At 55.1% G+C, this 118,046-nt stretch overlaps 9 protein-coding genes, 1 long non-coding RNA gene and 1 other non-coding gene across 20 annotated transcripts; 7 read left to right on the top strand and 4 right to left on the bottom strand.

The window, feature by feature from the left end:
• Positions 1–1,269: 1,269 nt before the first annotated feature.
• Positions 1,270–4,676, bottom strand: LOC100515899 (sialic acid-binding Ig-like lectin 14). Its single transcript, XR_014806589.1, has 6 exons — positions 4,585–4,676; positions 4,142–4,519; positions 3,650–3,933; positions 3,190–3,237; positions 1,947–2,204; positions 1,270–1,549 (listed from the first exon to the last, which is right to left on the bottom strand). It is a non-coding gene; the product is annotated as a sialic acid-binding Ig-like lectin 14 (transcript).
• A 7,324-nt stretch (positions 4,677–12,000) lies between these two features.
• SIGLEC10 (sialic acid binding Ig like lectin 10) lies at positions 12,001–19,868 on the top strand. Of its 4 annotated transcripts, XM_021094936.2 has the most exons (12): positions 12,001–12,197; positions 12,269–12,652; positions 12,803–13,087; positions 13,411–13,458; positions 13,554–13,817; positions 15,650–15,697; positions 15,829–16,086; positions 16,179–16,463; positions 16,757–16,850; positions 16,946–17,111; positions 19,083–19,376; positions 19,479–19,868. In XM_021094936.2, the coding sequence occupies exons 1-11, from the start codon at positions 12,161–12,163 to the stop codon at positions 19,347–19,349; spliced, it is 2,136 nt and encodes a 711-aa protein (XP_020950595.2). In that variant the 5' UTR covers positions 12,001–12,160; the 3' UTR covers positions 19,350–19,376; positions 19,479–19,868. The 4 variants fall into 4 exon arrangements, with proteins under 4 accessions (XP_020950595.2, XP_020950597.2, XP_084817603.1 ...); XM_021094938.2 differs by lacking the exon at positions 16,179–16,463; XM_084961477.1 differs by having other exon boundaries at positions 19,083–19,868.
• Positions 19,869–22,128: 2,260 nt separating this feature from the next.
• On the top strand, positions 22,129–25,900 carry C6H19orf84 (chromosome 6 C19orf84 homolog). Its single transcript, XM_013995077.3, has 3 exons — positions 22,129–22,275; positions 24,105–24,214; positions 25,243–25,900. Exons 2-3 carry the CDS (start codon positions 24,180–24,182, stop codon positions 25,760–25,762), a joined length of 555 nt encoding a protein of 184 aa, XP_013850531.3. The 5' UTR covers positions 22,129–22,275; positions 24,105–24,179; the 3' UTR covers positions 25,763–25,900.
• A 777-nt stretch (positions 25,901–26,677) lies between these two features.
• LIM2 (lens intrinsic membrane protein 2) lies at positions 26,678–34,183 on the top strand. Its single transcript, XM_084961885.1, has 5 exons — positions 26,678–26,820; positions 27,646–27,826; positions 31,637–31,786; positions 33,495–33,629; positions 33,834–34,183. The coding sequence occupies exons 2-5, from the start codon at positions 27,652–27,654 to the stop codon at positions 33,893–33,895; spliced, it is 522 nt and encodes a 173-aa protein (XP_084818011.1). The 5' UTR covers positions 26,678–26,820; positions 27,646–27,651; the 3' UTR covers positions 33,896–34,183.
• Positions 34,184–40,997: 6,814 nt separating this feature from the next.
• On the top strand, positions 40,998–42,736 carry NKG7 (natural killer cell granule protein 7). Its single transcript, NM_001244529.1, has 4 exons — positions 40,998–41,363; positions 41,444–41,590; positions 41,958–42,092; positions 42,199–42,736. Exons 1-4 carry the CDS (start codon positions 41,207–41,209, stop codon positions 42,255–42,257), a joined length of 498 nt encoding a protein of 165 aa, NP_001231458.1. The 5' UTR covers positions 40,998–41,206; the 3' UTR covers positions 42,258–42,736.
• Positions 42,734–46,879, bottom strand: LOC146402425 (uncharacterized). Its single transcript, XR_014806617.1, has 4 exons — positions 46,736–46,879; positions 45,938–46,008; positions 45,490–45,734; positions 42,734–45,369 (listed from the first exon to the last, which is right to left on the bottom strand). It is a non-coding gene; the product is annotated as an uncharacterized LOC146402425 (long non-coding RNA).
• Positions 44,241–46,095, top strand: CLDND2 (claudin domain containing 2). Its single transcript, XM_013995062.3, has 5 exons — positions 44,241–44,285; positions 44,605–44,783; positions 45,174–45,311; positions 45,610–45,729; positions 45,980–46,095. Exons 2-5 carry the CDS (start codon positions 44,615–44,617, stop codon positions 46,051–46,053), a joined length of 501 nt encoding a protein of 166 aa, XP_013850516.2. The 5' UTR covers positions 44,241–44,285; positions 44,605–44,614; the 3' UTR covers positions 46,054–46,095.
• ETFB (electron transfer flavoprotein subunit beta) lies at positions 46,821–62,492 on the top strand. Of its 2 annotated transcripts, XM_005653290.4 has the most exons (7): positions 46,821–46,911; positions 47,813–48,033; positions 54,297–54,455; positions 54,569–54,727; positions 57,373–57,435; positions 60,877–61,035; positions 62,279–62,492. In XM_005653290.4, exons 3-7 carry the CDS (start codon positions 54,330–54,332, stop codon positions 62,447–62,449), a joined length of 678 nt encoding a protein of 225 aa, XP_005653347.1. In that variant the 5' UTR covers positions 46,821–46,911; positions 47,813–48,033; positions 54,297–54,329; the 3' UTR covers positions 62,450–62,492.
• A 2,825-nt stretch (positions 62,493–65,317) lies between these two features.
• On the top strand, positions 65,318–78,216 carry VSIG10L (V-set and immunoglobulin domain containing 10 like). 3 transcript variants are annotated; one of them, XM_084961382.1, is made up of 11 exons: positions 65,318–65,405; positions 65,844–65,977; positions 66,068–66,907; positions 67,499–67,792; positions 67,968–68,252; positions 69,014–69,268; positions 69,911–70,189; positions 70,559–70,855; positions 75,458–75,571; positions 76,067–76,221; positions 76,702–78,216. In XM_084961382.1, the coding sequence occupies exons 1-11, from the start codon at positions 65,371–65,373 to the stop codon at positions 76,771–76,773; spliced, it is 2,760 nt and encodes a 919-aa protein (XP_084817508.1). In that variant the 5' UTR covers positions 65,318–65,370; the 3' UTR covers positions 76,774–78,216. The 3 variants fall into 3 exon arrangements, with proteins under 3 accessions (XP_084817508.1, XP_084817509.1, XP_084817507.1); XM_084961381.1 differs by lacking the exon at positions 65,318–65,405 and having other exon boundaries at positions 65,771–66,907; XM_084961383.1 differs by lacking the exons at positions 65,318–65,405; positions 69,911–70,189; positions 70,559–70,855 and having other exon boundaries at positions 65,769–65,977; positions 76,702–76,906.
• A 615-nt stretch (positions 78,217–78,831) lies between these two features.
• On the bottom strand, positions 78,832–101,988 carry IGLON5 (IgLON family member 5). Of its 4 annotated transcripts, XM_084961826.1 has the most exons (9): positions 101,854–101,988; positions 96,168–96,220; positions 86,756–86,834; positions 86,125–86,357; positions 83,980–84,099; positions 82,540–82,674; positions 82,210–82,330; positions 81,490–81,644; positions 80,082–80,461 (listed from the first exon to the last, which is right to left on the bottom strand). In XM_084961826.1, exons 2-9 carry the CDS (start codon positions 96,175–96,177, stop codon positions 80,373–80,375), a joined length of 942 nt encoding a protein of 313 aa, XP_084817952.1. In that variant the 5' UTR covers positions 96,178–96,220; positions 101,854–101,988; the 3' UTR covers positions 80,082–80,372. The 4 variants fall into 4 exon arrangements, with proteins under 4 accessions (XP_003127424.4, XP_084817952.1, XP_084817951.1 ...); XM_003127376.6 differs by lacking the exons at positions 96,168–96,220; positions 101,854–101,988 and adding an exon at positions 95,159–95,441 and having other exon boundaries at positions 78,832–80,461; XM_084961825.1 differs by lacking the exons at positions 81,490–81,644; positions 96,168–96,220; positions 101,854–101,988 and adding an exon at positions 95,159–95,441 and having other exon boundaries at positions 80,193–80,461.
• Positions 101,989–101,994: 6 nt separating this feature from the next.
• LOC110261036 (SIGLEC family-like protein 1) lies at positions 101,995–112,642 on the bottom strand. The gene is made up of 4 exons (XM_084961887.1): positions 112,323–112,642; positions 112,133–112,233; positions 103,070–103,370; positions 101,995–102,131 (listed from the first exon to the last, which is right to left on the bottom strand). Exons 1-3 carry the CDS (start codon positions 112,518–112,520, stop codon positions 103,286–103,288), a joined length of 384 nt encoding a protein of 127 aa, XP_084818013.1. The 5' UTR covers positions 112,521–112,642; the 3' UTR covers positions 101,995–102,131; positions 103,070–103,285.
• Between the last annotated feature and the right edge of the window lie 5,404 nt (positions 112,643–118,046).

The following is a 118,046-nucleotide window of genomic DNA, read 5'->3' as shown; positions in this document are numbered from 1 at the left end:
GAAAATGTTAACCTAGAACAGCTGGTGCCCAAAACCCATCTTTCCGAAGCTCTCATAAGCAAACATGTCTCCAGACAAACACCGGCTGCAGTAGTTCATCACCTGCACCCCGACACCAGAAAAACAGATGACAGGGTCTTCCGGCCAAAGGAAAATGATACTCCAGAGAGCCCGCACTGCCGTCTCAGATTTGAAATAAACCCGAGGAAAAAAGGCAGGGTGATCTTAAAGCAAAAGGTCATTGGTGTTGTTCTCAGGGTTTGCACACGGAGGATCAGCAGCCTTCGGCTGGAACCAGAAGTGCATTCCTGGGAGGCAGCAGCGAGGGAATTGTTTTTGGCTGTGCTCAGGCAAATGGAAGTTCCTGGATCAGGGATCGAACCTGTGCCACAGTAGTGACCTGAGAAGCTTCCGTGACGGCACTGGTTCCTTAAACCGCTACACCCACAAGAAACTCCCCAGGTGTCTCGAGACAGGTTTCCGCAATCTTTTCTTAGCCTCTTTGCTTCTGGTTTCTATGCTGAAAACTCCATCTTGTCCTGCTTTCCTTCACCCCATCTTCCTGCTTGGAAAACAGTCGCAGTGCCAGTAAATGACTTAAGCTTAAGCACAAAGACCTAAAGGCATAAGCCATGCATGGGGTCAGCTGAATGAGGACAGAATGCCTTGGTCCAGGCCCGCCATGTGTACAGCATGCTATGTCCTCTAAAGAATAAGAGGAAGATGAGCCTCATGGCCCCAAGGGGTTTATGAGGGGTCGTTAGCAGGCGATGCATGAGCAAGGAGAACCGAGGTGCAAACCTAGGCACCGCCCAGGTTGCTGCAGATAGGCACGCTGTTTGCAGAAGCACAAGGGTGATTCTCTAGATGCTATGCATAGAGAGCTGACGCCAAGCTTCCTCAAATGCTGATGATTGTTAAATGCCTCAAGGTCAAAATAAAAGCTTAATCAGCAACTGGCTCTGTGACTTAAAAAAATAACTTAAAAAACCCCCTATATCCTGCACCTGCAACGCCCTCCTCACTTGACGTCCTCCTCAAGAGCACAACCAAAGCAGTGTGGTTTCTTGAGGCGGCGCTCTGGGTCCCTGAGACCTTGAGTACCCCGGTTCCCACCTTTACTTAAGATAAATGTCTCTGTGTCTTGTTTGATGTTAACTTTATTCCTTACGTTTCACAGCACCCGTTCTTCAGCCCCAACCTGCTGAGCTGGTCTCGGAACCCAGGAGTTCCTGTTGTGGTGCAGCAGAAATGAATCCGACTAGGAACCATGAGGACGCAGGTTCTATCCCTGGCCTTGCTCAGTGGGTTAGGGATCCAGTGTTGCCATGAGCTGTGGTGTAGTTTGCAGATGCAGCTTGGAACGTGGGGGCCCGTCATCAGACTTCCCATGAGAGGCGCAGGTCCGCTCACCTGGTGTAGTAGATCCAGGTGAGGCCATAGGTGAGAAGGAAACCTGCCCCCATCAGGGCCCCTCTGATCAGGGTGAGGATCAAGGGCCAGGTGCCCTGCTGCTCCCCAGGGATGAAGGGACAGGAAGAGGAGACGCCTTGAGGAGGGAGAGAGGGAGGAAGGGGGCAGGGTGAGCTTCCTCGGGTCCACACCTTAGTCAGCTCCCGGCCCCAGCTCAGAACGCCGGCATCCTTGCTTATTTTTTTCTTACTGTCAGTCTTTTATTTATTTATTCATTCAATTTTTAAAAAATTTTTTAGGGTCACAGGTGTGGCAAATGGAAGTTCCCAGGCTGGGGGTTGACTCGAAGCTGCAGCTGCCAGCCCCAGCCCCAGCCCCAGCCCCAGCCATACCAGATGAACTCTGTCTGCAACCTACACCACAGCTCACTGAATGGGGCCAGGGATTGAGCCCACATCCTCATGGATACTAGTCAGGTTCTTAACCGGCTGAGCCACCGCGGGAACTCCCCGGGCATCCCTGCTTATACTCACCCTGCATGACTAGGTTCAAGGAGACATGGTACGAGACGCTCCGGTGCTGAGCTCAGCAGGTGAACTCCCCTCCGTCCCCCAAGACCATGCGGGGCAGCTCCAGGACCCCGGGATCCAGGGGCTGGGAGGGGCTCAGGGTCAGGCTCCCCTGGGTCCAGCTCAGCCTGGTGGGGGAGCTGCCATGAGCATCACAGACCAGGCGCAGGGACTGACCCTCCGGGACATGCAGGGAGGTGCCGTTGCCCAGGATCTCCGGGACTAGGGGGATGGAGAGAGCGAGACGAACGGGGTTGAGAGACCCTTCTCGCCCTCTGTCCCCCCAGACACGGGGACAGTGTCCTCTCTGAGACAAACATCTCGGGCAAGGGCGGGTAGGGGTGGGCGTCCAGGAGGTAGGGTGAGGGGAAGGACAGGATGGTCCCAGGACAGGGGGTGGACATTTGAGGAAGAGTCCCCGGAGAGAACATCTGGGCGCGGCGGGGGGCAGATGAGTGACACTGGGCAGAGGCGCTCACACATGCGGGTCTGGCCACTTGGAGGTGACCTGAGCCACGGGGAGTCATGGAGGGTTCTGAGCAGGGAAGGGGCAGCTGGGTGAGAGCTGGGGCCCCCATTGTGGCCGGCTGGACGGGACAGGATTGGAGGCTGGGAGGCTAGAGGGGAGGCTTGTCCAAGTCCAGGTGAGGGAGAGAGGATGGAGGCCCCCGAGTCGCGTCTTGGGACTGGAAGAAGGCCGTGTTGCGAGGTGTTTTCAGGAGGTCCCCATGGCAAAACTCCTTGAGTCCTGGGGGGTGTTGGCTGAGACACAGGGTCTCAAGGGACTTCCAGGTGGAGACCAGGGTTACTCAGGTGGGGGGGGGGGTCTTTCCAAGGGGGAGTGGAGGGCGCTCAGGGCAGAGACCTGTGAGCGTCTCCAGGGCACAGGTAGGATGGGAAGCCCCAGCGTGGAGGAGCTCGCCCCTGGAATCCAGCAGAAACCAGCCAGAAGTGTGGTGCCCAGCGTGGGAAGTCGGAGACGGGCAAGAAGAGTGGGGAGAAGAGGTCAGAAGAGAGGGAGCAAGCAGGGGGGACAGTGCGTGGCCGCCCAGGAATTCCCAGCGGCCCTAGAGAGAGTCCTGCCGGGGGTGGCGGGGGGCAGAGAGAGGAGGGAGGAGCTGAGGAGGGATGGGCTTGGTCCTGTCCAGCCTTCCCCGCGTCCCCCAGCCCCGCGTCTGACCTCAGCTCCACCCGGGGACTCGCCCACCTGTGCTCTTTCCCCGGAAGACGTGGACGGTCAGATTCTCTGGAGCATCTGGAACAGAAAGAAAGAATCGGCCTCCTACAGGACGCTGGAGTGGTCACAGGCAAGATGATGCGGTCTGTGTGGTCTCTTTTTCTTCTTTTTTTGCTGCCCCGAGGCTGTGGAGTTCCCGGACCAGAGATCAGATCCAAGCTGCAGCTTCGACCTTTGGCACAGCTGCGCCAGTGCAGGATCCCTTCACCCACGTGCCAGGCCGGGGATGGAACCTGTGTCCTAGTATTGCAGAGACACCACAGATCCCATTGCGCCACCGTGGGAACTCCAGCCTCTTCTTCTTGACCCCAGCATGCCCTCCACAGACAGTCCCTGAGTGTCCCACCTCGGGCCTCCCCCCCTTACCCCCAACCCCTCCCCCCGACGGCCCCACCACCCTCAGGGCCCCCCATCGTGGCCCAGCACTCACATGACACGTTCAGCCTGATGGTGCTCTGGAAGCTCACGCCGGCTCCAGCTCCGGGGAAGGCCACTCGACATGTGAGGTCTGTGCCGTGGTCCCTGGGCCCCGGGGTGAAGGTCAGCACTGAGGAGGTGGGGGGCCTGGACCGCAGGGAGCGGAGGGCGGCCCCCATCCAGGAGAGGTGGGGGGTGTGCACCACTCAGAGGCCGTGGGCAGGGCACAGGTGATGATCCCGGGGCGGCCAGATTCCAGGGTCCCCTGGACCCCGATATCAGGTGTCTGGGTCACAGCTGGAGAGGAGAGAGACACGGACCCTGGCCCTGGAGGTGGGGACCCCGAGGGTGCCCCCAAGAGCAGATGCTGCCTCAGGCCAGCCCCTGTGTCCTGTCCCCTGGATCCCCTGGTCCCTCCCAGGATGAGAAGACAGAGGGTCCCCTCCTGGGCCTCCCCTGGGGACCCCAGGGCCCCATGTGGGTCCTCTCCTTGACCCGACCTTACCCGTCACCGGCACAGAGAGCTTGTTCTCTAAGTAGCTATGTCCCACGTTAGGACTGCCCTCCACCCTGAAGAAGTATGTCCCGGTGTCCCTCGTCTGTGCGTCTCTGATGTCCAGGGAGCAGCTCTTGTTCCGCGGGTCCCAGAGGAGGTGGAATCGGCCCCGGGTCTCCTCCCGCACTTTAGGAGCTGGGTTGTTTGTGGCCACGAGGGTGTCCCAGGAGGGATGTGGCCCTTGGCGGAACCAGTAGCCGTGAACAGGCGCAGACCAGGAGATCCAAGAATGGAAGAAGGAGCAGGGCACGCGGACACACAGGCCCTCCTGCACCGTCACGGTCTCCTGCACGTCCAGCAGGTAGCTCAGGTGCCGAGCCAGGGACCCTGCGGGGGGACGAGGATCAGCCGCAGCCCCGCCCCGCGCGGCCCTCTCCCCGCCGCCCACTCACCTGCCCACAGCAGCGGCAGCAGCAACAGGGGCCGCATCTCTCAGACCCGGGGTGTCTGGGCGTCCTGGGTCTGAAGAGGGAACGGGAAGCCCAGTGGGAGGTGGGGCTGCGGGGAGACCCGCGGAAGCTGGGGAGGAGCCCAAGACTCACTGTCTCAGAAGAGGAACCTCACAGAGAGAGCTCGTTCCCACTCTGCCCAGAGCCCGTGGTCGCCCCTCGGCCCAGAGACCCGGGGACCTGCCCAGAGAGGAGCCGACCAGGGGGAGACCCCCTTCCCGCCCCCCATCTCGGGCGCCGCCCTCCGGCCCCAGAGCCTGGACCAGGACCTCCGGGGACACCGAGGCGGGGGCCCCCGTGAGTCCCCAAGCTTCCCCCAGCCCAGCACCGCTGTCGACACCAGGGCGCTGCTCAACTCCTGCCTTGACCGGGAGGGTCGCAGCCTCACCTGGACCCTGGGGTGGTCGGTCCTGCAAGACGTAGGGTCCCGGGGTCGGGGGGGGGGGGGCGTCTGGAGCCGCAGGAAAGGAGGGGCTCCTGGGGGAGGTGAGGGCAGCTGCCAATCACTCATTCGCTCCTTCCGCCAGCAGCCAGCATCTCGGTGCCGCTGACCTGCAGACCAGAAGGCCTGGACTCAGCTGGTCCCAGCCTGCGACCTGCTCCCCACCCAGCGTAGCACTTCCTCCCTGAACACGTAGCACTGTCAGCCTTTAGAGCTGGGTCACTGGTGAGACTGTCCTGGCAGTATACTGGAATTTATTCTAATGAATATAAATTTTTTTGAATCCAGTAAAAAAAAATTTTTTTCAAGTTGAAAAACTTGAAACACTATACCCACCAATCAACAAATCCTCACTCTGCTTTCCTCCCATCTCCCAGCAACCACACTTCTCTTTCTCTCCTTCTTTTCTTTTTTTTTGAACCCCACGGCATATACAGGTTCCCAGGCTAACTCGGAACTGTAGCTGCTGGTCTACACGGCAGCCACAGGGATGCAGGATCCGAGCCATGTCTGCAACCTACACCACAGCTCTAGCCATTGCCGGATCCTTCACCCACTGAGCGAGGGCAGGGATCACCCTTCAAAACCCTCCTCTCTGAGGTCCTCCCAGTAACACACACAACTCCATCTGGCCACTGGCTCGGGACAAACACATCCGCCTCATCTTGGCTCCTCTTTTCCCACACGTACCACACCCGCTGGAAATCTCAGTGGCCTTGACCTTCGCTGTAGATCCCAAAGAGATGCTCCCCGGCTCCACGACCTCCCTGGCCCGCGGCACCAGCCCCTCCCGCCTGGGGAGCCCAGCAGGGCCTGGTCACAGCTCTGTTGTTGCTGCTGGATCCCCGCTGGCTGATTCTGAGCAGAACCCCAGCCACTGGGATCCTGCTAAGGCTTCCAGAAGTTTGCACTGGCTGCCAGTGGTCTTCCACGGGGGCAGCAACGTCCTCCCAGCTTCTCCCCAGTCCCTCGGCCTCTGCACCCCGACATGTCACAGGCTCCTTTCCTCCTGTGACTTTCCCTCCAACGTGGGTCAACAGCTGACGTGCCCTCATTGTATTTATAATTTATCCAAACCGTCTTGTGCCCGTAAGGACAGCACCTCAAGGACCAGAAGCCCTTCTCGTTCCCTGAATTGGAGAACCACAGCCATAAGACACAACGTGACTCGTCCCGCTTTCCACGCGCCACTTCCATGGTGCTAAGTGCATTCACCACGTGAAGCCACCGTCACCACCGCCTGTGTCCAGAACGTGTGCAGCATCCCAGCAGGAAGTCTCCACTGTGAGACAGAGACTGCTTGGCACCCCCACCCCCCAGCTGCAAGCACGCCGTCTACTTTCTCCTCCCATGGGTTTGCCCTGTGGGTAGCTCCTAGGAGCCGAATCCTACAATCCTTGTCCCGTGGGGTCTGGCTTCCTTCATGGAGCGGATTGTTGTCTCGGGTCCTTCAGGCTGGAGCCCGTGTCAGAACTGCATGTGTTCCTTTGTACGGCTGAGGGTATTGGCTTGTGTGTGTCTCCCGGGCTTGGCTCCCCCACTCTTCTGCTGATGGGCACTAGGGTTGGTTCTGCCGCTGCAGTGAAGTTGGCTGCTATGAACACGTGGGGTGCAAATATCGGTTTGAGCCCATGCGGTCAATCCCTAGGAGAGGGGCGCAGGGTCTTGTGGTAATTCTGTTGAATTTGGGAGGCTCTTGAAAGCATTTTGCATGAGGCTGCACCATCTTCTCTTCCCACAGGCAATGCACAAGGGTTCTCATTTGCCCACATCTTCGCCATCACTTGTTAGTTTCCATTTTTGATTTTTATTGTTGTTGTTGTTGTTGCTAACCTAACAGCTGTCCTAATGGTCGCAGACACGGCTTGGATCTGGTGTTGCTATGGCTGTAATGTAGGCCAGCAGCTGCAGCTCTGATTCAGCCCCTGGTCTGGAAACTTCCTTATGCCCAGAGTGTGGCTCTAAAATGAAAAAAAAAAAAAAAAACTGCCTGGGAATTCTCTTGTTTCGCAGCAGAGTAGGAATCCAGCACTGTCACCGCAGCAGCTTGGGTCACTGCTGCAGCATAAGGTCAACCCCTGGCCCAGGAACGTATACATGCCACAGGCATGGCTGAAAAACAAAACAAAAAAAGATACTGCCTGTATTTTTTTCTAAGAGTTTTATGGTTTCAGCTCTTATCTTTGGTGTGTCTATTATAGCAGCTGGAACAGCCTAAGACACCACAGGACCGTTTTCTCATGTGCACATCACATTCGGTGTGCCTGGGTGGAAGTCTTTTGAGAAGGATGCTGTGGGAATGGGAAGATACTGAGGTGTTTTCAGTTTCAGGAATGGGTGGCTTTGTGGAGAGGGAAGTGGAGTGGTTGTGGTGACTTAGAGTTCTCTTTGCTGTGCTGTCCCCCCAGCAGACTCAGTTGTACAGAGGCGCAGTGAAAAGAGCAGAATCATCATTTGTAGCTTCCATGAGAAGGAACGCAGCCTTTTTGGAGGAGTAATATTTGCAAACGTGCGCAGAACTTGAGAAGTATTCCCTGCAGAGCTGCGGTTCTTCAGGACTCTGGACAGCACAGATCCTGGTGACTGGGGCGCCCCAAGGCTCAGTCGGTGCTGGGGAGAGGGCGCGCCCTCTGGCGGCCGCGTCCTGAACTGCAGCACACGGGCTATGGGGGTTGGGGGGGGGCACTGGAGCAGGTGCGCCCAACCAGCGCAAAGATGCTACTCAGGGTGTCTAGGATATTTCCTGCCCCCAAAAGAGGCTCCTCGGCACCCTCCCGCCCTCAACGACAGCCAGACTTGTGCTCCCTCCGTCCGCTGCATTCATCCCTCCTCATGAGAATGAGTCCCATCCTACGACCCACACCCAAGCAACCTTCCCAGGGCAGAAACCTGAACTAACTCCCTACCTACCTCACTCCCCCTTCCCCAACCCCTCCACCCCCTTCTCACTTCCTCTCAATATCTATCTTTGCCCTTGTTATGACCTCAGAGACAGAGTCTGCGCTCAACATCTGTTGAATTGGAGACAGAGACCCAAGGATCGTAGAGTTTATTTGTTCTTTTCCTCGAGGAATAAGCTGAACATCCTCAGGCAGAGAAGACAGCCGTGAGGATGCCAGAATACGATCGTCCTGGACCCAGGTAGCCGCTAGCCTGTGGCCTGGCCAAGGGTGGGGAAAGAGCGGCTGGCACGAGGAGGCAATTGCAAAGTAGAGGGGAAGTGCTCTGGTCGCATGGAGGCAAGACGGAAGGTCAGAGGAGGCCAAAGAAATCGCCCCAAATTTGGAAAAGTGGACGGGCAGGCAAGTGTTGGGGTGAGTTGGTTGTAAGGACAGGAGAGGCCCGTCAGAAGAGATGGCCTCTGAGGAAGTTCCCATTGTGGCCTAGCAGTAATGAGCCCGACTAGCATCCACTGTGTCCACGGGGACACAGGTTCAATCCCTGGCCTTGCTCCGTGGGCTAAGGATCCAGTGTTGCCAGGAGCTATGGTGTAGGTCACAGATGCGGCTCGGATCTGGCGTTGCCGTGGCTGTGGTGTAGGCCAGCGGCTACAGCTCCGATTCCACCCATAGCCTGGGAACCTCCATATGCCGCAGGTGTGGCTCTTAAAAAAAAAAAAAAAAAAAAAAAACAGGGCAAGAAGAGATGGCCTTTGAGCTGAGAACAGTGGGATGTGAGATGGGGCCGCCCCGGGAATAGCATTCCTGGAAAAGAGGGAACAGCAAGTGTCACGTTCCTGAGGTGGAAACAAACTGGGCACATGTGAGAACAGAGTGGAGGATTGCTGGTGGGAAAACAGAAGTTAAGTGGGTTCAAAGCGAGTTCAGAGGGTCACTGAGCTACATCAGGTCAGGCTCTATAGGTTATAGTGAGAGGTTTGGATTTTCTCCTAAATAAAATGAGATAGCATTGAAACCTTTGAGCCAGAGGGTGACTTGGTCCGATCTGTATTTCAAAGTAACTCTAGAGGAGTTCCCGTCATGGCTCAGCGGTTAACGAATCCAACTAGGAACCATGAGGTTGCGGGTTCAATCCCGGGTCTCGCTCAGTGGGTTAAGGATCCGGTGTTGCCGTGAGCTGTGGTGTAGGTCGTAGATTCGGCTTGGTTCTTACATTGCTGTGGCTCTGGCGTAGGCCAGCGGCAACAGCTCAGATTTGACCCCTAGCCTGGGAACCTCCATATGCTGCAGTCATGGCCCTGAAAAAGACAGAAAAAAAAAACCAACCTCTGGGAGCTTCCTTGTGGTTCAGTGAGTTAAGGATCCATCATGGTCACTGCAGCAACTCTGGCTACTGCTGTGATACAGGTTCAGTCCCTGGCTGGGGAACTTCTACATACTGGAGGTGCAGCCAAAAAAAAAAAAAAAAAAAAATTGAACTGAATAGTTCCCTGGGGGTTCAGTGGATTAAGGATCCTGCATTGTCACTGCTATGTGCTGTGGGGCAGGCTTCATCCCTGGCCCAGGAACTTCAGCATGGGACAAGCGTGGCCAAACAAAGAAAAGCAAAAAGAAAGAACAGCAAGAAACTGACATTGGTAGTACAATTCTGATCAATAATTCCAGTGGGGGCGTCGTTTCCCCAGCACCGGCCATTCCCCAGCCTGAGCTGCAGCTTGATCCTGATACCATCGACCTGGAGACAGTGTCGGACCGCACAGGGTGAGGGCTCCGTCCCGTGAGACGCCCCCTCCTCTCTTCAGACGCCAATCACAGGTGCTGGTTGTCTCTGAGCTTCTGACGAACAGGCTATAGATCCATCGGAAGTTCTCATGACCCGTTCCTTGGGTTCAATGAATTGGCTGGAGTGGCCCACAGAGCGCAGAGGAACGGTGTACTTACTAGAAGACGGGCTTATTATAAAAGGAAATAACTCAGGGACAGCCGGATGGAAGGGATGCAGGAGACAAGGTGTGGGGTAAGGACTCCGGCGTCCATGCCCTCTCTCGGGGTACCACTCTCCCCCAATGGTCACATGTTCTCCACTCTGGAAGCTCTTGGATCCCCCTACCTTTTTTTTTTTTTTTTTTGCTGTCTTTTTTTTTTTTTTCAGTACCACACCTGCAGCATAGGGAAGTTCCCAGAGCTGCAACTGCCAGTCTACACCACAGCCACAGCAACGCGGGATCTGAGCTGAGTCTGCAACCTACGCCACAGCTCACCGCAACGCCGGATCCATAACCCACTGATCGAGGCCAGGGATGGAACCCACGTCCTCATGGATACTAGTCGCGTTCATTACCACTGAGCCACAATTGGAACTCCCCGAGCTAGGGTCTTTAAAGAGATAATTCAGTCGAAATGAAACGAGGTCACAGGGCAGAGCCCAAGCCCAATGTGACTGGTGTCCTTAAATATGACACAGACACACCCCCTGGGGAGAGCAGGGGGAGACCCAGGGAGAAGAGGGCCCTCTCCACGCCAAGGAAAGAGACCTTGGAAGAAACCACCACGGCTGACACCTTGATCTTTGCTCTCTTTTTTTTTTTTTGGTGGGGGGTGTGGGGTCCCACCCATGGCAAGCAGAAGTCCCCAGGCCAGGAATCCACACCACAGCAGGGACAATGCCAGATCCTTAACCCATGGAGCCACCAGGGAACTCCCTGACACCTGGATCTGGAACTTGCAGCCTTCACAACTGTGAGGAAGCACACCTCTGTCGTTTAAGCCGCTCATGCCTGAACAGCCTGATGCAGTGCATTTGAGGGCAGGGAGAGCTGCATGTCACTTCCTCCAGGAGGCCCCTCCTGACTTCCCCAGAAAGACGTGACTCCCCTGTCCCCCAGGGCCCTCTCGAACACCTGTCCCAGCCTGTGCTGGGCGGGGCATTTTCAAGCATGTCACTGCTTTCTGTTCCTAGGAATCCTCATTTACCTAGCCGGGTCTGCTTGAGGAGACAGACCGTCTGATCTACCTCCGGGCCCCCCCCCGTAAACAGCATGACACCTGCCGCATACACACAAGGTCCCAGGTCATGGAAGCTCAGTGGGCAAGCCGTGTCCCGGGGTGACCCAAACAGAGAGTTATTTCAAGATGAAAAGAGCCAACATCTGGGGAAGGAGAACCCACACATTCCACAACATCCCTGCCCCCGATGTCCCTAAAACTGTCACCACGAGCATCACCCTGGGTGTTTGTGTTCTTATCACAACAGGTGTTACAAGTGTGTATTATCCAGCTGTTGGGCAGCTTACTAAGGTCTCAGGGGACCACGCATTGGAGAGGCCACCAGGGAGGGTGACGGGGTGGGACTGAGACCAGCCTAGGGTTGCCAGATGGAGAGAATAAAAATGCCGGGTGCCCGGTTGCATTTGAATTTCAGCTCTAAGCAACTCATGATCTTAGTAGAAGTATATCCATGCAACCTCTGAACCTCTGGGACATACTGATACTAAAAAAAAAAAAAAAAAAAAAAAAAAATTCATTATCTGAAAGTCAATTTTTTTGGGGGGGTTTTGTATGTTTGTTTTTGGCTGCACTAGCAGCATATGGAAGTTCCTGGGTCAGGGATTGAATCTGAGCCTTAGCTGCAACCTACGCTACAGCTGCGGCAATGCCAGATCCTTAACCCACTGGCCACAAAGAGAACTCCATGAAAGCCAACTTCACTGGGCATCCTGTCTTTTACCCAGCAAGACCAGCCCTGCACTACCCCCCAGCCTCCAGGCCAGAAATCCACCCTGCCCTCATCCACCACCATCATCGAGGCCCCTGTAAAAAGGGCTTACTGGTGACTTTCACTTCTGCTTTGCCAATGACCCAGAGCCCAAAGGGAGAGCCCCCACCTTCATCCCCCCCAAAGCCAGGCCCGGCGGCCAGACACACATCCTCCCTCCCCCAGGGGTGAGCTCAGCCAACCCAGACACTCAGCAAGCCCCTCCAGGAAAGAGTGACTTCAAGTGGGCGAGGCCAGGGTAGGGAGAGCAGCAAAAAGGAGGAGTTGAGTGGGTCTCAGCCTTGAAGCTCATTTCACGCATCAGTCCCCAGGGCTCGGCTTCCGCCTCCTGCCCTCGCATGATGCCAGTCACAGCACAGTCCGGGGTGCAAGCCTGTCCCAGGGCAGGTCCCAGTGCCTGAGATGCTCCTGCCGCTGCTCTTAGCCGTGCTGTGGGGCGGTGAGTGGCCGGGAGCCCAAGGGCTGGGGGCGGGGGCTGGGGTGGCAGCTTGAGCCTCTGTCTCCCCTTAGGGTCAGGGGCTCAGGATCCCCGGTTCCAGCTGAAGGTGCAGGAGTGGGTGAGCGTGCAGGAAGGCCTGTGCGTGGTGGTGTCCTGCTCCATCGAGTCGTACCCCCGGAGGCAATGGACTGACTCCACCCCAGCCTATGGCTCCTGGTACAAAGACCAGGCGGACACAGGCGTGGATCTGCCAGTGGCCACAAATAAGCCAGATCAAGAAGTGCAGACAGGCGCCAAGGGCCGATTCCAGCTCCTGGGCAATCTCAGCCGGAGCTGCTCGCTGCTGATCAGGGACATTCGCTTGGAGGACCATGCCGCCTACTTCTTTCGGTTGGAGAGAGGCCCTTACGTGCGATATAATTTCAAGGAATACAAGTTCTTTCTGGAGGTGACGGGTATGGAAGTGGCTTGAGCTGAACTCGGGCAGGACACCCCCTCCCCTGCTCCTCATTCTGGGCAAGGGCTCTGGCGGAAGGACCATGGGTGACCCCTCTGGAGCGCCCCCATCCGGGACTGGCATCCCACCGTCTCTCCCTCTGTCGCAGCCCTGACTCAGAAGCCAGAGATCTACATCCCAGAGACGCTGGAGCCTGGGCGCCAGGTGACACTCCTCTGTGTGTTTCCCGGGACCTCGGAGGAATGTCCAAGCCCGACTCTCTCCTGGAGGGGGGCTGCCTTCCCCTCCGACGGGGCGGGGCCGAGAACCTCCCACTTCTCCGCGCTCAGCCTCACGCCCAGACCCCAGGACCACGACACGGAGCTCACGTGCGGAGCGGACCTCTCCCGGAAGGGCGTGAGCACAGAGACCACCGTCCGACTTAACGTGGCGCGTGAGTTTGGTGGCAGGAGAGACCCCGGGATGTGCAATCAGGCACGGGGGTGGCGGGCGGTAGGGAGATGCGGCCCAGCGCGGAGGGTCGGCGCTCAGCGGGGCGCGGAGGGGAGGGCGTGAAGTCTCGCGATGCTGCCGCAGTGCTACGATGGGAACGCGGACGCCGCCTGGTCCTCTGCCCTCCAGCGCATCCTTGGCACTCTTTTGCCTTCCTGGAGGGCGGTCACACTTTCATTTCCCTGAGGGGGGGGGGTCTTTCTCTGGCGGTGGGGATTCGAACATTCCTCCCTCAAGGCAGCTCCCAATCAAATCTGGTTTCAGATGCCCCCAGAAACCTGGTTATCAGCGTTTCGTGGTCCAACGTGTCAGGTACTGAGGGCCTACTGGGGGCGCCAGGAGGGCGGGGGAAGCGTCCCCCCAACCACCTCCGTGCAGCCCTGCTCCTGCTGTCTCTCTGTCTGCAGCCCCGGAGCCCCAGGGCAACAGCTCACATCTGGAAGCCCAGAAAGGCCAGTTCCTGCGGCTGCTCTGTACCGCTGAGAGCGTGCCTCTTGCCACCCTGAGCTGGGCCCTGGGGGACAGAATCCTCTCCTGGGCCCACCCCTCAGGCTCCAGAACCTTGGAGCTGGTGCTGCCCCGGGTGAAGGCTGAGGATGCGGGCCGCTACACCTGCAGAGCAGAGAACAGGTTAGGCTCTGAGAGCGGCAGCCTGGACCTTTCTGTGCAGTGTAAGTGTGACCAGCAGGGGCCTGGTTTCTGGGAGGGGGGAGGTGACGAGGCAGGGGGCTGAGGCCTGGGTCCAAGAGCTCTCAAGGGAACTGGACCCCGGGCCCAGGAGACTAAGGATTCTGGTTCCAGCTAAAACGGGGTGGGCTAGGGTGTATTTTCCCACGCCACCAACATCAGCGGGACGTCCTATAATTCTGCTCAATCCTGACACAATCTACCTGCAGGTACAGTCAGATCCCACAGTCAAAGGGCTCTGTCCCCGGAGTCTGGCCCTGCTCCCACCTCAGAGGCCAAGGGCGAGCCCAGCTTGTCCACCTGCGCTTCTGATGGGCCGGCAATAGATTGGCGGTTCCCTCCACCTCCTCCTCGTGTTCCATTAATTTGCTAGAGCAGCTTACAGAACTCAGAGAACTATTTTACTCCCTAGATTACCAGTTTATTATAAAAAGTTATAATGGGCATTCCCGTCGTGGTGCAGCGGAAACAAATCCGACTAGGAACCATGAGGGTGCAAGTTCAATCCCTGGCCTCTCTGTGGGTTAAGGATCCGGCACTGCGGTGTAGGTGGCAGACGCGGCTGGGATCCTGCGTTGCTGCGGCTGTGGTGTAGGTAGGCAGCTATAGCTCTGATTCCACCTCTGGTCTGGGAACCTCCATATGCCACGGGCGCAGCCATAAAAAAGCAAAAATAAATAAGTAGTTATAACGCAGCATCAGCCAGATGGAAGAGAGGCATAAAGCAAGCTATGGGGGTGGTGCCTAACCTCCATGCCCTCCCCAGGCGCTCCACTCTCCCCAGATCACCTGTTCACCAACCTGGAAGCTCTCCAAACCCCATTTGGGGAAGTTCTTATGGAGGCTTCGTTACAGAGGCACAGCTGATTAATTCTTTGGCCACTGGTGATGGAACTCAACCTCCAGCCCTGCTCTCCTGCTCTGAGGTCAAGAGGGTGGGACTGAAATTTCCCACCCGCTAATCCTCGGCTGGCTCCCCGTCCCCCCCAACAAGCCCTCACCCTGAGGCACTTCTGAAAGTCACCTCATTAACCTAAACTCAGGGGTGATCAGAAGCGGTTTGCCTTGAATCCCAAGGCACTTTTGTCACTCTTCCGTACCCCTCAGGAAATGGGGAGTGTTAGAAGCTCTGTTGCCAGGAAGAGGGACAAATCTCAAATAACTATTTTCTTTTTCCAGTTTTTTTTTTTTTTTTTTCTTTCTTGGAAGCATGGGAAAGTTCCCGGCCAGGGATAGAACCCCAACCACAGCAGCGTCTGGAGCCACAGCAGTGACAACGCTCCCAGATCTTTAACCCACTGAGGGCGCAAGGAAACTCCTCAAATAGCTATTTCTATTCTAAGTCACTCTCATAGGGACCCGCCCTTCTAACCAGTCCGGTCCCTGGGGATACTGAGCCGTTGAATCACTCAGGGGGTGATTCAGTCGCCACCTCCCCCTGCCCCCTTCATCCCTAGGGACATTCACTTTGCCCAGAGGGAAACCCATGGCCACTTTTTTTTTTTTTTTTTTTTTTTTGTCTTTTTGTTGTTGTTGCTATTTCTTGGGCCGCTCCCGCGGCATATGGAGGTTCCCAGGCCAGGGGTTGAATCGGAGCTGTAGCCACCGGCCTACACCAGAGCCACAGCAACGCGGGATCCGAGCCGCGTCTGCAACCTACACCACAGCTCACAGCAACGCTGGATCCTTAACCCACTGAGCAAGGGCAGGGACCGAACCCGCAACCTCATGGTTCCTAGTCGGATTCGTTAACCACTGCGCCACGATGGGAACTCCCCATGGCCACTTTAGAGCCAGTACCCTGTCTCTGTTTCAGATGCCCCAGAGAACCTGAGAGTGATGGCCTCCCAAGCAAATAGGACAGGTAGGGAAGCGGAACAGAGGAACCAGGGCCTCTAGGGGCCAAATTGGGGGCCCAGGCGTCTGGAATGCTGGCCAGCAAGAGGGTCCCTGTGGCCTCAGCTCTTCATCCGCCCTCCCTCTCCCCTTCCTTAGTCCTGGAAAGCTTCGGGAATTGCACATCCATCCCGGTCCTGGAGGGCCAAAGCCTGCGTCTACTCTGTGTCACTCACAGCAACCCCCCAGCCCAGCTGAGCTGGACCCGAGCGGGACAGACTCTGGCCCCCTCCCAGCTCTCAGATCCTGGGCTCCTGGAACTGCCTCAGATACAAACAGAACAGGAAGGAGAATTCACCTGCTGGGCTCAGAACCCGCTGGGCTCCCAGAATCTCTCTCTGAGCCTCTTGGTGGTCTGTGAGTGTGGGGACCCCGGGGACAGAACACCTGCATCGGGGGTGGGGGTGGGGCGGGGAGGCACCGCTGACCCATCTCCTCCCTCCCCGCAGACCCCCCGCAGCTGCTGGGTCCCTCCTGCTCCTGGGAGGACGGGGGTCTCCACTGCAGCTGCTCCTCCCGAGCCCAGCCCGCCCCCTCCCTGCGCTGGCGGCTGGGGGAGGAGCTGCTGGACGGGAACCTCAGCAACGCCTCGGTCAAGGTCACCTCCAGCTCCACCGGGCCCTGGGTCAACAGCTCCCTGAGCCTGGGCGAGGGGCTCAGCTCCAGCCTCAGACTCAGCTGCGAGGCCCAGAACGTCCACGGGGCCCAGAGCGCCACTGTCCTGCTGCAGCCAGGTCAGAGGCCAACTGGATGCCCCGTGGAGGCGGGCGCTGGGGGCGACAGGGGCAGGGTCCTGCGGTCGGAGCTGGAGCTGGGGAGCGGGGACACGGGTGTCTGTGACCGGGGGCGCTAAATCGGAAAGCCTGCCACCGGGCCTGGGGAGGAGCGGAGTTTGCAAGAAGTCGGGGGGAAGGGGGTGCCGGGAGAACCTCGGGAGCGGCAGCCGGAAGCCCGAACGCCTAGAGGCAGGGGGACAGCCCACGTGGAGGGGAAGCGTTCGGAGACGGCTGGCCTTTTCCTCTTGCAGATGAGAAGGGCCTCGCCTCCACAGCCTTCACCAGCGGAGTATTTCTAGGCCTTGGCCTCGCGGCGCTGCTTCTTCTCTGCCTGCTCCCGGTCCTGTGAGTTAGTGGCGGGAGGGGTGGGCGGAGCGTGGGGGCCGGGCCGCGGGAAGGGGCGGGGCCAGGGCGCACACCCAATCGGGGCGTTCCTGCAGCCTGAAGGCCCTGAGGAAGAGAGGGACCCAGGCCGGCGTTCCGGCCCCAGACCCGGCCCCGGCCCCGGCCCCGGCCCCGGCCCCGGGAGAGACTCCGCGGTCCAGGATCTCCCGGAGGAGCACGATCCTGGATTACATCAACGTGATCCCGCGCGCTGGCCCCCTGGTGAGTGGTCCCGACGAGCTGCAGCTTCCAGTTCCTCTTCTGACCCCCGTAGACGCTCCTCCCTCGCCCTTTGCCCCCCGCAATGGAAAAGGCCGGGGTGCTGGATTCAAGCACTTTCCCTTGTGACACCTTGACGGAATCCCTCCGTCCCTCTGAGCCTCCATCTCTCCTTCCTTGAAAGTTGGTTTTGCTTAATATGGAGCAGCTATTCCGTTATTACCGCCACGGATGACATTACTAATGATAACTGATGATGTCACAGTGACTGACTTCAAGAAGAGGCTATATGGCCTAGTGATGATTAAAGGCAGGGCTCTATGAGTTCCCTGGTGGCCTAGTGGTGAAGGATCTCGTTGTCACTGCTGTGTCACGTGTTGGATCCCTGGCCTGGGAACTTCCACATGCCTGGATGTATCCAAAAAAAAAAAAAAAAAAGCAGGAGTCTAAAATCCTGGGTTCCTTCCTGCTTTTGTCACTGTGTGTTCTGGGACGAGTTACTTAACTTCTCTGTGCCTCTGTAAAGTGGGGATAATAGTAGTATTGACCACATAGTCACCTTCTGGGTATTCAGTATGGCCATATTCTACCTCTAAAACGGTTAGAATAGTCCCTGGCCCCTAGTAAGTGTTGGGTAAATGATGGATATTTTCAGGAGAGAACATCTATCCACTGATGGCTCCAGAACGGTCTCAGACTCACCCCTGAATTCTAGACTCATATCCAGCTGTCTAAGCAGCATCTCCATTTGGCTGTCTAATAGGCATCTCAGACTTAGCCTGTCTGAAACCAAATTCATGTCCAGGCACCACTTCACCTTTTGTCTCCATCCTCCACGTCTCAGCAGATAGTGCACTTGCCCAGCTGCTCAAGACAAAAGCCTTAGAGTCATCTCTTCCTCATCTCTCTTCCGTCCACCCCTACTTCCCCCACAATCAGCCCATCAGCAAATCCATCCAGACCACTTCTGCCCCCTTGGTTGGCTAGAGCTTAAGGACTGGAAAAAAAAAAAAAAAAGAAAGAAAGGCAGAAAGGCAGAAAGGAAAACAAAAAAAGGAGTTCCTCTTGTGGCTCAGGGGGTTAAGACCCTAACACAGGGTCCAGGAGGATGCAGGTTCAATCCCTGGCCTCACTCAGTGGGTTAAGGATTTGGCATTGCCTGTGGCGTAGGAGACAGATGTGATTCAGGTCTCGTATTGCTGTGGCTGTGGTGTAGACTGCAGCTGTAGCTCTGATTTGACTCCTAGCCCAGGAACTTCCATATCCTGCAGGTATGAACCTAAAAAGAAAAGAAGAAAGTGAAAAAAAAGGGTGGGTGAAAAAAGCCAATCTCAAACGGTCACCTCCACAGGATTCCACATATATAACATTCAAGTAATAAGATTTTGGAGATGGGAGGTCACGTCGTGGCTCAGTGTTAACGAACCCGACTAGGATCCGGGCCAGGATACGGGTTCGATCCCTGGCCTCGCTGGGTGGGTTAAGGATCTGGCATTGCCATGAGCTGGGGTGTAGGTCGCAGATGCAGCTCGGATCTGACGTTGCTGTGGGTGTGGTGTAGGCCGGCTGCTTCAGCTCCAATTCGACCCCTAGCCTGGGAACCTTCACATGCCACGGGTGCAGCCCTTAAAAAAAAAAAAAAAGATTATGGAGATGGAGGACAGGTTAGTAACTGCTAGGGATTTGGGAGGGAGGTGCTGGCGTAGTTCTGTGTCTTGGGTAGTGGTTACACCAGTCCACCTGCATTAGTTTGCTGGAGCAGCCCAAGCAAAGACTCCGAGGCTGGGAGGCTCACCCAACAGACTTGTGCTTATTGTTCATCCCGCCCCAAGAGAAAGAGGCCCAGCAAGGGCATTGACGTTGTTATATTGCCCAGTGTACCTCCCGTTCCTCAATCAGTGCCTGGCACGGGGTAGGCATGCCAGTGTTTGTGGAATGAAGGAAGGAATAAACGGATGGTTGTCTTTCCCTTAGGCTCCGAAACGGAAAGGCAAACCAAGGGGTCCATCTCAGGCCCCTCCTCCAGATGCGCACACCCTGGAGCCCAGAATGAACCAGAAGGAGCTGCATTTTGTCTCTCACAACTGTCCAGGACCCAAATCAGCCATGCAAGTCCCAGACTCAGAGAACCACCCGGAGGAGCTCCATTACGCTGTCCTCAACTTCCCAGACCCCAGACCACGGGAGAGCCAGGGGCCCAAGGATTTCCACTCAGAATATGCTGCGGTCCAGTTCCACTGACTGGAGTATGCCGTGGTCCAGTCCCAGGTCTGCTGGGCTGCAGGACTGGGATCCAGGGAGGAAGGCAGGGCAGTTGGGAAGAGAGCAGAACGTATAGTCTGTCTGTCCGCCTGTCTTTAATCCTCCAAGGATGGGTCATCCCATCGCAGACACAGCCTGACAAGTGTCTCCAGAGTGGCCTTCTCTTGAATACGCTATTCTGAGAAGCCAGCAGAAGCTTTTCTTCCGTCAAACCCACGGACCACCTTGGCTGATTACTCACCGTCTCGGTTTCTCAAAGGCGGAAGGGCCTTTCGAGATGAAATCATCATCTTTGCGAGGTCGCCAAGCCAACCTCCCAGGTCAGGTCTGGCCCCCTGCCTATTTTCATGGCACCTGTGAGCCAAGCCTGTTCTTTACATGTTCAATGAGTAAGGGGGTGGGGACAGTCAAAAGCAGAGTGTCTTGTGATGCATGGAAATGACTTGCAATTCAAATCTCCGTGTCCGTAAATAAACATAAATCTTTATTGGAGCACAACCACACCCACTCTTTTCTGGATCACCCTTGAGCGGCCAAAAATTAAAAAAAAAAAGCTTTGAACTTGGCCCCCAGAAGCCAGTATATGCAGAGTAACTGAATTACAGGCTCATGGAAAAGGATCGCCCAATGCAACTGCCTCATTTTTTAAAAAAACACTTTTAAAAGTTGAAGTAGAGTCGATGTACGATATTATGTAAAATTCAAGTGTACAATATACTGATTTACTTTTTTTTTTTTTTTTTTTCCTTTGGTCTTTTCTAGGGCTATACCCGCACAATCTGGAAGTTCCCAGGCTAGGGGTCCAATTGGAGCTGTAGCTGCGGGCCTACGCCACACCTCACAGCCACGCTGGATCCTCAACCCACTGAGCAAGGCCAGGGATCGAACCCACAACCTCATGGTTACTAGTCAGATTCGTTAGCCACTGAGTCACGACGGGAACTCCTGATTTACGATTTTTGGAAGTTATACTCCATTTATAGTTACTCTAAAATATTGGTCATATCTCCTGTATTGGAGAGTATCTCATTGAGGCATATTTATTTTATACAAGGTAGTTTGTACAACGGCCTCATTTTATAGATGGGACTTAGAGAAGAACAGCGTCACACAACAAAATAGCAGAAGTGAAATTCCAAAGAAAAAAAAGTAAAGGAATTCCCTGGTGAGCTAGCAGGTCAAGGATCCTGCGTTGTCATTCCTGTGGCTCAGGTCTCTGCTGTGCCTCGAGTTCCATCCCTGTCTGGGAACTTCCATATGAAGGAAGTTGGGGGGGGGGGTTAAAATAACTTTAAGGGGGGGTAGTTCCCATTGTGGTGCAGTGGAAACAAATCCAACTAGTAGTCATGAGAATGCAGGTTTGATCCTTGGCCTCACTCAGCGGGTTGGGGATCTGGTGTTGCCAGGAGCTTCGATGTAGATATGGCTTGGATCCCACATTGCTGTGGCTGTGGTGTAGGCCAGCAGCTGTAGCTCTGATTTGACCCCTAGCCTGGGAACCTCCATATGCCTCGGCTGCCGCCCTAAAAAGCAAAACAACAACAAGCAAAGTGAAACTCAAACTCAGGTCCTAAAAGGGATGAGCACTTTAGTTCCTGAATTCCTTTTAATTGACTTAGAGGAAAGAGGATGCTGGAGGGGCCTGTTTCTCTCCCACTAACCCTCAATCCTGCCAGGGGAACAACACTTTGAAATTTCCTTGACTTGGGAAATTGCAAGACTGTGTTGTTAGGGCAACAGGTTTGACCAGGGGCCAATAACTGAAATTCGTGTTAAAGTCCTGACTTCTGCAGTAATGACTTGAGACTTGGAAGGAGGGAGGGTTCTCGTGGGCCAGTCCTCTTGGGGAAAGGCACCGGTGGATGCACACAGCAACAACTACTGGCTAGGGGTCAGCAGACCCGGCTTGAACTTTCTGCATTGCCAGCCACTCTATAGCCAGTTAATCGGAGACTATGAACACCAAGAGGTATAACTACAAAACATGTCTATCTTTTTTTTTTTTTTTTGGGGGGCCACGTCCGAAGCATGTGTAAGATCCCAGGCCAGGGATCGAACCCGCGCCACAGCAGCGACCCAAGCCGCTGCAGGGACAACGCCGGGTCCTTTAACCCGCTGTGTCACAAGGGAACTCTGAATCTCAGGACTTTGGCGGTCCGAGATCGTTAGGGGGCAGAGAAAGCAAAAGACTGGTCTTAAACCTAGGATGGAGCAATGGGGCTCCCTAGTAGGTGAAGGACACCCGCGTGGGACTTTCCCCCCATCCTGGGGCCCCTTTCTTCCTCCAAGCTTTACACAGCAGCTCCATGCCTGGACTAATACTCCCCCGACGTGAACTCGGCAGCAATGATCGAGCCCGAACCCGAGACACCATTAAAAGCCCGGGCAAAATCGTCGGTTACAGCCCCAAGGCGGGGCAGAGAGGGAACAGCCAGTCAGAGGGCAGGAGAAAGGCTGGCGCTCAGAAACATAGCCAATCAAAGAGCGAAGGTGCTAGCTCCCGGATTTGACGGCAGGAGGGAGGAGACGCGGAAGCAACGCGAGCTCGCCCGCCAATCAGAGCTGAGGGTGACTTCTCGCGCTGTTTCTACGTAACAAGACGGGAGGGAGCTCAGACCTATTGCTGCCAGCGTTCCTCAGCGAATCGGAACCTTCGTTCCCTGCCAACGCGGGAATTGATTGGTCACTTTTCAGAACTTGCCTGTCAATTTTAGACGCTCCTGCTCTCCTTGCTCGGATAGGAGGGCCTTAAAGGGCCAGATACATGGTAAATGACGAGGGAAGACGCAGATCGCAGAAACTGGGGGACCAGTAACAAGACAAAACCAGAATCAATGTCATTACGCTGGAATTGAGTTTTACGTTGCGAAGAAACGGAGATTCAGCTTGCCTGGGTCACGAACTAGTAAGCAGAGCGAGGATGCCCATCCTCATTTCGGAGTGCTGTTGGATGTAAACTTCCTCCTTGGGATAGCCTGTAACCGCTAATCGTAGTCGCCAGGAAAGGACAGCCAGACTTCTTGATAAAAATCTTTCGATTCCAGCCACCTGGCCTTTGCTCGCTCGCACCGTTTCTTTTACATCTTTTGCATCATCTTAGATCTAGCCCAAAGGTCACCTCCTCTGAACGAAAACCTCCCCAACCTTCTCCTCCACCCCTTGCAAGCAAGCAGCAGAGTTTTCCAGGCCCCTTGGACCTCAGCCTCCACCTCTCTGCCTAGAAGACGGCAGTATCCTCTCCAGGCTTCCTGCGTTCACTCTTGCATTCCACCACCACCCATTGCCCAAACTGCAAGCACAGTGCTCTTCTTAAAATATTTATTGTGTCACACCTCTGCTTACAAATATTCAAAGTCATCCCAAAATTTTAGAATAAAAAAAAAAAAAATTTCCAGGAGTTCCCGTAGTGGCGCAGCAGAAATGAATCCAACTAGGAACCATGAGGTTGCAGTTCCAATCCCTGGCCTCGCTCCGTGGGTTAAGGATATGGGTTAAGGATCCGGCGCTACCCTGAGCTGTGGTGTAGGTCGCAGACGTGGCTTGGATCGGGCAGCCACAGCTCTTGATTAAACCCCTAGCCGGGGAACCTCCACATGCCCCGGGTGCGGCCTTAAGAAGACAAAAAGACAAAAATCAATCAATCAATCAAATTCCAAAGTCTGCAACTGCAGCCTGCAAGATACTGCGCAGGCTGTAGGGTTCATAACTGTGCATCTATTTTGTCTGGGGCTAGATCCCTAGCACCCATTCTGAGGCCTAGCACAAAGCAGGCACTGAATAATATTTTCTTTATTTATTTTGGCTACTCCCACAGCATATGGAAGTTTCCCAGGACGGGGATCGAAACCATGCCACAGCAGTGACCCAAGCCGCTGCAGTGACAACAACCCAATCCTTTAACCCACTGTGCCACACGAGAAGGCCTAAATGATAATTCTTTATATATATATATATATATAATGATTTTTATTTTTCCCATTATGCACTGGTTTATAGCGTTCTGTCAGTTTTCTACTGTACAGCAAGGTGACCCAGTTACACATACATGTATGAATCCTTTTTTCTCACATTATCACGCTCCATCGTAAGTGACTAGACATAGTTCCCAGTGCCTACATGATATTTTTTAAATGACTAGATATTAGAATGACTATTGCTTCTCAGTAAAAGACTACCACGACCACCTCCAATAAGGATGAGTAAGGCTCATTTGTTGAGACTAAATGTAGTCCAGATCCTGTGTCGACTACTTTACACACGTGCTATATCCTGTCAACCTCAGGAGACCCTGAAAGGGAATATTAGCCCCATTTCTCAGGCCAGACAGAGACTAGAAAGGCTTAAGCTCACAAAGTGGGAGACAGAGCTGCGAATGAAACCCAGCCCCTAAGACATCTAGCCCGTCAACTAACTCCTCTGCCCCCGGGAGTGCCCACCGTCCAGCTTTCCCCAATGTCCCTTTCATCCTAAAGAGCACCATCAGCCCCCGGCCCCAAGGCCATGACCCGGGAACCTAGAGAGAGAGGAGGAGGGGGGCAGGGACTCCTGGATCTGAGGGAGGAGGGGGCTCCGGGGCTGGGCTCGCGGATGTCAAGGAGGCGGGGGCTGCACCGTGAGCTCTGCGGGGTTGACGCACTGGAAGCCCAGGGGCCCAGGCCTGCACGCTTTCCCGCGGCTCTACGCCCCCCCAGAGCCACGCCCCTTTCCGACAAAGTCCCGCCCACCTCCTTCCAGACCCCTCCCCGCTCTGTTTGCCCTGGAGAAGTCGAGGCGAAGGTGCTGGAAAAGACGCGAAAGACCCCCGTGACCATGGATCAGCAAAAGGAAGGGGCTGGGCCCAAGGGGTGAGAGACACAACGCTCCCCGCAGAGAAAATAAAGACCCAGAAAGAGGAGAGACAGAAAAATCAGAGAGAGAGGGTCGAACAATCCCACAGAGCACCGGGGAAAAAAGTCTTGGGCGTGTTACAAAGAAACTATCTTAGAGGATCTTGGGAACAGAGAGAATCAGGGGAGATGTTTTGAGAACTAGAAACAGACATTTGTGGGAGTTCCTACTGTGGCGCATCAGGATCAGCGCCACCTGCCCAGCACAGTGGGTTAAGGATCCAGTGTTGCCACAGCTGCTGTGTAGGTGGCACCTGCAGCTCTGCTCTGTCCTGGCCAGGGAACTCCATATGTGCCCCCCCCCCCAAAAAAAAAAAAAGGAAAAATAAACATATTTGTGGAACAGAAAAATTTGGAGAAGGAGCCAGAAGTGAAGATGCCAGGGATAGCCGTAGGGCTGGAGAAATAGTAATAATTATTGCCCACGTTGATGGACCGCTTCCCAGACCCAGCCCTTCTGCTATGGTCAGAAGCTATTTCTTGGTGTGAAAATTTAGGATTTGAAAAGGGGAACATGAGGAGTTCGCTTTGGGGCTCAGTGGAAAGGAACCTGACGAGTATCCACGAGGGTTCAGGTTCCACCCCTGGCCTTGCTCAGTGCATGAAGGATCCGGTGTTGCCAGGAGCTGTGGTGCGGGGTGCAGACACGGCTCAGATCCCATCTTGCTGCTGTTCGACCCCCTAGCCTGGGAACATCCATATGCTGTGGATGCGGCCCTAAAAAAGCAAAAAAAAAAAAAAAAAGAGAGAGAGAGAAAGGAACCCTGTTCTGGTGGATACTGAAGCTCTGCCAAAGCTGTCTTTCTGGAAAGAGAGAGACAGGAAGAAGTGGGATGGGGTGAGAAAAGGAAAGAAAGTCAGAAGCAAATTCAATACCGGGTTTGGGGAGAAACGGAATCCTGGGGGGAGCTCAGAAGCCGCCGGGCTGTAGGAAGGAAAGGCATGGGCAGAAGATGAGACCCGCTGACCTGTCTTTATCATTCTAGGAACAACCCGTCCCTGTCTTCTCCGGGGACTGAGTCCGGGCTTCCTGCACCTTACCCAGCCCTGTTCCCTTCTCTCCTGGGCAGCCCAGATCCAGCTCACCTGGGGCTCCCCGAGAGCCTGGCCTCTGTCACCGTCCCCATCCGCCTGGACGCCCTCTCCTACCTCCTGCATAGCGCCTTGATGGGGGCCTACAGCTTTCAGCAGTCCTTGCCCTCCTGCCCCTGCACCCCGCAGGCCTCCTGCTCCCAGCCGGGCACTGTCAAGAGGCCATCAAGGGGACGCGGGGGCTGGGACATCCGACGCAGGCCAGGCCGGGACCAGGGCCAGCAGCGGTGGGGACTTGGGAGGTCAGAGCAGGCAGAGAGGGCCTGGGCCAGGGGCTCTGGGGCTGGCCCCAGGACCCCGCCTGTGACGCCCCCATCACCAATGCCAGATGCCCAGGATGGGAAGAAGGAAGCCAGAAGTCCCCAGCCGCCCCCAGAGATGCCACCTGCTGAGGACTGGGAGGCAGAGTACTAAGTCCCTGTGGGACTCTGGGGTTTTCCTGGAGGAGACGTGACCTCAGCCCTGCCAGAGACACGCAAGAAACATCCATTCCCCCGTCCGTCTCCCTCCAGAAACCACAGCATCAGGAGTGGGTTCAGCAGTGCAGGTCACCTGATGAAACCCAGACCTAACCTAGGATCCCAAGCCAGGGAAAAACCCCCGAATAGCATCCCTGTGACCAAACCCAAGCCTCTTCCCATTCCTGACACCACCCGCAACCACAGTGACACCCCTCACCGAAGCACTCTCAAGGCCCAGGGCTCCTGCAGCCCATCCGCAGCCCCATGCCTAACCCCAAAGCCATTGTCACCTGCCTCTGCCAGCCCTAGCCCCCAGCCGCACTGAACACCTGAATCCCATGGGTATGGCCCTCTCCCTCCCCACCCGCCCTCCCTCCCAACTCCTTCATCCTCATTTTCCACCTGCCTCTAGAAAGTCCCCTACATGTCCCCAGTCCTCATCTTTCATGTCCCTAAACTCCAGCCCCAGACCCAGCCCCATCTTCAGCCCCGGCCAGCCCCACCTGGTCCTACCTCCTTCCTGTCCCAACTGTGACAGGCCCTGTGACCCCCACCTGTAAAGAATCCCATTGGCCCAACCTATCCAGACACCTGTGGGTTCCCACCCCATTTCCGGTCCTTGGGGTGGGGGCGGGGTTGAACAATAAATGTCCCAGTGTCCCTATGTCATGTGTCTGTGTGCTTCCACAGCTCGGGCTGATCCCATGGGTGCCGAGAGCGAGGGCTGCGAAAAGGTGGGAGGGTGGCTGGGAGGGTCACGGAGAGAGGCCAGTGGGGCCGGGGCTGCAGGGTGGGAGCGCCTGGATTCCTGCTTCAGCGAATTCCATTTGGGGCCTCTGCCACCGCTGCACTTCTGCCTGCTAGAAGCTGCTGGGCCGTGGGGCCATTGTGTGGGGAGGCTTAAGGGATTTGGGGGACCCGGGGAGCAGAGAGGCCAGAGACCTGGCTGCACTCAGTCTGCACCGAGGGGCCGACACAGACGGAGGGTCCAGGGCCAGCTCTGCCACTCAGGTAGGGACCAGGCGTGGGACCCAGGGCCCCCTCCTCCCCCAAAGTCCGGGTGTCCAACCCTCCAGCTCCTTTCTGTCCAAAGGGACTTGGTGGGCTCCTGGCCCTAGCCCCCTCCTCACCTAGGACCTGGGAGTCTGGGCCCCCAACCTTCTCCTCCCCACAAAGATCCAGTGACCCGGCACCCAGCCCCTTCCTGGCTTAGGACCTGGAAGTCTAGGCAGCCAGCCTGTTTCTCTCCAGGACCCAAGGATCTAGGTCCTCAGCGTCTAGCCCCCTCCTCACCTAGGATCTGAACGTCAAAGTCCCCAGCCCCTCCCCCCTCCCCCCTCAGACCCAGGATCCAGCTCCCAGCCCCTCCTCCCTCAAAACTGAGACCCCCCAGCCCCTCCCTCCTCAGACCCAGGATCCAGCCCCCAGCCCCTCCTCCCTCAGGCCCAGAATCCAGCCCCCAGCCCCTCCCCCGTCAGACCCAGGATCCAGCCCCCAGCCTCTCCTCCCCCAAGACCCAGGATCCAGCTCCCAGCCCCTCCTCCCTCAAAACTGAGACCCCCCAGCCCCTCCTCCCTCAAAACTGAGACCCCCCCCAGCCCCTCCCTCCTCAGACCCAGGATCCAGCCCCCAGCCGCTCCTCCCTCAGACCCAGAATCCAGCCCCCAGCCCCTCCTCCCCCAGACCCAGGATCCAGCCCCCAGCCCCTCCTCCCTCCCCCCTCAGACCCAGGATCCAGCTCCCAGCCCCTCCTCCCTCAAAACTGAGACCCTCCAGCCCCTCCTCCCCCAGGACCCAGAGTCCAACTCCCGACCCCATCTCTCCCCTTCCCCACAGATCACCATGTACAGTTTCATGGGTGGTGGCCTCTTCTGTGCCTGGGTGGGGACGATTCTCCTGGTGGTAGCCACGGCGACAGACCACTGGATGCAGTACCGGCTGTCGGGGGCCTTCGCCCACCAGGGCCTGTGGCGATACTGCCTGGGCAGCAAGTGCTACCTGCAGACGGAAAGCATCGGTAAGGCTCCAGGGCCTGGGCCAGGCTGTGCCTGGGATCAGAGTCTCTTGCAGGGTAGACGCTGACAGCAGAAGGGCCACCTGTTTTGCAGATGGCGAACCCTGAGGCTCAGAGAGGGAAAGGGTCCAGCCGAAGGTCACTCAGCATGAAGGGGCAGAATTGGGATTTCAGTACTTTTTTCTAGTCCAGTTACAGGATGTGCTAAGTGAAAGGCCAAATACAGAAGTGACATTTCCTGGCATGAAATAGAGGCCAGGTACATAGAGCAGTTGCAGCTGGGCTTCTCAGAATAGCATTTCCTAGGAGTTCCTGTTGTGGCTCAGTGGTTACTGAACCCGACTAGCATCCATGAGGACGTGGGTTCGATCCCTGGCTTGGCTCAGTGGGTTAAGGATCCAGCGTTGCATGAGCTGTGGTGTAGGTCACAGATGTGGCTCAGATCCTGCATTGCTGTGGCTGTGGTGTAGGCCGGCAGCTACAGCTCCCATTCAACCCCTAGCCTGGGAACCTCCAAATGCCTCGGGCACGACCCTAAAACACACACACAAAAAACAAAAAAACAAAAACAAATAGCCTTTTCTAAATATCTACTATGTCTCAAGAACTATGCTACGTACCAGAAGGATACAGAAACCATAGAAATCCTAAATTTACTAAATCCTGGATGAGGTATTTTTTAATACCTGCAGCGTGCCAAGCCATGTAATATATATACGTGTGTGTGTGTGTGTGTGGAGTTCCCGTCGTGGCACAGCGGAAATGAATCCAACTAGGAACCATGAGGTTGTAGGTTTGATCCCTGGCCTTGCTCAGGGGGTTAAGGATCCGGCATTGCCGTGAGCTGTGGTGGAGGTCACAGCCACGGCTTGGATCCCTTGTTGCTGTGGCTGTGGTGTAGATGGCAGACGTGGTTTGGATCCTGAGTTGTTGTGGCTGTGGCATAGGCCTGCAGCTACAGCTCCGATTCAACCCCTAGCCTGGGAACCTCCATATGCGGCGGGAGCAGCCCTAGAAAAGGCAAAAAGACAAAAAAAAAAAAAAAAAAAAAGGAGTCAACTGTATATACATATACAAGAAAGAGAAATACCTGGAGATGTATTATATAGTATATTACAGTATAGATATATTACATATGGTATAGACATACACTATATAGTATAGTATATATTATGCAGTATAGTACAATCCTACCTTTATTATATAGTATACATATAATGTACAATCTATGTTATACAACATACATTATATATGATATTAACAAATTAATAATATATAGCTTATCATATATTTTATATCATATATTATCCAGGAATAGCGGTGGTAGAAAATGATAATAATAACTGACATGTGTTGTCACCACATCTGATGTGCTATTCTTTTTTTTGGTCTTTTTTTTTTAAGGCCACAGCTGAGGCATATGGAGGTTCCCAGGCTAGGAGTCAAGTTGGAGCTGTAGCCGCCAGCCTACACCACAGCCACAGCAACACCAGATCCAAGCCGCATCTGTGACCTACAGCACAGCTCACGGCAACGTCCTGGATCCTTAACCCACTGAGCGAGGCCAGGGATCAAACCTCTGTCCTCATGGTTACTAGTCAGATTCGTTTCCACTGAGCCACGACGGGAACTCCCCTAAATGCTTTGCCCGGGTTAACTCCCTTTCATGTCCCCATAAAACTAAGAGGGCGGTTCCACTGTGTCTGGGACTAAGACATGACATTTGACCTCTAAAAACCAGCTCTCGATAAGCCCTGTGATGCCACAGGCTGATGGCAGGTTTCACCTACCCCATCTCACCCCACCTGCCCACTTGCCAGCGGGGTAAACTGAGGCTGTGGGAGGAAAAAAGACTTTCCCTGGGGCTACCAGCTGCAGAGCCCCATCTGCCTGACTTCGTGCCCCCTTTTCGGTTCGGGCTGTCTCCTTTGTCACCCTTCTGCCAGCCCTCCTGCTTCCGATTGAGACCACCCCCAATGGACACTCTGAGTCCCCTCTGTCTCTTACCCCTGCTGGGGACGGGAGAGAGAGGAAGGGCAGGCGGAGGCCTTCAGGTTCATTTGACATCTTCAGGAGCACAAGACTGAGAACCTCACTTTAATTACACCTGCAAAGACCCTACTTCCTGTTTCCTATAGGGGTCTCTGCTGAGGCACTGGGCTGGAGGGGCAGGGCGGCTAGACCCGTCAGTGTGTGAATTTGGAGGCGGAGGCACAAGGCAGCAGTGCCAGCCAGGACGACATCCACGGAGAAGTATCCAGGAGTTATTCCCCCCTAGGCTTGCACAAGACAAGAGACTGCATTTTCCAAACATCTGAGGCTTTTTCAGGGCGGGATCCAAGCGTTTCCCAGACTGACAATTGTACTAGGTGCCCCCAAGAGACAGAAAAACCACTTAAGACAGAAGGCTTATGGAGCTGGGCTTTCAACTCCAGTCCTGCTGCTAATTAGGGAAGCTTGGGCAAATGGTTTCACCTCTCTGAGCCTCTGTTTATTCACCTGAAGAATGGGGATGAAAAGAACACAGCACAGGAACAAATAGGATCATGTGTGGGCAGAGGGCCTGGCACATACTTGGCAGTTGCCGAACGGAAGAGGGGATCAGGTAGTTCCCAGAGCATCTCCCTTTATTCAACGTGTTTATTGAGGAGTTCCCATCATGGCTCAACGCTTAACAAATCCGACTAGAATCCGTGAGGATGAGGTTTCGATCCTTGGCCTCGCTCAGTGGGTTAAGGATCTGGCATTACCATGAGCTGTGGTGTAGGTTGCAGATGTGGCTCAGATCTTGTGTGGCTGTGGCTGTGGTATAGGCTGGCAGCTGTAGCTCGATTCAACCCCTAGCCTGGGAACATCCATATGCTTCGGGTGCAGCCCTAAAAAACAGGAAAAAAAAAAAAACCCATGTTTATTGAACCCCTATTACATACCAGGCACTAGGTACCAAGGATGCAGCAGCGAAAGGGAAAGCCAAGGCTTTGTCCTCATAAAGCTGAGAACTCAGTGGAGGGAGACATCATAGCCAAGTTAAAAATAAATATATGAGGAGGTCCCATCTTGGCTCAGTGGTTAATGAATCCGACTAGGAACCACGAGGTTGCAGGTTCGATCCCTGGCCGCGCTCAGTGGGTTAAGGATCCAACGTTGCCGTGAGCTGTGGTGTAAGTTGCAGAGGTGGCTGGGATCCTGTGTTGCTGTGGCTGTGCTGTAGGCTGGCAGCTGTAGCTCCAGTTGGACCCCTAGCCTGGGAACCTCCATGTACCACGGGTGTGGCTCTAGAAAAGACAAAAGACAATAAAATAAAAAATAAATAAAAATAAATGAGACATTTTTAGATATAGGCAAGTGATATAAAGGAAGTGAAAGGGAGCATGGAGAGAGGAGCGTGAGTAGCAGGAGGATATTGGAAGTCAGAATGCATTCACTCGGTCTTTCATTCAACCAACAAACACTTCTCCAGGCCCATGTGCAAACCAGACCTCTGCTGGGCGTGTTCAGGATGTAGCATCAACCTGGTCCCTGTCCTCTGGGAGCAGCCAAGCTGCAGGGGGAGACAAAGAAAGGTTCAACCGAAAGCGGGGAGTGAGGATGATACCTGAGGGCTGAAGGAATGCTTCCTAGAGAAGGGGAGCTGGGAGCTGGGCTTTGGAGGATGAAGAGTTCACCAGGTGAAGAGGAGAGCATTGGCAGAGAGGTGATGGAGGAGCCCGATCAGGGATGCAGAGACGACGAGGCATCCCTGCCTCCAGAGGTAGCAGCCTTCACCACTGAGGGCAGGGGAGGCCCTGGAGTGACTGCAGGGTGCTCCCACAGCTTACTGGAATGCCACCCGGGCCTTCATGATCCTGTCCTCCCTGTGTGCCACCTCGGGCATCATCATGGGCATCATGGCCTTCGCTCAGCAGTCCACGTTCACCCGCCTCTCCCGGCCCTTCTCTGCCGGCATCATGTTTTTCGCCTCCAGTGAGTGAACGCCCCCTCCCTCCATGTCTACCCCTCCCCCCAACTCCCAGCCCAGCTCCAACCCCCACCCATCCTCTGCCCCCACACCACTTTTGCTCCCCACCCCTCCTCATGCTCAACTCCACCGGTACCTGAATCCCACCTCCACCCCCAACAACAACTTCGTGACTATTTCTCTCTCTTTTTTTTTTAAATTTTTTTAAAAATAATTTATTTATTTATTATTTATTTATTTTTTTGCCATTTCTTGGGCCACTCCTGTGGTAGATGGAGGTTCCCAGGCTAGGGGTCTGATCGGAGCTGTAGCCACCGGACTACAACAGAGCCACAGCAACTCGGGATCCGAGCCGCATCTGCAACCTACACCACAGCTCACGGCAACGCCGGATCCTTAACCCACTGAGCAAGGGCAGGGATCGAACCCGCAACCTCATGCTCCCTAGTCGGATTCGTTCACCACTGTGCCACGACGGGAACTCCCCATGACTATTTCCAATGCCAAGCAATTCTAACACCAGCTAGGTGTACTGCCATTCCATTCTGGTGGTAACCACCCAGAGTGGGCATCAGACCCCCATGGTTAGTTTAAAGGCATGGTTCCCAACAAGACTGCCCCTCCTTCAGCTGAAAGTAGGATCCCCAGTTCACTTGAACTTTTGATCAACTGGCTACAGACTCAGGAGTTCCCAGGACTCTCTTAGGTTCAAAATTTGACTAGAACAACTCACAGACCTCAGGAAAGCAAAATACTTACAATTACAGTTTAATGATCAAAAATACAACTCAAGACCAGCCAATGAGAGAGATGCATAGGGTGAAGACCGAGAAGGTCCCGGATGCAGTTTCCATGCTCTCTTACTCGGCATCTGGGCACATGACACCCCCACACCCCTGCCCAGCACATCCATGCACTCACCAACCAGGAAGCTCAGAATCTAGAGTTTCTATTGGCATTTCATTCCAAGGGCACAATTGATTGAAACAGTGGCTGCTGATTGAACTCAATCTCCAGCTCCCCTCTCCTTCCCCCAAGGTTGGACTGATCCCAAGTAACTCCAAACCCCAACCCTCTATATCCACGATCTGTCCTTCTGGTGACCGGTTCCTAGCCTGAGTCATCTCAGCTCATCAACAAAAACTCAGGTGTGATCCATGAGGCTCAACAACAACAAAGACACTCCTATGACTTAGAAAAGTCCAAGGATTTAGACTTTCCCTCCCAGGCACCTGAGACGAAGACCAGGCAGATGCTTCCTGACACAGCACAACCGCACCCCCATCCCCACCCTAACTCGACTCCCCATTAATTTTTTTTTTTTTTGTCTTTTTACCATTTCTTGGGCCGCTCTCACGGCATATGGAGGTTCCCAGGCTAGGGGTCGAATCGGAGCTGTAGCCACCGGCCTACGACAGAGCCACAGCAACGCTGGATCCGAGCCGCGTCTGCGACCTACACCACAGCTCACAGCAACGCCAGATCGTCAATCCACTGAGCAAGGGCAGGGATCGAACCCACAACCTCATGGTTCCTAGTCGGATTCATTAACCACTGCGCCACGACGGGAACTCCTCCATTCATTTTTACTCCCGCTTTTTCCTCAGCCCTTGTCCTCTCCCTGATCCCCGTCTGCGCCCATACCCATGTCTCAATCGCAGTCCCGCCCCCATCTCTAACCCCATCCCCACCCACCCCATCCTCTTTCTCCAGCCTTTTTCGTCCTGCTGGCCTTGGCCATCTACACTGGCGTCACCGTCAGCTTCCTCGGTCGCCGCTTTGGGGACTGGCGCTTCTCCTGGTCCTACATCCTGGGCTGGGTGGCCCTGCTCATGACTTTCTTTGCAGGTACCGGGTTTGGGCGTGGGAAAGTCAGGGTCTCTGGCACCTCAGGAGGGTGAGGGTGGGGTGTCCCACCTGTGCTCCCCGACACTGAGCCAGAGGCAGACTCCCGAGCCCTGCGGACCTCAGGGAGAAAGGGAAGCCTGGATTGGGGTCTTGAGGGTGGGAACAGGAGCTGCGGGGGGTCAACTGGGATCTTCTCTCCTGCAGGAATTTTCTACATGTGCGCCTATCGGATGCATGAATGTCGGCGCCTGTCCACACCCCGCTGAGCCCAAATGTCTGCCCCGGCTTCACCCAGAAGTGACAGTGAGGTCACTGAAGAGGAGGGAGAGGGTCTAGGGGCCTGAAATCCTGGTTGCTAGGGGCATGAGGGGGTCCGGTCCCGGACTCTGGGTTGGGGGGGCCCCTGACTCCTGTTTCCCAAGGGGGAAGGAGCAAGAATGGGGGCTGGTGGAAGCTGTTGAGGAGACCCAAGGCCCCACCCACCAGGGAGGTTGTTAGCGAAATGGAATCTCCACTAGAGCGACTTTTTGGAGTCTAATAAAACTGATTGAAACTACTGAAGTGTGGTCCCTTTGGGGCTGGGGTGGAGGAACCAGGGTGGGTGGGATGGGAGTGGTTGCCTTATCGTGGCCCAGTCTGCTCAGGTCCCGTCAGGATGGACACACAGGTCCCCAGCCCACCAAGTTCAGCTTCTAGGAAACTGATGTGTAGGTCAAAGTCTTTCTTTTCTTTTTTCTTTTCTGGCCATCCTGTGGCCTATGGAGTGCCCAGGCCAGGGATCAGATCCAGGCACAGTTGCAACCTAGACCACAGCTGCTGCAACGCTAGATCCTTAACCCACTGGGCCTGGCCAGGGATCAAATCTGTGTCCTGACACCACCCATCCCATTGCAGATTCAGCTATGCCCCCTATAGGTCCAATTATTTTTGTTGTTGTTGTTTTGTGTTTTTTTTTTTTTTTGCTTTTTGGGGCTGCACACGCAGCATAAGGTGGTTCCCTGGCTAGGGGTTGAATCGGAGCTACAGCTGCCAGCCTCCCCCACAGCCCCAGCAACACAGGATTGGAGCTGCATTTGCGGCCTACACCAGATCCTTAACCCACTGAGTGAGGCCAGGAATCGAACCTGCATCCTCACAGGTGGTAGTTGGATTCAACGGGAACTCCCATTATAGGTCCAATGCTGATGTGCCTCCTCCTCCCATACCACCAAGCAGGTAACTCAGTTCTGAAGCTATCTACCTGGAGAAATCGGCACATGACACAGGTTCAAGACTCAGCCCTAGAGTTCCCACTGTGGCTCAGCAAGTTATGAACCCAACAATGAGCTGTGGCATAGGTCGCAGATGCAGCTCAATCTGGCATTGCTGTGGCTGTGGTGTAAGCCTGAAGCTGCAGCTCTGATTCGACCCCTAGCCTGGGAACCTCCATATGCCGCGGGTGCGGCCCTAAAAAGCAAAAATAAATAAATCAATAAAAAAGAACATCCCGGAGTTCCTGTTGTGGCGCAATGGTTAACGAATCCGACTAGGAACCATGAGGTCGCGGGTTCAGTCCCTGCCATTGCTCAGTGGGTTAACGATCTGGCGTTGCCGTGAGCTGTGGTGTAGGTTGCAGACGCGGTTCGGAACCCGCGTTGCTGTGGCTCTGTCGTAGGCCGGTGGCTGCAGCTCCGATTAGACCCCTAGCCTGGGAACCTCCATATGCCGCGGGAGCGGCCCAAGAAATAGCAACAACAACAACAACAACGACAAAAAAAAAAAAAAAAGAAAACAAACATCCCCGGGGAACAGCCAAGTGGAAGAGACGCCCAGGACAGGGTAGGGGGAAGGGGTGTGGGGCTCCCAAGCTCTCTCCAAGTGGGCCACTGCCCCCCAAAGGCACATGCTCAACAACCCGGAAGCTCTTTGAACCCTCTTCTTTTGGGTTTTTATGGAGGCTTCATTATGTAGGCAAGATTGATTAAAGCGTTGATCATGGGTCATTGACCTTAATTTCTAACCTCTTTTCCCTCCAGAGATCAAGGGGGTGAGAATGCAAATTCTGACCCACTAGTGGTTCTCTTGGCAACCGCCCCCCCCTCCTTTGGGTATATAGGGACTTTCCACAGGTCACCTCATTTACACAACGAAGGACAATTGATTGCTCTCAATGCAGAGGAAATTCCAAAAGTTTTCGAGCCTTGAGGCCAGAAAGGGGGACTAAGATCATACCTATGTGATAACACAGTATATAGAGAGAGTATACATGAAATATACTGTAGGAGTCCCTGTCGTGGCTCAACAGAAATGGATCAGGATCCATGAGGACGCAGGTTCTGTCCCGGGGCCTCCCTCAGTGGGTGATGGATCCAGCGTTGCTGTGAGCTGTGGTGTAGGCTACAGCTCCGATTCGACCCCTAGCCTGGGAACCTCCATATGCCGCGGGTGTGGCCCTAAAAAACACAAAATAACATAAAATAAAATAAACTATACATAATAGACTCTACATAATAGAGTATATATGATAGACTATATATATATATATATATATATATATATCACAGTAGGATAATAGGATAAATAAAACCATTCATGAACAACCAACCTCCTTTTGATCAACTAAAATTAAAAAATAAAGGGGAGTTCCCATGGTGGCTTAGTGGTTAACGAATCCGACTAGGAACCATGAGGTTGCGGGTTTGTTCCCTGGCCTTACTCAATGGATTAAGGATCCGGTGTTGCCGTGAGCTGTGGTGTGGGTCACAGACACGGCTCAGATCTGGCGTTGCTGGGGCTGTGGTGTAGGCCAACTGGACCCCTAGCCTGGGAACCTCCATGTGCCACAGGCGCGGCCCTAAGGAGACAAAATAATAATAATAATAATAATATAATAAATAATTAAAAAAATAAAATTTAAAAAAAAGTTAAACAAGCAAACAAAAAAACCCTTGGCCACTTCTGCCATCTCCAGTTGGCTCCCCTGATGTTTTGTCCCCTCCCTGGATGGGGCCCTCCAAGTACAAACACCCACACTCTGATCTGCACCTACCGCTTCACCCACCACTCATGACCTTGACCGTCCCTCCATTCATTCATTCATCCATTCATCCACTCAACCAGCGGACGCCCATGGCCCTGTGAGTTACTAACGCTCATCCTAAAATAATAAGGCTGTTTAGTAAGATTAATTCCAATCATAAGAATATTTCTTATAGTCTACGCTAGTAACTGTTTTATTTTATTTATTTATTTATTTATTTTTGTTGTTGTTGTTGTTGCTATTTCTTGGGCCGCTCCCGCGGCATATGGAGGTTCCCAGGCTAGGGGTCGAATCGGAGCTGTAGCCACCGGCCTATGCCAGAGCCACAGCAACTCGGGTTCCGAGCCGCGTCTGCAACCTACACCACAGCTCACGGCAACGCCGGATCGTTAACCCACTGAGCAATGGCAGGGACCGAACCCGCGACCTCATGGTTCCTAGTCGGATTCGTTAACCACTGTGCCACGACGGGAACTCCTATTTTATTTATTTTTTATTTTTTGTCTTTTTTGCCTTTTCTAGGGCCGCTCCTGTGGCATATGGAGCTTCCCAAGCTAGGGGTCTAATCAGAGCTGTAGCCACTGGCCTACACCACAGCCACAGCAATGTGGGATCCGAGCTGCATCTGCGACCTACACTACAGCTCACGGCAACACTGGATCCTTAACCCACTGAGCGAGGCCAGGGATCGAACCCGCAAACTCATGGTTCCTAGTCGGATTTGTTTCCACTGCGCCACAATGGGAACTCCCACTAGTAACTGTTTTATTAATAGAGGTTTACTTCCTAGACATATTTATCGGGGCCTCTTCAAATAACGGTAGCACAGTATTTATAGAGGCTTCCTCTAGTAATATAGCAATTGAGGCCTTCTTCTCTAATTATAATTAATTGAAGCCTATTTAAGTAGAAATATTTACTGAGACTTTTTCCAGGAATTGTATTTATAGGGGCTTACTCTAGCAACAATACGGATGTTATAACTCCAGACTCATATCTCTGAATACTTTCTCAACATTTCCACTTGAAAAGAAGAGGCATCTCAGAGTTCCCGTTGTGGCTCAGTGGTAATGAACCCAACGAGGATGAGGATGTGGGTTCAATCCCTGGCCTCGCTCAATGGGTTTGGGATCCGGCATTGCCGTGAACTGTGGTGTAGCTTGCAGAGGCGGCTCAGGCCCTGAGTGGCTCTGGCTGTAGTGTAGGCTGGCAGATGTGGTGCGGATTTGACCCCTAGCCCAGGACTTCCATATGCCGTGGGTGTGGCCCTAAAAATACAAAGAAGAAGAAGGAGGAGAAGACAAAGAGGCATCTTAAATTTCGCCTTTTTTCTTACTTTTTTTTTGTTTGTTTTAGGGCTGCACCTGCGGCATATGGAAGTTCTCAGGCCAGGGGTGGAAATGGAACCATAGCTGCCGGCCTCCACCCCAACCACAGCAACGTGGATCTGCACATGCAGGCAAGCCACATCTGCGACCTATCCTTAATCCACTGAGTGAGTCCATGGATCGAACCTACATCCTCATGGATACTAGTCGGGTTTGTTTCCAATGAGACACACCAGGAACTCCAAATGTCAGGTGTTTTTAAATTAGGCCCCTGATCTCTCTCATATCCCACAACTACCTCTTCTAAGCTCCATCATCTTACTAAAGGTAAAAAGGAGAAAAGAAGTTCCCGTCGTGGCGCAGTGGAAACAAATCAGACTAGGAACCACGAGGTTGTGGGTTCGATTCCTGGCCTCGGTCAGTGGGTTAAGGATCCATGAGCTGTGGTGTAGGTGGCAGACACGGCTGGGATCCTGTGTTGCTGTGGCTGTGGTGTAGGCTGGCAGCTGTAGCTCCGATTAGACCCCTAGCCTGGGAACCTCCATATGCCATGGATGAAGCCCTAAAAACCAAAAAATAAAATAAAATAAAATAAAATGGAGAGGGTGAAGGCATTCCCTCGTGGCTCAGTGGGTTAAGTATCTGACTTTGTCACTGCTGTACCTCTGGTTACAGCTGTGCCATGGGTTTGATCCTTGGCCCTAGAACTTCCACATGCCCAGGGGCTTGGACAACAAAAAAAGTGGAAGGAGTGGGGATTGAGGCAGGAATTACAGGGTTTGAAGAGAGGTTTGAAGAAAGGATGTGGGTGTGATACTGGGCAGGCTGGAGTTGGGACTGGAGCTGCCATCTGGTGCGGAGACAGGAAGATAGGGTTAAGTGTCTGGATGAGGATGGGTTTGGGTTTGGGAATAAGAATGGGGTGAGGAGTTCCCGTTGTGGCTCAGAGGCAATGAATCTAACTAGTATCCATGAGGACAAAGGTTCAATCCCTGGCCTTGCTCAGTGGGTGAAGGAAGGATCCGGCGTTGCTGTGAGCTGTGTTCGAGCTGCGTCCGTCTCCTGCATGGATGCATCTCAAGTCTGGTATGGCTGTGGCTGTGGTGTAGGCCAGCAGCTGTACCTATGATTTGACCCCTAGCCTGGGAACCTCCATACACTGCGGGCATGGCCCTAAAAAGACCAAAAAAAAAAAAAAAATGAGGTGAGGTTGGAGGATAGGGATGGGGTTAAATTTAGGGGGTGGAGTTGGGGGTTAAGGATTGGATTGTATCTGAGGTTGGGGAAGGGATTGAGTTTAGAGTTGGGATGGGGAATGCCAATGGGGTTAGGTTTGGGGATTGAGATGGGAGATGGGGTTGAGTGTGGGCTTGGAGCTGGGGTTAAGGGTGGGATCCAGCTCAGAGTTGGGTTTGGGAATGAGAATGGGGTTGGGTGGAAGGTAGGGCTGGGGCTAAGGAAGGGGTTGGAGCCGAAGGTAGGATGGGGTTGTGTTTGGGGTCAAGATCACAGATGGGCTCTGTGCTGTGCCCCCGTCACCACACCCGGTAGCCCAGACTTTCTGGAGCCTGCCCAGCTGCTCCTCACGGCAGCCACGTCCACCGCCATTTTTTTTTTTTTTTCTGTCTTTTGTCTTTTTTTGTTGTTGTTGTTGTTGTTGTTGTTGTTGTTGCTATTTCTTGGGCCGCTCCCGCGGCATATGGAGGTTCCCAGGCTAGGGGTCGAATCGGAGCTGTAGCCACCGGCCTACGCCAGAGCCACAGCAACGTGGGATCCGAGCCGCGTCTGCAACCTACACCACAGCTCACAGCAACGCCGGATCGTTAACCCACTGAGCAAGGGCAGGGATCGAACCCGCAACCTCATGGTTCCTAGTCGGATTCGTTAACCACTGCGCCACGACGGGAACTCCAACCACCGCCATTTTTGCAATGGTGTCCCAGCAGCTCAGGACCTGGATCCCCTTCCGGGAGCCTGTCCTCAGGAGTGGTGAGTTAGCCCCCTGGGGAGGATCTGGGTGAGGGATGGGGGCCTACAAACCACAGCCTCTAAAGGACGACGACCCAGCCTCCTGGCTCCCTCTGGTTCTCCCCTTCTCCAGCTGTCCTGGGACGGGTGGCTCTGTTTGTCTTCATGAGAGAAGTCCTCTTCCGGGTCATTCCTGCTCCACAGAGGTCACGGTCGCCTGGGCCTTCTACCTGGGCTGTGGAACCTTCACCCTCCATCTGCTCACAGGTGGGGTGTGGCCCAGGACCCCATGCTGTGTGTGTGTGTGTGTCTGTGTGTGGTGGGGCTTGAAAGTCTTGCACCGACATTCTTTATACCCCACCCCACTCCCTGACCACAGAAACCCAGATCCTGGACATAAAGCCCACCCTGCTGAAGGCTCCACCCGAAGAAAAACCATCTGTAAACTCATCTATCTGAGAAGGATGTGGGCAGGTCTCCTGCACAAACTTTCAAAATGTGATGGCTGGCTACCTGCCCTGGGCATAAACTCCAAGCCAGGAGCCCCAGGCCTGAGGGCCCCTGCCCTCAGGACCCAGAGTCTAGGCTTCTAGCACCTTCCTCCTTCAGTCCTGTCCCCTGGCCTCCCGTCCCCTCCTTCTATGGAGACCCTAGCGTTGGGGCCGGCAGCTCCCAGAACGGAAGATTGCAGAACCCACAGGAAAGCATGATGCATCCCTCAACTGTCCCCTCTGGCCATGCCCCCCTCCCACGCAACTCACACCCCGGCCTCACTCACCACATCCCACCTCTGGGCCCCCCAAGCCAGTTCTCACCTCTTCCAGGAAGGTCCCCTGGGTGTGGAGGGCGTCGAGGAGGAGGTATAGAACCTTCTGTAGAGACAGAGAAGCAAGTGACAAATCAACCATTCAAACCACAGACAATGTGACATCTTCAGGGCCCTCTGCCAGCACCACAGGCTCTGAGGGGAACCTCAGGGAGGGGGGGACGGTGTCAGCGCAAGCCAGGAAGGGAGGGTGTGTGTGACAAGAGTCAGCTGCCAGGAACTGGGTGAAGCCAGACCAATCTGATCTGAAGGAGTGCGGTCCGACCTCCTCCTCCACCCCCAGCCACCCCTACTGCCGCCTGGTTTCTCTTTCTTGAGCTCAGTGGACCCAGGTGTCTAGGGGGGCCCAGCCTCCTCCCCTCTCTGAGACCCGGAAGCCTGGATCGCCAGCCTCTTCATCACCCAGGACCCAGAAACCCAGCCTCCACCACCAGCCATGGAGCCCTGTCGGTCCCTGGCCCTGCTCACGAGCTCCCTGGGCCTGATGTCTGTCTTGGTTGCCCTGAGCACAAATTTCTGGTTCGAGGCCCAGGGGCCCCACTTCTCATCTCACTCAGGCCTCTGGCCAAGTGGGGATGAGGGCTCCATAGAAGGTAAGGGGTGGGGGCCGTCTCTCCCGGGGTGGGAAACTGCCGGAGGGGACAGACACTCAGAGGTCCCGTCTCCCGAGCAGGCTACATCCATGTGACCCAGAGCTTTGGCATCCTGGCCGCCCTGTGGGGCCTGGTCTCTGTGAGCTTCCTGGTCATGTCCTGCATACCCTCGCTGTCCGCGCCTGGCCGTGGCCCCCTGGTCTCAACTTTCACAGCCTTTGGTGCAGGTAAGGCCCCTGGGCTACACTGCCCCACTCCCTGCACTTGGACTTGATGGTTCCAGCTGAGGGGCTGAGCTCTCTCTCTCTTTCCTTCCTCTCTTCCTTCCCTTTTTAGGGCTGCACTCGTGGCATATGGAAGTTTGCAGGCTAGGGGTCAAAGCAGAGCTGCAGCTGCCCACATACACCACAGCCACGGCAACAGCAGATCTGAGCTGCATCTGCGACCTACACCACAGTTCATGGCAATACTGGATCCTTAACCCACAGAGCGAGGCCAGCAATCGAACTCACATCCTCATGGATACTAGTCGGTTTCGTTATTACTGAGCCATGACAGGGACTCAGGAGCCGTCTCTCTTGCCTCCATCTGCAGCTCTCTCTCTGATGGTGGCTATGACCGTCTACACTGTTGAGCGCTGGAACCAGCCCAGACACTCCCAGATCCAGAGGAGCTTCTCCTGGTCCTTCTACCTGGGCTGGGTTTCAACAGTCCTCTTTCTCTGTACAGGTAACTGATGCTCCGGCAGTTCCGGGGGTGGGTGGGGACCGGTTGGGGATTCTGAGGGGGCAGCACAGGGGCCAGGGCTCTAACCTCCCTCCCTCTGTCACCCTAGGTGGCCTGAGTCTGGGCGCTCACTTTGGTGCCCCTCGGGCCGGCTATGACAGCGTGTGACCTGCGCGCTGGCTTTGGGGCTCCCTTCTCGGAAGGCATCATCAGGGACCTCGGGAACAGCCAGCTCCCTTTCCAGCCCAGACTCCCAGCCTCCACAGCCTCCTCCCTTGGTGTCTTTATTCTTTCAACAAACATTTGCTGGAATCTGGTTATTCCCCCCCCCATTTATGCAGCCGCCACATAAGTCAACAACTGGCTAGCTCCACGGTAGGTGACACGGTGCCCAGAGAGGAGTCAGACCTGTCACCTGCCCTGCCCCCAAGGTGCTTCCCACCCCGTGTGGGCTCGGGCACGACCCCAGGGCTTTCTCTCCCCTCCGTCTGGCCCTTGGCTCTCTTCTTCGTCCTTTTACCTCTATTTTTCAGTGTCTTTCTCCTTGTAGCCCTTTTCTTCTTGCTCCTTCTCTGACTTTGTCACCTTCACCTCAGTCCTCCTTGCTCATTTCATTAATAAATGCACTCCTTCAAGGCTTCAAAGTCTTTTCCCAAGTGCATCTTTTTTTTTTTTTTTTAATTTTTTTTTTAGGGCTGCACTTGTGACATGCGCAAGTTCCCAGGCTAGGGGTCGAATTGGAGTTGTAACTGCCGGCCTATGCCACAGCCACGTGACAGCAACACTGGATCTGAGCTGCATCTGTGACCTACGCCACAGTTCACGGCAATGCCCCATCCTTAAGCCACTGAGCAAGGCCAGGGATGGAACCTGCGTCCTCATGGATACGAGTCGGATTATTAACCCGCTGTGTCACAACGGGAACTCCCCAAGCGCATCCTTTGTGCTGGGCCTCCTGCTGGGGATGCTGAGGTGAGTCAGACAGAACCCTGCCTGCTGAGGCTCCAAGGCCGGTGAGGACAGGCAGAGCCCAGGGCGAGCACTGGAAGGGGGCTGGACGTGCCTGGGGAAGGGGTGGGGTGTGGAGGTGCACTTTCTGGGGAGACAGTTTAAGAACTTCTCTAAGGGGATCAAGGAAAGATAGTGCAGGCAGAGGGACCCCAAGGTGGAGGCACAGAGAGGCTGGACATTCTCAGAGGATGGAAATAGCACTTGGCAGGTGACACTAGAATGTGGGGGTGGCGGGAAATGAAGATGGAGAGGTGGGTGGGAGCCAGCACTGCCAACCCAACAGTTGGCTCTCTCTTGAGGGTGATGAGGAGCTAAGAGTGTGGGCAGGGGAGGGACAGTGTCTGCTCTGGGTGCCAGAAAGCCCCCTCGGGGGCATGAGTGGGAGGCCACAAGGTGAGAGAAGAGTTTGGCAATGCCACAGGTGGGACTGGGGGCCAGGGCATGAGATGAAAAGGAGGGAAGGAACCAGAAAGATTCAGCGAGCAGGAGGAACTGGACTCAGGGATGCAGGGGCTTTGTGGGGTAAGAAGCAGAAAGGGGGCAAGGAGAGTGCCCAGGGCTCGCGTCCAACTCACTGGGTGGGATGGATGGGGCTCACCCCTGGTTTGATGGAAGATGCCGAGCCCCATCAGGATGTGGTTGAGTGTCAGGATCTGGAGGATGGTCAGAAGCAGGTGAGGATCTGAGGCTGAGGCTCAGGAGAGAGACCTGGGCTGGAGAAGGAGTTCGAGAGGCTCTCAGAGCATCAGTGGTCCCTGGAGTTCAGCTGGTAGGAAGGTGCAGAATGGAGCCTCCAGGAGAATAGGCACTGACTGAGCAGTAGAGGAGAGAGGAAGAGCAGGAGGCTGCCTGGGTACCCAGAAGAGCACAAAGAGCCAGAGACCAGGAGAGCCTCTGGGGTCAAGGGAAGAGAAGTTTCTAGAAGGGCATGGGCTTCTATGTCATGGCCCTTGGGCTTCCCCAGCCTTGCCATCTGACTCTGAGCTGTCATTTTGCTAGAAGAGCTGCCTCCGTGCGTGTGTGTGTGTGTGTGTGTGTGTGTGTGTGTGTGTGTGTGTGTTATCTCTTTAAATGGCCCTAGGACAAGGTGTTCTAGAACTCCCGCTGCCTCACAGAGACCAGCCTTCCTCTCCCGCCCCTCTGGGCTCTGTCTGAGAAGCCCCGGGAGCCGGGGGGGAGCTGGGGGTGAGTCATTTCAATGTGTGCAGGGGGTGGGGGCGGGGAGGGCACTGGACAGGCCAAAGGCACAGCCCCTGGGGGATGGGGGTCCCTGGACCACAGGGAGGCTCCTAAATGGTGATACCTAAGGTGGTCTTGGGTCTGGGAGGGGCCTGAAGGGGTCCCCCGAAGCAGGGACCCCAGGCCAGGGTGCTGGAGCAGCCATCTGGGATATGGAGGGACATGCAGGAGAGGGTCTCTGGGACTTGAACGAACCCTGGACGGGACCTGGGGGAGGGAAGGGTGGTCTCTGTGGCCAATCCTGCCTCTGTGGTCCTCGGCACAGCCTCCCCGGCATGGGGGTGAAGCGGAGCCTTCAGACGGGGGGCACCTTGCTGGGTTTCTTGGCCAACATCCTAACCGTTCTGTCCACTGCTTCCAACTACTGGATCCGCTACTCTGGGGGCCACAGTGGCCTGTGGCAGGAGTGTAAAGAGGGCATCTGCTCCAACATCCCCTGCCAGAGTGAGGCTCGTCGCTCAGCTGTCAGATCCTCCCCACTGGACAGACACCCCCCCCACACCCCCAGCACCGCCCGCAGCTGGCCCCCTCCCCTAACACAACTGCGGGGCACATCCTGCGGCGCCCCCGACCCCACCCCAGCCTAAGATCCGGCCACCTCTCCACAACAGAAGCCACCACGAACCCCCACGTGGGGACCTGCTTTCCCTGCTGCAACAGAAGCCACCACGAACCCCCACGTGGGGACCTGCTTTCCCTGCTGCAACGGCCCCTCATGGTGTAACTTCCAAGTCCGCATCCAAACCCCTGACCCTGCTCCCAGCCTCAACCCGGTGGGTAGGGGTGGTGGCCACAAGCGGTGCCAGAGGGGTTGATGAGGCCTGCCCTCCCCAGCCATGCTGACGGTGACAGGGGCATGCATGGTGCTGGCGGTGGGCTGCAGCATCGTGGGTTTGATGATGGGGCTGCGCATTCGGTGTCACGAGGGCGACTTGCGGGGCAAGAACACGAGCGCCATCTTCTTCCTCGGCGGTGAGACGGCATAGGGTGGGCCTGGGGGTTGGAGGAGGCAGGAGCCCAGGGGTCGCGACTAGAAGGACGAGGAAAGGGGCGGGAGGGAATGAGCTGGAGAACGAGAGGAGGTGGCGGGTCCCGGGGGGACAAAGCTCCACGCAGGAGGCGCTAGAGGGGCGGGGTCAGGGGCGGGGACCTGGGAGACGGGGAACAGCAGGAGGCCCAGAAGGGCGTGGCCTGAGGCCATGGGCGTGGCCAGGCTGGGTCGGGGTGCAGCCCCCTGGCCAAACTCATCCGGTTGGTGGGCGGGGCCCAGGCCTCTTGCTGCTGATCGCCTTGACAGGTTACACGGCGAAAAATGCATGGAAAGACGACGTCTTCTTCTCCTGGTCCTATTTTTCGGGGTGGCTGGCTTTACCCTTCTCTATTCTCGCGGGTAACCTGGACAGTGGAGGAGGGTGGAGGAGACTGCCCCGAGGGCCGCTCCCCTCCCTGCAGAGACCCCCCCCCCAGCCTCCTCAAGACACCACAGAGACTCCCCAGTACACTCCACTCTCGGCTTTCCCGCGGACCTGGCAGAAATGCCCCTAGAGCCCCAAACCCCAGTCCCCGGGGCCCTCCTGGCCATTCGCCCCAGAACCCACCTTTCCTCCACCCTCCCTCCGTTCCCGTTCCCCTCCCGTTAGGCTTCTGCTTTCTGCTGGCGGACATGATCCTGCAGAGCACAGATGCCATCAGTGGATTCCCCGTGTGCTTGTGACCGCAGCTGCCTGGGACAGAATAAAGGAAGGGCTTCCACCGCCGCGGTTTCACGTGCCTTTCTGGGGGACGCGAGGACGGGGACGCGGGGGTACCTGGAGGCTCAGGGAAAACGTAAGGGCTTGAATCTACAGGGAACATGTAGACATGGGGTCACGGGCATAGTGGAGACTCGGACCTGGACAGGTCAAGGGAGGTGTATTTGGAGGGGAACGGGGACACAGGGATAATGGAGTCAGGAGGGGACGTGGGCGCATAGAGAAGATGTAGGGACCCAGACATGGAGGAAAAGTGGAGACAAGGACGGGGAGATCGGATATGGGGAACTAGAAACACAATCATGGGATGAGGAACACGGGCATGGAAGGAACGGGGGGACGCAGAGGAGTCAGAGGTGTGGGGACACGGGCACTGCGACTCAGGCGAGTAAGAGGTGAGAACTAGGGAAGGGGGAAGATCTGAGGGCACTGGGAAAAGTGGAGAACTCTCCGGGAATGTGTCCCTCCGCTGCACGACCTTTTCCCTAGTTCTCGGCCACGCTCCCTCCGCAAGGATGTTCGCCTTTCCCACCGGGTTCCGCCTCCCTCCCCAAGATCCGCTCTCTATTGGTCCGCATCTGCTTGCCCCACCTCCCTCCCCTCTGGCCTTCCGATTGGTCCTCTGTCGGACGGGGAGGCGAGCACCGTAGCGGTTGACTGGCTGGCGGCGCGGGGCGCAGGCGCAGAGAAGGACAGGGGGGCGGGGCGTCCGGACTGTGAAGCCGAGAGCGAAGACTGACCCGGCTGGTCGCCGCTGCAGGAAGATGGCGGAGCTGCGCGCGCTTGTAGCTGTCAAGAGAGTCATCGACTTCGCCGTGAAGGTGACCGGGCCCCCCCCCCTCCCTGAACCCCGCGGCCGTGTGCTTCCGGGGTCACGAGCGCACACTGTTTGAGGTTCTTCTGGTACCTCTTATCTCTGCCGCTCTGACCGCAAAAGTCAAAGTCACACCTGAGGGCAAAGATCAAGAACTGAGAGGTTCTGACGCCCGAGCCCTCTTCATTCAAAACTAGCCCCTCTGGGGTCAGGACCTCGTTCCCCAGTTCTGGACTCACCCTCTTGAGAATTGTCTGCAGGGCGACTTACCTTCTCTATTTCTCAGCTGCTGGAGGAGTCTGTAACACACGGAGAAACTGAGGCACAGAGAGGTCACTCAGCTGGGAGGGGGCAGAGCCGGGATTTCCTATCCAGGTCCCTCCGACTCCGCATCCCAACGAGTGCTTTGCACTCAAGCCAGGCTTTCACCCACTAGGCTGCACTGCACACTCACGTGACTACCGCACACAGTGTGCTTTAATGGAGGTCCAACGGGGGCGCTGTGGGAACCCAGAAACTGTCACAGCCCCAGGGTGACTGAGGAGGCTCTAGCTAGGAAGGGAGGAGTGTGCTTTCGAGAGATGAAAAGCCACCCTGACAAGCTGTTGGAATAGCTCCCATCCTCCTTGAGAGAGGCAGGGGCCAGGGTTGTAACCTTGGCAAGGTCTCCGAGGGCCTGGCTTGTCCCCCAGAGAGACGCTGTCTCCATACTTGGCCTAAATCAGCCTGAAGGTAGGGACTGTCCATCCACGTCTGTACCCTCCCCACCCCCTGCATCAGACTGGGACCCCACGGCTGTGTCCCCAGCATTGGCTGTATAGTTTTTACTAATGCATTAGGCAGCATCCTTCTGAGTCCTTGATAGAGATGAACCTAGTCAGTCCTTTTTTATTTCTTTTGCTTTTTAGGGCCGCACCCCCAGCCTGTGGAAGTTCCCAGGGGTGGAATCGCAGCTGCAGCTGCCAGCCTACACCATAGTCACAGCAACACAGGATCCTTAACCCACTGAGCAAGGCCAGGGATTGAACCCGCCGTCTCATGAAGGCTAGTCGGATTTGTTTCTACCGTGCCACAACAGAAGCTTCCCTATTCGGTCCTGTTAATACTGATCATTAATCTCATCAGGCAGGTGAGGACACTGCAGGTTCCATTGCTTGCGACATCATCAGCTAGGCAGCCGCAGTCATGTTTGAAAAGTGCAGGCAAATCCGGCTCCCCTCTCTGTTTCTCCCATCCTCACTCAACAGCCCCTCGGCCTAATGACAGCCCTGGCAGCAAGTGGCAGGGGGGTTGCCTTCAGCCTTTTTGGGGACAAGCCTGATCCTCCAGGTTCCCGCCCCCTTCTCACTGTTCCTTTGGGCTCCCAAAGCCTCTCTCTCCCCTAGCCCTGGTCCCTGACCTGAGATGTCTGGGGTCAAACCTGTCCGTTCCCGCCCCCACCCCAGACAGGCTCCCATTTGACTGAGCTCTGGGTTGGAGCTTCGCCCAGCACAGGACCTGGCCCATGGGTGAACCCGTCCTTATTTGAGCTCCTTTCATCATCCCTCCCCCGCAATGTCCTCAGCTGCCTGCCCCTCCCACAACACCCCAGGGCTCCCTCCATCGCATCCTGTCTTCCTGGATGTGTCCCTTGAGGTCCCTTTCTGAACAAATAAGCGATTCAGACACGGCCAACTACCTAATTACCGGGCCAGACCCTGGACACCATCCCAGCCCTCTGCCCCTCCCCTCCTCCCCTCCCCTCCCCACAGCCTGTGGTTTCTCAGCCCATCCCTCCAGCCCTCTCCATCCCTGTCCTGCTCCCCCTCCTCCAGCAGTTCATGTCCCACCTGAACCCTCTCCTCCCCAGGTCCCCAGTCTCTCCTCTCCAGTCCATCCCCTCCCAGCCTTGGAGGGGCCTCCCCCCCACCCCACCCCCGCACCACCAGTAGCTCATCATCAGGGCTGACTCCCTACCCCCACCCCTGCTGTGGCTCATCTTCCCACCGCTCCCCCAGCAGCCCCAGGACAGGGTCCCAGCCCCTCAGCCTGGTGCTCCAGACCCTTCGGGGTCCAGCCCTGGCCTCCTGGCCTTCCTCACCCTTTGTGCCTCCACAGCTCCCGCCTGCTCATGTTTTCCTGACTGCCCAGGCTGCTTCTTGGCATTTCCTTTGCTCCCGCTGTGCCTTCTGCCTGAATGCCCTTCCAGATCCACCCTCCCAGCTCTGCTTCTTAGCCCTCTCGTGGCCTGCCTAACCTTGACCCCAAGCAATGCAGCAAAGGTTAGTGATTCAGTGGCATTGCCACCTCCAGGAAGGCCCCCACCCCATCCCCTGAGGCTACCTGGATGTGGCCTTGAGCGCTCCTGCAACCCCCAGTCTTGTCCCTCAGCCCTTCCCATACTGGAGTGAGATCCCCTGTTTGCCCAGATGTCACCCTGTGCCCCTAAACTGGCACCTCCTTTCCGGTGGGGTGTGTGTGTGTGTGTGTGTGTGTGTGTGTGTGTGTGTTTGTCTGACCTGTCTTTGTGTTCCCCACTCCTTCTAGACTTTGCTCAAAGGTCACCTTCTCCGGGAGGCCTTCCCTGGTCACCTGCTTGGCCTCTTTCTGCCTCAGTTGCTCCATCTTTTTTTGTTGTTGTTCCAGAGCCACAGCAGTGACAATGCTAGATCCTTAACCCATGGAGCCACCAGCAAATTCCTGCTCCACCTTTAAAATGAGGATGAGGGTGTTCCCTTCGTGGCTCAGCAGGTTGAAAACCCAACGTAGTGTCCGTGAGGATGCGGGTTCCATCCCTGGCCTTGCCCAATGGGTTAAGTTTCTGGGCTTGCTGTGAGCTGTGGCGTAGGTCACAGATGTGGCTCAGATCTGGCGTTGCTGTGGCTGTGGTGTAGGCCGGCAACTGCAGCTCTGGTTTGACCCCTAGCCTGGGAACCTCCATATGGTGCAGGTGTGGCCCTAAAAAGCAAAAACTAAAGTTAAATAAAATGAGGATAGGTGACTGACGTTCCTTTGTGGCCCAGCAGTTAAGGATCTGGTGTTGTCCCTGCTGTGGTACAGTTCAATCCCTGGTCCAGGAAGTTCCACATGCTATGGGCACAGCCAAAATTATAATAATAATAAATAATATTAGGAAATAAATAAAAGGAGTGTCCTGATGACAGTAACCATCCCCCCGGGCTCTTAGGATGGTTGAATTGAGTTAAGGCCTAAGGAGCCATTGGAGGCTTGCCTGCCTGGGTCAGGGCTGTGTCTGTTGAAGGTTAATTTGTTGGCGCCTTAAAGAGAAAGCCTGGAAACTTAATGGGGAGTTGTCTCCCTCAATTTATAAAACATCATTATTAAAAGAAAAGAAAAGAAAAAAAAAAGGCTGTCACCGATTTTTCAGGCCAACCAGTGTTTTCCAACTTACATAATTGAACTAAATAGCATTTCTGAAATCAGCTCAAGTGTCAAAGGTCTTCCATGGAGAAGACAAGCTGGCACAGGTGTCCAGTGGCTCTCATCCCTTTCTCCTTGGGAGTCAGGACTCTGGAGCCGGGAGTCCTGCCAGAGCAGGAGCAGGCCTGGGGCCCTCCCTTGTTGTGCCCCCACCCCCACTGCCGCCACCCCACCACCACCACCACCACGGCTCCCTGGTGAGGCCATTACACGGATGTAGTGTGTGTGGGGGGCTGCCTTCCTATTTATAAAGGGGAAGCTCCTATCTTGGATTTTATCTGGGTTTTTTTTTTTGGCCATACCCACAGCACGTGGATGTTCTGGTGCCAGGGATAGAACTGAGTCACAGCAGTGACAATGCCAGGTCCTTAACTCACTGCCCATAAAGGAACTGCCCAGATTTTCTTTTCTTTCTTTCTTTTTTTTTTTTTCTTTTAGGCCTGCACCCCCAGCACATGGAAGTTCCCAGACTAAAGGGTCAAATTGGAGCTACACCTGTCAGCCTACACCCCAGCTCACTGCACCGCTGGATCCTCAACCCACTGAGTGAGGCCAGGGATCGAACCTGCATTCTCATGGATACTAGTTGGATTCTTAATCTGCTGACCACAATGTTTATTTATTTATTTATTGTCTTTTTGCCTTTTTCTAGGGCTGCTCCTGAGGCATATGGAGGTTCCCAGGCTAGGGGTCTAATTGGAGCTTTAGCCCCTTGCCTACGCCACAGCCACAGCAACGCAGGATCCTTAACCCACTGAGCAAGGCCAGGGATTGAACCCGCAACCTCATGGTTCCTGGTTGGATTCGTTAACCACTGAGCCACGACGGGAACTCCTGCTGAGCCACAATGGGAATTCCCAGATTTTTTTTTTTCTTACGATTTTTATTTTTTGTATTATAGTTGGTTTACAGTGTTCTGTCAGTTTCTACTGTACAGCGAAGTGACCCAGTCACACATACATTTTTGCTGACATTATCCTCTATCATATTCCATCATAAATGACTAGATCTCGTTGCTTATCCATTCCAAAGGCAAGAGTTTGCATCTATTAACTCCAGATTCCCAGTCCATCCCACTCCTTCCTGCTCCTGCTTGGTAACCACAAGTCTGTTCTCCAAGTCCAAGAGTGTCTTTTCTGTGGAAAGGTTTATTTGTGCTGTATATTAGATTCCAGATATAAGAGATATCATACGGTATTTGTCTTTCTCTTTCTGACTTCCTTCACTTAGTATGAGAGCCTCTAGTTCCATCCATGTTGCTGTAGTGGCATTATTTTGTCCTTTTTTATGGCTGAGTAATATTCCATTGTGTATATGGACCACATCTTCTTAATCTATTCATCTGTCAATGGACATTTAGGTTGTTTCCAGGTCTTGGCTATTGTGAATAGTGCTGCGATGAACATATGAGTGCATGTATGTTTTTCAAGCAAAGTTTTTTCTGGATGTATATGCCCAGGAGTGGGATTGCTGGGTCGTATTGTTCTGTATTTAGTTTTCCAAGGAACCTCCTTACTGTTCTCCGTAGTAGTTGTACCAGTTTACATGCCCACCAACAGTGCAGGAGGGGTCCCTTTTCTCCACACCCCCTCCAGCATTTGTTATTTGTGGATTTATTAATGATGGCCATTCTGACCGGTGTGAGGTGCTACCGCACAGTAGTTGTGATTTGCATTTCTCTAATAATCAGTGATGTTGAGCATTTTTTTGTGTGCTTGTTGGCCACCAGATTTTCTTCTTTTATTTTCTGCTTTTTTAGGGCTGCACCTGTGGCATATGGAGGTTCCCAGGCTAGGGGTCCAATCGGAGCTGTAGCTGCTGGCCTACACCACAGCTCATGGCAACACCAGATCCTTAACCCACTGAGCGAGGCCAGGGATTGAACCCACAACCTCATGGTTCCTAGTCGGATTCGTTAACCACTGAGCCATGACGGGAACTCTCAGATTTTCTTTTTAATGAAAGGGAGGGCTTTGCTGTTTTAGGTTCCATGCTGAATGGACAGGTGCTCTTGTGAGCAAGTTCTCATTCATTTCCCTGACAAGTGTTGACAGTGGACCCACATGGACCAGGCACTGTTCTAGGCTGTGGGGTGACTGTCATGACGCAAACACACACAAGTCCCTGTCTTCATGGAGTTGACCTTGTGCTGGGGAGAAGAGAGCTAGTAAGTACAGCATGTGTCCTGCAGCTGGGGTGGGCAGCGCTAGGGAAGAAAACAGAGTACGAAGGTAGAGAGTGAGTTCCCGCTATGGTGCAGTGGAAATGAATCCGACTAGGAACCAGGAGGAGGCCGGTTCCATCCCTGGCCGCGCTCCGATTAAGGAGCCGGCGCTTTCGTGAGCTGTGCTATAGGTCACAGATGAGGCTCCGATCTCGAGTTACTGTGGCTGTGGTGCAGGCCAGCAGCTGCAGCTCCGATTCGACCCCCGGTCTGGGAACGTCATGTGCGGAGAAGTGAGAAACGTAGGTAATCATTCACAACATGCCCCCTGCCCCAGACCAGGAGCCCCCCAGGCCAATGGGCCCGTCTGTCTTGCACACGGCGGGGCCTGGATTCCAGCTCAGAGCACACAGTCACCACTCAGTGAAGATGCCCTGTGTGTGGAAAGGAGCAGGCGAGGTTTGCTTGCAGACCCTGGACCTTTGCCGTCTGTTTGGCAGAGAGAGGCCTTTGATGCTAGTGGATTTTTTCTTTTTTCTTTTTTTTTTTCCTGCTTTTTAGGGCTACACCCTTGGGCATATGGCGTTTTCCAGGCTAAGGGTCACATTGGAGCTGCAAGCCGCTGGCCTACACCACAGTCACAGCAACTCAGGATCCAAGCCTCGTCTGCAACCTGCACCCCAGCTCACAGCAACACCAGATCCTTAACCCACTGAGCAAGGCCAGGGATCGAACCCGCATCCTTATGGATCCTAGTTGGCTTCGTTAACCACTGAGCCACGAAGGGAACTCCCAATGTTCATGTTTTTCAAACTCGATCTTAACTTTCTGTGGGTCAGGAAATCCATGTAGCAGGCGGGCATTAAAAAGATGGGGCAGTGGGTTCCCTAGTGCTCTAGTGGTTAGGATTTGGCACTTTTGGCCCTGTGGCCCAGGTTCAATCCCTGGTCTGGAAACGGAGACTCCCACATCAAGCCTCTGCACCCCACACTCGGGGGAAAAAAAAAAAAATCAGAGTATGATGTATAAAGGCAAGACACTTATTATTTACCAGAACTTACGTTGCAGTGGTATTTATGCCTACGTAGAAATATAGGTTATGCATTTAAAATACACTCAGGGAGGAGTTCCCATTGTGGCGCAGCAGAAACAAATCTGACTAGTATCCATAAGAATGCGGGTTCGATCCCTGACCTTGCTCGGTGGGTCAAGGATCCGGGGTTGCCATGATCTGTGGTGTAGGTCACAGGTGCGGCTCAGATCCTGCGTTGCTGTGGCTGTGGTGTAGGCCCCTAGCCTGGGAACCTCTATATGCCATGGGTGCTGCCCTAAAAAGCAAAAGTAAATAAAATAAATAAATAAAATAAAATAAAATACCCTTGGGGAGAAGTTCTCTCGTGGTGCTTCAGGGGAAGGATCCGGTGTCACTGCAGCAGGTTGGGTCGCTGCTGTGGCGCGGGTTCGCTCCCTGGCCTGGGAACTTCCATATGCGAGCGTGGTTGTCCCCCAAAAGAATACCCTTGGGGATGGTGTGACATGTTTTTCTCGCTGTAGGTTATGGCACAGAAAAGAATTGAGAAACACTCTTTCAGGCCCAAGGGGCAGCCACAGAGTAAGACAAACTCAGATGTCCCTGGCACCCAGTGACTGTCCGAATGAGAGGGTGGCCTGTGAATTCTAACCTGGTCTGTCCCTGGAGCCCTGGGACCCTGGACAAGGCCCTTCCCCCTTCCGGGACCCTATCCAGCACCCCGCCCACCTTTCCGCCTGCTTCCTCTGACCCTGTGCCTTCCCCTCCCTCTGAGCAGATCCGAGTGAAGCCCGACAGGACAGGGGTGGTCATGGATGGCGTGAAGCACTCCATGAACCCCTTCTGTGAGATCGCTGTGGAGGAGGCCGTGCGGCTCAAGGAGAAGAAGCTGGTGAAGGAAGTCATTGCTGTCAGCTGCGGGCCTGCCCAGTGCCAGGTGCGGGAGGACTGGGGCCCCAGGCCTGGGTCTGAGGGAGGAGGGGCTGGGGGCTGGACTCCAGGGTCCCCCTGGGCCTAGAAGCCTAGCCAAGTCCCTTCTCTGCTCGGCAGGAGACCATTCGCACTGCTCTGGCCATGGGTGCAGACCGTGGCATCCATGTGGAGGTGCCGGCTGCAGAGGCGCATCACCTGGGCCCCCTGCAGGTGGCCCGGGTCCTGGCCAAGCTGGCCCAGAAGGAGAAGGTGGACCTGGTGCTGCTGGGAAAGCAGGTAGGTGCGCCAGGCCCCTCCCCTGTCACGGCCCCCGGAGAGGGGAGAGCGTGACGCAGGTGGCCCAGGCCAAACCCCTTGGGCCTCTGCTCTTCCCCCTGCTAGAGACTTTGAACAGGGGACCGCAGGGGCCCTGTGGGCCTCAGGAGACCCCCGTGGTCTCGTGAGGTGAGACTGGCGCCTTGGAGGCCGTGGCGATGGTCCACGTGGATCAAGAAGGCCTAGGCCACGGGCGGCGGGGCAGCGCAGAAGGACTCGCGGCTGGAAGGCCAGGGCTTGTGTCACGGGGATCAAGGGGGATGGAGGTGATAGGAGTGGTGCCGCCATCTGGCTTGGGGACACAGGAGACCCAGAAGGACCGTCAGAGGGAATGTGGAGGGCCCAGGGGAGAGTTGGGCAGAGCCAGGGCTGGAAGGCAGACCTGAGGCTTTGGGAGGCACTGGGGAGCAGGCGTGGCTGTGAGTGTGGGAGGGGTGGGGCTGCTCTGGGTGCTGGAGGTCGCCTCAGGGGCCTTGAGGACCGGACTGGAAAGGAAGAGACCAGAGGCCGGGACTTTGGGGAGGAGGTTGGGGGCTAAGAGAGTGAGTTGGGGCGAAGACCCATCTAGAAGCCTGCCAAGCCCGTGGCCCTCTCAGGCCAGGCAGATGTGCGGTCCGGCTCAGCCATGGCCTCAGGAGACCCAGGATGCCCTTCCTCGGGGTGGCCTCCCCACCCCTCCCTTTCGAGGACGGACCTGGTGGCCTTATCCAGGAGAGGGGCAGAGGATGGTCAGAAGAGCTACAGGGGAGTTCCTGTCGTGGCTCAGTGATAACAAACCCGACCAGTATCTATGAGGATGCGGGTTCAATCCCTGGCCTCACTCAGTGGGTTAAGGATTAACGTTACCGTGAGCTGTGGTGTAGGTCGCAGATGCGGCTTGGATCCTGCATTGCTGTGACTGTGGTGTAGGCCAGCAGCTGCAGCTCCAATACAGCCCCTAGCCTGGGAAGCTCCAGATGCCACAGGTGTGACTGTAAACAAACAGAAAGAACAGAGCCACAGACAGGGGGTGAGGAGGGGGAGCGGTCAAGGGAGCAGGGGCTTAGGGTCAGAGGCCAAGAAAGAAGGTCAGAGGCTGTGAAGTAAGATGGGGGCAGGAGACGCAGATGGAGCTGGGGCCCCAGTGGGAGGGACTGGGGATTCCAGCAGGCCAGATCCGCCCCTGGGGAGAGGAGGAACTTGGGTGTCCGGCCCAAGTCAGGTAGAAGAAAACAGAGGGATGACAAACAGCAGGGGAGTCGGAATACAAATCAGAAGACCGAGGCTGAGGGTAAAAAGGCAGTTTGGTGGGGCCTGGGGCTCATACCAGCTTATTGAAGCCCCCGTATTCACTGGTAGGTCCCGCCCATCCTAGTTGTCAGGAACAGTTCCCAGGGCCAGAGCCCCCAGCTGGAGAGATATCAGATGAATTGGTCAGGACATCATTTGTCGTAGGTGGCAGAATCGTGACTCAAACTGGCTGAAGCCAAAAAGCAAACTTATTAACTCAAGTAAGCAAGCTTCAGGCATGGCTTGATCCGGGGTTGGACATATGCCCTACACTCTGCTCCTCTGTCTCAGTTTCACTTTCTGTAGCTCCAGGGTCACTTCCCACCAGTCTGACAACCCAGCAGAAAGAAAAGAACATCTTTTCCAAGGGCTCCAGCAAAGCTTCCAGGGCTGTCTCTTCACCGGTCCAGCTGGTCTGTGCCCATTCCTGAACCCACCCCTGGGGTCAGGGGTGAACCATTCTCATTGGCCCAGATTCTTTTCATCTAGTTCCCCAGTGTGGTCAGCGAGGTCTCTGGAATAAGACAGGGAGCAAAGATGGCCCTGGGGATGCCAGGTAACCTCATGGGCCCCTGAACAAGTGGCTGCCCATCTTTGGGCCCAAGTGAGGGGATGGGATCATTCTGGGCCAGGTGTTGGTCAACTGTGGCCCATGGCCACCCCTAATTTCATAAATAAAGTGTTTTTTGTTTGTTTTGTTGTTATTTTGTTGTTTTTTGGCTTTTTAGGGCCATACCTACATCATATGGAGGTTCCCAGGCTAGGGGTCTAATCGGAGCTGTAGCTGCCAGCCTATGCCACAGCCACAGCCACAGCCACAGCCACGGCATATCCGAGCTGCATCTGCGACCTACACCATAGCTCACAGCAATGCCAGATCCTTAACCCACTGAGCGAGGCCAGGGATCGAACCCGCATCCTTATAGATACTAGTCAGGTTCATTTCCACTGAGCCATGATGGGAACTCCCATAAATAAAGTTTTATTGAAACGCTACCTCCCAAAAGAGTTCCCTGGTGGCTCAGTGGGTTAAGGATCCGGTGTGGTCACTGCTGTGGCTGAGGTCACTGCTGTGGTGCGGGTCTGATCCCTGGCCCGGGAACTCCTGCGTGGCTAAAAAAAGAAAAAGAAAAGAAGAAAGAAACGCACCCACATTTGTATTGTCTTTGGTTGCTCATGCACTAAGTGGCACAGTTGAGTGATGGTAACAGAGCCTGGGTGATATTTACCGCCTGGCTCATGATGAAAAGCGTTTGCCAACCTCCGTTCTAGACAAAGACCCGAAGGATACGTGAGAAGCCCGATCAACATACAATCTTCTCTCTTTCCCAACTCAGGCCATTGATGATGACTGTAACCAGACAGGCCAGATGACAGCCGGATTTCTGGACTGGCCACAGGTGAGGCTGGAGTGGGGACCATCTGCGGAGGGCCAGGCCCCAGGGCTCGGAACACAGCCACCCCTGCCCTTCTGGAGGGAGGCACATGTAAGACAAGACGGCTACTCTAGGAATTCCCTGGTGGCGCAATGGGCTAAGGATCTTGTGTTGTCGCTGCTGTGGCTCAGGTTGATGCTGTGGCACGAGTTTGATTCCTGGCCCAGGAACTTCCGAATGCTGCAGGCCAAAAAAAGAAAAAGAAAAAAAAGATGGCTGCTCTAGTGGGTAAGGAGGGGCACACAGCCAGGACACCAGGCCTCATCTGGGCTACCCTGCTGCTTCTCAACACACCAAAACTCATCCCCACCCCAGGGCCTTTGCACTTGCTGTTCCCTCTGCCTGGAACAGTTCTCCTAGATGGCCTCGGGGCGTTTCACTCCCTTCCAGGTCTCTCCCCAATTATCACCTCTTCGGTGAGGCCTGCCGTGCCCACCCTCGATGAAATACTCATGCTCCCTCCCCAGCTCCTGCTTCCCCAGTCCAGTCCAGTAGAAATGCAAGTGATGTGGGTCGTTGACAATTTTTCACAGCCACATTAAAAAAATTTAAAAGGGAGCTCCCTGGCGGCTCAGTGGGTTAAGGATCTAACATTGTCACTACTGTGGTTCAGGTCACTGCCGTGGCTCGGGTTTGCTCCCTGGCCTGGGAATTTAGATATGCTGCAGGAGCAGCCAAAAAATTAAAAAAAAAAAAATTGAATTAAAAGGTAAAAAAGGCAGGAGCTCCTGCTGTGGCACAATGGATCAGCATCTCTGGAGCGCTGGGATGCAGATTCCATGGGTTAAGGATCCTGCACTGGTGCAAATGGGGTATAGGTCACAATTTTGGCTCAGTTCTGATCACCGGCTCCCTCCATATGTGGCCCGGGGAATCTAAATGCTGTGGGGTGGCCAAAAAAGAAAGGAAAATGAGAAAAAAGAAAAAAAAAAAGTAAAAAAGGCAAAATGATGGTAATCCTATTTTACTTATAATATATCTAAGATATTACCTCAGCATATAACTGTTAGGACAATTATTGAGCTGTTTTCCAGTCTTTTTGTTTTTGGTACAAAGTTTTCAAAATCCAGTGCGTATTTTGTATTTACAGCGTATTTTGTATTTATATCTCAATTCAGGAGCTCAATTTCCATTGGAAATACTTAATTTAGATGCCTGAAACTCAGTGTTGCAAAAGTAGATCCACACGCCCCCCAAGCTGTTCCAAACAAACTTAAAACTTTTTCCAGTAACTATTTTGTTCGTTTTTGTCTTTTGTCTTTTTTTTAGGGCCGCTCCTGCGGCATATGGAGGTTCCCAGGCTAGGGGTCAAATCGGAGCTACAGCTGCCGGTCTACACCGGCACAGCAACTCGGGATCTGAGCTGGGTCTGTGACCTACACCACAGCTCACGGCAACACTGGGTCCTTAACCCACTGAGCAAGGCCAGGGATCGAACCCGAGTCTTCATGGATACTAGTTGGCTTCATTAACCACTGAACCATGAAGGGAACTCCTGTTTTGTTTTTTGTTTTTAATATCTTTGCTGAGATAAAACTGATCTGTACAGACTGATCTGATCTGATCAAACTGATCTCTGCACAGAGAACAAACTTGTCATTGCCAAGGGGGTGAGGGGTGGGAGGAGGGATGGACTGGGAGTTTGGGATTAGCAGATGTAAACTCTTAAATATATATATATTTTTATTATTATTTTATTATTTTTTATTTTTTTTGCTTTTTGCCATTTCTAGGGCCGCTCCTGCGGCATATGGAGGTTCCCAGGCTAGGGGTCAAATTGGAGCTGTAGCTGCTGGCCTACACCATAGCCACAGCAATGCCAGATCCGAGCTGCATCTGCGACCTATACCACAGCTCATGGCAACGCCGGATCCTTAACCCACTGAGCAAGGCCAGGGATCGAACCTGAAACCTTGTGGTTCCTAGTCGGATTCTTTAGCCACTGAGCCACGACAGGAACTCCCAGGCTCTTATATATAAAATAGATAAACAGTAAGGTCCTGCTGTGTAGCACAGGGAACTAGATTCAGTATCCTTTGAGGAACCATAATAAAAAGAATGCTAAAGAATGCTAATAAAAAAAAATACATGTGTAGCTGAGTCACTTTGCCATGCAGTAGAAATTATGACAACATTGTAAATCAACTATACTTCAGTTAAAGAAATTTTTTGGTTTTTTTTGCTTTTTAGGGCTGAGATTGCAGCATATGGAGGTTCCCAGGCTAGGGGTCCAATTCGAGCTGCAGCTGCCAGCCTACACCACAGCCACAACAACACCAGATCTGAGACACCTCTGCAACCTACACCACAGCTCACAGCAACATCAGATCCTTAACCCCCTGAGTGAGACCAGGGTTCAACCTGCGTCCTCATGGATCCTAGTCAGGTTCATTAAGCACTGAGCCACGATGGAAACTCCAGAAAATAAATTCAAACTGACCTGTACAGTAAACTCCCTCATGGAGCAGTGGCTTGAGGATCCAGTGTTGTTGCAGCTGCTGTGCAGGTTCAATTCCTGGCACAGGATTCTGCATGCCATGGGCGTGGCAAAAAAAAAAAAAAAAGATAAACTGGTCAGTATAATAATCTGCACATATATAAAGTGTGCAGTTTGGTAAGCTTTGACACATGTTGCACACTCATGAAGCCATCACCACAATCATGGTCTTTTGCTTATCAGTTTTTAATTTTAAATTAATGAAATAAGGAGTTCCCAGTGTGGCTCAGCAGTAAGTAACCCGACTAGCATCCATGAGGATGTGGGTTCGATCCCTGGCCTTGTTCAGTGGGTTAAAGATCCGGAGTTGCTGTGGCTGTGCTGTAGGCCAGCGGCAACAGCTCCGATTCGACCCCTAGCCTGGGAACCTTCCTATGCCGAAGGAGCAGCCATAAAGACAAACAAAAACAAAACTTAAAAACAAAACCCAGTGCCCAGTACTCAATGCCTGTTCACTGGCAGGTTCAGGAAGTTAGGATTTGACCCTGGGTCCTGGTTAGACATCCTCCCCTGGATTTTTGAGATCCCTTTCTGTGGCTTCCTCCTGTTTTGGGGGGTTTTCGTAAGGGCCACACCATGGCATGTGGAAGTTCCTAGGCAAGGGGGTTGAATCGCAGCTGCAGCTGCTGGCATCCACCACAGCCACAGGAACTCTGGATCCGTAGCCCACTGAGCGAGGCCAGGGATCAAAACTGCGTCCTCATGGATACGTGTTGAATTTGTTACCACTGGGCCACCATGGGAACTCCATCCTGGTTTTGAACTTGAGGTCCGTATGTCACCTTGGGGGACTCTCCCACGTGTGTCTTCCGTCTTTGGTTCGTGCGTGCATGCACTCAGCAGGGGCCTGCTCTGTGCCTGCCCTGCGTTAACTGTGCCCACGCTTTCCCCACACTGTCCCTCCCCAGGGCACATTCGCCTCCCAGGTGACACTAGAAGGGGACAAGGTGAAAGTGGAGCGGGAGATCGACGGGGGCCTGGAGACCCTGCGCCTGAAGCTGCCTGCCGTGGTGACCGCTGACCTGCGGCTCAACGAGCCCCGCTACGCCACGTTGCCCAACATCATGGTGAGTGCTGGGCAGACAGGCCACTGACAGCCGGGGAACAGCTGAGGGCCGCAGCCCAGGGCCTGACTGTGAGGGAGGGTTCACTGCATCATTTCTGCCCAGCGTAAGCAGTGGGGCTCGGGGGGGCTGTTTATGCAAACAGGGAGGGTTTGCTGGTTGCCTCAGCCAACAGAAGGGTGTCACTGGCCAGTAAGGGCTCCCCTGTCATTCCAACCAGTGGGAAAGTTTCCGTGTGTAATCTTAGCCCAGTTAGGAGGCTTCATTGGGTCATCTTGGTTCATTAGGGATGGTTGTCTTAGTGACCAGCATCAACAGGAAGGAATCATTGAAGCCATCATGGGTAACTAGGAGGAGTGCATGGGGTCGCTTGGCTAATAGGAAGAGTTTGCTATTCATCATGGTTTGTAGGATGGGCTTGTGGGGTCATCTCAGCCAATAGGGAAAGGGCAGGGTATCATCTCAGCCAGTAGGGAGAGTTCAATGCATCATCTTAGCCAACAGGAAGATTTCATTGGCTCATCTTAGCCGATATGGAGGATTCAGTGGGTCACCTCAGCCAAGAGGATGAGTTCAGTGCATCATCTTAACCAATGGGATGAATTCCATGGGTCATCTCTGCCAAGGAGGAGAGTTCAGCGTGTCATCTTAGCCAATAGGAAGAGGTCAGTGGGTCATCCCAGCCCATAGGATGAGTTTAGTGAGTCAGCTTAACCAATAGGCTGGGGCTGTGGGTCCTCTGTACCAATGCGGAGAGTTCAGTGTGTCACCTCAGTCAATAGGGAGAGTTAAGTGTATCATCTCAGCCTACAGGGAGGGTTCAGTGTGTCATCTCTGCCAGTAGGGAGGGTTCAGTGCGTCACCGCATCTAACGGTGGGGGTTCAATGCGACATCATCTCAGCCAACAGGGAGACTATAGTTACTCCTCTTGGGCAAAAGTCCGTTGAGTTATTATTGCCAGAAGGAGGAGTTTTCCAGGCCACTCTAGCCAGCGAAGGACTTTCCATGATGGTTGACAAAGGGGGACTCTCGCAACAGGAGCCTCCCTAGGGCATCCCCAGCAGGCATTGTCCACATGTGGTGTAGCCCTCAAAGAGGCCACATGTGCCCTGGGCAGTGGACAGGTCTGAAAGAGTTCAGCCAGCGGGAGTGGTTCTGCAGACATGGCACCCACGGAAGGGGGTACCCGGAGGGTGGGCCGGGCTTCGGCAGCCCCGTGAACTGTGGCTGGCCTCCTGCGTGCAGAAAGCCAAGAAGAAGAAGATTGAGGTGATCAAGGCTGGAGACCTGGGCGTGGACCTGACCTCCAAACTCTCTGTGGTAAGCGTGGAGGACCCCCCCCAGCGTGTGGCCGGCGTCAAGGTGGAGACCACGGAGGACCTGGTGGCCAAGCTGAGGGAGATTGGGCGCATTTGAGCCCCTTCCCTGAAACTCGGCAATAAAACCATGACTCTCCTGACGTCTGTCTCTCTTAACTCATTCCCTGGAAACCCGTTCTTTGAGTCGTTCAACAGACACTTAAGTCTTCTGTGTGCCACGTCATGTTCTGGGTGACGCTGGGGACCCAGGTGAGTCACATCCACTCCCTGCCCATGAAGAGCTTCCACGTTGAAGGGGAAACAGATGCAGACGAAGGCACCTGTACAAGCAGGTGCTGTGCTGTAAGCCAAGGCAACACTGGGCACTTGGAACACATTTGGGGCATGTGACCTGGCCTGTGGGGTCGAAGGGACCTCCCAGGGAGATGGCATCTAAGTTGAGTCTTTTTTTTTTTTTTAATGGCTGCACCTGTGGCATATGGAGATTCCCCGGGCTAGGGGTCAAATTGTAGCCACACTGCCGGCCTACACTGCAGCCGCAGCAACACAGAATCCGAGCCGCATCTGAGGCCTATGCCACAGCTTGTGGCAACTGCCAGATCCTTAACCCACTGATCAAGGCCAGGGATTGAACCCGTGTCCTCATGGACACTAGTTGAGTTCTTAACCCACTGAGCCATGACAGGAACTCCGTAAGTTGCATCTTGAAAGACACGTATAGGGAGTTCCCATCATGGCTCAGCGGTAATGAACCTGACTAGTTTCCATGAGGATGTGGGTTTGATCCTTAGCCTTGTTCAGTGGGTTAAGGATACGGCGTTGCCAGGAGCTGTGGTGTAAGTTGCAGGTGCAGCTCAGATCCGGCATTGCTGTGGCTGTGGTGTAGGCGGGCAGCTGCAGCTGCAGTTCACCTTCTAGCCTGGGAACTTCCGTATGCTGCGAGTGCAGCCCTAAAAAGGCCAAAAAAAAAAAAGAGAGAGAGAGAGAGAGAGACAAACATCAGTGACAGTGCAGAGAAGGGCTCTCATCTGCAAAGTTTTTGCTGGTGATTCTCACGTCCCGGGCCCCTGCGAAGACTTAGGACCCAAGAGGGAGTGAGGCCGGAAGCTCTGGTCTGGCTGGAGAGACAGACAAGATAACGGAGACCTTGCATGGAGATGAAGAGCCGGGGCTGGGAGTCAGACGTCATGCTCTGTGGCCCTCACTGTCACTCAGCAGTCGTGAGATCGTGAGGGGGTCAGTTCCGGGCTCTGATCTTCAGTTTCCCCACCTGGACAATGGAAATAATAAGAGCTGGGTGTCGTGGTTAAGAGCCTGGGATGTGGATTCCAGGGCCCTGGGTTCACACCCCAGCCTGGCCAGTCTCTGGCTCTGAGAGGACCTCGGGTCGCTTCCTAGTCTCTGAGCCTGGGTTTCCTCCTCCATCAGGTGGATTAGTGATCGTACCTGCGTCTGGTTGCCTAACAAACCTCCCTGAACCTTGGTGGCCTACCCCAGCCATTAGCTATTTTGCTCTGAATCTGAAATCTGGGTGGGGCTTGGCAGGGACCTCTTGCCTCTCCTCCATGTAGCATTAACTGGGGGTGGCTCAGACCCATGCCCGGCAAGCTGGCTGGAGTTGTTGACCTGTGCGACTCTTGGCCAGGAGCCGTGGGTCCTCGCCATGAGGACGATTGAGCTTCCTCCCAGCATGGTGGCCAGGTCCTAAGTGCCAGTGTCCTACCGGAAGCGGAGTCTGCCAGTCTCTTGAGGCCTAGATGCAGAAGCAAGTCTGGGGCCACTCTGGCGGAACTCTTCTGGTCTAACAGTCACAGAGCCTACCCAGATCCGAGCAAAGGGGCCATAGACCCTATTTCTTAGTAGGAGAAGGATTGAATTTGCTGCCTTTTTTTTTTTTTTTTTTTTTTTTTTTTTTTGGTCTTTTGTCTTTTTAGGGCCACACTGCGGCATATGGAAGTTCTCAGGCTAGAGGTCGAGCAGGAGCTACTGCTGCCAGCCTATGCCACAGCTCATGGCAACACCAGATCCGAGCCACATCTGCAATCTACACTGCAGCTCACAGCAACACCAGATCCTTAACCCACTGAACCTGGCCAGGGATTGACCTCCAGTGCTTATGGATACTAGTTGGGTTCGTTGCTGCTGAGCTATGATGGGAACTACCCCCATGGCATTTTGAAGCATTAATTAATGTAGCACTTCCAGAACCATGCCTGACCTGCAGAAAATGCTTACTTTATGTTATAACCATTATTGTTAGCATAGGGTGGTAGGAGAAGCTTCTAGAAAGAGCGAGCAGCCTGACCATCCTGGGCTGAGCTCCTTCCTCTGCCTGTGCAACCTCCAGCAGGTCCCCCTAACATCTCTGAGGCTCAGCCTCCCGGTTTGTAAACACCCAGCTCGTAGTAGAGCGTTGGGAAAGGCTCAGCCCGATAATACCTGGGAAGTGTTTTGCACGATTCCTGGTGCACAATAAGTGGTAATTATTATTTTGCTTCTTAATGAGGTGAGACTTGAAGGACAAGTTGTGGTTTAGCCTGGTCGGAAGGGGTGGGGGAATGAGCCCGAACATTCCAGGCAGAGGAAACTGCCCTGCAAAGGCTGGGGGGCGAGAGATGGGCATAAAAATGGCGTCTTTACGTAGTAAGTGTTGGGAGCTCCCTGGTGATCTAAGTGGTTAGGACTCAGCACTTTCACTGCTGCAGCCCAGATTCAGTCCCTGGTCTGGGAACTGAGTTCCTCCGTCAAGGGCCGTGAGCCGGGTGGGTGTGTGGGGCAGGGGCCGCTGTGGGGGTAGAATGACTCAAGGGCCATCTGGGGATCCACGGACTGGAGGGAGGGGGCCGGGCGAGGGGACAGGGAGAAGGCGGGGCCTGAGTTGGGGCCCAGGCCAGGGAAAGAGAGGAAGGGATGGGCGGAGAGACTCAGAGGGCCCGAAGGGTGGGAGATTGACAGCAGCGAGGGGAGAGGGGGAGGGAGGGAGACAGCGTCTCTCTAGACGGCAGAGCCACGTTGGAGATGGAAGACGCTAAGTTTAGTGGAACGTGGGGCAGGTGAGGACCCCGGGGGTGGGGGCGGGACTGCTCGGGGTCTCAGGAGAGAAGGCTGGGTGGAAAATAGCCACTTGGGGCTTGGCCCTGAGGGCCACAGGGGATCGCGGCAGGGTTTGGAGCAGAGGAGGAGCAGGATATTTGAGAGTGGAGGCCAGGAGGCTGCAGAGGAGGAAGACTCAGCTGAAGTCAAGGCCATGGGGTGGGGAGAGCTCCCTGAAAGGGCGCCTTCCCTCCTCCAGGAAGTCTTCCCGGCTTTGCACCACTACCCCTCCCCCCCACCCCAACCGAGTTTGTGGGTGGGGCATGGATCCCACTCCACCATCCCTCAGACGGGAGCAGCTGATGAGGACAAGTCGGGTGGGATGGGTGGCTCCGCAAGCAGATCCAGGTGGGGAATCCTGGCACCTCCCACTGGGACTGGCTCCCTTCCCCACCCAGGAAGCTACCAGTCTTGTCGGACTCGTCCAGCCCCAGAGGGATGGGTGCTGGCCCTGGGTCTCAGTCCGGGATCCTCCCAGGTGCGGCCAGCACCATGGACACCGCACGGGCTCTGCTGCTCTTCCTGCTCCTGGGTAAGTCCCCGGCTCAGCCCCTTCCCCACCGTGGCCCCGAACCCCCGAAATTTCAGCCGTCAGCAATACCCCCGCCCCTCTCCTCTGCAGCCTCCAGAGTAGGGGTCCTCGCCCTCAGAGCCTCCTCTGGAATCCAGAAAACCAACATCTCCTCGGACTCCAAAAGCTCTCCCCAGGGTTCGCAAGTTCCATCCATCAAACTCCCCAGCAGGAAATTTCCGGATCAGTCTCCAGATTCAAAAGCCTCTGCTGAGGTCCCTCATTCCGAATGGTCCCCTGAGGCCCTGAATTCCAGTGACATGCCTGGGTCCTTCTGGTCAAACGTCTCTGCCGAGAGCCACAGTCTGAATCTGGGACCCTTCTCTGGAATCCCCGGTTCCGAAGTATTTCCAGATACCTTGGGTTCTCAAGTTCCTACCAGAAGCCCAGGGGCTCCCATTTCTTCTGTTAAGACTCCAGCTTCCAACACTGCTGCTCAAGTCCCCTCTACTAAAGCCTCTCGAGAGACCTCAGTTCCAAAATTCTCCTCTGAGGACTTGGATCTTGAATTCTCTGCCCAGAGCCTGGATTCCCAAGTTCCTGCAGAAGCCCCCCGAGGAGCGAGCTTCCCTTCGAAGGTGGAGGGGCCTCTCTCAGTGCTGGTGGGGACCAACCTCCAGCTCCCCCTGGTTCCAGTGCCCAGCCCTGGCCCTCCTGCCCCTCTGGTGGTTTGGCGCCGAGGTTCCAAGGTGCTGGCAGCAGGGGCCCTGGGGCCAGGGGCCCCTCTGATCAGCCTGGACCCCACTTACCGAGATCGCCTACAATTTGACCAGGCCCGAGGGGGGCTGGAGCTCACCTCCACCCAGCTCGAGGATGCCGGGGTCTACACAGCTGAGGTCATCCGGGCCGGGGTCTCCCGGCAGATTCGGGAGTTCACGGTGGGTGTGTTTGGTAAGTGGGCCTCGAGGCTGCAGGGCTGCTGTGGGCAGGGTGCTGCTGTCCTGAGGATGTTTCCTTTCTCAGAGGAAGGGGTTCCCAGATGAAGGAGAGGACTTCTGGGTTAGAGGGAGGGAGAGGAAGAAGTGGGGGTCAAGGTGAATGCCTGGAGTTCCCGCTGTGGTGCAAGGGGATCAGCGGCATCTTGGGAGCACTGGAATGATGCAGGTTCGATCCCCATCCTGGAAAAGTGGGTTAAGGATCCGACGTTGCCACAGCTTCAGCTTAGGTGGCAACTGCGACTCAGATCTAATCCCCTGGCTGGGGAACTCCATGTGCTGCGCGGCAGCCAAAAAAGAGTGAGAAAAAAAGATGGATGTTTGAGGGGGTCTAGACTCCTGAGTCTGGGAGAGGAGGGAGTAGGGGACTCCGACTTGTGGTCTGTGAGAAGAGGAGGGCTAAGGCGGGGCGGCGGGGGGTGGGGGTGGGGGCTCTTCTGGGGCAAAGTCCTGAGTGTAAGAGGTGCAGGGGGCTGGGGCCCGGAGTCCTGAACCTAAGGGCCAAGGGCGCTGGGGCTGGGTCCTGAGCCCGTTCCCCTTCTCCCAGAGCCCCTGCCCAAGCTGTCGGTGCAGCCCCAGGCTCCGGAGACAGAAGAGGGGGCAGCCGAGCTCCGGCTACGCTGCATGGGGTGGGAGCCGGGTCGCGGGGAACTGAGCTGGACCCGGGACGGACGCGCCCTGGAGGCAGCAGACCCCGAGGGAGCAGAACCACCCCGGATCCGAACAGAGGGCGACCAGCTGCTCATCGCGCGCCCTGTGCGCAGCGACCACGCCCGGTACACCTGTCGCGTCCACAGTCCCTTCGGCCACACGGAGGCCGCGGCCGACGTCAGTGTTTTCTGTGAGCGGGGTGCGGGGGGCCTCGGGTCGGGGACAGGGATCTGGGGGCAGGCGTCGGGGGGCTCAGACTCCTGAGTCTCTGGGGAGGAGGGGGCTGGAGGCCCAATCCCCGGGAATCCTAGAGGAGTCCCAGGTGACCTCGACTCTCGAGGTTCCGACCCCCTTCCTCCGCCTAGATGGCCCGGATCTGCCGGTCATCACCATCTCCTCGAACCGTGACGCCGACCCCGCCCTTTATGTCACCGCGGGCAGCAACGTGACCCTGCGCTGCACCGCCGCCTCGCGGCCACCGGCCGACATCGCGTGGAGCCTGGCTGATCCTGCCGAGGCCGCGGTGCCCGCCGGCCCGCGCCTCCTGCTCCCCGCGGTCCGGCCGGGCCACGCCGGCGCCTACGCCTGCCTCGCCGCGAACCCGCGCACTGGGCGCCGCCGCCGTTCTCTGCTCAACCTCACGGTGGCGGGTGAGCGCAGTTCAGCCGCGTGCAGGGGCGGGGCCAGCAAAGAAGGGCGGAGATGCCGGGGAGAAGGGGCGGAGCTACCCGGCGGGGGTGGGGGACGGGGGGCGGAACCAGCGCGGTAGGGCGTGGCCAGCAGGGGGGCGCCGGGATCTCTGTAGAAAGAACAAGGGCGCCTAGGAGACCCGGCCGAGCGAGGGTGGCCGGGAGAGGGGTTAGGGCCAGCACTGAGAGGGCGGAGATTCCTGGGCAAGGAGCACTCTGAACAAAGCAAGCAGAGGACTTAAACGGCGAAGAGCGGAGCCAGAAAGGGAAGGGACTAAGTTGTTTGGGCCAGTAACCCGGATCAGCAAGTGTTGTGGGAAAAGGGGCGGAGTTGTTCTAGAAAGGGGCACGGTCCTCTTAGAAAGGGGGCAGGGTCCACCAGGAAGAGCAGGGGTGTCTAACAAAAGGGGAGGATTCAGTACAGAGAGGCTTACTCGTGGGGTAATCGGAGGGGGGGGTGCTAGGTAACCCGGTAGAAGGGGCGGGGCTAAAATGCGGGGTTATGTTGGGAAGGAAAGTAATCAGGGTGGGAGGATGCAGTTTCCTTAGGAAGGGGGGGTGCTCATTGGGGCTGCGGCTGGGGAGAGGGAACCGGGTCTGCTATCGAACGGGGCGGGGTCAGCGCCCACGGGGCGGAGCCAGGAAGGGGTGGAGGGAACGCGGAGAGGTGGGGCTAGAGGGGAGAGAGCTGAGAGACCCCTTGATCTCTCTCCCCTCCACAGATCTGCCCCCCGGGTCCCCACAGTGCTCAGTCGAAGGGGGTCCTGGGGACCGCAGCCTCCGCTTCCGCTGCTCGTGGCCCGGCGGGGTCCCTGCGGCCTCCCTGCAGTTCCAGGGTCTTCCCAAAGGCGTCCGGGCGGGGCCTGAGTCCTCTGCGCTCCTGGCGGTCGTCCCCGCCCACCCCCGGCTCAGCGGCGTCCCTGTCACCTGCCTTGCTCGCCACCTGGTGACCACGCGCACCTGCACTGTCACCCCGGGTGAGAGCTTATGGGACTTCTTTTCTGTTTGCCGAGGAGGCGTGGAGAGTATTTCTTTGCTCCTTTAGGACCAGAGAAAGGGAGGTTTCCTAACTCCAGGGAAAGGGCTTTCTCTGTCTGTAACCCTGCAGAAGGCCGGAGGTTTTCTCTATACCTCAAACAAGGGCGGGTCCGAAGAGGGCTGACACTTTCCCACGTGTTCAGAGCAATAAGTGGTTGAGAATAACATGAATTTCCCAGGCCAGGACCTGGCTGATAGCGGGTACTTCACGTGTGTTAAGGAAATCAGGTGAATGGTTCCTCTTTGGGCTAAGATGCCCTATTAGATTGACCAAAGGGCTTGACTTTTTTCTTTTTTCCTTTTTCTTTTAAGGGCCGCACCCGCGGCACATGGAGGTTCCCAGGCTAGGGGTCGAATAGGAGCTACAGTTGCCAGCCTAGGGCACAGCCACAGCAACGCCAGATTTGAGCCGCGACTTCGACCTACAGCGCAGCTCATGGCAATGCCGGGTCCTTAACCCACTGAGCCGGGCCAGGGCTCAAACCCGCATCCTCATGGATACTAGTTAGGTTCATCACCGCTGAGCTACAATGGGAACTCCAGGGCTTGACTTTCTTAATCGGGGTTTCTTCTACCTGCAGAGGCTCCTCGAGAGGTGCTCCTGCATCCGATGGTGGAGGAGACACGGTCAGGGGAGGCAGGGGTGGCGCTGGAGGCCTCTGGCTGTCCCCCACCCTCTCGAGCATCCTGGGCTCGGGAAGGGCGGCCCCTGGCCCCCGGAGGTGGGGGGCGCCTGCGGCTCAGCCAGGACGGGCGGAGGCTCCTCATCAGCAACTTCAGCCTGGATTGGGACCTGGGAAATTACTCCGTGCTGTGCAGTGGGGCGCTGGGTGCTGGGGGCGACCATATCACTCTCCTTGGTGAGCCCCACCCATCCTTCACAGGAACCCAGGTCCTCCAGCCTCCTCCCTCAGACCCAGGGGTCCAGGTCCTGGGTTCCCTCCTCCCTCCGACATGGAAACCTCAGTCCCCAGTCCCCTCGGACCCCAGACCCCAGGACTCCCACCTTCAGATCCCTGTTCCCTCAGGGAATCCTGGCCCCCAGTCCCTTCTTCCAGGAAAAGCTCAGACCCTTGATCTCTCAGACCCAAAAGTCCAGGGCCCTCCCCACCCCCCATCCCTTCCTTTCTTAGGCCCAGGAGTTGAAGTTTCCAGACCTAGGAGCCCGCACATGGCCTCCTTCCCCCTCAAGGATCCATGAACGCAGCCCCCACCTTGACCCCCCCCAGGACCTTCCATCTCCTCATGGAGGCTGCAGAGAACCCGGGATGCAGCGGTGCTGACCTGGGATGTGGAGCGCGGGGCCCTGATCAGCGGCTTTCAGATCCAGGCTCGGTCCGAGGGCCCTGATCTGGGCAGAGCCACCGCCTCCAGGGACTGGGTCTCCCTGCTCATCCTGGGACCTCGGGAGCGTTCAGCCGTGGTGCCCCTCCCTCCCAGGAACCCGAGGACCTGGGTCTTTCGGATCCTGCCCACCCTGGGAGGCCAGCCAGGGACCCCGACCCAGAGCCGGGTCTACCAGGCCGGTGAGTCAGGCTGCCGCTGCTTGGTCTGTTTCGTTGGGTCTTCCTTCTCTCTGCATTCGTTTCCAGGGGGCTGCTGTAACAATGCACCATGAACTTGAAACAACAGAAATGTATCCTCAAGTCTGAAGGCCAGGGGTCTGAAATCCAGGTGTCTGCAGGGCCATGCGTCCTCTGCACTGCGCAGAAAATCCTTGCCTGCCTCCTTCCAGCTTCTGAACTTGGTTGTGAATCCTTAGCCACGCTCCAACCTCTGCCTCCAGCTTCCCACTGCTTCCTCCTCCCAGTGCATCTCTGCCTATTTATTTATCTGTCTATCCCATGGATTGATCGATTGATGGATCAATTGGTCGCCGTGCCCACGGCATGGCATGCCGAAGTTCGGGCCAGGACTCAAACCTGTGCCGCAGCAGCTACCCAAACCGCTGCATTGACAATGCCAGATCTTAACCCCCTGTGCCATCAGGAACTTCCTGCCCCTGTCTTCTGCTGCTTCTTTTTTAAAAATGTTTTATTGAGGCAGAGTGGATGAACAAGGCTGTGGTCATTTCTGCTGTACAACAGAGTGATTCAGCTAAACACGCACACACAGCCATTCTCTTGCAGTTTCCTTGTCCACCTTGTCTCTGTCTTCTTTAAAGACATAAGTCATAGCGGATTAGGGTCACCCTCATGATCTCATCCGGACTTGACTGCTTGAGTTGTGTCTCTTCCCTAACCCCGCCCACCCAAATCTCCTTTTATCCATGTGTATCATCTGGTTTTTTGCCTTTGTTTTCTTTGGCATATGGAGTTCCCAGGCTAGGGGTTGAATCAGAGTTGTAGCCGCTGGCCTACGCCACAGCTGAAGCAATGCCAAATCCGAGCCGTGTCTGCGACCCACCCCACAGCTCACGGCAACGCTGGATTCTTAACTCACTGAGAGGGGCCAGGGATCGAACCTGCAACCTCATGGTTCCTAGTCGGATTCATTAACCACTGCGCCATGATGGGAACTCCTACTTCTTTTCTTTTCTTTTCTTTTTCTTTTCTTTTCTTTTTTTTTCTTTAAACAGTCAGGTTCTTAACCCGCTGAGCCATAACAAGCACTCCCTATCCTCAGGTTTGATTGCTGAGGTCCTAGTTACCAGGGGTCAACCATGGTCTAAAAATAGTAAATGGATAAGTTCAGAAAGAGACGATTCATAAGTTTTAAATTGCGTGTCTGCGTTGCGTGATGGAATCTCACTCTGTCGGCTCCGTGCCGCCTGGGATGTGACTCATTACTTTGTCCTGTGTATTCCTCCCCGTCAGTCACTTTGAAGCTGTCCCCATTATCAGATCAGTTGTCACGGCCTGTCAGTGCTTGTGTTCAGGTCACTCTTATATTACTTGACAATGGCCCCAAAACACAAGAGTACTGATGCTGGGAAAAAAATAGAGTGTGTGGGAGTTCCCATTGTGGCTCAGCCATAACCAACCCGACTAGGATCCATGAGGATGCAGGTTTGATCCCTGGCCCCGCTCAGTGGGTTAAGGATCTGGCATTGCCGTGAGCTGGGGTGCAGGGCGCAGACTTTGTTCGTGTCCTGTGTTGCTGTGGCTGTGGTGTAGGCCCGCAGCTCCAGCTCCAGTTTGACCTCTAGCCTGGGAACCTCCATATGCTGTAGGTGTGCCCCCCTCCCCCCAAAAAGGCGAGAAAAATATGGAGTATGGGGAGGGGTCGGTACCACTAGGGGTCTTGGAATGTTGGCCCCACTGTCTGTTGACACCCTCTCCCTCAGAACCTGGGAAGGTGACTGTATTTGGAAATAGGCTCTTTGCAGATGTCATCAGGTCAAGCTGATCTGCATTGACTTCATTTCCAAACAAGGTCACGCTCCTAGGTCCTGATGGTTGGGATCTCAGAGTGTCTTTTCGGGGGAGGGGTGGCCGTGGAGGAGACACAATGCAACTGGAAACACTTCCACCTTCCAAGTGTTGGATGTCCCCTCCTCGGCCCTCCCTATGCTTCTCCCCAGTGTGGCCCTGTCCACCCTCATCGCCTTAGATTATCGTTCACACTCCAGCGACTCTCAAATGTCTACTCTCCGGCCCGGAGCTATCCTCTGAACTCCAGGCTTGCAAGGCCGCCTCCCCCCCGCCCCGACATCTTCACTGTATTTTTTGCTTTTTAGGGTCTCACCTGCGGCATATGGAGGTTCCCAGGCTAGGGGTTGAATCAGAGCTGTAGCACCAGCCTACGCCACAGCCACAGCAATGCCAAATCCGAGCCACGTCTGTGACCTACTCCACAGCTCATGGCAATGCTGGATCCTTAACCCACTGAGCGAGGCCAGGGATCGAACCTGCATGCTCATGGATACTAGTCAGATTCGTTGCTGCTGTGCTGTGACGGGAACTCCCCGACATCCTCACTTTGATGTCCAAGTGGCATCTCAGACCTGACACGTCCGAGAGAGGCCTCTTGATATTGTTCCCCAATCTGTGCCCTGGCCCCTCCCACCAACTCTCTAACTTCCCCAGCCTGGTAAATGGCACCACCCACAAGCCGAAGTCACCTGCAGCATCCCAAATGCCAGCACAGTCCCCTCACTTCCTGCCAAAATGCTTTCTTAATCCACAGCCACTTCTTTCTTTCTTTTTCCTTTTTTTTTTTTTTTTAATTAAGCCGTTTTAAAAACCATAGTTGAGGAGTTTCCATCGTGGCCCAGAGAACATGAATCTGACTAGGAACCATGAGGTTGCGGGTTCGATCCCTGGCCTCGCTCAGTGGGTTGAGGATCTAGCGTTGCCGTGAGCTGTGGTGTAGGTCGCAGATGCAGCTCAGATCCCGCATTGTTGTGGCTGTGGCGTAGACCAGCGGCTACAGCTCCGATTCGACCCCTAGCCTGGGAACCTCCACATGCTGTGGGCGGGGCCCTAAAAAGACAATAAAAAAATAAACATTACAGTTGATTTTTCCATCTACTTCCTTCCATCTCCACTCCTATCCTCTCTCGCCTGGACTGCACCAGCCATTTATCTGGTCTCTTCACACCCCCTCTTGCCCTCCCACAATCCATTCTCCAGGCAGAAGCTGAAGCTGTGCAAATCAGATCATGTTGCTGCTGTCTTGCTTTTCATTTATTTATTTATTTTGCCTTTTTCCTACAATGGGAACTCCATGAAAGGCTTCTAAGCAGGGTAGCAGAGAAGGTTCCTCTTGTGGCACAGCAGACAACAATCCCGACTAGGAACCATGAGGTTGTGGGTTTGATCCCTGACCTTGCTCAATGGTTTAAGGATCCTACCTTGCTTTTCATTTGTTTATTTTGCCTGTTTTCCTACAATGGGAACTCCATGAAAGGCTTCTAAGCAGGGTAGCAGAGAAGGTTCCTCTTGTGGCACAGCGGGCAACGATCCCGACTAGGAACCATGAGGTTGTGGGTTTGATCCCTGACCTTGCTCAATGGTTTAAGGATCCTACCTTGCTTTTCATTTGTTTATTTTGCCTGTTTTCCTACAATGGGAACTCCATGAAAGGCTTCTAAGCAGGGTAGCAGAGAAGGTTCCTCTTGTGGCACAGCGGGCAACGATCCCGACTAGGAACCATGAAGTCGTGGGTTCGATCCCTGACCTCGAAGGATGAACAGGCTCGCATGTGGCATCTGGTGTTGCCCTGGGTCTGATTTGACCCCTTATGCCACGGGTCAAATCATAAACCTCCATATGCCACGGGTGCCATTCCTTAAAAAAAAAAAAAACAACGGTGTTCCTCTGCTTGGAAGACCCTTCCCCTGGGGAAGTAGTGATTTCAGCTCATTACTTCTAGGATCCTCCCTCCCTCTCTTTTTCTATCACTGCATTTTTCTTTTAGCACAACCCCCCCCCCCCAGTATCCATGAGGACGGGGGTTCGATTCCTTGTCCCACTATGGTGGGTTAAGGATCTGTGTTATGACACCTGCTGGCTGCCCTGGGGTTATAGTTATTTACACATTTCTTCCCCCCGCCTTTTTGTCTTTTATTGGGGCCACACACCCATGGCACGTGGGAAGTTCCCAGGTTAGGGGGTCTAATCCGAGCTGTAGCTGCTGGCTGACACCACAACTCTAGGGCAATCGCGATCCTTAGCCCACTGAGCGGGACCAGGGAATCAAACCCGCATCCTCGATAGATACTAGTCGGGTTCGTTACCACTGAGCCACAGCAGGGAACTACACTTGTACTCCTTCATTTCTGATTTCCCTTCTACAACTATAACCCCAGGGCAGCCAGCAGGTGTCGCAACACTGATCCTTAACCCACCAAGTGGGACCAGGAATCGAACCCCCGTCCTCATGGATACTAGGTGGGTTCGTTACTGCTGAGCCACGGCGGGGACTACGCTTTAACTCCTTCAATTTCTGATGTCCCTCCTACACTTAAACCCCAGGACAGCCAGCAGGTGTCTTGGTTTGCTCGCCTGTGGATCTTCACCATCTGATAGAACGCCAGGCACATCACAGTCACTTAGGAAACGTTAAATAAATTGAGAAAGCCTGGGTCCCAGATTCCTGGGTGGGTGGGGGGATCCGAGAACAGGTCCAACTTCGGCCCCAACTCCCTTTATCCTTCTTCTTTGTCTCTTCTTTGTCTCTTCCAGGCCCCACCCTGAGCCCTGGGACCATCGCTGGTATCGTCCTGGGTTCCCTACTGGGCCTGGCGCTCCTAGCAGCACTTCTCCTCCTGTGCATCTGCTGTCTGTGCCGATTTCGAGGTGAGCGAGGGGCCAACTGATAGGGTCCCTAGAAGGAGTGAGCCTCTGGCTGAACTAATCAACAGCAGTTACTTTATCCAACCCATCGGTCTACCGTGATATCAGCCAATCAGAGTAAGGCTCCACCTCTCAGACCAACATTCCTTGCCATTGGCTGGGTGGACATCAGGGGGCAGCCAATCACATATTTCTTTTTTCTTTCTTTTTTTTTTTTTTTTTTTTTTTTTTTTTGGTCTTTTCCAGGGCCTCACCCTCGGCATATGGAGGTTCCCAGGCTAAGGGTCGAATCAGAGCTGTAGCCACCGCAATGTGGGATCCGAGCAGCGTCTGCGACCTACACCACAGGTCATGGCAACACAGGATCCTTAATCCACTGAGCAGAGGCCAGGGCTCGAACCCGCAACCTCATGGATCTTAGTCGGATTCGCTAACCACTGGGCCATGGCGGGAACTCCCCAATCATGTATTTCTGTTTCTCTTCTCCCTCTTTCACAGGAGAGACTCTTAAGAAAAAGAAGCAACCCCCTACCTTGAGCCCTGTATTCCCTCTCCCGGAAAAGAAGTTGCAGAGTGTGACCCCCTTGCAGACTGCAAGGCCTCCGCCCTTCGAAGTCCCACTGGAGGACCCTAGCCCACCCGGGGCCCTCCCAGTGAGTGTGGGTGCCCCAGTACCCTGGAACGGGCATAGACATTTCTGTGTATTATTCAGGGTGAAGAGATGACCTGAATTCTCTTCCTCTGGTTTTTCTTGTTGGTTTGCAAAGTTGGTGGCTTTTTCCTCCTTTTTTAAAATATATAAAAGTTGGCCAGGACCTTCCATCCAATTTTTATATATATTAAAAGAAGCGTGACATTCCAGTATCCCCCCCCATATGAGGGAACACGCCTTAGTTCTTTTCCACAAAAATTGGCAAAACTTCCACTTTCTCTCCGAAGTGGGCTAGAACCTCTTCTTCCCCATGGAAGCTGGGTCGTTGCATGGCTCATCTCTCCCAAGGGCGGCTGGGCGTTTTTCCCCCTTGCAAACGGAGGCAACTCAGCTAGTTTCTAGCGGGCGCCAGAAAAGGCCGAGTTGCGTCACGTTCAAGGTGACCGCTGAGGTTGTCCTCCATCCCTTCCTTCTCTTCCAGGCCACTGGCCCCCGTCCAGTCGACTCTCCAGGCGGGGGCCCCAAGGCTGTTCGGGCAGCCACGCAGGTGTGACCAAGGCCAGCGGGCGGCTCCACGTGGGACTCTGGGGGCGGGACTTCCTGTTTTGCCCCAGCAGCCGTCGGAGCCTTCGTGCACCACTGTGGCTGAAGCTTGGACCCGGAAAGGGGGACTTCTGGCTTCTCTCTCAGCGCAGAAGACAGCTCCCTGTATTTGTGCAACCAAGGAGATGGGACCCCTGGGCTGGGAGAGACTCCTGCTGATGTAATGACGGTGGTTTGCCCAACCTTCGAGAAGGCAAGACAGGCAGGATCTGCGACCGACCAGCAGGGCTGGCTACGCTGCTCTGAGCGCAAGAGGGCGCCCTGCCTCATTCTCTGAAAGGCGCTTCCTACAGCCACATTTTCCTCCTCCAGCCCCCCTCCTCCAGCTCTCAGTCTTCGTCTTAGATCAGATCACGTCCTTCTTCTCTTTAAACCTTTGTGGCTGCCTGTGGCCCTGGAGATACTGTTCAAATTCCTCATCGTGACCTTCAAAGCCGTGTGGTTTGACCTCTGTCAGCCTCTCTGTCCTCCCGTCCAGTACTTTCATCCCTGCTTCTCTCCACCAAGCTTTATTTTGCTTCCAGGCCTTTCCTCCTGGAGTTTATTCCCTGAAGCGGCTTTCTTTTTGCTCTGTGTCATTCATTTCTCAAATGCAAAGGTAACCGTTACCATCTTAGAGGACCCTTCCTTAAATCATGGCAAGAAATACGGCGATAGTTGGTTTCAGGTTGACTTGGCAACTTAGTGACACAATAAGTCCCTGGGCTCTTTGTGTCCTTCTGCTATGCCACCTACAGTGGGTTGGCATGGTGTCTCATGTAGCAAGGTGGCTGCCGCAGCTCCAGGCGTCACATCTTCGCACAACTCTGATGACAAAAAGAAGGGAGCAGAGTTCCCCTCCTCTCATGAGCAGAGGAAAAAACTCCTGGAAGCCTAACAGCAAACTTCCCTTGTGTCTCATTAACCAAAAACTGGCCACATCCCTGCAAGGGGGGCTGGGAAACCAAATATCTAAGCCAGTATCATGGGACGTGGGTCTGACAGCAAAGATGAAAGAGGAGACAAATAACTAAATTGTAGGCAACTACCATCCATCTCAGGGAAAGAAAGGGTGTAAGGCATTCTGGTTAAAGCCTGGGGTGAAAGAGGTCTTTGGAAAATCCATTTAAAAAACTGAGGAGTTCCCGTTGTGGCTCAGTGGGTTATGAACCTGATATACTGTCTGTGAGGTTCGATCCCTGCCTTGCTCAGTGGATTAAGGATCTGGTGTTGCCGCAAGCTACAGTGTAGGTCACAGATGCAGCTTGGACCCAGTGTTGCTGTGGCTGTGGTGTAGACTGCAGCTGCAGCTCCAATTCGACTCCTAGCCTGGAAACTTCCATATGCTGTAGATGCAGCCATTAAAAAAAAATTATTAAATTAAATTAAAAACGGAAAGCTGGAGTCCTGGGTACCTGGACCGTCTACATGTGTCTTCTATACCGGTTAGGATTTTCATTTCCTTTGTAATCACTAGAAACAGAAAACCTAACATGAGCTGTCTTGAACACACAGGGGACTTTATTGCTTATGTGAGTGAAGGTGGGCATCAGGTAGGTTTGGATTCAGTTGGTCAAATGCGTTATCATAGACTCACTTTCTCCACATTCCAGAGTGTCTCTATCACTCTCCAGGCCCCACGCGTTGTCACCCCCACTGCCATCCCCACAGACCCCAGATCGCTCCATGCGACGGAACAAAGCAAGCCTGCAGAGCTAGATGTCACACCATTGGGCCATGTCACCCAGCAGAAGAGCCTCTCTCCTGGGGAATCCACACAGCCCTGGTATTCACACGCTCGGTGGCCTGGCTAGGTCACGTGCTCACCTCTGAGCCAGTCACAGTGGGAAATGGGCTTATGCCCAGTGGCTTAAGTCAATCAGGGGCCACCTCTGTAAGTGGGTCAGTTCTGCACCTACCAAAGAGAAGGAAGCGGGTAGAAATGACGCTGGGGAGGCACCACCCATGACCACGGCCTTTTGCCCTGCATGCGCCCGTATCCTTAACGACTCTGACACCTGCAGGCAGAGACTTTGGAAAAAGGCGTTTATTGGTGTGGTGGTCTCAACACTCCCCATGAGTCGGAACACACGGCCCCCAGGGCCCCCCACCCGCCCCCCCCTCGCATCCCTCCCCCTCCCCTCCCCGTCCCCCGGACCCTGGGAATGGAAGACAATGTGGGATGGGGCCCACGCCCCCGTCTGAGGTACAGTCACTGCCCCTCGACGCCCCTGCCCCTGCTCTGCCCTCTCCCCCATCCCAAGCTCTGGGTGGCCTAGTTCAGGGTGGGTGTTTCTAGAGGGTCTCCCGGGAATCGGAGCCGGTGACCTGGCATCTTGGTCTGGGCTCAGGATGTCTGTGTGATGTCTCCCCCCGCCGCCCCTCTGTGACTGGGGCGTGCCTACAATCTGAGCTGATGTCACAGCCTCAGCGTCCCTTCCTGACCAAGTCGGCCCATCCTTGGGGGAACTACAGCGGGTCACCGGCTGCAGGACAGCTGGAGCCAGGGGGCTATTGCTGGTCACCGTTGCTGGTGGGTGTGCGTGTCTGAGTGTGTGTGAGGGCGGTCAGGTCAGCCTTGGGGAGGGTCGGTTGGCGGAGAAGCCAGGGAGGGGTCCTGTGAGTGGGCTGCGGGGGGCGCTGCCGGGGGCCGCGGGGAGCGGGGGTGGGGTAGGGCAAAGCACTGAGACAGACGGGTGGCCACAGGCGCCTGCCTGCCAGTTGGATGGAAGCACCGATCGGCCCAGGAAGGGGCCAGAAAGTCCAAGGGGAGGAGGGAGGGGAAGGCGGGAGGGAAGGTCTCAGGCCGCTGAGCGGGGGGTGGAGCCTCTGGCTCTGGGCAGCAGCGGGCGGTTGGCACGGGGGGGGGGGGGGGGGGAGGCCCGGAGCCAGGATGGAGATCCTGCACCTGCTCGCTGAGGCTGAGGGACAGCTTGACAAGCCAGCGCGATGCCCCTCCCGCTGCCAACCTGCCCAGGAGACAGCCTGTCCCGGGGAGGGGAGGGGCGGTGTGCGTGCATATACTGGGAAAGCGGGGAAGCCTGGCAAAACCTCTCCTGGCAGCTTCTAGCACGGGGCCCCCATCGCTCCCTCCAGCCCGAGGCGAGAGCCAGCGGGGTTGGGGGCAGTGGACCTGGGGGGTGTCGAGGAGGGACGCGTGTGCTTGAGCCCTTTCCCGCCCACCCACCCAGCCACACACACACAAACACACACACACTCACCTCACACTCCCACGCCCACTACGCACACGCGATCCAGTTGCCAGCCTGAGCTAAGAGAGGGGTGTGGGGTGGCCGGGGGGTGGGTCACATTTGGAAGGGTGAACGGTGGCGAGAATGGCTGTAGAAAGATGCATAATTTTGCGTTATCCCTCACAGTGATGGGTTCTCTAAAGAGCTTTCCTCCTGCTCCTTTTCCTCTCTTCTTCCTCCGTGGCCGAGAGCCCCTCCGCCGCCTCCTCCTCCTCCTCGAGACCCATGGCGCTTGCTCCCCCGTTGCCTCTCGCTCTCGGCCCCAGGCCCCCCGCCGCCGCCGCCGCTGCCTAGGGAAGCAAACTGCACTGGATTCTTCCTACATCCTCCACCACAGCCAGCCCAGGGCGGAGAGGAGGGTCAGCGGCCCCGGGGGCCTCGGCGCCGAGTTTTCCAGAGATCCTGGGCCTGGGGAAAGAGAGGAGGTCATGGGCGGAGGCCTGGAGCCGGGGGACCCCATGTGTGTGTCTCTCGTGGGGGTCTCGCCTCTGCTCTGGTCTCTGAGGGTCTTGTTTGAGGGTCTACCTGCTCGGGATCATTCTGGGCTTTCACTCAGTGTGCCTGCGCATCTGACCCTCTTTTAGTCTTCGCATCTGACTGATCCCTGTTCCCTCTGCCTACAAAGCTCTTCCCACAAACCCTGGCGAGCTGGCTGCTGCTTCCTCTCCAGAACCACACGCGTGGCATAAGGAGGTTCCCAGGCTAGGGGTTGAATTGGATCTACAGCTGCCCAGCCTATGCCAGAGCCACAGCAAGACAGGATCCCAGCGGTGTCTTATGACCTACACCACAGCTCACAGCAACGCCAGATTCTTAACCCACTGAGCAAAGCCAGGGATCAAACCTCATGGATACTAGTTGGGTACTTAACCTGCTGAGCCACAGAGGGAACTCCAGGGCTGACATCTTTTGACCATGCAGATCTCAAGTCCAAATGCAACCCTCTCCAGGAAACTTTCTCTGATGAGCTTACCTAAGGCTAAGCTTATTGTCTCTCAGCCCTTATGCATATCCAAAATTATTCTGCTTATTTTTGTGTTTTTCATTTTATGCATGTGTCCATTTGTTTGTTGCTTTTCTATTACTGCTAGACTGTAGGCCGTACCAGTCCCTAGATCTGCAACCTACACCACAGCTCATGGCAACGCCGGATCCTTAACCCACTGAGCGAGGGCAGGGATCGAACATGCGTCCTCACGGATGCTAGTCAGATTCATTAACCACTGAGCCATGACGGGAACTCCGACCTTGCCTCTTTAGTGCATTGCTGTCTCCCTGGCCCTTGTGGGCGCTCAGTGAATGTCGGTGGAAGAAATGGCTTTCTGGCCCAGTCGCGTTGCTTCTGCATCTCAACGTGCGGCAAGAGCCTGCGGCGCCACCTCCCCGGCCCCGCCCACGCGGCCCGGCCCCGCCCCTCCCGCCTCTCAGGGACGCACGCAGGAGCCGCATGGAGGCGCTGGACGTCCCCAGCCGGTTGGCTGCGCGGCAGGTGTAGTTGCCGTAATGCCGGGCGCTCACGTTGGCGAAGAGAAGCATCGAGCGGGTGCGCTCCGTCTGCACCTTCAGGCCCTCGGCCGTGCCACTGCTCAGCCTGCCGAGGAGCCGGGTCAGGGGCCAGGGCGCAGGACCCCGGCCCGGGACCCCCTCCAGCCGGAAACCCCAGCCCCCCCGACTTTCAGGCTTCCCCACCCCCTGGGGACCATTCCTTCTGTCCCCCACCCCGGCAACCCGACCTTCGGGTTCTAGCTCCCCAGGGATGCCGGGCCACTCCCACTGATGCCCCTCTCCGGGTACCCCAGCCCCTCAGGGCCACTGGATTCTCCCAGGATCTGTCCCCAACCGCTAGGGGCTCCCATGCCCCGCTGGATCCCAGACCCACGGGTCTCCGACAGCTTCCCTAGATCCTCAGCATCGACCTGGATCCCAGGCCTTCCTGAGGAGCCCGAGAAGACCAGGCTCCGGTATTCATCATCCTGGGGCCCCCGTTTCCAACAAGTCACCCCAGTTTCCCTAGAGCCCCATGGACGCCAACACCTAGACGCTGGACCCCTAGTTCTCAGGACCTAGTTCTTTGCTCCCTCTGCCCGATTCCCCACAGTCTAAAGGGCTAGGGACGACAGCCCCCACCCGCCCCGCAGCCCCAGCGCCGTCCTCACAGCCTGTCATCCTTGTACCACTGGAAATCTGCGGGGGGCACGGCCATGGCTTCGCAGCGCAGGAGGGCGGCCCGGCCCAGGGCCGTGCGGGCGCTGGTCACGTCCGTGATGGTTGGAGGATCTGGCGAGGGACAGAGGCCAATGAATTCTCCTAGCTACGTGGGGACGAAGGGGTCCCGCCGGCCAGCCCCCTCCCCCCTAGGAGTCCAGGTCTAAATCCTCAGACCCCCTTCCTCCCGAGACCCACCCCCTTCCTCTGCCCTCACATCCTCCCTCCCCCGGGACCCAGGGTCCGCCCCACTTTCGGGCCCAGTGCCAGCGGGCGCTCACAGTTGACTGTGACCAACACGCGGCGGCTGTCGGGCACGGAGTTAACCCCGTTGTGTGTCACGCATTCGTATTCCCCGGCCTGGCCTCGCTGGATGTCGGAAATCTCCAGGATCTCGCCTTCGGAGGTGAAGCCGTCTGTGGGGGGCGGGGGCGGGGGCGGGGCCAGACACAAACACTTAACACGGGACAACACGGGCACAACACGGACACACATCAGCGGGGCGGACACCGCAGGGCCTGGAGTGCCCGGGTCAGTGGCAGGGGGAGGGGGCTGGGGGGGTGGGGACCTCCTGCTAAGGGTGGGCCCTAGAATTTGGGGGTTAAGGGGATACAGTGAGCTGGGAGGCCATAACTCAGGTTATGGGGCTCACGGGATCCAGTGGGAAGAGTCCTAGGATCTTGAAGCTCAGAAAGATCCAGAAAATACAGACCCAGTGGAGGAGGGGTTCTGGGATCTAGTCCTTGGCATCCAAGGACTCAGGATCTGTTGACTGGGATCAGCAATCCAGGCGCCTGGAGTCTTATGGCAGGTCGCCGGGCTCAGAAGATTCTTTGGGACTCAGAGCATCCGGGGATGCAGGATCTTGAGACCAGGGCTGTGGGGCTCAGATGAACCAGTAGGGGAGGATCCAAGGATCCGAGACCTAGTTCTTGGGTTCTGGAGTCCCAGGAGATCTAGTAACTGGCATCATTGGTTTCCAAAGAGCTGGCGAGGGAGGATCTAGGGATCTGGGAAACAGTGGTGGAGATCCAGGTAAAAGGGGCCACAGGCGAGGCCTGGGATCTGGAAAGGCCCGTTCCAGCACCTGGGCACTCGGAGGGCAGCCCTGGTCCTCGCCTCCACCTTTGGCATTACTTGAAGGGCTTGGGAAGACAGACGGTGGTGATGATGGGGGGAGGGCGGTTCGGACTTGTTAAGGCCGGGTAGGCCCCAGAGTGTGCATTTCTGGCAAGTTTCCAGGTGATGCTGATGCTGGGGACACACTCGGAGAACCGCTCGCCCAAGGCATTCAGCAGAGATGCAGTGATGTGAGCAGAAGACGGGCACATGGGCCGAGGCCGTGGCCGTAACCTGGCTCTGGCCATCTAGTGGCGGGGGGGGGGGGGGGGGGCGGGGCGGGGGGGCTCTGAGGCCCGGAGAACCCTGTGACCTGGCGGCGGGGAGAGACTGAGGCTACTGGGATCTAGCAGGTGATGTGGAGGGAAAAACCCAGGCCTGGGCTGGCAAGTGGTGAAGGCGCTAAGGCCCTGTGGTCTGCAGGAGATCAGGGGCCAGGGTGGGAGCGGGAAGTCCAGTCATAGCAATGGGGCGGGGGGGGGGCGGGGGGAGCAGAGGAGGAGGAGGGGAGGCGCTGGGGACCTGGCTGGGGGCGTGGGCGACAGAGGGGCCCAGATGGTGGAGCAGGGAAAGGCGCTTTTGGCTGGGATTGGGGTCCTCACCTCGGAGCTGCCTCCAGGTCACCGTGGGCTCCGGCCGCCCCACGGCCAGACAGAGCAGATTCACATTGTTCCCCTCGTTCACGGTCACGGGCGAAGAGATGTTCACGATGCGGGCGGGGACTGCAGGCGAGAGGGTGGGTCAGTGAGAGGCTGGGGGTGGGCTCCTCCTCCCTCAGACCCAGGGGTCCAGCCCCCAGCCCCTCCTCCCTCAGACCCAGGATCCAGCCCCAGCCCCTCCTCCGTGAGACCCTGGGGTCCGGCAGACATTCCTCTTTCGGTAGGAATTCCTCTGTGTATTCGCCTCCCTCTGTGTCTGGTTCCTTCTCCAGCTGCTGGTCTGTCTCAGTCTCTGTCTCTCTCCACCTTCCTCCCAACCTGATTCCTCTCTTCTGTCTCCTGGTCCCAATTCCTCCCTCCCTGTCTCCCTCTCTCCTTTTCTTTTGCTTTTTCGGGCTGCACACGCAGCATATGGAAGTTCCCAGGCGGAGGTTGAATCAGAGCTACAGCTGCCAGCCTAGCCTACACCACAGCCACAGCAAATCGGGTTCTAAGCCGAGTCTGCGACCTACACCACAGCTCACAGCAATGCCGGATCCTTAACCCACTGAGCAAGGCCAAGGATCGAACCTGAGTCCTCATGGATACTAGTCGGGTTTGTTACCGCTGGGCCACGATGGGAACGCCTCCCTGTCTCTATTTTTATTTATTTATTACTATTAATTAAAAAATTAATTTCTTTAACTAATGGTTGTAGGGTGCTTACTGTGTGTAAGCTTACCCTGTTCTGAGTGTTTTATAAAAATTCACACATTAGGGAGTTCCCATTGTGGCGCAGGGGAAATGAATCCGACTAGTATCCATGAAGATCGAGGTTCCATCCCTGGCCTTGCTCAGTGAGCCGGGGATTTGGCGCTGCCGTGAGCTGTGGTGTGGGTCACAGACGCAGCTCGGATCCCGCACTGCTGTGGCTGTGGTGTAGGCTGGCAGCTACGGCTCCAATTAGACCCCTAGCCTGGGACCCTCCATATGCTGCAGGTGCTGCCCCCCCCCAAAAAAAATTCACCCATTAAACCCTAACCCCACCACCAGCCTTTGGGGTGGGTGTAGTACACGCCTCGATTCTAACACAGCCATCTTCCGCCTCAGCCTCTACACCCTGCTTGACTAGTTCTCCAGTCAGGGTGGCCTTGCAGTATAGACACCAGAGTTTAAGCGGCAGAAGCTGGGTTTTTTCGGTTCCAGCAGGGCGTGAAATAAAGGCGCCCCTTCCACCTGACCACGTCTTGGATTCGATGCAGGATGGCATCATCTCTGTTCCGCAGAGGAGGAGTCCGAGACCGCCTGGGGTCTCTGGGGCCCTTGGTGGGCTGCTCGCTGGTGGCAGCAAGGTCGGAACGGGGCAGGGGTGGGGTGGGGGATCCAGTTCCCAGGTCGGGTTTGTCCCCGGGTCCCTGTCTCTCCAGGTGCTCCCTGCCCTCCAGCGCACCGCTGGCCCCCTCCTCAGATCCCCGCAGCCCCACATCTCCCACTCCGCGCATCCAGCCCCCACACGTGCTATGCCTTTTCTGGGACCAGCCCTGCACCCAGTTGAAGGTCTCAGCTCAGGCATTAGATCTGGGAAGCTGCCTCCCCTTGGAAAGTCACCTCTGAAGGGGCAGGGACAGCCTGCGGGTGTCTCCTCTATCCCCAGGGCGTGGAGCAATGCCCACCCATAGGAGGTGCTCAATAAACAGAGCTGACACGCAGTTCCCGCTGTGGCGCAACAGAAACGAATCCAAAGAGGAACCATGAGCTTGCGGGTTTGATCCCTGGCCTCGCTGAGTGGGTTCAGGATCCGGCCATGCTGTGGCTGCGGGGTAGGCTGGCAGCTGTAGCTCCAATCAGACCCCTAGCCTGGGAACCTCCATGTAACGCGGGCGCGGCCCTAAAAAGCAGGAAGAAAAAAGCCCCCCAAAAGCAGAGCTGAGCCAGCGACTGCACTGTCCTGCCCTAGACTTGGTTCGTGACGTCCCCCCTCCGCTTGGCCGGAATCCGTGAGCGCAGGGCGTGTGCCTGCCTGCCCCACGGTTGTGCCCCTGGGATCGGCGAGGACACGAGGGTCCCCTCCTCCACTGCCGGGGTCCTGGGGCCCCGGGGCGGGCTCACCGTGGACGATGAGGTACACCTGAGTGGTGTAGGGCTGGCGGCGGGTCTGGAAGGAGCAGGTGTAGAGGCCCTCGTCGCCCAGCCCCACCTGCGTGATGAGGATGGAGAACTCCTCGGGCGTGTTGGTCAGCAGCCGCACCCGCGGGTCGCTGGTCCAGCGGTCGTTGCCCGCGTACAGGATGTTGGAGCGGTTCAGCCAGGCCACTCGGGTCACATGCTCGTCGATGAAGCAGCTGGCGGGAAGGGCGAGGGCGGGGCGGTTCGTCTCCCCCCTCCAACCTGGCGCTCCAGCCCCCCCCCCCCGGTGGGGCTTCGGGGTGGGGGAGGCAAGCCCACCGCTGGTCTGCAGTCCTCACAGGCAGCGAGGCCTGCGCCCACCTTCCCGTCTCCACGGCCAGGCGGTCACAGTGGGTCACGCTGTCCATGCTCAGGGCGCGAGCGCAGACTCGAATCCTCACTACCGCCCAGGCGGTGGGCCCTGCTCCTCCACCCATTTGACAGATGAGGGCACAGAGGCCCAGGGGTAGCGCCTCTCCCCTGATGGGGGAGGGCCGGGCTGTGCCTTCGCGTCAGGAGCGGCGCCCCCCAAAGGAAAGTCAGGGGGCGGCAGGTAGGAAGGACAAGGCCCTACCTGAGCGTGGCGTTGTCGCCTTCACATACAGTGTAGTTGTCTGCGGGGGAGCTGAACTCCAGGCTCTGGGATAGCAGCCCTGCGGAATGGAGGGCGCTCAGCTCGGCCGGGGCCGGGACAGTACAGGTGAGCACACAAACACGTGTACACACGTGTGCAGACGTGCACACACAAGGATCTGCAGACACAGGCATTTCCCACCCCCGCCCGCACACACGTTCACTGAGACACACTCAGAGCAGACACACACAGCATGTACCTCCCCACAAGCCCACAGGGACCCACCCAGACCCTGACACACAAACCTACACACCTCCAGAGACGCTGAGACAACAGCCCAGCATGGCACACAAACACACGTACACCAAGGCTCACATGTACACAGAGATGCTACGTGCAGATGTGCACACACTGACAGACACACAGATTCACAAGTACAGAAATGCATGTGCAAATACACACGCATGGACACGCGTACACACACACATGTCCACACGTGTCCACACAGGCACTCGCATGTTCACAAACAGCGTACAGACACACATACACAGATTCACGAACAGATATGTACACACACATTCGCACGTACAAGCTCAGAGACAGGTACAGATGCCACAGACACACACAAGTGCACACAGGAATTCAGAAATACATGGGAGGACACACACACAGAGCCAGCCACCCAGAGACTCACAAAGGCAAACGCGCACACACAACACAGCCACATTCGTATGTCCACGCAGACACACATCTATCGCAGGCGCCCAGTGCACCCGAAGGTGTGAAGTACAGATCCCCACAAACCTCTGCAGACCCCCGCGTCTACACACACTCCCTCGCCCGTGTGCCCATGCCCAGCGGGGCTCCCTGGTGCGGGCGCATGCCCACGCCGGCCTGCGCACTCCAGTGCCCCAGCGCCTGGCAGAGCCCCCACCCCGACCCATTCATCTCTCTGTGGACCGTGGCCAGCGGCTGGACCGGGGCCAGGGAGTGGGGGCTGGGCATGCGGAGGCGGCGGATGGAGCTGCACCAGGCAGGCAGGAGGAGGCAGCCAGATGACCTTGGACGCCTGGGGAGGGACGGCCTGACGCAGGGCTGCCCTGGTCCCCGCCCCAGGATGAGAGCTAATGAACCTAACGAATTAATTGCCTGTGCAGCCCCAATGACTCCCAGAGGCCCACTCTGTCTGCAGCCCCCCAGGACGCAGCTGGGGGCAGAGTCAGCGCAGTGGGCTGGCCAGACCCTGGGATCGGCGGCCTGAGCCCTGCAGCCCTTCACCTTGGGCACCCCGGGGCCAGAGCGGCCTCTGCGCTCTGAACACCCTTCCTGAGCCATGCAGAGTGGACGCGGCCCTCGTAACGGGAGGGGGCGGCCAGGGGACAGACGCACACAGACACCAGGGCCTGGGAAAGACGCACAGAGCCAGCTCCCCAGCCGGCAAATAATCCCCCGCGCTTCAATGGGCCCTGCTCTGAGGGACAGGAGCTCATGCTCCGGCTGACGCACAAGCCTGGGACGCACACCCGGGAGAAGGTCAGACGGAAAAGACAGTTCTCTTGCAGACGCACTCCTATCAGCCACCAGAGGGCCAGCTCCAGGCCAAGCAGCCACGGCACCCTGACTCGCCCCACCGCGTACAACCGGATCCACACCGCTACCCGGACACCAGCAGTGCCCCCAATGCATGTGGAAAATCTACACACGGCTACAGCCCTACCCAGAGGCTGTCTCTCTCTCTTTCTGTTTGTCCATCTCTCTCTCTCTCTCTCTCTCTCTCTCTCTCTCTCACACACACACACACACACACACACATGCTGGCCTAATCAGTCACGGTGACACTACCAGCCAGAGGGCCATGCTCATCCCCACCCCTCACTCTGGAAAGTCATGCGTGAAGCTGTGGCTTGTGCAATGAAACAGCGACACCAGCACAGCCTCTCAAATACAAAGGGGATGCCGTGGGCCAAGAATCGGGTGCAGGCAGTCACGCTGTCACCCTCGATCAGATCACACACAACCACATCCACACATACACACACACCCCCATCCCACAGGATCTGTCATAGTCCTGGTCATGCACATCTGAGACCAGGTGGCTGGATGATTCTTCGTGGTAGGGCCGTCCCTGTGCAATGTAGGATGTTTGGCTGCACCCCTGGCCTTGACCCCTAGATGCCAGTAGGTCCCCCAACCAAAATGCCTCTGGACATTGCCAGCTGCCTCCTAGGGGGCAAAATCCCCCCCCACCCCCTTTCAGCCCTGGGACAGCCATTGTCCAAGGGTAAAGGAGGACTGGGGTGGACAGGGAGCTGTCCAAGGTCCCCCCCAAAGCTGCAGGGAAGAACCCGGGCTCCTGCGCTCAGCCTAGGGCCCTGGGGTGGGGTGTGGACCTCACAGAGACAGGCAGGATCTTAATCGGGTCCCAGCAGACAGGAAAACAGACAGACACAGATGCACGCCTTGCTGGCGGGATCTTCCCAACATTCAAAGCGGCCCCCGCCCCTCAGCCTGGCATCGGAGCCCTGGCGTGACTCTCCAGCCTCTTCGCCCACAGCGTCGCCCAGCTCTGCCTTCTTTACCTAATTTTTGCCATTAGCATTGATTTACAGTGTCCCCCGCTGTTTCCCCTCCAAACGCTCCTCCTTCTCCGGGGACCTAGTCCATGGTCCTGTCTTAGGAGGGATGGCCCACTCTGCCCTGCTCCCAGGGCATCGTGGATCAGAGTCGTCTGCCCGCCCCCACCCCCCGCCACCTGCTCCTCCAGGGCAGGGCCGGGCTCAGGCCATCTGTGTCCCCAGCACACCCAGCTGGGCCCCGGCTGAGGGCAGTCTCGGGAGATGAGTAATGAAGTTATCTCAAGTGGGTCTTTCATTCCGGGTCTGTGTGTCTATAAATTTGCATGTCTGCATAGCTATCTCACCTTGGTTCCCAGACTGCAGGATCAGGAGGCGCCTTCGTGCTGGGTGAGCTGGGGTGGGACCCTTGCCCTCTCTGGGCCTTAGCAATTGGGACCTTTAGCCATTCCACCACCCTCTCTGTCGCTGGGCCCAGCCTCTCCCTCTGCCACAGTCCCAGTGACCCTGGATCGTGTCTGGGTTTGCCTTCCCCACCGGATGCAAGCATCTCAGGTCAGGAACTGGGCCTGAGCCACCTCCAGCATCACCCAGCTCAGGGTCTGGCCCACAGGAGGTCTCAGGAGATGTTTTTTTGTTTGTTCGTTTCTTTGTTTTTAACGGCTGCACCTGTGACGTATGGAAGTTCCTGAACCAGGGGTGGAATCCGAGCCGCAGCTGCAGCCTATGCCATAGCTGTGGCAATGCCAGGTCTGTAACCCACTGTGCTGGGCTGAGACTCGACCTGCTGCCTCTGCAACGACCCAAGCTGCCGCATTCAGATTCTTCTTTTTGCATTTCATGGCTGCACCCACAGCCTATGCAGGTTCCCAGGCTAGGGGTCCAATCACAGCTATAGCCACTGGCCCACACGAGGGCCACGGCAATGCGGTATCCAAGCACATGTGTGAACTACACCAGAGCGCATGGCAACGCCGGATCCCTAACCCACTGAGCGAGGCCAGGGATCGAACCCACATCCCCATGGATGCTAGTCGGGTTCGTCGACCACTTAAGCCATGACAGGAACTCCCTGCAGCCAGATTCGTAACCCACTGCACCACAGCGGGAACTCCAAGAGATGTTTAATACATAAATACACAAGCTAGTGCACATGAGGTTCCGTCCGCAGCAATTCTGCTTGGAAAACTCTGACTCCCCACTCCTTCCAGCCCTAGCTGTGTCCCCACAACTGGACTCCCTCCATCAGAGCTCAGATCACACTGTGGTGGCTGTGTCTGTCTCCCCCATTGGACTGTAAGTTTCTTGACAGCAGAGCTTGGGTCTGCTTCAGGTCTGCGTCCTCAGCATCTCCCAGGGCAAGACTTGGGCCAGAAAGCCTTGGGACATATTTGTTGAATGAGTGAATGTAAAGGGCTGCCCGCAACATGCTTCTCCAACTCCCGACCTCCTACTCATTCTTCAAAACCCCAATGCAAATGCCCCCTCTGCCAGAGGAACCTCACTGACTATTCAAGGCAGAGAGTCCTCACTCTCTCTCCTGGGTACCTTCTGACTCAACTGGGACAGTGTCCAGGGGCGTCTCTTCTATTTGACCTGGAGTTCCCCGAGGGCCTGAATCTTTTTCTTTTCTTTTCTTTTCTATTAGGGCTGCATTCACAGCATATGGAAGTTCCCAGGCTAGAGGTCAAATCAGAGCTGCAGTTGCTGGCCTGCACCACAGCCATGACAATGCTAGATCCGAGCTGCATCTGTGACCTACACCACAGCTCACAGCAATGCTGGATCCTTAACCCACTGAGCAAGGCCAGGGATCGAACCTGCCTCCTCCTGGATACTAGTTGGATTCGTTTCTGCTGCGCCACAACGGGAACTCCCTTTGAGGGCCTGAATCTTGGCTGTGTCCCCCAGAACTGGGCTTAGCTCCGAGGAGGGAAACTGTTTCACTGTTTGGAGAGGGAATGCTTAAGTCTAGAGACAGGATGAGAAAGCCCTGAGGAGCCTGCGCTGGGTGACCTCCGGCCAGTTGGAGCCTCAGTTTCCCCAACTGTAGAAAGGGGAAAAACGGCAGTTCTTCCCTTGGAGGATATTCGGTCAAGGATTCCACGAGAACATGCAGGCAAAATGTCTAGTGCTTAGCATGCAGAAAGGGCCCCATAAATGCTAGCTACTTCTAACAGTGCCTTCTTTTTAAGGAAACATCTATTGTTATCTCAGGTTCCGAGTTGGTCCCCGGAGGTGGGAGGAGGGGGAAGGCTGTAGGTCTCTCTATGCCCAGCACCGCCCCCCCAAGTCAGCAACTCCCATACAGATGCCCTGTCAGCATCTCCTCTGTCACAACCAGGCTAGCACTGGGGAGTGGGGCTGCCTGGGTTTAAATCCCAGCTGTGCCACTGGGGTGCACAAATTGACTTCCTCTCCCTGGGACTCAGTGTCCCCATCTGTAAACAGGGACGTCGGGGGGGAGTGACAGGGGTCACCCAAGCAAGGGTTCAAAACACACCTACTAGTTAAGCGCCTACAAACAGCTCTATGTATGTGGCTGATGGGCCGGTTATGTGGCAGGTGTCAGCCTGGGATCAGATCTGAGTGCGGTTGCTACCTCACCACCGCTGCTGCAGCTGCATCCTTGAACCCACGGTGCCAGGCCAGGGATCGAACCTTGTGTCCTGGCGCTGAGGAGACACTGCCAATCCCGGTGCGCCACAGCGGGAACTCCTTCTTTTACTTTCTTTTGGCTGTTCCCCTGCCAGGGATCAAACCCATGCCACAGCAGTGAGAACGCCAAGTCCTTAACCACTAGGCCACCGGGGAACTCCCCTAGGTCCTTCTTATGACTGATGCCTGGAGTCCGGAAGATGAGCCAAGAACTCTGGAACTTTCCACATGCTGGCTGTTCCTTTCTGCTGGTTCCCACCGCAGGGCCTTTGCCTCTGCCATTCCCTGGAGAGCTTTCCAAGGCTGATTCCACACACGCCCCCTTCAGTCTGAACTCCACTCGGCTGTGAACTCCCACAAGGCCAGCTGTCTGCCGAGTCATTCTCTTCGTTACTGGCCACACTCTGAAATGACCTGTTTACCTATTTGCTTGTTAGGTTTGGTTTTAGTTTGTTGATCTCTCTCCATCCCACCAGGACGCCAGCTCTGTGAGGGCAGGAACGTCACCTGCTCCCTCACTGCTGGGTTTATAGATTCCTAGTGTCCGGAACAGTGACCCTCTGCTCAGTATGTACAGCTTGAATGAGCGGATGAGGCAGAGCCCACAGGCTGGATAAACAGGGTGCCCAGGGCGGGGTGGGGGGACTCCTGGAGAACAGTCCCCACACCCGGGTTCATCCCGTCCCCGCTCCATCTAATATGGCAAAGGAACAGCCCCAAATCACCTGCTGCAGCTACTCTTGTAAATAGATGCGTGTGTGTGTGCGTGCGTGCGTGTGTGTGTGTGTGTTGGCATAAAACAAAAATTAGTAAAGATGAAACAGTATCTAGAGATGCTGGGGAGGTGGAGTTAAGTGGGGAAAAGCCAGTTGCAGAGAAATGGCTTTATTTTGTTTCTATCTTGGGAAAACCATCAACACACTAACCAATCCCTTACAGATGCTGAACTGTGCTGTGTCGGACCGTGGGAGGCTGGGTTTGGTGAGGGGGGGACATGGTGGGGATTTTGCTCTTCTGCCCGTCTGTGGTGGATGGTTCACTTGTCTGCGTTCCTCTCGTAATTTGGAAGACATCGAATGAATAAAAGACAGGAGGAGATGCAATTTGGCATATCTTCCACCGGCTTTTTCTCAGACAGCCCCAGCTGTCAGGGGGTGGTGGGTGGGCGCGGCTGTCTTTCTGCCACCCTAACACTGTCTCAGCTCATCACACCCGCCCCCCTCTCCGCCCCAGCCCTCTTGCACACAGTTCTCAGATGGGGGACCCGAGGCCCAGAGGTGGGAATGGACTTGACCTAGATCACAGACCACCTCCTGGCCCCGCTAAGCGCCCTCGCCCGGCCCGTGTGAACAATGGGGTTTCGAGGGTTCTGAACAGGAGAAGTGGACGGAAAGAAAGTGGGAAGTCATTTCGAGAGTCACGGGAGGGAGAGAGGAAAGCCGGGAGGCGCGTGGAGGAGGGAGAAGGCCAGAGACTAGGAAAGGACAAGGACGGAGATGAACGACCGAGATGGGACGCGAGTTCCCAGAAGCAGAGGAGGACAAGGCGCCAGCGAGGGTCTAGGGACACACACGTGGGGCGACAGGGAGACGCAGTTCCAGAGGCGGAGAGGGACAGATGTGAGATTGTGCTGAGCCCAGCAGGGATGGAGAGATGGGGACCCAGAGACAGAGACAGCCGGAATGTCACCCAGAGCTAGGGAGCCTCCGGAAATGGCCGAGACGTGAGAGAGACCTACCGACAAGTGACAGAGACCAACAGACACAGACAGGCAGGCAGAAGAAAGTCAGACAGTGATTCAGACGGGTCAGGAGGGAGGGGCGCGCAGACCGTCTGCACCATCACGGATTAGGAGCCCCCCCCCACTCCCCTCCCCAAGCAGTCTGCGTGCTCCGGCGGGGTTGGTGTGACTGGGTGTCTGCAGGTGCGGCTCTGGTCCGGTTGGGTGATGGGTATTTATGTGGCTGTGTGTGACCGGTGGTGTGTGGGCGGGAGGCTCAGAGCCGCTGCCTCGCAGAGGCTGCTGGGGGTTCTAGGGAGGCTAGTGGGGGTTCTAGGCTGTCCCCAAATGTGTACCCCTGATTCTGTGATCCTTGGTTGGGGCAGGGCCTGGGGAGAATTCTCCAGAAGCACGAATGAACCCTGCCCTCTGCCTTCCTGCTCTCCCCTCCCCTCCTTAGTCAGAAGCATCTCCTGGACCAGCCCCGGGGGGTTGCCAGCCCACTGAGGGGACACAAGGTCCAGCGACATAGCTGCTAAACCCAGACTGCCAAGTTCATGGCCTGGGTCCCCCACTTTCCACTCTCCCCTTTCTGCTCTACAAAAGACCACTCCTCCCACCCCTGGACAGTGAGGGCTGCAATTAACCCTTTGGCCCCCTGTTAACCCTTCCCTTCCCTCCCTTCTCAATCTGCCCACCTCTTATTCCGTCCTGACCCCAAACCAAGCTTTCCAGAGTCCCCAGACCCGCACCCCAACTTCTTGGATCTCCAGCTCCATTTCCCCCTCACACACAACGGCAACCCTCCAAATACTCACACTTTCTCCAAACCTGGACAATTCAGCTGGGGAATCTCAGCCCCTTTTCCGCACGGAGACCTGACCCCACCCCCTTTCTTTCCCGGCCTTGGGACGGTGGTCTCTGGATACCCCTGCCCCCTTGTCTTACAGACCCCGGTAAGACACCATCGCCCCACCTTTGCCCAGAAACACCTACTCCAGCCTCAGGCCAGGAGCCCCTGGGGGACCCTCTCGGGGCAAAGATGAAGACCCCCGACGGGGCATCCCTCCTCCCCCCAACCCTCAACTCAGTTCAGAGATCCTGCCCCGGTCCCCTTACTTAGCGTCTGATCCCCCTCCCTGATCCGGAGCCGCAGACTCCCGGCCCCAGGCCGGGACCTGGTGTCGGCGATCCCCTGCCCGCCCGGAGAAGCAGACCTCCGCCCCTAGGCCCAGGCTCGGCCCCCCGGAACGCGGACCCCCGCCCCCGGGCATGGATCCAGGCGTCCGAGGATCCCCTTCCCAGCCAGAGGATGCAGCCCCCGCCCCCGGGCCCCGACCTCGGCTTCTGGGGGCCTCTCCTTCCCCGCCCGGGGATGCAGCCCCCCGCCCCCAATCCCTGCCCGGGACCCTGGAGTCCCAGCCGAACCCCCCGCCCCCGGCGCTGCGGTACCTCGGCTGATGACGGCCAGGCCGGCCAGGGCGGCGGCGGCGAGAAGCCGGAGCCGGGCCCCGGGCGCAGGGGGGGGCATCGCGGCAGCGGCGGCGCGAAGGGGGAGGGGAAAGGGGGGGCCGGTCCGGGGCGCGCGAGGCCTGGGGGGAGAGGGGGGAGGGGGAGGGGGACCCCGCCTGCGGCTGCACCGGCCCGGGGGGCGGCGGGGGCGGGGGGAGGGGGCTGGGGGGGCGCGACGAGGCGGCCGGAGCTGCTGCAGACCCGGGGAGGGGGCGGCGCTGACGGGCAGGAAGGCCGACCAATCAGGGCAGGCGGGGGGCCGGGGAGGCGGGGCCGAGGGGGGGTTGCTAGTTGGAGGGAGAGGCCTTTGTTACTGCGGCCCGGCCCCTACCCCCTCCCGCCCCGGGCGTCCCCGCGGCTTCCCACTTCGGATCCCTGGAGCCCCGGGTCTGGGACACTTCCTGGAGCCCACCTCCCTCCTGCTTCAGATCCCAGAAATCTCGGCCCCCCGAGCCCCAAGCATCCAGGCCCCCAGCCCCTTTTCCCTTAGATCCTGGAGTCCGGTCCCCCGGTCCTCATCTTCCCCAGAGCCATGGATCAGAGCCCCGGTCCCCTCCTCCCGAGACCCAGAAATCATCGCTCCCAGCCCCCTTTCCCTGCAGCCCCAGGAGTCCTGGCTCCCAACCTCCTCCTCCCCAGGCCCAGGAGTCCAAGCTCCCAGTCCCCTCCGCCCTCAGATCCAGGAATCCGGCCCCCCAGCTCCCACCTCCCCCAGGCCCAGGAATCACAGCCCCCAGCCCCCTCTTCCTGTGGAGCAGAGATCAGCTTCTCCACGTACTTTGAGGAATAACACTGACTTTGGGGGTGAAAGTTCCTTCTTCTGTCCACCCCAACCCTGCTCCCCAGCAAAACAGAGGAATGAGGAGAGATGAGGGGACCTGACCTTGGGGGAGAGAGGGTAACCCAGGGTTTAGTATGGAAAATCCCCGCTGCTCATTCTTGCACTTACTTGGCTGCATGACCTTGGACAAGCCACGTCTCCTCCCAGAACCGCGGTGTCTCCTGCAAGATGGAATCATCTCCATTTATCAAGGTTATTGGGGAAAATAAGAGAGATGCTAGGGAGCTGCTGGCTCTACCCAGGGCCCCAACCACCTGTGGTTAGTTCGTTCCTCCTTGTCCCATTATGCATCCATTTGCCAGGTACAGTCCTTCCTCCTGGCCCACCAGGGGAGGCATCCCTGTCCCCTGTCCCCCCAAACAGGCTCTGAGGCAAGAGGAGAACAACCCCTGAGCATCCTCCATGTCTGGTACAGTTGGAGGCAGGAGTTTTTGAAGTCACCCCTAGGGACCATTTTATCACAAAATCACATCCATCAGGGAGCTCCCCTTGTGGCTCAGTGGGTTAAGAACCTGATGTAATTTCTGTGAGGATGTGGGTTTGAACCCTGGCCTCGCTCAGTGGGTGAAGGATCCAGAGTTGCCATGAGCTGCATGGACCCAGTGTTGCTATGGCTGTGGTGTAGCCTGCAGCTGCAGCTCTGATTTAACCCTTAGCCCTAGCCTGTACAGAACTCCCATGTGTCACAGGGGCTACTATAAAAAGACAAAAAATTTAAAAAGGGAGTTTCCATTGTGGCTCAGTGGGTTAAGAACCTGAGTAATACCCATGACGATTCGGGTTTGATCCCTGGCCTGGCTCATTGGGTTAGGGATCCAGTGTTGCTGCAAGCTGCAGTGTAGGCACAGATGCGGCTAGGGCTCTGATTGGACCCCTAGCCTGGGAACTTCCATATGCCGCAGGCACAGCCCTTAAAAAAGAAAAGAAAAGAAAAAGAAGCACATACATCCTCAGTTGCTCCCCACCCCCCCACGTCCAATCTGCAAGAGCAGCTGGATGAGCAGCTGGATGAGGCTCCAGCATCTGCAAGAACCTCCTGAATGGATCTCCACTCCGTCCTCTCCTCCCCACCCCATCCTGAGCTGTCACGGCTCCTCTGGATGACGCTCTGACGACAGCAGCCGGTGCCCTGGTCATCCAGTCTCCATCGAGGCCTCTCTGCCTCCGCTTCAGATCAACCAGCACTGACTGTGTGCACCAGCTGAAGCCACTGGCCTGCCTCTCTCACTCTCACTCAGCTCCAGCTCCCCCGGGGCCTTGTTTCTGCTCCTTGAACAAGCCAAACTCGTCCCAGCCTCAGAGCCTTTGCACTTGCTGTTCCCTCAGCTGGAATGCTGTTCTCACCAGATGGGCACAAGACTTTTTCTTATCAATCATGTCTCACTTTTTTTTTTGTTTGTTTTTTTGTTTTTTAAGGGCTGCACTTGTGGCACATGGAGGTTCCCAGGCTAGGGGTCGAATCAAAGCTACAGCTGCCAGCCTACACCACAGTCACAGCCACGGGGGATCCGAGCCACGTCTGTGACCTGCACCACAGCTCACGCAACGCTGGATCCCTAGCCCACTGAGCAAGGCCAGGGATCAAACCTGCAACCTCATGGTTCCTAGTCGGATTTGTTTGTGCCGAGCCGCGAAGGGAACTCCAGGTCTCACGTTGAAGACGCCTTTGCTGATCATGCTGTCCAAGTAAGCCCGCCCCAAAGCCACGGCCCTCTGCAAGTTCTGTGTCCGCCGCAGACTTCACTGTTACCTTATGTTATAGGTCCACTTACTTATTTCCAAGCAAACACCCTCGGAATGTTCCCTTTCCCCCGACGCCCCACTTGCTGAATGTAAGCTTTACCCAGGCAGGGTTTTGTGGTTTTGTTTGTTTGAGGTGTAGTTGATTTATATTATATTAGTTTCAGGTGTACAACCTAGCGATTCAAAAATGTTATGGATTATACTCCATTTAAAGTTAGAAACTATTGGCTGTATTCCCTGGTGCCGTGAATAGGTCCTGGCAGCTTATTTATTTTACACATAGTCGGTTGTATCGCTTAATCCCCTGCCCCCATCTTGCCCCCCCCCTCCCCTCTAGTAACTAGTTTGTTCTCTGTGTCTCTGAGTCTGTTTCTCTTTTGTTATATTCATTCGTTGTTTTTTTTTTTAATTTTTATTTTTGTATTTTTAAGGCCGCACCTGCGGCATATGGAGGTTCCCAGGCTAGGGGTTGAATGAGAGCTACCGCTGCAGCCTACACCACAGCCACAGCAGCGTGGGATCCTTAACCCACGGGGCAACACCAGGGATTGAACCCGAGTGCTCATGGCTACTAGCTGGGTTCGTTTCTGTTGAGCCACAGCGGGAACTCCCTCATTCCTTCCTTCTGTTGCTCCTCTGTGAATGGGAACCGCCGAGGCTGGGCTGTGGGCTCAAAACAGCCTAAGCCACTGAGCCCTGTTATCCCTCAGAGGAAGAAGCCCTTGTCCCCGTCCAGCCTGACTCACGTGCACCTCCTGCACTCCCAGCTGGCCACAGGTGCGTGTCCAAACCCTGCCCATTCCAAAGAGAGGCCTGGCTCATGATCAGCTCCTGGGCAGGAACCTCGAAGCCCTTGGAAGGTCCTGGGAAGAATGACTCTGTTTATCTGGTGACAATGGGCCACACCAGTCAATGCTAACGGTGGCATTCAGGGGGTCGCCTTGTCGCCTTGGGTCATGTGGTATCAGCTTGACCTCCGTAGGATGAGGGGTTGCTGGAAACCAAGGGCTACAAAACCAACCTCCAATAATAAAGCCCTGGACCGGAAGTTCCCCTGTGGCTCAGTGGTTAACGAACCCGACTCGTATCCATGAGGACAGAGGTTCGACCCCTGGCCTCACTCAGCGGGTTAAGGATCCAGTGTTGCCGTGAGCTGTGGTGCAGGCCAGCAGCTATAGCTCCGATACAACCCCTAGCCTGGGAACCTCCATATACCATGGGTGCAGCCCACCAGGGACAAAAAACAAAACAAACAACCAAAAACCAGGACCCCGAGACTCAGCTGGGCTTCCTTGGTTGACAACACTGTGTTGTCACACATGGTTGCCGGGTGGTCATGCTGTCTGCATGACTCCACTGGGACAGGACAACTGGAAGCTGGCTCCTGGCCTCTCTGCCCTGTGTGCCCCTTCCATGGCATTTTATTTTATTTTATTTTGCTTTTAGGGCTGCACCTGGGGCATATGGAAGTTCCCAGGCTAGGGGGCCAATCAGAGCTGACCTACACCACAGCCACAGCAATGTGGGATCCGAGCTGCATCTGCCATCTACACCGCACCTCATGGCAACACCAGATCCCAGACCCACTGAGCAAGGCCAGGGATCGAACCCACATCCTCATGGATACTAGTCAGGTTCATTTCCACTGCGCCACAACGGGAGCTCCCCCACAGCTAATTTTAATCTGTACCCTTCTGCTGAAATAACCCATTAACTGCGAGCATAACAGCCTTGCGGAGTTCTGTGGGTTTTTCTAGCGAATCATCCAAATACAATGAACACCAGCAAACGTCTGCTCGGAAGTAGGTTCCTGGAGGCCCTCTGTGTGGGGTTCCTCCCATGATCTTCAAACTTTTGATTTTTTATTCTTTCTTTTTCGACTGCCCCATGGCATATGGAGTTCCCCAGGCCAAGGATCAGATCTGAGCCGTAGTTGCAACCTATGCCGCAGCTGCAACAACGCTGGATCCTTAACCCACTGTGCCAGGCTGATCGAACCTGCGTCCCAGGGCTCCCGAGACACCACTGATCCCGTTGTGCCACAGCGGGAATGCCAAGCTTTTGATTCTTATCCTGGTTGAGAGAGGCTGTGACTGGCGTGATGTCGCACAGCCTGGGGCTGGACCCTGTGTGTCAGACCCCTCAGGGCCTCCTCTGTTTCTCTGTGGCTTCTGGAGGAAGAAGTCGACCCGGTGACCACTTCTTGGAAGATGATCTGCTTTCCAACCTCATCTTTATTCCTCGGGCTGCTGGCGGCTCCTTGCCGCCCCCACCCTGCCACCCACCCCCAGGGACATCCCATTTTTCCTCCAGTCGGCCTCCCAGTCTCCACAATCCCTTAACGGGTGGGGGGTTGGCCCTTTGAGGTCGAAGTCAAGGATGTGGCCACTGCCACATGGGTTCTTGTGGCTGCACAAGCCACTTTTGAGGAAAACAACTTTGTTTTTCCCAGTTGCTCCCCAGGCATTTTACGGAGTGATAACCCTGCTCTCTCCCCTGGCATCTGAACATCAGATAACGACTTGAGTTTAGGATGCTCGCCAGAAGTTCACGCTTTGCTCTTCCCGAGATACCTTTTAAAAGAACCACTTAGAGTTACGCCCCGGCCCAGTTAGTGACCTCGCCCCCTCCACCTGAGAAGCAATGGGCGATTTTTACCCGGAGATGGAGGACCGCCCCTCGCTGCCTCAACTGTGCCCCCTTGCGCCTGGGACCCGTAAGTAATCATAAATCTTGGCCATCATAAATCTTGGGCCGCCACTTGCTTTGTGTGGGGTGTTAACCCAGGCTGCACCTTCCCTCTGCTTCCTCATGCAAAGGCTGCATATTCCCTTTTTTTTTTTTTTTTTTTTTTTGCTTTTTAGGGCTGCACCCATGGCATACGGATGGAGGTTCCCAGGCTAGGGGTTGAATTGGAGCTGCAGCTGCCAGCCTACACCACAGCCACGGCAACACCAGATCCTTAACCCACTGAGCGAGGCCAAGGACCAAACCCACATCCTCATAGATCCTCGTCAGGTTTGTTAACCACTGAACCACGATAGGAACTTCCCCAACTAGTTCCTTGAAGCCTCTGTTATGAGCTGAACTGTGTCTGCCCTCCACCCCAAATCCATCTGCGGAAGCCCTGACCCCCAGTGCCGCAGAATGTGACTGTCTGGAGACAAGGCCTTAGAGAGCTAATGAAGGTGAAAGGCGGTCACATGGGTGGCCTGGTCCAGCAGGACCAATGTCCTCATAACAAGGAGATGAGGACACGGCCTCGCAGAGAGGGGAGGCTGTGTGAGGACACAGGCAGATGGCCGCCTGCACACCGGGGAGAGAGAGAAGCAGAAGGAATCAGCCCCGCCCACACCTTGATCTTGGACTTCTAGCTTCCAGAGTCATAACAGAGAAATTTCTGTTATTTAAGCCCCCTGGGTTGTGATGCTTTGTTATGACAACACAAGGAGACTCATTGTCCCTTTCTAGGTTTTGCTTTTTTCCCTTTTCAGGGCTGCACCTGTGACATATGGAGGTTCCCAGGCTAGGGGTTGAATTGGAGCTATAGCTGCCAGCTTACACCACAGCCACAGCAATACCAGATCTAAGCCGCGTCTACGACCTACACCACAGCTCACAGGAATACCGGATCCCTAACCCACTGAGCGAGGCCAAGGATCAAACCCCTGCCCTCAGGATACTGGTCAGGTTCTTAATCAGCTGAGCCACAACAGGAACTCCTGCCCCCCGCCCCCAGCTTGTACTGTCCTCCCCTGGCAGCGCAGTGGCTGCAATGGCCAAGTCTGCCTCCCTGTGAGGCAGGGGCTGGAGCTGACACCCTTCAGGGTCCCACTGCCTGTGATAGAGGGGGCGCAGCTGCTGGAAGGGGCTCTCAGCTCAGTTAAGCCAAAGCCTTGGTTCTCCCTCCTGGCGGCCATGCATCACAACATTCTGGACTCCAGACTTGGGGGTGGGGGTTCCCAGGTCCAGGGAGCCCTGGAATCTTTGTTTCTAACGAGTGCCCTCTGGTGGTGGCTCAGGAGTGCAACAGCCCAGCCCAGGGACATACCTCCTACAGAAACAGGTGGGGTTTCGCTTCAGATTCCTTGGGCGTTTGGCTCCTCCGGCAGCTCTGGTTTCTTTCTTGCTTGCTTGCTTGCTTGCTTGCTTTTTTGCTTTCTTTCTTTCTTGCTTGCAGGGGAATCCAGTAAAAAAAAATAATAATAATAACAAAATGGAAGAATTGGGCACTCCACTAGCCACGTTTCTAGTGACTCTGGGCAAGTTGCTTAATCTCCCAAAGCCTGTTTCCTCATCTGTGAAATGGGATAATAATTCCTCAGGGAGCTGTTGGGCAGAGAAAATGGGACACACGGTGGGTCATAAAGCCAGTCACAGAACACGCAGATGGGAGATGTCTATTATGTATTATTTATCACACATCTATTCTTTTTATTTTTATTATTTATTTATTTATTTATTTTGCTTTTTAGAGCCACACCCGCAGCATGTGGAAGTTCCCAGGCTAGGGGTCTAATTGGAGCTGTAGCCTCCAGCCTATGTCAGAGCCTTAGCAACTCGGGATCCAAGCCGAGTCTGTGGCCTATACCACAGCTCATGGCAACGCTGGATCCTTAACCCACTGCATGAGGCCAGGGATTGAACCCGAAACCTCATGGTTCCTAGTCGGATTCATTTCTGCTGCACCATGACAGGAACTCCTAAAATTTTTAAAAATTCTTTTTATTCATCATTAAAATAATCTTTTTTGGCGTTCCCGCTGTGGCACAGCAGATATGAATCCGACTAGTATCCATGAGGATGCGGGTTCGACCCCTGGCCTTACTCAGTGGGTCAAGGATCCAGTGTTGCCATGAGCTGTGGTAAAGGTTGCAGACACGGCTCAGATCCCGCATTGCTGTGGCTGTGGTGTAGTAGGCTGGCAGCTGCATCTCCAGTTCAACCCCTAGCTTGGGAACTTCCATACGCCGCAGGTGCGGCCCTAAAAAAGCAAAAAATATATTATTATAATAATAATCCTTTTGGCCACACCTGCAGCATGTAGAAGTTCCTAGATCAGGGTTCAAACCTATGCCCCAACAATGACCGCACCAGGTCCTTAACCTCTAGGCCACCAGAGAACTCCCCTTTGCTTTTTTTGCATGCACTTAATTCTTTAGGTTCTCACCTCTTCGTCTTATGTCAGTCCACCTACCCTTACCCTCCCCGCAGGCCCTTACTTGGCTTTCTCGAACACCCCCCATCCTGCCGCTCCTTGCACTCACCCAACCATATCAGTGGTGGTCCCCTCAGCAGGAGAAGGCTCTCAGGCAGAAGCAAGGGCCAGGACTTCCCATGGTGCTAACTCTTGATCTCAGATCCATATGTCCTGGAGGGCAGCGTCCGGAACGGATGGGGAGGGGGCAGCAGTAAGAGGCTTGCGGTGGAGGCAGAAATAAAGTCATGATTGCCCAGGGGCTCCTGGCTGGGCCACTTGTGAATTATGGATCCTGCGTTGCTGTGGCTTGTGGTGCAGTTCCGATTCGACCCCCAGCCTGGGAACTTCCAGATGCCACGGGTTCGGACCTAAAAAAAAAAAAAAAAAAAAGATATTTCTATGATGGCTGGCAAGATACATTCCAAATTCCCTTGCCTTGGATTCAAGGCTCTCCATGACCTGGACACATCCTCTCTCTACTGCCCTCCTTTCTGTCATTCTTTTTTTTTTTTTTCTTTCTTGGCTACCCCGCAGCGGAGGGAGTTTGCCGGCCAGGGATCCATCCCAGCTGCAGTTTTGACCTAGCAACACCTGATCTGTAACCCACTGTGCCAGGTGGGGGACCGAACCCAGCACAGCCGCTGCGTCCATCGCTACCTCTGTGGGTACCCTCGGGCCACGCCCCTTTCCTCGGCTTCCTTCTGCAACTCTGCCCACATTCAAATTGGAGCTCTCTTTCCAAGTCCAGGTCACATCTCATTTCCTTCCCGTAGCCTTCCTGGATCCCCACAACCACACACACACAAGCCTCCTTTCGGAGTTCCCCTTGTGGCTCAGCAGTAACGAACCCAACTAGGATCCATGAGAAGGCGGGTTCGATCCCTGGCTTCGCTCCGAGGGTTAAGGATCTTGTGTTGCCCTGTAGGTCGCAGTCACAGCTGGGATCTGGCGTGGCTGTGGCTGCGGCTGTGGTGGAGGCTGGCAGCTACAGCTCCGGTTCGACGCCTAGACTGGGAACCTCCCTATGCCGCCAGTGCAGCCCTGAAACAAAATAAATAAATAAAAAGGCTCCTTCCTCAGTCTTCTCTTCGGCACCCCCATATACTCACCTCTTTCAGGAGAGCGTTTCAGGCAGAACCCCGGAGTTGTCTGATATCCTCCCTCCTGTATGGTCCTACTGTTTTAATTTTTAATTTTATTTTTTGCTTTTTAGAGCTGCACCCAGGCTTGGGGTTGAATTGGAGCTGCAGCTGCCGGCCAGAGCTGCAGCCACAGTAACTCAGGATCTGAGCCGAGTCTACCACCCACATCATAGCTCACAGCAGCGCTGGATCCTTTAACCCATGGAGCGGCGCCGGGGATCGAACCTGCATCCTCATGGATGCTAGTTGGGTTTGTTTCCAATGCACCACAATGGGAACAACGGGAACGCCACTATTTCAACTTCAACTTCGTGAAGTTCCCAGTTTAAAACAAAACAAAACAAACAACGATTTCCCTGCCTCCTTGACCTCTCGGACTGGCCGTGTGATAGTTCTGGCCAATGAGCCAAGTACAAGGAAAATGCCATTAAATGATTATCACCGAATGAAGTCTAGTCACCCTTTACTTTCCCCCTTTTTTTTCCCCCATCACAGTTGAGCTCTGAGGTCTGTTTTGGGTTTTTTGGTTTGTTTGTTTGTTTTGCTTTTTAGGGCCACACCTGCAGCAAATGGAAGCCCGCAGGCTAGGGATCGGTTTGGAGCTGCAGCTAACCAGTCTACACCACAGCCACAGCAACGTGGGATCCAAGCCTCCTCTGCGACCTACACCACAGCTCATGGCAACGCGACATCCTTAACTCACTGATCGAGGCTGGGGATGAAACCCAAATTTTAATGGATATGAGTTGGGGGCCTTACCGCTGAGCCACAATGGGAACTCCTGAGGTCTGGGGGCGGTTTTTTGGCATATACTACTAGTTAATGAAATTGGAGAGCCTGGTTTTTAAAAAAGGTATTCATGGAGTTCCCATCGTGGCTCAGTGGTTAACGAATCCAACTAGGAACCATGAGGTTGCGGGTTCGATCCCTGGCCTTGCTCAGTGGGTTAAGGATCTGGCGTTGCTGTGGCTGTGGTGCCGGCCGGTGGCTACAGCTCCGATTAGACCCCTAGCCTGGGAACCTCCATATGCCAGAGGAGTGGCCCTAGAAAAGACAAAAAAATAAAAAATAAAAAAATAAAATAAAAATAAAGTATTCATAATAAAGGAAACACATCTCAGAAAGACTTGAAGATGTTCCCTCCCCTGCAACTATAAATCAAAAGATATTGTTCTGTGTTAGAAAAGGGTTCAAGGAGTCTGATTGGATATTGTCCAAAGCCAGGGAAGTTTCTCCAAATATAGTGTCTGTTCTCCTCTGTAATACACAGTTTCGTATGAATATTCATGACAGCTACTGACTTGTTCTGTTCTCTGTTGATACAAATCCGCCTTCGGAAGAACACTTTACACAAAGTGGTCTTAGGAGACTCCAAAAACATTAGAAATTACTCCGTGTCTTATGAAAATGATATCCAATAAAATGAAATTCTGACCAGTTGTCAGACTTGATAACGCCTTGCTCTGCAACAACAACAACATCGTAATTGACGTCTGTTTTCTTAAACTGTGTATCTATCCGTAGGATTGTACGCTTCTCTTCTCCCACACGGACAAGGCGAAAATAAAAACCAAGGACTCTGCTGCTAGATTTCTTATTAAGCAAAGGTGCTGAGAGACTTGCCCACTTGAAATACCAAACATAGGAGGCTAGCGGCTAGAGACTTTGGGGAGTTCTGGTTTTCTGATATCTGCACTACTCCTTTCTCCTTGTGGCTTTTCTTCTTCTCCCCTGGAATATAGATGTGATACTGGAGGTGGAGCAGCCATCTGGCAACCATGAGGAAGCACGGAGATCAAAGCCGCAGATTGAGGATATTTTTGACAACGGTATAGGGATCCTGGCTCCCTGACAGCCTTAGGGAGCTGCTGTACCACCCTGCAGTCTACAGCCACGCTTCTTCATTTGCTTACTGCTCTAGTTAGGAAACTGATGAAATACCCTACCGGAACTGTGAGATGATAAATTTCTGTTGTTAGATGGCCAACTGGCACATGAAAAAAAGCTCAGCATCACTGATTATTAGAGAAATGCAAATCACAACTACCATGAGGTACCCCCTCACACCTATCAGAATAGCCATCATTAAGGAGTCCACAAATAACAAATGCTGGAGGGGGTGTGGAGAAAAGGGACCCCTCCTGCACTGTTGGTGAAAATGTAAATTGGTACAACCACTATGGAGAACAGCATGGAGGTACCTTGGAAAACTAAATATAGAACTACCATATGATGGAGCAATCCCACTCCTGGGCATATATCCAGACAAAATTTTCCTAGAAAAAGACACATGCACCCGTGTGTTCATTGCAGCACTATGCACAATAGCCAAGACATGGAAACAACCTAAATGTCCATTGACAGATGAATGGATTCAGAAGATGTGGTACATACACACAATGGAATACTACTCAGCCATAAAAAAGAACAAAATAATGCCATTTGCAGCAACATGGATGGAACTAGAGACTCTCATAGTGAAATAAGTCAGAAAGAGAAAGACAAATACCATATGATATCACTTATATCTGGAATCTAATACATGGCACAGATAAACCTATGTACAGAAAAGAAACTCATGGACTTGGAGAACAGACTTGTGGTTACCAAGGTAGAGGGGGAGGGAGTGGGATGGACCGGGAATCTGCGGTTAAAAGATGCAAACTATTGCCTTTGGAGTAGATAAGCAATGAGATCCTGCTGTATAGCACAAGGAACTCTATCTAGCCACTTGGGATGGAGCATGATAATGTGAGAAAAAGAATGTATATACACGTGTGACTGGGTTACTTTGCTGTACAGTAGAAAATTGACAGAACACTGTAAACCAGCTATAATGGGAAAAATAGAAATCATTTGAAAAAAAATAAATGTCTGTTGTTCTAAGCCACCTGGTTTGCAGCACTTTGTTATGGCAGCCCTCGAAAACTAACACACCTTGTGATTTTTTTGCGTTTAAAATGTGTTGTTTAGCTTTCAGATATTTGGTGATTTTCCAGCTGTCTATTATTAATTTCCAGTTTAATTCCATTGTGCTTAGAGAACGTACTTGATATGATTCCAGTTCCTTTAAATTTGTGGAGACTTGTATTACAGCCCAGATGATGCTCTTTTTTGGTAAATGTTCCACAAGCCCCTGAAGAGAACACGTATTTTACTATTAGTGGGAACAATATTCTATAAACGTCACTTAGTTTCATTCGGTTGATAGTCTTCTATAGCTATTCCAGTTTTTTCATCTCTGCTCGATTCCTGAGCGAGGAGGAGTCCAATTCTCCTTTCAGTTAGATTATATGGATATTTACATTTTGAAACACAAATTGTAGTCAGGAGTCTTCAGAACCTAATGGTTTCAGAGAAGACAGCCATTTACGTACAACTTCAAATCGAAGACTGAGAAGAGGCTCTGGGCTGGTTCCAGCCAGGGCTTTGCCGGGAACTCACTAGATATTTAGGCAACTGCTCCTCCCTCTCTGGTTTTCCGCCCATTCCCCTCATCTGGAACCCAGTGGGTTTTATTGCCCTGCCTGTACCAGTGTTTCAGACCTCAACATTTTCATTTCTGCCAGGTCCCTTCTCTGGGCCTTGGCGCTCCCATGGGTTGTCTTCGGGGTCACCCTCTTTCCTCTCCCCCTTAAGGATCAAATCCTTTCCCAAATCTACCCCCTTCCGGGGTTTGGTGGGTTCCAGCCAGTCTTCCTTAGCGCCTCTCCACCTGCCTATTTCCTACGAAACGGAAGGTCCTCCTTGACCTCTGCTGAGTGCGTCAAGTGACAGGCTGACTTATTGCTGCAGAATCCTGACTGGAGGACTAAACTTTCCAGGAGGGAGACTTCTGGGACTGACAGAACGCCTTGGGATGAGCCTGGTGAACTTGAATGTGGGATAACCGCGTGCACCACGACTGAATGACTCACCGGGAAGTGACTAAGGCAGAGGAAGCCCAACTCATTAGCTGTCCCGTAATCAGCTCATTGGGCGAACCCAGAGTCCCTGGGGCCTCACCAACCCTCCATCCCCCAGAGGTCACACGGGGATCCCCAACCCACTTTCCCGATGCCACCAGGCTCCATCGCAGGCGCGCCAGGGAGCATGCGCGAGTTCCCCCGCCGCCACCCCCCACCCCCGCAGGCCAATCAGGGCCTGAGAATGCGCGAGGGAGCCGCTGGGTCGCCGAGGCTCCGCCAAGGGCGCCAAGGAGAATCTGAGTCCCTGCTGTCAGCGCCAGGGCAGAACAGCCGCCACTACTGGGCGTCCTGGGCTAATCAGCCATTAAGGGACACTTCCTCAACCCCAGTACTCGGGGACAAGAAGGTGATGGCCGGGTTGGAAGCTACCGATTAAGGAACAAAATGCCAAGTGCGCGACCCTCAGGGCCAATCAGAAGGCACCTTGGTACCCCGCGTTCGCTGTCCTGCAACCACGGCTCCCATCACGAACAAAACAAGAATCCCGCTTTCCATTTTCTTGCGGAGACCCATCGCGGACCTACTCCTAGCCCAGTTCCCATCCTCTTTCTCTCCTTCCCCAAACCCACCCTTGCTCCCTCTCCCCATCCTTGTCCGCCTCTCCTGAATGGTTTGTTTCAAGGACGGAAGCAAACACCGAAGGCATTAGAAAGGCTTCTACCACCCACTGGGAAACTTCTGTTGCACCAGATTCTCACAAAGGCCTGGTGAACAAGGAGCCCCCTTTTCTTTTCTTTCTTTTTTTTTTTTTTTTTTTTTTTTTGGTCTTTTTAAGGCCGCACTCCTGGCACATGAGGTTCCCAGGCTAGAGGTCCAATTGGAGCTGTAGCTGCCGGCCGACACCACAGCCACAGCAATGTGGTATCTGAGCCACGTCTGCGACCTTCACCAGAGCTCACAGGAATACCGGATCCCTAACCCACTGAGCGAGGCCAAGGATCGAACCCGTGTCCTCATGGTTCCTAGTCGGGTTCGTTAACCACTGAACCACAGGTGCTTTTCAACATTACAAAGCACACAAGGAAGTAACACCCTGCCGGTGAACATAAAGTGTCAAATTCTCATCAGCATCCTTCGGGCCCTCAAAGCCCTGGCCTCTTGGGAGCTCACCGATCTATATGCGCTCCAGTCACATGGGTCCCTTCCTGGCTTTTGACCTCACCAACGCTCCCCCATCTTAGAGCCTAGACTCTGCTTTTCCTCTGGCTGGTTCCTAATATTCCCTAAGGTCTCAGCACAAGTGTCACTTTCTCAGAGAGGCCATCTGTGACTCTTGGTCCAAATGAGATTCCTCCCCTGGTCCCGTCTCCTTTCTCATACCGTTCCTTCTTTTTTCTTCCTGGCAGTCATCAATATTTTAAGCTATAATTTTGTGTTTATTTCTTTTTTTTTTTTTTTTTTTTTGGTCTTTTTGCCTTTTTCTAGGGCCGCAGCCGGGGCACATGGAGATTCCCAGGCTAGGGGTCTAATCGGAGCTGTAGCTGCCGGCCTACGCCAGAGCCACAGCAACGCAGGATCCGAGCCGCGTCTGCGACCCACACCCCAGCTCACGGCAACACCGATCCTTAACTCATTGAGCAAGGCCAGGGATCGAACCCGAAACCTCATGGTTCCTAGTCGGATTTGTTAACCACTGCGCCACGACAGGAACTCCCTCTGTGTTTATTTCTTCACTGCTGTGCACGTGTGTAGACTGTAAGCCCTACGGAGGTGGGGCCAGCGTTGGGCATCTTTGCCTCATTTCCGGCACAGTATTTCCGTGGCGTGTGTGCACTGCATGCATGCACGTGTGGCTGATAGGATCACCCACCCTGAGCACAGGACAAGCGTCTCCCTGGCCATGGAGATCCACTAATCTATCCACAAATAATGCCCCAGCAAAGAGATGACGCTTTTCCCAGCCTGTGAAAAATTCCCAGTATCTGCCTCCAAAAAAGGAAGTTGTCATCTCTTCTGAAGGGAACACACATTCTCCTGCCAGAATCCTGTTCTCGTTCCCTGTATTCCTTTTGGGCCAAGAAATACTGCAGCAGCCTCCTAACGGGGGCTCTTTGCCTCATACCTCATCTTGTCTAAATACATCTCAATAACTACGCCTAGAACGATCCTTCACTGGAGAGCTGGTCACTCCACGTCTTGGCTGCAGACCTTCCAACAGCTTATGATTCATTCTTTTGTTCAATTATCCCATAGACATTTGTGAAAGCCTGTTATATTTTAGGAACCATTCTAAGTACCGGTAATAAAAGTAGAACGTGAGACAAACACGAGCCCTGTTCTCAAAGAACTCACATTCTGGAGTTCCCATCATGGCGCAGTGGAAATGAATCTGACTAGGATCCATGAGGACACAGGTTCGATCCCTGGCCTCGCTCAGTGGGTTAAGGATCCGGCATTGCCGTGAGCTGGGGTGTAGATCGCAGACGTGGCTTAGATCCCAGGTGGCTGTGGCTGTGGCGTAGGCTGGCAGCTGCAGCTCTGATTTGCCCCCCAGCCTGGGAACCTTCATATGCTGCTGGTGTGGCCCTAGAAAGACAAAAGAAAAAGGCCACGTGAAGCAGGCAGTGGCTTCCCCTTTCCTCAGAACCCCACGGTGGAGCCTGTCTGCTCCGGCTGGTCCTTCCTCCCGGTGCACCATCTCAGCAGCCAAAGCCGCCCCCTCTGGGAAGTTCTGCCTGACTTGCCCGGGAAGGTTCAGTCCCGCCTCCTCTAGGCAACCATCGCCCCAGCTCAGTGGGTCACAGTGGGTCCGCCTTCCCCACCCGATGAAGGGCTCTGAGGGCAGGGCCTGACCCCGCCCTGCCATCCCAGCGTTGCCCAGGATCAGGTTAGGAGATACTGCAGGACAGACGGGTGGGATTTAAGGACACATGCATGGCTGACCCACCCAGGGATGCCAGCTCTCCTGCAGGGTGGAAGGAGAGCTGCGGGGCATGGCTGGTCCTGGAGAACCAGGGAGAGGAAACAGCAGCGAGGCCCAGCAGCTGTCCCTCCCATGCCCGGCTGTGGAGGATATGGGGTGCGGGTGCAGAATAAATGATGAAGTAACCTGGGCATGGCCCGCTCTTCAAGCACTCTGGGCTGACCTGGGCCCATGGCATCTGCAGACTGGACCGACCCTGGCCTGCCCAATGCTCAGAGACCAAACCCTCCGATTTCCGCCCCAAAGCTACAAGTGTGTCTCCCAACCGTCTTCTCAATGGACTGTGTCTGTGTGTGTGTGTCTTACTGAGTGTAATTACCCTTTAGGTTGCTTCCCTCTCTCTCTGGCTTTTTTTTTTTTTTTTGGCTTTTTAGGGCCACATCCACAGCATCTGAAGGTTCCCAGGCTAGGGGTTGAATCGGAGCTGTAGCTGCCAGCCTACACCACAGCCATAGCAACGCCAGATCCTTAACCTACTAAGCAAGGCCCAGGGATCAACCCTGCATCCTCATGGATGCTAGTCAGAGTCGTTTCCACTGAGCCACCACGGGAAGTCCTGTTTAGTGCTGACTTGTCACTGTCAGTGTACCAGATGTTGCACAAAGACACTGGAAATCTCTCAAACGTGTCCCCGGGGTCTGCAGACACGACCTGCATGCTTTTTTTTTTCTGGCCGTGGCCACAGCATGTGGAAGTTCCCAGGTCAGGGATGGAACCCGTATCACAACACTGACCTGAGCCTCTGCAGGAACAATGCTGGATCTTAACCCACCGTGCCACAAGGGAACTCTTTTACTTTCCACTAAATGAATGAGTGCTCAGTCCTGATGCCACTCAATAGTACCCTGGGGACTCTGCTGGTTTCCCCGCTTTCTCTTCTATGAAATTCTCTGAAAGCCTCTATCCCTTGGGCCTGCTTTGTGGCTCAGTAAAGTCCTGCTGGCCCTGGCTTGTGGGGACTGTGTTTGGCCCCAGACCCTAAGCTCCTCGAGGACAGGGGTCCCGTCTTGCCCTCCCTGTGCCAGCGCCACAGCCAGGGCCTGTGGGTCTCAGGCTCTGGAAGGGGCTTCCGGGTGAGTTTTAACCCAGGTACTCACATGAGCGGGCAGAGACGGAGCAAGAGCAGTGTCATTGCAATGGCTCCGTAGAAAACGCGCTGGATCAGCCCTTTCGGGGATGCCTGGGGAACCAAAGAAGTCTATCCTGAAGGTGGAGAGCATGTGAGAAAGCCTGCCCCGCCCCCAGACCTCCTGCTCCCTCCCCTGGCTCCGGGCCCACCTGCTCCACCGGCAGGATGCTCAGGGCCTGGTCCCCCTTGGGGTTCCTGCCCTCACAGAGAAACCCTGTGCCCAATTCCAGCGGCCCGATCAAGCAGAAGATGCTGTTGGCCCAGGGACCCAGTGAGGAGGAAGTGTCCTGGAGGCCGCAGTCAAGCCGTTGGCACCTACGGGGGCACTGGCCCACCCACCACTGCATGGAGCGCATCAGGATGGCACAGAAGGGCGGACTCCAGCAGCCCTGGCAGGTGCTGTGGGAGGGCGGTCAGGAGTCAGCGGGACATCCTGCCTTCCGGGTGCCGCTTCCTCCAGATCCCAGCCTTCCCCTCGTTCGTGATGCCCGCCAGCTTTGGAAAACCTTTCTGGAAGCCCAGAGGGGTCGGGCCTCACGGGCTGGTGTGGCTTCATCCCCTCACTCCACCCGGCCTGAACCTGAACCTGCACACTCCACCTTCCAGACAGACGGCTGGGATCTTCTGCGGACCAACGCCGCCTGGGACCCCTTATCTACCCACCTCCACCCAGGCTAGACCGCGAGCCCCAGCTCCTCCCTCCCTCCCGACCCCAACGCTGCCCCTGCCCAGCCCCACCTGTGGTCAGATTTCCTTCCATCACTTTCTACCCCGAGGCTCTTGGCAAATCACTTCCCCCTCTGTCCTCCCCTAGTCTGCAAAGCAGGCACGTTCACTGAGCCAGAAGCCACGGTTGGAATGAACACCCTAAGCTTTGCTGCGATCCTGGCTCAATGCCTGGCCAATGCATGGCCAGCACGACCCCAGCCAATACACAGAACACCTTTCCAGATTTTCTTCTTCCCAATCCCAGTGGCCACTGACTGAGCATTCATCTTTTTTTTTTTTCTTTCCATTTTAGGGCCACACCTGCGGCATACGGAGGTTCCCAGGCTAGGGGTCCAATAAGACTGCAGCTGCCGGCCTCCACCACAGCCACAGCAATGCCAGATCTGAGCCACAGCTGCGATCTACACCACAGCTCATGGCAATGCTGGATCCTTAACTCACTGAACAAGGCCAGGGATTGAACCTGCGTCCTCACGGATGCTGGTCAGATTCGTTTCCTCCAAGCCACGAGGGGAACCCCTGAGCATTCATCTTAAGCAAAGGCTGCTACACGAGTTTCCGGGTAAGGATGCGTGAAACTGCCTCGCTCTACACAGAAGAGGTAGGACACACCATCCATTTGGTGAAATCAGGGATTGGTGAGGGACAGTCATGCTCTTCCCACCCCCCACTCCCATTTTAGGGCCGCACCCAAGGCATATGGAGGTTCCCAGGCTAGGGGCTGAATCAGAGCCATAACCACTGGCCTATGCCACAACCACAGCAATGCCAGATCCAAGCCACATCTGCAACCTACACCACAGCTCATGGCAATGTCAGATCCTTAACCCGCTGATCAAGGCCAGGGATCGAACCTGCATTCTCATGGATACTAATCAGATCTGTTCCTGCTGAACCACAATAGGAGCTCCTAACTTTTTTTTAATTAAAAAACATTTTTTTTTTTTTTTGGCTGCGCCTCCGGCATGCAGAAGTTCCTGGGCCAGGGACTGAACCTGCACCACAGCTATAACCAGAGCCACAGCAGTGGCAACACCAGATCCTTAACCCGCTGAGCCATGCGGGAACTCCACAACATTGTAAATTAACTATACTTCAATAAAAGACACACACAAAAAAAACCAAAATAATTACTCAAAACTGATTACTTTCTAATTTCACCGTTATCTATATTCTTGAGGTTGTTTGTATGATGGAAATACTACATCATGCTGTGCTACTTCGGCTCTTCCTAACTCCACAGCATGGGTTAGGAGCCTGAAAATAACTATGATGAGAGTATTTACATAATGGAAGCTGGCAATACTACAGTTCGAGATTTTTTTTTTTTCACTTTGGAGATCTGACTATTAAATATTTGCCAGCATCCCATTTCCCACTCAAAGGAACACATTCATTCCCCTTGGAACTGCCGTCCATAGGCAGGCAGCTCTTGTGTTGGTCAATTGAGAGCTATTCATTGGCACCACCCAAGGGGCAGGAGGATCTGGCAGCTCCCCAGATGGGTTCCACAGTTGGTGCTGGTGGAAAAGAGGCTACCTGCTCAAGAGTACCACAGATGGAGTTCCTGTCCTGGCTCAGTGAAAATGAATCTGACCAGCATCCATGAGGACGCAGGTTCGATCCTTGGCCTCACTCAGCGGGTTAAGGATCTAGCGTTGCTGTGAGCTGTGGCGGAGGCCGGCAGCTACAGCTCTGATTCAACCCCTAGCCTGGGAACCTCTATATGCCACGGATGCGGCCTTAAAAAGACTCACGTGCGCACGCACACAAATAGAATACAATGAGAACCTTCTTGAATTTCCCTGGTGTTCATGTATCAACCATTTCCATTATCATGGAACCCTTCTGGGCATCACCTTCCTTATTAGCATTTTTAGCCAACATTACCAAAGACATGATGGGTATTTCAGGTTCCAGGATTGTTTTATGTTCTCAGACATAGGGGCCGTCTCAGTTAAAGCCAGCCACCAGCCAGTGGGCTCTCAAACGGTCTTTTGGTTAAAATCCCAGTAGTCACCACTGGGTGGCGCTCACTGGCTTTTTCCATAAATTCCAGTCTGTGGGCTCCCTTTTCTTTTTTCCACGAAGTATCCTATACTTTCCAAATTAGCATCTATGGACTTCGGCCATCTCACTGGTTCCCATTTATCACATCTAATCAATTTTTGGTGGAAAGGTGGATTTACATGTCTCCTGTTTAACAATACTAGGTGGGGATGGAGCAAAAATGAATCCGACTAGGAAGCATGAGGTTGCGGGTTCGATCCCTGGCCTCGCTCAGGGGGTTAAGGATCTGGTGTTGCCGTGAGCTGTGGTGTAGGTTGGAGACACGGCTCGGATCTGGCGTTGCTGCAGCTGATCTAGGGTGGCTGTGGCTGTGGTGTAGGCCGGCAGCTACAGCTCCGATTAGACCCCTAGCCTGGGAACCTCCATATGCCGCAGGTGCGGCCCTATAAAGACAAAAAGGCAAAAACAAAGAAATAAATAAACAAAATAAAAATAAAAATACTAGGTAGGGGAAATGATTCCTAGTCATACATAGTTACCTATCTCCATTCAGGAAAAGGAGGGGACAAATGACTTCGCATAAAATCTATTCAAATATTCCAATTAAAAAAAATAAGATTTATTTTCTTTGCTTTTTTTTCCCCCTTTTTTTTGGCTGTGTTTGTGGCATGCAGAAGTTCCCGGGCCAGGAGCACACTATAGCAGTAACCAGAGCCACAGCAGTGACAACGTGAGATCCTTAACCCACTGAACCACCAGGGAATTCCCACACATTCCCAGTTTCATCCAGACTCTCATCTTAGACCCATCAATCCTTGTATACCCATAGCTTCAAGCTCTAACTATAACTCCCATTAGGACTCACCAGCAGGTTTCAGAATCACAGTGCATGGGACTCCCCCGTTAATGGGATCCCAGAAATATCTCCTCCATTTAACCACTAATGTGCATTTTGTGTGAGATTTTGAGTCCCCAGATGGGAGTGGGGCCGAGGAACCCAGGCCCCCGTATCAATCTTTATCTTGATTAGATTATGGGCTCAGGCTTCTAGCGTTTTTTTTTTTTTTTTTTTTTTTTTTTGCGGCGGCGGGGGGGTGTCTTTTTAGGGCTGCACCCGCAGTAAATGGAAGTTCCCAGGCGAGGGGTCAAATTGAAGCTGTAGCTGCCGGTCTACACCAAAGCCACAGCAACGCGGGATCCGAGACGCATCTTCCACCCACACCACAGCGCACGGCATCGCCAGATCCTTAACCCACTGAGCAAGGCCAGGGATCGACCCCAAATCCTCTTGGATGCTAGTCGGGTTTGTTAACCACTGCGCCACAGCAGAAACTCCTCTGTGAGTCATTTTAATGTTCTGTGAGCTCTGTGGTTTCAACATAACCTGTCCTTTTAGCATCAGCCCTGAGGCTAACATCTGTATCTTGGACTGGACAGAGTCCAAACTTGGTCCACTGCCAGGATCCACCTAGGCCTTTACTTTTATTTGAGGGATCGCATACAGAAATAACCAAGGGATAGTATATTTAACTTGTTCTTGTTATTTTGCATTTCTTATGCATCCAATGAGTCAGATCCTTGGGGGGTTGAGACATCTTAGACCCCCCCCCTTTTTTTGCTTTTTAGGGTGGCACACACGGCACATGGAGGTTCCCAGGCCAGGGGTTGAATCGGAGCTGTAGCTGCCAGCCTATATACCACAACGCATGGCATCACCGGATCCTTAACCCACTGATCGAGGCCAGGGATCGAACCCGTGTCCTCATGGATACGAGTCAGATTCGTTAACCACTGCGCCACGACGGGAACTCCTGGAGACATCTTTTTAAAACATTTTTGGGGGAGTTCCCGTCGTGGCGCAGTGGTTAACGAATCCGACTGGGAACCATGAGGTCGCGGGTTCGATCCCTGCCCTTGCTCAGTGGGTTAACGATCCGGCGTGGCGGTGAGCTGTGGTGTAGGTTGCAGACGCGGCTCGGATCCAGTGTTGCTGTGGCTCTGGTGTAGGCCGGTGGCTACAGCTCCGATTGGACCCCTAGCCTGGGAACCTCCATATGCTGCAGGAGCGGCCCAAGAAATAGCAAAAAAAAAGACCAAAAAAAAAAAAAGTATAAAACATTTTTGGTAAATTTTACCCCTTGTAACTGTAACTGAGCAGGGTCCTGTGGGGCTCCTGGGCACACAAGCCTTTCTGTGTCCTTCATTCCTTGTTATTAGGGAATGAGCTTTAGCCTGCAGGACCCTCCCTGAGTTCCAAAGGGCACCTGCTCATCAGGGAAGGGAGGGGACGCAGAGATCCGGGAGGAGCCATCCAGAGACAAGAGTGCCGCCTTGGGGCAGGGTCCTGGCTCCCCCTCAAGGCATGTACACAACACTACCTTGGAGCCCTTCTGCAGAACGAAAACCCCCAACAAACGGAAGCTCTTAACTGCTGGACGAAGCCTTCTTCATTCTGGGGGGAACAAGGAGGACCACCAGAGCCAGTCCTGGGGCCACTAAACAGCAGCTCTGAGAAACGATGCCTCTTCCCTGATCCTTATCTGGGGCCCTATTTTCCTTTCCCCAAACTATGAAACCACTTCCTAATCCCCCCAAGGTGGGGCACAGTCTTTAAGGCCTGAGCCTGCTGTGGCCCCCTTTTCCTGGCAATGCCATAAAGCTATCTTTTTCTCCTTCACCCCAAACTCTGTCTCAGCATTTCAACGTGGCAACGGCAGACAGAGGCTGAATTTCAGCAACACTTGCGGGACTAAGCCTTATGAGTTTCTCTTCATACAAGAGGGAACAAACATGAGAAATAAGTGATTTTCCCAGAGTGGCTGAGCAAATAAAGATGTCAACACTTTTAAAACTCTAGTTTCTCTTTTTTGTTTTGTCTTTTTGCCTTTTTCTAGGGCCGCACCCGAGGCATATGGAGGTTCCCAGGCTAGGGGTCTAATTGGAGCTGTAGCCACCGGCCTACACCACAGCCACAGCAATGCGGGATCCGAGCCGCGTCTGCAACTCACACCACAGCTCACGGTAACGCCGGAGCCTTAACCCACTGAGCAAGGCCAAGGATCGAACCCGCAACCTCATGGTTCCTAGTCACATTCGTTAACCACTGAGCCACGACGGGAACTCCTAAAACTCGGGTTTCTCTT

The sequence above is a fragment of the Sus scrofa genome, chromosome 6, assembly GCF_054392235.1.
Source record: "Sus scrofa isolate SSC_HxYL_T2T_F1_AM1 chromosome 6, Sscrofa_HxYL_maternal_Yorkshire_Landrace_v2.0, whole genome shotgun sequence".
Lineage (NCBI taxonomy): Eukaryota > Metazoa > Chordata > Mammalia > Artiodactyla > Suidae > Sus > Sus scrofa.
This window is presented reverse-complemented; position numbering and strand designations above follow the sequence as displayed.

What these genes read in the sequence shown, in the direction of transcription:
- SIGLEC10 (XM_021094936.2), top strand. Translation starts at nt 12,161, where the DNA reads ATGCTCCTGCCGCTGCTCTTAGCCGTGCTGTGGGGCG. An exon ending in CACTGTCCTGCTGCAGCCAG is followed by an intron (nt 16,464 to 16,756) that starts GTCAGAGGCCAA and finishes TTCCTCTTGCAG; the next exon opens with ATGAGAAGGGCCTCGCCTCC. An exon ending in CTCTGCCTGCTCCCGGTCCT is followed by an intron (nt 16,851 to 16,945) that starts GTGAGTTAGTGG and finishes GCGTTCCTGCAG; the next exon opens with CCTGAAGGCCCTGAGGAAGA.
- C6H19orf84 (XM_013995077.3), top strand. Translation starts at nt 24,180, where the DNA reads ATGGATCAGCAAAAGGAAGGGGCTGGGCCCAAGGG. An exon ending in GAAGGGGCTGGGCCCAAGGG is followed by an intron (nt 24,215 to 25,242) that starts GTGAGAGACACA and finishes TTATCATTCTAG; the next exon opens with GAACAACCCGTCCCTGTCTT.
- LIM2 (XM_084961885.1), top strand. Translation starts at nt 27,652, where the DNA reads ATGTACAGTTTCATGGGTGGTGGCCTCTTCTGTGCCTGGGTGGGGACG. An exon ending in CCTGCAGACGGAAAGCATCG is followed by an intron (nt 27,827 to 31,636) that starts GTAAGGCTCCAG and finishes GTGCTCCCACAG; the next exon opens with CTTACTGGAATGCCACCCGG. An exon ending in CATCATGTTTTTCGCCTCCA is followed by an intron (nt 31,787 to 33,494) that starts GTGAGTGAACGC and finishes CTCTTTCTCCAG; the next exon opens with CCTTTTTCGTCCTGCTGGCC.
- NKG7 (NM_001244529.1), top strand. Translation starts at nt 41,207, where the DNA reads ATGGAGCCCTGTCGGTCCCTGGCCCTGCTCACGAGCTCCCTGGGCCTG. An exon ending in TTTCACAGCCTTTGGTGCAG is followed by an intron (nt 41,591 to 41,957) that starts GTAAGGCCCCTG and finishes CTCCATCTGCAG; the next exon opens with CTCTCTCTCTGATGGTGGCT. An exon ending in AGTCCTCTTTCTCTGTACAG is followed by an intron (nt 42,093 to 42,198) that starts GTAACTGATGCT and finishes CTGTCACCCTAG; the next exon opens with GTGGCCTGAGTCTGGGCGCT.
- CLDND2 (XM_013995062.3), top strand. Translation starts at nt 44,615, where the DNA reads ATGGGGGTGAAGCGGAGCCTTCAGACGGGGGGCACCTTGCTGGGTTTC. An exon ending in CTCCAACATCCCCTGCCAGA is followed by an intron (nt 44,784 to 45,173) that starts GTGAGGCTCGTC and finishes TGCCCTCCCCAG; the next exon opens with CCATGCTGACGGTGACAGGG. An exon ending in CGCCATCTTCTTCCTCGGCG is followed by an intron (nt 45,312 to 45,609) that starts GTGAGACGGCAT and finishes GGCGGGGCCCAG; the next exon opens with GCCTCTTGCTGCTGATCGCC.
- ETFB (XM_005653290.4), top strand. Translation starts at nt 54,330, where the DNA reads ATGGATGGCGTGAAGCACTCCATGAACCCCTTCTGTGAGATCGCTGTG. An exon ending in TGGTGCTGCTGGGAAAGCAG is followed by an intron (nt 54,728 to 57,372) that starts GTAGGTGCGCCA and finishes TTCCCAACTCAG; the next exon opens with GCCATTGATGATGACTGTAA. An exon ending in CCACGTTGCCCAACATCATG is followed by an intron (nt 61,036 to 62,278) that starts GTGAGTGCTGGG and finishes TCCTGCGTGCAG; the next exon opens with AAAGCCAAGAAGAAGAAGAT.
- VSIG10L (XM_084961381.1), top strand. Translation starts at nt 65,884, where the DNA reads ATGGGTGCTGGCCCTGGGTCTCAGTCCGGGATCCTCCCAGGTGCGGCC. An exon ending in GTTCACGGTGGGTGTGTTTG is followed by an intron (nt 66,908 to 67,498) that starts GTAAGTGGGCCT and finishes CCCTTCTCCCAG; the next exon opens with AGCCCCTGCCCAAGCTGTCG. An exon ending in CTGTCTGTGCCGATTTCGAG is followed by an intron (nt 75,572 to 76,066) that starts GTGAGCGAGGGG and finishes CCTCTTTCACAG; the next exon opens with GAGAGACTCTTAAGAAAAAG.
- IGLON5 (XM_003127376.6), bottom strand. Translation starts at nt 95,237, where the DNA reads ATGCCCCCCCCTGCGCCCGGGGCCCGGCTCCGGCTTCTCGCCGCCGCC. An exon ending in GGTGTACCTCATCGTCCACG is followed by an intron (nt 84,100 to 86,124) that starts GTGAGCCCGCCC and finishes TCTCGCCTGCAG; the next exon opens with TCCCCGCCCGCATCGTGAAC. An exon ending in GACCTGGAGGCAGCTCCGAG is followed by an intron (nt 82,675 to 83,979) that starts GTGAGGACCCCA and finishes CGCCCCCCACAG; the next exon opens with ACGGCTTCACCTCCGAAGGC.
- LOC110261036 (XM_084961887.1), bottom strand. Translation starts at nt 112,520, where the DNA reads ATGCGCTCCATGCAGTGGTGGGTGGGCCAGTGCCCCCGTAGGTGCCAA. An exon ending in AGGCCCTGAGCATCCTGCCG is followed by an intron (nt 112,234 to 112,322) that starts GTGGAGCAGGTG and finishes CCTTCAGGATAG; the next exon opens with ACTTCTTTGGTTCCCCAGGC. An exon ending in CTCCGTCTCTGCCCGCTCAT is followed by an intron (nt 103,371 to 112,132) that starts GTGAGTACCTGG and finishes TTTTTTTTTTAG; the next exon opens with GTCCGAACCCGTGGCATCTG.